At 42.2% G+C, this 144179-nt stretch overlaps 2 protein-coding genes across 2 annotated transcripts; one reads left to right on the forward strand and one right to left on the reverse strand.

Moving 5' to 3' along the window:
• Nucleotides 1–5126: 5126 nt before the first annotated feature.
• On the forward strand, nt 5127–6442 carry LOC128444385 (uncharacterized). The gene has a single exon (XM_053426859.1). It carries the CDS (start codon nt 5378–5380, stop codon nt 6278–6280), a length of 903 nt encoding a protein of 300 aa, XP_053282834.1. The 5' UTR covers nt 5127–5377; the 3' UTR covers nt 6281–6442.
• A 16706-nt stretch (nt 6443–23148) lies between these two features.
• On the reverse strand, nt 23149–111224 carry LOC128443942 (A disintegrin and metalloproteinase with thrombospondin motifs 20). The gene is made up of 39 exons (XM_053426177.1): nt 111134–111224; nt 110652–111013; nt 106212–106380; nt 96631–96884; nt 94882–94965; nt 93749–93873; nt 93598–93638; nt 93190–93295; nt 88611–88757; nt 85160–85301; nt 84436–84540; nt 72867–73012; nt 72365–72546; nt 70780–70916; nt 70132–70249; nt 65378–65473; nt 63207–63373; nt 62648–62777; nt 61600–61726; nt 61270–61480; nt 60315–60479; nt 59779–59949; nt 58624–58743; nt 56117–56224; nt 54511–54675; nt 53293–53562; nt 51314–51475; nt 50643–50819; nt 38157–38324; nt 34584–34757; nt 33426–33596; nt 32566–32775; nt 32225–32354; nt 30960–31054; nt 30765–30859; nt 29660–29793; nt 27258–27349; nt 26776–26880; nt 23149–26493 (listed from the first exon to the last, which is right to left on the reverse strand). The coding sequence occupies exons 1-39, from the start codon at nt 111222–111224 to the stop codon at nt 26407–26409; spliced, it is 5739 nt and encodes a 1912-aa protein (XP_053282152.1). The 3' UTR covers nt 23149–26406.
• Between the last annotated feature and the right edge of the window lie 32955 nt (nt 111225–144179).

Here is a 144179-nt window from a genome sequence, read left to right on the forward strand (position 1 = left end):
TAAATCAGCCATGACATACTCCTGCAGTTGCAATGAAACAACAGTTCCATGTGTATGCACTTTCGGAGACAAATAAGGCTCAACCAAGTTCTTACAACTTCCATGTAACCTCAACACACCTACTTGTGCAACACAGACAACATTTTCCCAATCAAAGTTTCCTTCTCAAACTAGGACACGAGTGCAATGGAAATCAGACACAACACTGAGCATGTTGACGGACACGGCAGCCAAATGAAAGAAATACTTCTCAAATGACTCAAACTGGGAGAAGCAGAACAGACCGAGCAGTCTGTGCTGACAGCAAATCTTTCATACGAGCAGAAAATCTTCTTTAAAAAGAGAACATTTTCCTGGATGGGACCCAAGTTGGAGGTAAACATTTCTGGTGGGATGGACAATTTCCCGTTGGATTTATCTGACAGTGCTCCAGGCCTGAAGGACAAGGGGCAAGCATGGATCCAACTTTAGAGGTTTCTAAAGTCCAAACAATAAATTTTATTTTTTTCAAACAGAAAACAATCTAAAATACTTTATTCCCCTAAGTCTCAAGGCACAGCCATAATAATCTCTATTAAAAGATTCTGTACATGTGAATATGCAGTAGATGTTTGTAGATGAGTGACGCGACTTTCTGGTGTTTGTTCTAGTTTGACAGATAACATGGGACCAGGCATTGTGCCACAGTTAAACCTCCTCGTGTCTGTGTGGGTTTTCTCTTGGTACTCTGGCTTCCTCCCACCCGCAGATTGGGGTTAGGTTGACTTTAAATTGACCGTAGGTGTGAATGTGAGTGTAAATGGTTTTTTGTGTCTGATTGTTGGCCCTGTGATCCGCACAATGTTAACTGGGATTGGCTCCAGCTTCACTCAAAGGATAAACTGTGTTGATAATTGATGGATGGATGGTTATCATCTTCTTACTGATCGTGGCAGTTCTATTGTATCAATGATTTGGGCGCATTTAATGTTTGTTTGGACTAGGCCCATACGAAGCCTCTTCCTGCCAGTTCAAGCTTACAGCACTTGACTCGATCACTGCCCCTCAGATTACATTGACTTTGGAGAGCAGGAGGGGCCAGTCCCCAGACCCCCCCTCATCCCCTCGAGGCCATCCTGAGCCACAGCCACGTCTGGTGGAAGTGTGACTTAGGGATCTCACAGTCAGGCTGTTACGCCTCCATCTGGGCCCCTGAATTAAACATCAGCTAGGCAGATGGGCGCCCTGGCTCTAGAGCTCCGAGGACCAGGAACTGAGGCCAATTAACCCGTGCCCGGTCTATTCAGACGTTACTTTGTAGCCAATTAACAGGGCATGTTACAGAAGGGGATTAGGAGGGATGATACAATGATTGGGCTTGATCGGACAATGGGAAAAATACTGACTGAAAGAAGCATTTTGACCTCAGCCATAAATGCAGTCATCATGAACTAAGTAAATACATAAGACATGTAATGGATAATAATAATAATAATAATGATAATTTAGTTTACTTCTGGTTAAAGTTTCCAAGGGCACCTACAACATTGACATGCACTAATGTGAGGATAACCAAGCCTATTTTATTGAGCAGTTGAATCCTGGACTTAGAAAATATTATCCTGACACAAGACACTGTCACATTTTATCTCTGTCATCAGACAGTAGTTTGTCTTCACTGCAGCTCAGTTCCCCTTCAGTAACTCGTCCTTCTGGTGTGAGGAAAGACTGCAGATGAGACGAGGACAGGAAACAGTGAATTGCAAGAGCAGAAGGGAACTGAGTTGTTTTCTTGAACTACTTCACCAGATGTGACCTGCTGTACTAATGTACTGTATATTTATATTGTTATTATATATTTCCTCTCAAGAAAAACAATGATGGTAATTATATCACTGATTATATCATGCTTACATTAGTTAATTTAGTTCCCTGAAAAATAAAGTCTTTAAGATTTATTGATGCCTTTTTCATTGTTTTAACTTTGCTCCAGTATGTTGAATTTGAAAGGAAACCCTTTCTCTGAGGTTAAAGTTCTGACTCTTTACTCTGAGGTTGTTTGTGAATGTTCACATTAATATTAAATGATCAGTCACAAACTATTTGTGGAAGGAAAGAGGAGCACACTTTATGAGAACTGATCCAATTCCTGTAAATGTAAGTACCCTCATTGTGAAATTTAAAGTCAGTGATTTCTTCTTAGGAAGTTTTCACACCTGAGAGTCACAACCAAAGTGCATGCCTTTGTTTCACATTTAATTTAGTGAATTTAAAGAATTTAGTTTGACCTACATCCTGTCATCTGTACTCGCGTCTGCTACCTATAGACCCTAACACTAACCCTTTTGAATAAAGTTATTATGGTATTAACAGCAGCAAAATGAACACCCTCGTAATTTTTTAAGTTAATTTGTTGTAGGCAAAGACTACAAGCAATCCTGACAGCCGCTTCCACTTCTTTTTCTTCTTCTATTGTTTAATGCCGTGTCAACCCCCATGAAGTCGCGTCAAAAGTCTATAATAAAATATCCAAAGAAGTGTTTTCATACAGCAAATAAACCAGAACATGGTTCTGTTTGGTCCGTACTGAGACCACCTCCTTTGGTAAAATACAAAGTGCTGAATCACAGAAGCAAAAAAAAGCTGTCCTAAAACATTTAAAATGTCCTGTAAAACACTGAGGTGTGTATTCAAGTTAGTAATCCAAAATGTCCATGTACATGTCTGTGCAAATTTTCTCATAATTTGCAGTGATTTATTATTGAAATGTGTTTGTTTTGTCAGAGTTTAAAAGGAACCAGATGGATCATTACTTAACATAGAAACCTACACTATGAAAGAAAGATAAATGTTTTCATTTTCTCGCTTCATTTATCTTCGGCCGGTTGTGCTGACACAAACTGCAGTGAATGCTGAAACTGTAAAAAGCTGGGTGATGAAACTTCCAGCTGACGACCCCCGTTGCATTTCGGTTTACGTTTTGTTTTTGCTGCCAGGTTCTGCAAAATGACACTGGTGTTGCACACCTTGATCAAAAAAGGTGTCGAGTGTAGACAAGGCTCGTGTCGGCTGTGATATAAAACTCGAGCTTGCTGTCTGATGGCAGATACAATCTTTACAAATTGTTTAACTAGGAGTTCATTGCATTCAGCTCTGGATACAGCCCTCCTCCGAATAGCTAACATTTTACATCAATCTATTCCCTCGGGGGAGGAAAAAGTGTAATAATGGTGAACCCGAGAGAAACAGGTGTTCTTCTTGCTGTGGGTATCTTTGAAGGTGTTGAGAGTCGCACAAAGAGTGTGAATCACTGCTAATTGCATGAGATTATAGTTGTGGGGTGTAATATGAACTCATTCCAGTGGAGCTTGAGCCAACGCAGTTACAGACACAGTGTTGAGTTGGTTGAGGATGGCATGAGTTATGGGATGATGTTGGTTTACTGGAAAACGCTGCAAGGGATTTACTGAAAGTTTACTTGCTTGCGATGTTTGGACTGCATTCAAATGTAAATTGTTTATTTTACAACATGTTCACTCAAGTTTCAGACACACTAAATGAAATACCTAAGGGAGCTGAAGTTAACTAAACTTCGAGAATTTTGGGATTAAAACCAGAGTCAAAAGAGGTCAGAATGTGACTAAATCTTTAAAATTAAATCAACTATGGCTTAGAAGGAGAAATATTGGAATAATGTGATATAAATTTTAAATGACAGAATCACCACTGTCTCCAATTACAAAGCACAATCACTCTTTAGTTAAGCTGCTCAGCAGAGGCCATCAAAAGAAAAGTGTTTACAGCAGTTATTAAAACGAGGGGGTGGCCTCTCATTGTTTCGTGACTAAATCTATTTAGATCCGACAAAAAAAAATCATCAGTATTCTTTGACAAACAAAAAACGATAAATAGGCTAAATCATGGAAAAGCCAACGTGGGAAATACCTGACTGACAGTCCATTGTAATACTACCTTAATCCTTTTCAATAAATCCATATTCAACATTGTGTATATTGTATATATGAAATGTTCTACGGTGATCTGCTGACTGAGTTTTGTTTTCAAAACTCATATTAAGCCATAAAATTTATTTATTTTTCATGTTGTCTCTTTTTAAGTGATATATAAACAGAATATGCTAATTGTGTTCAGTTTGATGCTAGATGTAGGGTTAAAGCTTAAAGTGATGCATAAAGGATGAATAAAAGCTGCATTTAATCAAATCTGAACGCTCAGAGAACAAGAGTTGCCTCCTAGCAGAAGATTATGAGCATCATGTCTGTGGCCGCCTGGCAGATGCCCAACACTGACCATTGTTTTTGTTCTTGTTGCTTCTCTGTTTGTGTTAGTTCTGTTTGAATCATCAGCTCCTGAGGGAAACATCTGCATTTCCGCCGCTTCACTTGCTTCCCCCCAGCCACCCCAGTCACTTTCAGACTGGGCAGGTACTTTACAGGCTGGTTCACATTTAGCTTGTTTGAGCTTGTTTGCTGTAATTCTCAGTGGAAATACTGGTGATGTTCTCATAGTTCTACCAGTAAGCTCTGACAGGAGTGAAAGAGTCTGACTGGCAGGCCGAGTTTTGAGTGGCATGTGCAAACCAGTTCCTCAACAAACACTTGACTTTATTCTAAAACAAACCTGATTTCAGAGGGACATATTTTACTCTATCTACTTCAGCTTCAAGTTACAGTACTTGATTATTTATGTAAAATAAATATATAAAATACAATAATCACATAAATTATGACATAGGCAAAAAAATGTCAATCACTCAAATGGTATATGCCTTTTTTATTCTATGTGCTAAATTATTTAGCTTTTTCTTATTTTGATGCTCATAAATCTAATTTTGAATACTTATAAACTTGTATTAGAGTATTTGTTACTATTGTAAATAGTAAGTAATAAACCACAAAGTGAATAATCTAAATGTTGTCTTGTTATTATTGTTGTGTATGAGTTATGGAGGACACATTAGTTCATGTGTTTTTAAAAATAGAGGTAAAAGTCATGTGGTGTTCAGCGATACTTTGGCCATCAGCTCAAGCCTGGAATAATTTCGTTAGTTACGTACATAAGCCGCAGATTTCTAAACACATGTTATTGAAACACAGGAGCGGAAAGTGGACGTTGACACATGACTACAGTCGTCTTCTGAGAACTGAAAGTAGACTCTTGGCTAATAGATGTTCCTTCCTGCTGAAGAGTCACTTCTCTTGATGTTTGTCACTTATATTTTGGATCGCCAGTGTGAGTTCTCATCTTCACAGGACGGCATCTCGATCACCGCTTGAGTAGATTAGATAAGGATAGTTTAACGCTCAAGTGATTGATCGTTCCTCACAAATATCCTGTCATCATTCAGAAGGGACATCTTGGGCTCCCCTGGGTTATCATGGCGTGTTTTGCTGTGATCATTCTGTCTGGATTCATCAGCATCTCAGCAGCAAAGGAAGCATGTGATATCTATGGTGGAGTTGGACAGGATCGGAGTCTGCCTCTTAACTTTAATGGACTGCTTAACAAACATTCTCTGAGATGGGATCACAATACTAAGACCCTGTTTTTCAGAGATAGACAAGGCAAAGTGTCTGTTGGAGAGTCAGGGGACGTTTCTGCAACCGGATCTCTTCAGCTGAAGAACCTGCAGTTCTCCAGTGCAGGTGTTTACGAAGCAAGTGTGTTGTCTCCAAACCGTATTTTGGTTAAACAATGGCGTCTCTGTGTGATGGACAATGTGTCAAAACCTCAACTAAATTATGTGTCTGACTTCAAGTCCAGCACTGTTAACAAAGACAGTGACGCTGTTCGTCCATCGGGCACAAGTCCATCACCGTCACCACCCAATTTGCTTTGTTTTCAATCCAAAACTGTTGTGGCAGCGGTCGCAGGAGGAGTGAGTCTGATTCTGCTTTTGATCGTCATCATCGTCGTATTATGTTTCTACAACAGATGCAACAAGACTCAAAGGGGACTCAGGGAGAAAGGGGCCGTCAGAATGCTTTCTCTAAACAAGCTAGAGCTGGACTCCATGAGCCCAGATTATGAGACCATGAACCCGACTGAGAACCCTCGTCCCCCGAGCCCCAAGCCTTCACCGAGAGTATTTAACCAGAACGTTCCTCTGCCCGAAGCTCAGCCTGGAAACGGCCCTGTGCAGCTGTCCACCGTCGCTCAGAGACAACAACCTTCGCCTGTGCCGAAGCCGAGGACCAAGACAACAAACGGAATGTGTCTCCCTCCAGAAACTTTCAGCGACAAAGAAAAAAACGTAAAGTTGCATTTTAATCCTGCCTAGTCTTTACCGCTGTATCAATATCTGTGTAGGAGTGATTGGTTAAATGTTTATAAATATGTGACGAAATCATATTTCAGAATAAAAAAGATTTGTGTAAAAAATTGATGGTGCAGTGCAAAATATTCTGTATTTTTATTAAAGACCACAAATAGAAAAAACAAAGTCTTGTTCTGTCTTCCTAACTTCCTGAATCGTGTCTGTGACACTCTGTCTGAAACTCACAACATTAAGTTGAATTTGTCAACATCATTTACTAAAACAACAACAAGAGAGTGTAGAGTTTAGTTTCTAAAACAAAAAGTAAATTGTGTATTTATTGGTAACTGTACTTTCAACACCTTTGTTTCTTCAGTGCCTGTTTCCGACTGCAGGTTTGACTGGCTAAAAATAAACTGCAGTGTTTTCATGAGGACACATGTCACAGTGACTCATGTGGCTCATTACCTCCACCAAAAACTAACGGATTACCACAAAATTTGGAAGGATGCAGTATGGCTCAGGGAATAACCCATTACATTTTGGTGTGGATCTGGATTATGTGGAATATTTTTCCAATATTCATTTTTGTTTTATTTCTGTAATATGAAGTAGGAGATTTTTCAACAGTTACGAGTTTTAACTAGTTTAAAATACCTTTAGATTCGGTTCAGCTAATTCTTGGTTTATTCCTTTTCAGGAAATTTAACAAGAATGATAAAGGAAACTCAAACACTTTGTAACTATGTGAATTTGGGTAATGTGGGACACCTTAGCTTCAGTCTGTTTATTTCCTATTCCAACAAAATCTAGTCAACAGGACTGTTACCAGAAGTGTAGCATGGACAAATCATGTGACTGAAATCACTGAAGTAACAGAAAGGGGGTCAATGTCAACCTGCTTAATGCTTATAAATCTGTCATAGATAAAAATAAAATAAAAAATAAAATAGTTATCAAAATATAATAGTTTGTTATATATTCAAGCAACTAAATATTTATTGAAATTTTTGAAAAAATGTTTTAGTTGGCCCACTTTATCAAACATCACTGATAATGTTGGACATCATGCATTGGGTAATCTGTGACAGTCATTTAAGTTCTCTAAATGGGGAAAATATGTATTTAAAGACTTCCTTAAGTTAAAAATAGACAAACTAAAGAGATGTAGCATATGATCTGCAGTTGTCAGACAGGAGTGACTGGTAAACTTAATCTGTCCCTTTCTGTTTAAACTGGTTATCTGGTTAACTAGCTAGCACATATATAATTCAGCTCTTTAGGAGAGCAATGATCCAAAAAGCACAGACAAATTTCTGTCCTGCCGTCTGCAGCCATTGGTTTCACCAAAACAGTTTGTAAAACAGATATCAGAATAAGTCACAGAAGTCAGATTGCAAAAAAAAATTCCCGTTTAACAGAATTCACCATATTGGAATTGAATGAGTAAGATGAAATTGACACAAATAGGAAAAGAAAACATAAACATGACTTTATCTCTTACCCAAGATAGTTTATCAAGTAATCTTTCAAGATTGATAAGCAGGTTTCCTGTAATATAACCACACTGAGTGTTTATATATATATATATATATATATGGCTTGTTATAAATAAAGTTATAAAGAATGATCTTTACATCTCTGTTTGTATGAAACCCACATTAAGCAGCTTTTCCGTGTCAAAGGCAGCCCCTTTGTTCCAGCCTCTTACACGTCAGCATTCTTGCACTTATTAAAATTTGCCTGCTTGCAAGAAGTTATTAAAGGGGGGAAAAAATCAATAGAGGGATGGATTAGCTAAGGCAAATATCTGTTATCTCCGATGGGTAAATGGTAATCCACACATGAAAGTGTTTGCTCTCTCGCCTAATACTGTGTGACAGCCACACAATGGAATCCCCCTGAGCGTCATCGCCTAAAACTTACAAGCCAATGTCATCTTTTGTCAGGGCCCCCGCTCCACTCCTGCTCCCTTTACATGGCTGAAATTTCAGTCCAGCCGGCAGGGATTTGGCAGTAAAGCTGGTATCTGCTCCTGGAACAATGTCATTTGTCTTCCTTGAGAAACACTGAGACTTGGCTGGCAGTGCGCCGAGTCCCTTCCCCTCGCCAGCTAAAAGTGTACACGACATACATAGACATACACATGCACCTACTTCGGCAAGTTGTGTTTTCACACACATTTTACACATGTAACACACAAGGGAGGGTGTTCCATGATTAAACTTAATGAAATACATCTCGTACGTCTTGGCTTGATCTGTCCCGGATAAGGAGGGAAATACTTGTGAAATGTGTTTAATCAGTGGCTCTTGGAGTCTAGAGGATTTACCCTTTGATCTTTGGAGTGTGTGTGTCCAGGAAAAGGGTCAATTATCCATGGAAGGTATTTATACTCATGTCAGATCATTCCTGCTACAGGTCTTTAGTTGTCATGTGCTGCCAAGTCTGGGCGAACATGAAAAAAACAAATCAGCGAATCAGAGGTCAGCCAGAACCGTGGCCTTTTTCATCAGATTTGTCTGAAAATACAGAGATGATTACGACCGTTTAGCATTCTTCAGTCAACATGACATCCTCTGACCTCGGGCCTTTTTCTGAAAATCAAACCAGACAAAGCGATGAGTTTGTTAAACGGTAAATGGACTTGTTTTTCTACAGTCACATTGACCCATTCACACAAGCATTCATACAGTGACTTTATATATAGAGCTACTGCCTCCATCATAAGCTGTTTTCAGACATTAACTCCAGAGCACCCAATTTGCTCTTTCACACATGAGGAACACAGCAGGAGATTGTCTGGGTCAAACCTGCTAACAACTGTAAAATGTACGAAACATTCAGGCGAGGGGTGACGCCTGGAAAGAGCAGGCCTTCCCGTGCAGAAATCACATGTTTATGTTTATGTTACAGCACATCAACACCGGCATCGACCCTCATCGTCAAAAGCTTTCAAATATCGTTGCCTTTCCATGTTGACATCTTTATCTGTGTCTTCTTTGCGTATGGGTCTTTTTTTTATTCCTGAGCTATTTGTATTTTTATATTTATTTTTTTCAGTTTTGCTTCTGTTGTGTGTCACCTAAAAACTCGATGTAAATTTCCTAGACATTTTCCCAAAGAAAGGTTCCGGAAAATTTACGAAAAGCAACAAACTTATACATTTGCCTTCTCACATGCAAACCCAATGAGAAACAGGTTTAAATCCATAGTGTCATTGCGGACAATTCCATTTTTATTGAAAAAAGAAAAATGTCAAATCACTGTTCGAATCAAACCTGTGTTGTTTAGAGTGGGTTGTCTCCTCCAACTTTCCAGATCTGAAGCCAAAATATCCTGAATACAAAAGCTGCCATCTTGTGCATTTGGAGCCCGAGTCTGTGCAGTAGTGATCGGGGGACGGTATTTTGGTCTTACCGATATGTGCACTTTTACAGCTTCAAATAATTTGTTAAAACCAAACCTACTAGAAAAGCACTGGAACAAACATCAGTGTGACAAGAAGTAAATATAATGAGAGAAACCATCCTTGAGTAGAATTGAATGGACGTGCACTTTGACTTTTTAGTTGGTCCATGTCCTGTGTTGGAGGCGTGATTAAGGACCGATACTGCAGTCAGCCATCAGGGGGCGCTCAAGGCGCTTTGGCTTCACTTTTCGGAAGCTGACATGTCGTTCATCTATATTTGCAGTCTAGCGTTTGAACCTATAGATCCAGTACGACTGTCTCTTGGGATAACTGGGATCAGTTAAATGAAATGTTCTGTATTCATGTGATTCAGTTATAATTAAGAATAAATACACAAACCACAGTACAAGTAGATACAAAAGTCATAACTTAAGTGGATATTTAACGTGAGTTTACAGTGGAAATTAAAAGCTCCAGGGAACCAAATAAAACTGAAGACAGCTGTAAATAAGAAGGGATTTTCCCAGCACTGTCTACATCAGCAGAGCAGACACATGAAATCATGGAAGATTAAAGCCAGGACCTTCCAACTGGAGGACTTTTGGTTTGAGACCTTAAAGAACCTGAAAACTACATGTTGCTCACACAAATGATGCACAGGCTGAGAATCGTCAAGGACAGGTCACCTGACATTTCAGCTGATATGATGTGTAAACCAAAAATGAATGACCTCACATCCTGCCTCCGGAAACGGAGTTACGGGTTTTACTTTGTCGTGGTTACACAAAGATAGCTTGTTTAATCTCTGTTTAGAAAAGGATTTGACAGGATTTCGAAATACTCCATGAATCCATGATCAACAGGCTTCAGGCACGTCTCAGATCCGCAGCCAAATCATTTTATAATTTTCTTCATGGATGACTCATGAAAATTGTACAAGCACATGTTTTCCAAAAGGATGTTGGAGTAAAAATGACAGAGTTCGATTGCCTCGAAGGGTCTTTGGATTCAGTTTAGTGTTCTGCTAATGTCTGCGCATTAAAAACAACAGCTCATCCAAATTGAGATTTGTAGGTCTTCTGAGGTCATGACGTACAAATAAAAACATTCATAGGGTTTCTGACCAAGCTTTGTGTGGGACTTCATCAGGGACACATTTACACTTCATCATCACAAAGAAAATGTCGAAAATGCTGGTTGAGTCTCTAATTTGCCTTCTGCAACGGTTAGAGATGCATATATGAATCACCCTGATACCGTATCATGTGTCCAGAGAGTGAGACATCATACAGGAAGAATCATCATGCCAGAGAGTAGAAGAAATATTCACTTCATTTAATCGTAATGCCTCGGCAGCTGCTCTGAGCCAAGATGCTGTGTGAAAAAGAAAAGGCAGTGAAAACAACCGATGTAGACAGAAGCACGACAACAAGCTCTATGGACATGATCATCACTACACACGGACCGGGGTGTAATGGAGGTCACAGTCAAGCTGGAGATTAAAACTTTCCAGAACTGATTTGTAGCTCTTTGGTCCTTGCCACATCCTGTAAATAAGTGTTAGAGATAATAAAAGGGGGCCTGTCATCTTTCTAATTAGTAAAGTTTCGGACAAATTTGAATAAATTCAGAAATGTGAAGGTGTACTTGGCCACTTCATACCGTGATACATCAGAGTGTTGTGAATGAATGTGGTGAAAAGTCAGATGAGGCTGAACTGATCAGTCAGCAGATCATGTGATACACCCAGCACAATACACACGCCTGCAAACTCTCTGTTGTGCTTAGAGAGTACATTTTGAAGCGAAGCAGGTCATGGGGTTAGTATTTCATATAATTCACTTTTCAAGTTTGAATTTGGAATAAACAGTGCGAGCTCCACATCATGATCCACTTGAAATCTGCCAGATAACTGCCAGATTTTCTTCCCTCTCTTGTTTGAAAGAAGAGCAAAAATAAACAGGTTACTGGCTCGAAACCTCATGCACACAGTTACACTGAACAAATCCACTTTATTAGTGCCATCAACCAGGCTTTGCACTTAAAATAGTCTTAAGCCTGAACAAACCCTGTTTATGTTACCTTCCCATTAACCCCTCTAATATACTGTAACTGACATCCTGTTAAATTCCCAAATCCTGTCATGTCTTCTAATTCTATTAATTCTGGGGTTTTGAGTGATCCACCAACTGGAAAGTGCTGCCATTATGTTTTGGGGGCTAATACAGTCACAAAAATAACTACTCGATTATAAAATATAAACAAGGTTACAAAGTGCTTTACAAAATAATAATAAGAAAGCAACAATATCCTTTAAAACCAGTTAAAATCTGGCACTAAACTGGTTCCATAGCTGGGGGCCAGATGCTGCTTAGCTTTAAAAGTTATTAAAACAATCTTAACATCAATCCTAAATTTACCTGCCAGCCAATGACGTGACACAAGAATTGAAGAGTTATGGGCCCTAAGCTTGGTGTTGGTTAAAATGTGAGCAGCAGAATCCTGTACCAGCTGAAGATTAACGGGATGACTTCAGTTTTTTAAAGTCAAAGTCTGGGTTTTATATCTCTATTACTTTACAAAGTGTGATAATGTCTAGAATGGTGTGAGAGATGTCTGCAGTTGTTAAAGGAGGCTTTACAGGAGGCTTAATCTTGTGAGTTTTGTTTTATCCCTCACCAGGTATATCTCACTGCTCGTCTTCATCTTGGAAGCTGGCAGGAGTTCCAGGTGAAGCTCGTGCGCGGGGATGAGTCTAAACAAACATTCCAGGAGAATCAGCTGCAGACACCAGCACGGGGGTAAACTCCAGTCCACAAACTATGTAAAGCAGGCCTATCATTTCCAGCACGACCAAAGCTCTGTAATAAAAATGCTTCCATCAGCCAAATTGCCCATCCACAGACTTACACCTGATATAAATCAGATGGAGGAAAAATTCCACCTCCAGCTCTAATAAGCATCTTTTGTGCACAGACTCAACACTCATTACTGAGATCAAACATTCCTGTAACATTCTTGGAGTGTGTGTGTATGTGTTTGTGTGTGGGTTGCACAAATTACAACCTGGCAGAACAACAAAAGGAGGAAAAGTCAACACCCTGCTGCTTATGATGTACATTTTGCACAATAAGACCTTTTTGTTTTGACATGTAGGGTAAAATCATTTAAGATGATTCCCTCAGATAGCTATAATTCCTTTTGAGGAGCACCAAGAAGAGATCATTTGGATTGTCTCGGTCTACAGGCCTATCTCACGACAGAGAAAACAATCCCTTAAGCCTTATTGTGCGTGTGGATTCATGCAGGGATAACAGCATGTCAGTGAAGGGCCGTGCAACAATAGGTCAAGATGAGAGAGGTGTAAAGGTGCGACAGAGGGCCAGCAACACAAGGCTTTGCTTTGGCTATGCCGTGACTATCAAGCGAAGCATCACCACAACACTCCTGTGGACTCTCTGTGTGGCCTTGGTTTCTTCAAACGTCTTTGAAAAGGTACACTGCGCCTTGCACTGGCCTCATAGTAGAAAAACTGCCTTGAAAAAAGTTTATGACTGAAATAGATAAGAGCTTTGGGGGGGGAAATGTGTGTTTTGTGGGTTTACTGCAGCCCTGGAGCAACCGGGTTAAGTGAATTGATAGATAAAAAAGTAAACACAAATTAAAGCCAAGTAAGGTCAAGAACCTGTAAAAGGAAAGTAAAATGTGAAACTACGTGCTATTACATGAGACATGTGTCATTGTTAATCTTTTTTATTCAGCCCTAAAAGCAGAAGTAGCAGGAATAACAGCAGTAAAGCAGAACCGATAGTAAAAAACATTATTTATGTTGCCCTTTTCAAAACAAAGTTAAAAAGTTCTTCACAGGTCAAAATGATAAAAAGCAATACAAGGCAGATTAGATGTCAAGCAATCGTTAATCAAAAGATGCAGGATGAGAGAAATATATGAAAAATATGAAATAGTTTTAGGGGTTATGATGCCATTGTATCAAATTGGTGTCATAAGGTGTCTTTAGAAAATAAACTTTTAGAGCACAAGTCTTGTTAAAGCCCATTTATACAAACATATGTTTAAGAGTGATTCAACCAGTCCGATCTCCTCGGGGAGTTTGCTCCATAACATGGGCGCCCTAACAAAAAATCCCTCCAGAGCCAATGAATTAAAGATTATTACCAGTGTCTTGAAGTCAATTCTGACCTGACTTGAGGTGATTTTAAAATTGGGTTAATGTGCTCACTCTGTTTGTTTTGGTGATGAGTGTTGCTACGGCATGTTGGGGAAGTTCATAAGTTCAAAGTATGAGCAATTTATAAAAAACATACTTCAAGTTTATTTTAGCAGCCTGCTCACACAGACAAAAGAAGAAGTAGAAAATAGAATAGAAAACAGTACATTAGAATAATAAAAGGTTATAACGCTTTATAGGCCAATTATATGCTGTGCCATATTAGTGATAGAAGCAAACAGTACAAATCATACTAACAAATCTGCACGCTGAAGCATGACTGTTTAATTAGAAAGCGTCTAATCATGTGTCTAACAAGTCGTCTGGGCCAATTAATCAGAGTCAAATCTTGGTCTTTATGGCAACTGACAGACAGTCTGGTCGAGGTGGCCACTGACGCTGCTCTCTGTGCCAGGAAATGTGTCACAAGCAGCTGGCTACTGTACGTCGTTGAGCTGCGCTACCATATGGAGTGTTAAAGCCGAATCAGAAAACCCTCCTGCCAGCGTGGCATGTGAAAAGCTCCCGACTACTCCGTCAAGGAGCAGAACATTTCGTCTGACACTGAACAACCCGTGTGCAATTCAGGAACAATGGGTCGGGGGCATAAGGCTTAGATTTGAGGTTCTTTGGAAAACAAGGCGGGAGGCTTCAGTAGAAAACGCAGCAACATGCCAGCAGAAAGATTGATAAGCTGTCTTCTGACATGAAAGTTATGAAACCATGCTAAAGTTTGGACATATAGAGCCCACAGTCTCTCTTTCCTTTAGAATATTATTCAACTCTCCCAGTTAACAGGGAATTTCCCCTTTTTATGGCATCAGTGGTAATTCTGTTAAAACGCAGGAACAGCCAGAAGCTCAAATGATCAGTGTATGTACAACAGTTCTATGTTCTGCGTTTCATTACTTTCAATAAAGTCAAACCTTTTACACGTCTGTAAAACACTTCTACTTAATAACACTTCAATTAATATTTGCATTTGATCTAGTCTAATGCCATGTCATATGTGGTATTGATAGATTGTTTGTGTCTCCTTATCTGATTTTGATTTGAACGTTTGGTTTTACTTGAATTATTCAAGTGTTTATTTATGAATTATGTCCAGAAAGCCGCCGTGAAATAAAATGTATTCTATATTATGTGGAGTCAGTAGCTTCCTTTATATTATAGTAGAAAATGTCCTTTGATGGTACCGCATTCCTTGATTTTACCTAATTTGAGTTTTTGTCATTGTTGGGAGATTATGCTAAAAAAAACATTTAGTGTTGTTATACTTTTGTTTATTTTTTAATTCTTTCTTCAAATATTTACTTTACTATAGAATCTTCATGTGTCCATTACAATTTTATTTTTTGAAGCACTTTGTTTTGAGATGTGCCGATTCAATAAAGTTATGATTATATTGTTGATAACACCTACACAGACACAAAACTTGTAAACTAAAGATCAAATGCTTACAACAGTACACCTGACTTCAAAAACCAATTTAATCTCATCTCTGTGCCATAGATCTCTACCCTCTCATGTGCACATTTGAATTTAAGTATATTATAGAATATGCGGATGGAGATCTCTGTTAGAGACGATAGTGTGATAAAAGCTTATCATGTGCTATTGTGATGGTCTACTGAAGTGTCTTTGTCTGGGTCTGAGTAGCACCATCAGTGTGTGTGCGTGTGTATGTGTGTGTGTGTGTGTGTGTGTGTGTGTGTGTATGTGTGTGTGTGTGTGTTTGTGTGTGCGTGTGTGCGTGTGTGCGTGTCTGTGTGTGTGTGTGTGTTGTGCGTGTGTGTGTGTGTGTGTGTGTGTGTGTGTGTGTGTGTGCGTGTGTTGTGCGTGTGTGTGTGTGTGTGTGAGTGTAGCCCAGACAGGAAGACATGCCCAACTCGACAGCGGCACTTAGACTGGCTCCTAATTAGAGCAGGTAGACGGAGGGGTGGAGATGTTTTGGGGGGAACGATGTTGTTGGGGTTTAAGGGCCGTTTGAAGGATGAATAGCGAGGCTTTGTTGTGGGTCTAATAAGATCACACCCTCATGCAAAGAAACACGGATTGATAATCTCAACCCAAGTTATGTTTTATTGAGTCCCCGCGGATCGAGTGTGCAACCAAGTGTCTGGGAATTTCCTATTTTTCTCTCGCCTGCAGTTTGAGTCTTCCCTCTACAGAGCAGGACTTGTCTACATGTCTCTTGGGTAGAAGAAACCAGATCCTATTATTTAGTCGAGCACAGAGAAAAAGTGGCTTATGAGAGCAGAGGACCTTCAGAGTAGTGATTGATGTTAGTTAACCCTGTCAAAAGCAGGGTTATGGATCAGTGCATATTAATCACTTCCAAATGCTCTGACCTACCGCTGGTAGATCCCACTGATACACTCTTTGCTCTTTCTGCCATCTCTGTGAATGTCTAGAGTATCACTGTATTCCACCATTACAGCTGTTGTATTAGTACAACTGCAGGAGTTGGTTACCTCTGCTGGGTTATGTTATTATCTGCATCTGTTATTGAGCCGAATTATGCAAAACAATGGGATGGATTTCAATGAGACTTGGTGGAAGGATGTGGTACGGGGTCACGAAAGAACATTTCGTGCAGATCTGGATCAGTGGGCAGATCCAGGAATCCCCCCCCCCCTCCCCCCACTTTCTTTAACATTGCCAGAGACTGCGTTTCTCAACATTTTTGTGGATTTCTTAAAGGAAAAAGTTGGCAATTTAAAGGGACATGTTTTTATGAGTGCCTGTAATTTGGTGCAGATCCAAATGAAAATCTGGATAGGTGAATTTGAATGTGGTCTCATGAGCGGAGCAGTGGATATATAATTTTAGCCAGAGGTTCTTTGTCTATTTATATCTGTGAATGTATTAAAATCCTCTAGTCACATATTCCATTCGACTATGTTAAATCCTGAAATGTAGCAAAATATTGAAATGTTAAACCTCCTCTTTGTCATAAACTGGACTTGAATATTTAATTTAGGGGGGAAATACAGAAATTGAAATAAAGCTTTAATATGACACTGATAAGAAAAAATATTCATGTTTTGTATCTTACATTGTTTTTATAACTTACATGAACTTAAGTCCATCAGAGACATAGAAAAGAGCAGAATGTTTTCCTTATAAATGTTCAAATGAATAAGCTACAAATGGAGAATGCAAATAGAAACATTTTAGATTTAGGAGTACCACTGTGTAAAAAGTATTGTTAAGACCAACCACTGACGTATAACACAACTAGAGTAGCACTCAAAAGAGCACATAGCTTCGCTGAAGCCCAATAGTCCTCTTAAATTCAATCAACCCACATCATATATCCATCCCACAAACATTTCTTGATCTAACCACTGATCCAGATCCGCACCAAAATTTCATTGGTTCTTTCTGGACTCATACCGCATCCTTCAACCATGTTTCCTGGAAATCCGTCCTGTATTTTTTGCGTTAAACCCCAAAATCCACCGTATTTAATCAAGGAGTAATGAAGTACCAAGAATTCTGTATAGTTTTAGTGCTCTTAAAGGAAACATGGGGTCTCAGGACCCCAAACAAAACATGTGCATTCATTCTCTATCGAAAAACACAGTCCTCCTCAGCAGGAAACAACAGACTATGGAAAAATGGACATAATCTATTCTGAGGTACCTTAACAAGAATTCCCTCATGACCGCTAACGTCCTTTTCATAAGCTTTGCAAATGTTTCCACTGAAGACACAACATGTCGCCTCACAGTTTGAAACCCCCGAAATGCTGAAGCCACAAGAAAAGAACATGTTAGGTTTTTGGAGGAGGAGAATTTGAGTTGCTTGTATGGCCTGTTGTCTGTCTCATCCTATGGCATGGTGTGTGTGTGTGTGTCTGTCTGTGTGTGTGTGTGTGTGTGTGGGGGGGGGGGGGGGGGGCGGACTGGGCTGTACAGCATGTAACTCACAGGCCTCGTGTTAGAGTGAACTTTCTGTTAAGAGGTTTATTAAACCCTGATGACGTGAAGCACAACAGTTTGTAAAAATCTGCAGAAGGCTCATTTGATTGGAGTGCTAAGCTGTTAAAAATAATAAGCTTTATACCACCCGCCCCCCCCACCTCCTGTTATCGAGAGTCCTGCCTGCTAAAGTTACACACACACACACACACGCACACACACACACACTCACACACACAATACTGACCACAGCTCACAGTTGTAGCCGCACTGGCCTTTGCCTCATTCATTCAGACTATTCTGACGTGGGGCAGCATTTTCCAGCGCTGCTAAATGGTCGCAAGTTTTACAATGGGAAAGTATTTTCTGCAATGAAAACACACCCACTGGTCATAATCTGTGCATTTCCTTAATGTCAGTCCGGAGGCTTTTATGACTATTATGCTTTGTTCACTGTGAGAACCAAAGTTGGAGCATTGGTTGAGTAAGTGCATTCACATGCTTCTCTGAAGGTGCCATTTAAGTTGTGTAGTCGTATTTCAACAGCACCTTGACACATATTTCCAATATTTGCATAATAATAAAGAGCGGTTTGTTGACGTTAGAAGCCACCCGCCAATAAACCGAACTAAGAAGAAGAAGAAGATGCATGTTAATAATAATTTCACCTGTTTGGACCCTGTTCGCACAGCGGCCATTTTCCTATGATGTCACACTCAGGGTGGGAAGCTCTGTTCCGAACAAAGTAATGTGTCAGTGCTGTGATCCAGGTTTATAAGTCACATAAACACAGCGACTGTGACAAATAGTTTTTCGTTTCATAGGCCACCAACCGATCAGCAACTGAAAGGACAATGGTTGGTTAAATTCTGCTGGGACCTGTGAAAATAGCTTGAAGGTTTAATGAGATAATGAGGCGGCTCTGTTAGTTGCAAAGGGGTCTTAAGTGCTTGTGAGGGATGGACATACAGTGCTTTGTTTGTCAAGTTGACATTAGAAGATACCATTTAGAGCTTATTGTAAATTATGTTTATTGGCTTATAAATAACTAGAACCTGCCTGTTTGGAATGGGCTGTTTGCTTGACCTGTTATGGGAATAATGGAATATGCTAATGGTAAGGAGCTTCATCAGAATTATTCCTTGTCATTTGTGTGTCCTCATCCAACCGTTCTACAATAGACTGTTCCTTTTCATTCTTTTTCTGCTGGACATTGGATGCAGAGCTGTTTATAAACTGTCTTTGGTGCAGAGAGAAGTTTATCCTACCTGGTTTATCGACAATAAAGATCTTATTGTGTGTTTTAAATTAAATTTAACTGAATTTACCCCCAAAAAAAATGTTGCTACCAAACAGTTGAGATGATGTTCACGTGACAGTCAAGACGCGATTGTTCCGATTATTCTGACACTGCTTGCATGCACAATAACAAATAGATCATTCTCAGCTCAACAATGTCAAACAATGCCTCGCTGTTTTGTGTTCAATCTTAACAAAGATGCTTGAGCAGATATGAAAATCCTCCGGTGAGAACGTTCCGGTCTCTGGTCGCCTTAATGTGCGATTCATGCCAGAGTCTCCTGTTCACGGATCCAACAATGCGAGTCCATTTTTCATCAGACAACATGTGTGTATGGGGCATTCGCACATAGTTGTGCACCCCAGGGGTCCGACACCAACCCCTTACCCCCTTCATACCTCCTCCAGTCCCTGACAGCATACCACCCCAGTCATGTGCAGTGAATAGGTGGTCAGCTTTGGACCAAGGCGCGCACACACACACACGCACACACACACACACACACACACACACACACACACACACATGGCACACGCAGCTGTTACAAAATGGACACTCTAGACATGTAACTCAATACCTAAAAATGACCTCATTCAGTCTCAGCCAGTTAAAGTCAAAGCTGACAGTATTTCCTTCAAAAGCGTTGGCAGCCAGGCGGCCAGTACAGTCCGTAACGCCTGTGAGGCAAAGTGCCAACAGCATCTAATCCCCCCCCCCCCCCCAAAAAACCCTCCTGATAGCCCTGTTGGCAGCGGAGATAACTGTGTAATCGTGTGTGGTTTTCATGGATTTTGAAGCAGACATGCTGCATCAAAAGATGAAACTGATACTGTTCAAGGCCAACTGTTCCAGAGGATGTGTGTGAGTGTGAGAGTGTGTGAGTGAGGGGTGGGAGTTATGTGAGTATGTGTGAGGAACAGTATACAAGGATTTGAGCTTGCTTAAACAACCTCCTCCTGCTGCAGCGGCTCTCGGTGTGAAAATAATTTCAAGGACTGCTGAACTGGGAAACTGGATGTTTGTGTCCACTGCTGTTTATACAGATGCACATAACCAACGCTGTCGGAAAATACACGAGTGGAGCTGGAGCATGGTCTGGATTGCAGACCTTGAGAGCGTGGAGGAAATCCACTATTTTATATGTTTTACTAACACGCCACCTCAGTCAGGTAATCACAATGCACACACACTTTCTATAGTTGTGACAACACTCATTGACATGGTGTATTCCTTAGCCCCGTTCCCTAACCTTACTATCGTAACTATGCCTAAACCTAACCCCTTACCCTAACCCTCAAATATCCTCACAGCATTGGTATTCAATCAAAATTGTCTCTCAAAACTATAGAGAGACAAGGACGCACACATGCTAACATGCACACACACACACACACACACACACACACACACACACACACACGCACACACACACACACACTCTCTCTCATGCTTCTACTCTGTGGTGACAAGTGACAGAACATCCAAAATACTGCAAAGGCAGGTCATGTATGACACAGTGTTAATGTAAAATACATTTGTAGGAATTACTGATGGAAATAAACTCACATGATAATTGATACACATCCGTGTGTTCACTTTGGCTCAGTGTTAATCTGCAGTAGTGTAAAAAAACTCTACCCATGAAGCAAGCAGTGGTTTTTCTAATGTTTTGTCGCCATCTACTGGTCAACAGTATTAGTGCTTTGTGTTTTATTTACAGTGAGCTTCATCAGTTAATTTCCATTGAAAGTATAAATACAGTGTTGAATCGTACATTTCCTGCTGGTTCTCTTCTACAATCTTTGTGTGTGCTGTGAAAGAAACCTGAAGACGTTGGTCTCAACACAGACACTCGGGAGGGAATGCTCTATTCTATGGTCCAGGGAGAAAAGAGGTGCTGATGTCATTATTGGTTCATTGTGTTCAGGAATCGGTAGCACTGTGTGAATAAGTTTGCTCGTTTTCTTAAGGACATTTCACATAGTCTGACAGGTTGTCACAGTCTCCGTTTTTAATGCTATGCCTTATGTTCTTCTTTGTTCTATGTAACAGTATTATTGGGTGAGTGTGCTTTCACCTTTTCCACCAACCTCTCCTCTCTCCCCCCTTTATCTCACCCCAAATGATCGGGACAGAGAGTTGCCAAGTGTTTGCTTTTTGTGTGGAAACTGTTGTGTTTCTCTGTAATATTTTAAGGTCTCGGCCTTACTATGCAAAGTGCCTTAAAATAAAAAAAATGTGATGTAATTTCTCGTAAAACAAATATAATCAGATTGAATTGCATTTCATATTGCTGATGTTTGTACGTACCTTTTCACTAAGGCTTATGTGTAGGCATAGCATCTGTCAACAGGGACAGTAGAGGTAAAGTCTTATTTGGTACACTAGGGGTCACTGTTTGCTCAGTTTGAAAAAATAGAATTTCATTGGGTCACTGTGGATGCTGTTTTGCTTTTTGGTCTAAATTTAAGTCAGTGTTGTTGAAATGTTATTAAAAGTGCTAAATATTGTATTGCAGATAGAGATATTGGTGCTTTGAAAACCGACTGAAATTGTGATTTGATTGGATCCAGTTAAAACACTTCATTAACTTAACCTTTTCTCGATATTTTACCTAGAAGTAAGATTAATAAAGGTTGCATATGTGTTGTCTCTGTCAGTATGAATCAGTTATAGCAGTCCCTGGATACTAACTCGTCAGAGCAGGTTGCAGCTGCAGATTACACTGAGACGTCTGTGCGGTTACCTCACAGCAGACTGCTCCATGGTGATCGTGATCATTAGTGTCTTTTTATGGGGATCCTCGTGCGTGTTTGTGTTTTTCTCTTCAGTCATTAAAGATGTCTGGTTTATGCTCACAGCGAGCAGAGCAGGGAAGCTTTTTCCTAACTTGTCCATAGCCCGGAGAGCCAGAAAGGACCTGATTTCACTGGAAAACTGCTTTGGAGGGGAGTTGTTGTCATGCTTCAGGTCTCTTCCAAATCCTAAGATTAGATTTTGGGAGCCGAGGCAGACTTCTGGCAAGAAATCAAAGCAACTCTTGAGGGACCACTGTATCTGTTTTCATTTAATGTTCAAAGCTATCTCAGTGCAATGAACCCTGGTGAAGTGGCTAATGTATGGACAGTTTGCCTTTTGCTGGAGTACCTGCCCCTTTATTACAGCGTCATTCTGTTGACACAATTCCTTGAAAATGGTACTTTCCAAGTTTTTGAAGCATACTTGGAAATTAGCTCAGCCCTTAATTCAACATAACAATTTGATGACATCGCCTCAGCTGTTTCCAGATGCTGAGAAAACGTTTACCTCAGTGAGAAATGGATTTAAAGTTATCACTCTGTTTATGTGTCTCTTAAGTAGAACTGACCTACAGAGAGTAATTTGAGTCCTTTCAATAATATTAAATTGCCCTCTGTCAGGAAGAGGAACTTTTCACTGCTGAAAATAAGATTCGGCTCAGCTTTTTATGTTGCGACTCTTTTTGTCTGTGTAATATATGAAATGTGTTCTTTCCAAATGTTTGATCTTCACTGTACACTAACATATATCGTTTATGCAGAGATTGACACAGACAAATTTTGAACTGATTTATTTTTTTACATCTACTCATTCAGGAATAAAGATTCAATCTTGTAGTTTTGGTAAGAGATTTTTTGACACAAAAACATGTTTTCTTGATTACCTCAATTTTTTGATCAGATCATCCTTTAATCCAAGTGACTGTTTGTTCAACATTTCAGAGAATTCCCTCAATTTCCCCGAAGACGTTGTTGAGACAAGGCAAAAATGTGTTATGTGACGTCAAAGCGACCTTTGACCACCAAAATCTTTATCAGTTCATCCTTGAGTTCAACTTAACTTACTGTTCCTTCAACTTATTTTGAAGATGTCGTGTTCACAAGAATGACGGACGGACAACTTGAAAACGGTACGCCTCTGGCCAATGTCTGTCGCCGTCATAAACATAAATAAATCAAACAGTAAATCAGCTGAAAGCATGTTTTATTAATACTTATGTCTGGACAGTGTTAGTACACGTAGTAGCATGGCATACAGTATTGGTTCGATTAGTAACCATAGCACCAGAATCAATCATTCATTTCTTTTATACAGGCTACATCCATACTGTAGGTACATATGATTCTTAAAAACATCTTTGGATAAAGCATGGCAAACAAGCACACTATCTCTCTATTCAGTACAATGACCATTCAATACTTAGCACACGGTTTACAATTCAAGTATGAATATTAAAAATACACATATATCATAAGTTACAAATCTTAATGGTTATTACAAAAACAAACAGGATTACATTTCTACAAAATTCATGGCACATAGTGCGTCAAGTATTCTTTAAATTTCTGATACAGACCTCATAGAACAATTGACCATCAAAGAAATGAATGATAGCCAAAGGTTTTCTAGCTGCTCACTGACGTATTTATCATTTATCAGCCATTCTTTAAATCAAAATAAGCTGCATTGTCTGAGATGAAGAAAAATAAATCTGCATCTATCTTCTAACTTTGGTTAAAGCTGAACATCGGAGTAGCAGTGTGTTAGGTTGTTTGTGGTGGTGGTGGTCACGGTGAAAGTCGTTTATGATGTGTCTGACATGCTAGTGTTTTCTCCAGCTCCATCAATAAGAGGAGCATGGTGTACATTTATAAGCTGTTGCTACATACAGAATGAACTGAAGCTCTGCCGCAGCACATCTGATTCCCCAAAGCCAGTGTTTTCCTTCTCAAGTTGTCTCAGAGGTAATTCCAGTAGTTCAAAAGCACCATTCAAAAGATCCTCATTTAAGGTTAGTGGTTATACACTACAAACTGCAGGCTAATAACTCTCTCTTAGCGAAGCAGACAATGGCTTCTCTGTTGGTAGTAGTCATTGTACATTAACACAGAACGCATCTACGATACAGTCAATACAGAATAAATATGGTCAGACATAAATATATTACAACACATATCTCCTAGACAATGGCTGTGTGTGAGAGGTAGGGGTTGCAGGGACCCACAGGCCCAGTGGAGAGTGTGATTGATACACTTGATACTGTGTCGCGGCGTAACAGATGAGAACTTGTATGAGTAATGCCATCGAAGAGTAACACTAATAAAACTTTTCAAATAAAAAATAAATCCTCATGGTTTTAAAAACGCACTGGTGTTGATCAGTCAGTGAACAATTTTCAGTGATTCTCTGAAATGACCAGTGTAAGGCAAGTAACTGAAAATGAGGAATTGGTTAAAGTTACTTCTCTCCAAAGTAACTGAGTTACCTATCCAATAACTGCATTAAAAAATAACGTTCACTTACTTTAATAATGTCTACTTCACTTCTCCACCACATACCTGTGTGCAGGAAAGGGTATTGCTCCAATGTGGAACAATACAAGGGTCAAATTGGATCTATCACTGTGGCCTTCAACTCTAAGTCAGTAATACTGTTGTACAAGTTTGAAATTAACTGTTTCTCAGATATTTATCAGGTGCTTCAGGTGATTGATGGACAAGGCCCACACCAGCACATAGAATATCTGCCCTAAAAGATCAGGACACTAGTGAGCAGGGTTCAGTTCACGTGATAACACCTGACATTGAAATGCGTCCTGAATGTGTTTCCTGTGACCGCTTGTGATCAGATCTCCGTTCCCTGCTCTAAATGCAAATAATCACGTGTACGTCATTTTTGTTCACGAAGAGGTCACAAACAAACCAACGTGTGGTCACAGAGAAGTGTCAACTAACACATTTGATTCATTGTGAAAATGTAGCAGGTCAGAGGAGACCAGCAGAGAAGATGGTGCCTCCTATGTTGCCCACGACACATTTGTGTTCACACAGTGAAAGACTGTGGCATAATGGGTCTCAGACCACCTCCCTATGTGGTTTGAGTGAACAGATCTCAGGACACATTTCGGTTTGTTTAAACCTGTACTTAGCGCCAACCACTTGTGATCTGATCACTCGGGACGGATTTGAATACCGTGTCAGAACAGGGTTCATAACTCACTAGTATAATTTTATCCTGTCCTCCTAAAAAATATACTTATTTGCGACACAGTAAAGTCAGGTGAGGTCTGTAACTGACTCAGTCTGCAGCCTTTCATCTCATGTTAGGAATTAGTTACACAACTTGTTTCTGTCCAAAGTAGTGGTGTTACAGAAACACTACTCCCAACTCTGCAAATGACAGGCTACAAATACACAAAAAGTCAATCCTAGTCTTAAATGTGTTTTTTTCCTAAAGGCTCTTGGTGATCTGCTACAGTTGGACCCCTGACACGAAGCAGATTATAAAGAATTTCACTAGTTACTTGCTATAGCACTGTTTGTAGAAGTCCTGCACTCTAATGGAAGAGTTTACAGTTTTGTAAATAAACTGAATACGGTGGTCAGTTGCTAAGTTGCAAAGTGTGCTTAGCTAAGCTAACTGGTAACTAACTTCATATTTACAGAAGAGACATGAGAGGGTTGTTGAACTTGTACTCTAAATAAATACCAAAGATATTGAACTATGCCTTTAAGGCCAAGACGTGAGGTGGCACAGCTTTTAGTATTTAGTATAGTCGGGAAAAAAAGATTTTGTATGATTGTAAGTTTTGTAAAGCAAAGCCATCCCTCCCATCCTATCCTCAATGTAGCACTTCTTCATCACTGCAGGACTTCAGTTGTTATGAAACACATACGATGTGATATTTTATGCTGTCTCCTCGATTGCATGTCAGTAAGATTGGTAAGCTACAATATAAAACAATTTGTTCAAGGTATTTCATAATTAAATCCTGGAGTTTTAAGCATAAATGTTCTTTTGTTGTTGTTTTCTTTTTACACAATACACTTCACTTCACAGAATACCAGAGACAGATGTTTTCTTTTTTGTTAAGATTTTGAATTTGTTCCTTGAAGAGAGCGGAGACGTCTGTAAATCCTTTCCCAATGTTTTGAAGCTCTATATCCCTTTGTATGATGCTAAAAAAATTCACAACAGTGTCAGAAAAAGAAAACACTTGAGGTTTCAAAGCACAGATGTGTTGGATCGCTGCTGGCTCCTCCTCAGATTTAGCAGTTTGGATGAAGGACCCGGCAGTGGCCCTCTGGAGCACGGCGCGGCACGTAGTGTGTTGTATGGTTTAGCTGCCATTTGGGAACTGGGGATGTTACTACAGGATGATTAGTGTTGCATGCACCTCCACCGGACTCGTTCATGTCTATTCCATGTTCCCGGGCCACTGTCTTTAGTGAAAGATTTAAGGGTTTGGTCTCTGCATGGCCCTCATTAGACTTCAAGGAGTAGGCCATTGTGAGCCTGGGGAATGCACTTCCCACAGAATCCACCACAGCGGCCGTAGATTCTTGTCCCGTCCTACGTACAGAGACAAATGAGAGGGGAAGGGTTGGGCAAAGGGCAGCCTGTTACGCAGAGAGTGAGGGCTTCATAAATGTCACTGGGGATTCCTCTTCAATGAATCAGCGAGAGATACGACATGACATTTCAGATGACATTTCACAACCACTCCAAGAATCGACATGAAGGATAATTATACTGACAACTCTACATTCAGGCCAAATCCATGACTCAAGAGTCACAGAGTGTACCGGCCATATGACAGACAACCAGTTTATGAGTCTACTGTTAGATTCTTACCTCAGATCTGTGGACTTTGACGGACACGTAGTTGCCCTGAGATGTCCACTTGGTGGCCTCAGATACTTTGAGGCCGGTGCCGATCAGATTGATGCTGAACTGACCCTGTGAACACACAGCACATCGAGCAATTTAAACGCTTACTTAACCAGGAAGGTCAAGTGTTTAACACACAATCAGTAACTACAGATACATTGTGCTAACGAGCACTCTTAAATAGTCCAAGAGAGTAATGGTTTATAGTTTGAAACAGTGGAGAAAATATTTGTATTAGTCTTAAAGCTAGGGTTGGTAATCCTGGAAAAGTTAGCAAGAGCACGCTACACTTTGAAAATATGTGTTGTTGGAAGTACTTCATTTCTTCAAGTGCATATTCCAAGTAGCTCCAGGGAAATATAGCAGCAAAAAAGGATTTTCTCTAACTTTCAGGCAACTTTAATACAAAGACACATTTATGACACCATGTAGTGTGTTTCACTCACCTGTGGACACTTGGCTGCACTGTAACAATCTCCTGCTGTAGCAAAGGGCACAGGTCGGCCGAGAAGAGTCTGGGAAAACTGGAGGTCCGTGACTGGTGAACAGAGCAGACGCAGAACTAGAGTCACATTGAGGTAAACACAGAGTGGAGACAGCTGCTCAGAAGTAAACAACCACTGCACAGATAGCCACAGAGCATCAGCAACTTTACTTTATGTAATTAAACTTCCCTGCAGGGTTGATGTCACTGCGCTGTCACTTTGCCAGATGTTTTAAAAAAAAGAAATTTTCCACTAAAAGATCCTCACATTGAAGTTCTAGCTTGAATCTGAAATAAGCAATAAGAAATAATGGAAATTAGATTAAATCCTTTGTCAGGTCTATTAGGCTCAGTGCTTCAATGATTTTAAATCTCCAAAGTTACAAAAAGTATATTTTTTCAGAATAAAACCTCAAATTAAAAGTTGCTATGTTGTGGCAGTTGTTAGTACCTTTGTTAACAACCTGATTATTTTGTGTAATAAAGTTTTGATGATAGATTTATTATCCATGGAAGACATTTGAATCTAAGCATTTTACAGACAGTTGTAAGAATTCAGCCATAACGATAACAGCCATACTGTATACACTCTGTTTGTGAGTAGGTCAATTAAATCAATTAAAGTTTATGTTTTATAATAACAGAAACTTAACATAACTCACCAAAGAACACGCTAACACAATAAACACAACATAAAAATCACATTAAACAATACCAGACCAGACTGAAACATTCACACAAGCACAACCATACCAACAGATGGAACAACCCTCATCAAGGAATAAATAAATAATATTTTGATTAAATAAAATTTTCATTCCAGGGCTCAGCCTCAATGACTTTCCCCATCTCTCCCAAGGATTTTAAGTCATTCCTCTTTGCCTCAAAATAAAGTAAAATTTCATTAAAACATGTTGTGAATAAATATTCAAAGAATCCACATCCTTGGCTTAAAAAATGTACCTTTTCAAAACAAATCTAAACTAATTATTTTTGATACAACTCCCAAAACCACAGAAATTAAATCAGGGTTTGAACGTGATATAATTGCATTGCACATTCCTTAACCCTCCGCTCATAAACAAAATGAAAGTTCCATTATCTTATCTTTTCTGGGGCTAAATCAAACCTTTGCCTTTCATTTTGAATTCAGTGAGTGGATCTGGATCCCGTCTGCACGAGTCTTTTGTTTTTATCATTTTCCGTTTACCCTGCGGTGTCGCACACGACGACGAGGACCTCATCCTGACCCCCTGTCACTGTGCCTGCATAAAATGATGATGAAGTTCACGAGATGCGCAAGGCCCACTGCAGCAGAGCCTCCTCATAATGATCCCTTCATCTTGAACCCATTACCCCCCCCAGCTCTCTTCAAGCCGCCTGAAGGCCAAATGAGTACCATGCAGAGGGAGGGAGGGTGGGAACATGTGCTGTCAGGGCCCAGACGAGAGGAAGAAGATGGAGGGATGAATCTGTAAGTTATAATCCAACTTCCCTTATAACCACACACGCACGCACACACACGCACACACACACACACACACTGTATGCTGTGTATACTAATCCACATACTCTAAGCAAAGGCATATGTGGACACAACAGGGAAGGTTGATCTGACTGTTATAATGAGCAGAGGAATCTGTGGAATATGGCCCGGAGACGCGTGTGTGTGTAAATGGTAAATGGTTTTGTATTTATATAGCAGCTTTTCTAGTCTTGATGACCACTCAGAGCGCTTTACAGTACAGTTTTACATTCACCCATTCGCACAAACATTCATACAGTGCATCTATTCGCAGCACTTTTATATTCTATGGGGGGGCCATTCAGGGTTCAGCATCTTGCCCAAGGACACTTCGGCATGCAGATGGGTCAGACTGGGGATCGAACTGCCGACCTTCAGGTTAGAGGACGACCGCTCTACCCCTCAGCCACAACCGCCCGTGTGTTATTGCTTGTTTGATTTGAATGCGACTACATGCACTGGTGTGTGCCTGCTTCTTGGATCTCGTTATGTGTCCTCGAGCAAAGACATGCGAGGCAGCATCACGTAGCGTTGGTGCTCGAGAGCAGCTATGTATGTCTCTATGTGCATGCATGCATTCCACTATTCCCATGCTCACGTGTTTGCACAGAGAGGCCCGGAGTCAAGTCCTCGCCCGGTGATGTGAACACGGAGCGCTGAAAGGTCATTATTTAGATTTTCAGCCGAGAGAGCGTGTGGAGAGCGCACTGCGTTTGGACGGTGCAGACGTTTTGAGGGAGGTCTTATTAGCAGTAGGAGGCGTATGAGGGTTAAAACAACAGTGATGTGTGGTCTCATTACAGCAGACAGTGTACGGCAATCACACAGTAATTACGCACTCATTATCCTCAGGGAGCTCAGGTCCAGACGAACTTTGTGGAAAAGTGTGTATCCCGCTGCTGAGTAGTCGTTCCTGCAGTCGCAGTCCTGTCTCCGGCTGCCGTTGTACGGGCATTCGAAAGGGTTCAGCAACCTGTGCATATAAGATAATGAGTTTAAGGGTTGATTCAACACAAACACAGCAATCTCAACTAGGGTTGCAAAGGGGCGGAAAATGTCCGGAAAATGTCCGGTAAATTTCCAGAAACTTTCCATGGGAATATACAGCTCGGGAATCAAAAAAAAATAATTATAGGCAAATTAAACGCCGAGCAATAAAAACATCATTCAAAACTCTATTTGCACGTTGAATTTCAACCCTCCACTGTGCATTTCTCCATCACATGCACAGATAATTGCCAGCATCCTGCACACTACAAGCAGGGCTATTGAGGTCTGCTGTAGTGTTTCAAAGCAGTTTCAATGATATTACTGGGGGAAATATATTAACATGCCGATTGAGGATTGTTCATCTGTTCATCTAGCCTCTTTCTATTCATTTATCCATCAATTGTAAAATATTTTTAAAGACGATTCCAATTGTTTGGCCAACTATTTATATCTCTGGTATTGCATTAGTGTTTTTTTACAAGCTTTTTTCTCATCTTATTCTACAGAACAATTCCACGTGCACTATCTCATGTGTGGAGACATTTCACCCCAGCCAATGTAGAAGGAAAGGCTGTGAACATTTGCAAATACAATGCAAAGACCTATGTTAAGAATGACACACAGATCCAGAAGCATATAGTCAAGTACCCAAAGTTTCCTCAGGGCTCAAATCAGCCTATGACAAAACAAATGTTTATATTTATGTCTGTATATGACAAGGTAAATACAATTAGTATAAATTACCCACACAATTTCCCGTTAATTCCCGTATATTCCCGTTAATTCCCATGGAAAGTTTCCAACTTTGAATATTCCCGGAATTTTGAAACCCTAATCTCAACACAAATGGTGTCTTTTCATGGTGTGGCAGCAAAACAATCCTGACTTACACGTTACATGATCCTTATACAAAGCCCCACTCAGTCCCATCAGTCATCACCACATTATAATCACCTGTGACCGTAAACCTCGGAGAAGTTGTCCGTCTGACCGCTCCGCAAGGTCACGTACTCTTTCGGGAACTCAGTCTGCATCTCAGCACAGTAAATCTATGGGCAGACATGTTAAGACATGATGTGAGAGCCTGCGGGAGAGCTGCCAGGTTGAGTCATGATGTGTGCAGGCGCAGTTGTGACAGAACAGACGCACCTGTAGGATCCGCGACCTGACTTTGAGATAGTACTCGCCATCGATCCTCAGACCCTGTCTCATCTGGACGTCCAGACAGGACGCCAACATCTGGCCTGGGAGGAGACAAATGAAGGGAACAAGGAGAGTGAGGAAACAGGAGACTTTGACTTTAAAGACTAGCACAACTTTTCAAAGTTATCTGAGAACTCATTGACGACAGAGTATTAGGGCCATGAGGAGGAATACAAAATTGGGAGATCTCAAGAATAATGTTGTAGTAGTACGAGGAAAAATACATAATATTATCAGAATAAAGAAAAACATTTTCTATCACTGGAATTCAGCTCCTTTTGGATCTAGAATCTTGAATCATTCTCGTAAGTTTTTTGAGAAACTGCAAAGATCCTTTCGATAAAACACCAATGTAACCAACGTCAACCTGACAGTCGACCACTACCAAACATTTTCTCCAACTGTTTGGCCCTTTCCTTAAAAAATGTTAACGTATTAATTGAAATTTTGAGACTTTTTCTCGTAAAATTACGAGATTACAACCCTGTCATACTCTTTAGCCACTTCTGCACATTAGTGCAGAAATCATTTGCCGAATGCCAGAGAGATAACAAAAAAATGTAATAAGCACCACTAACAGAACGATTTGTCTTCTTAAATACGAGCTCTTGTTAATGTCCCATTATTTGTGCGGCCTCTTCTGTTGTCGAACAGTGCTGTAGAGCTCCCATCACGCTGATTAGCTGATTAGCATTAATACTTGACTGCAGAACTGGCTGTCATCCGAGCATATCATTTTAATTTTGCTAGTGCCTGACTTGGCAGAAGCCAAGTAGGGAATGAACAGTCCAGTGCGCCAGTACTGAAACATCTGAAATGTGGGGGAGCGAACCTGCAAACTTTGGCCCGCTGCCGAGTTTGACAGCGCCTGCAAGTCCACAATGTAGGCAGCTCCCGACACACACTGCCCTGCGGCGCGCTGACAAACTCTCCATATCACATCTTTGTAGAAAATGAATGATTGTCTATTTATTGCTCCAGTAAGTAATCACTCCGAGAAGTTTTCAGTGAGGGCCGCCATTCTGCTCAATGTGATAAACAAAACAGAAGGTCGAGTTTCTATAAACACAATCAGATACAGGGTTGGTGGCAATACACAGCACAGTCCATTTGATAATATAACTGAGGAGAGGAGATGAGAGGAAGAGGATGTGGAAGAGGAAGAGGAAGAGGAAGAGAAAGAGGAAGAGAAGAAGAAGATGAAGACTCACACTCTCTGTCTTGACATGCAGCTTGGGACTCAGGTCTCTCTGATGGAAGGCAGTGTTTGGAAGGTTGGCCATTAGAGTTCACACACTCCACCCTGCGCTCCATCACTCCTGCACCACAAGTCTGCGAGCACTGGTACACACACACACACACACACACACACGCGCAAAATTATTTCCCACAAAGCGTAACAAAACAATTAACAAATAAGGTGCAACATCATCTACAGATGTGATTCATCAGCAGAACTGAAAAATGCAAAGGTCATCGAAAGGTTCTGTGGAAACAGCGATTGGCTGGAAGAGAAGGCCTCTCACTGCTGAACAAGGATTTTGTGTTTCACCTTGCTCCACGGGCCAACTTTCCAGTAGGTCGAGTGCGGGCAGTCTCTGAGGAGGCACGGCCGGCTTCCAGGAGGATGAGGCTCGGGGCAGTAGGTGCTGCTGGCAGCGGACGACTGGGCAGCAGTGTACGGGTGAGCAGCCTGGGAGGAGGGAACCACGGAGCAGGAGACAATACGCTGCTGGTAGCCAAGACCACAGCTGGCAGAGCACTGAGACACACACACAAACACTAACTGTTACTGGCATGAGTAGATGTTTGTACGGAGAAGTAATATCAAACACAGAAGTGCATGTCTTCATCTGGGCCTCTGTGGCACTAATGCACTAATAAAGTCAATCTATCATCTTCCTTCCTCCATTTTTTTACACCTATATTTATTGAAAAATAGTGATTATATATGTATATACAGTATAAATCTGCTCGTGAAAGTTTTCACAATGTTTCTGTCGGTCAGGTCTCTTTAAATGTATTGAGATTTATATTCTATTCTATTTCTCAATTAATAAATAAAAATTGAATTGAATACAAGGGGATTTATCAGGCAAAAATTACATAATCCTTATTGCCCTCTTAAAAACATGTGTCTCCAAGACGTTTACATATTTGTTTAGGTTTTTTCAGCTGATATCGTTTGTTTTTTCTTGAGATTATCTGAAAAGTAAAAAATCACTTATGTCAAAGGATACATTTAGACAAAAGGGGTCCACCTTGTTTGAGCATTTGCGGTTTTTATTTCATATAATTTTTGAATTTGAACTGTTGGATTATCAAAACTCTCATCAAGATTTAGAGAGACTATTCAACTTTTTCCCAGATGAAAGAACAAAGCTCACGGTTCATCTCCTCCTTTGTTCCTACCTGTGACCACTCCCCTGTCATCCACACGTAGTTGCAGGGAGCTCTCGTGCACTGTTGGTGCAACGCAGGCCGGGACGGCGGCTCACAGTAATCGTCCTGGACGGGTGTCATCCCTGGGCCCATGCACCCCACCTTCCTCCCCTGCATACCCTCACCGCAGGTTGCGTTACACTGCAAATAAACAAGGAGGGAAGAACTGAGTAGGAGTGGAGAGGAGCTGGCAGAGGGGGGGCAGTGTTGTACTTCCAGCAGCAGCAGCAGCAGCATCATTGACCTCTCAGACTCCAACTTGTCTGTGTGGTTCTCCAGATGGTCACAGATGAACAGCCCCTATCGTATAAAGCCTTTCACAAGTAGACACATTTAATGGTTGTGAGACAGTGGTACCATTAGCTCACAATCTCAAATGTGTTCTGGTTGGAAATGTCCCCATAAAAGATAAAAGTTCCGCTGGTTGGCCTTGGGCCTAGTGATAGTTTATAGGAGAATTTAAAAGCAAGGATATGGAGCACAATCTGAAAATGTACTCATGTAAAACTAAATAATCTGCTGTGTTTGGATTTTAATGACATTTTATTTGCACCTCTTGAGGAAGAGAAAAGATCTCAGGGCCGAGCTGTGAATGGAAGGAGTCTGCGAGTTCTCGAGGCAACGCAGACAAGAATCTGAAGAGAGCAAACATTCCTGCAGCAGGAGGACACAGCGCTGCGTCCCTACATGGTGCCCCTCTTTTCATGCCTTACTTTTGAGGACAAAGCACGGGACATTAAAGATAGATGAGCCGAGGAAAAACAAACAGACTGTTGGCGTGACACAGAGCGGCGACATTCAGCAGAACCGAAGGGATGATGCCCATCGCTACCTCGAGGTTTGATACAGGAAGATATAGTGACTGATGGTTATCACTTAAGCCCTCACGACTGACGCAAGGCAGCGAGGGTATATACAGGTCGTCTGTTTAATGGTGCAGAGAGAGAGAGAGAGAGAGAGAGAGAGAGAGAGAGAGAGAGAGAGAGCGAGAGCTGAGAAGAGACCTCAGCCAATAAAAACCTTAATGAGATGGTTAAACATCTCTACATCTGTCTCACCCTGGGAACGAGGACGAGGGGGAGTTACACGTAGAAAGAGGAGAGGAGAGGTAAAGAGTCTCTTACTTACTTCTTCCCATCCACCGGCGACCCAAGAGTAATGGGTGCATTCTGCGGTTTGGCACGGTTGGGTAACAGCAGGACGCTCGTGAGCGTGACAGAGATCCTCCCTGACCCGGCCGGTGCCCTTGAGCCGGCAGTAAATGTCTCGCCTCTGAACTCCGACTCCACAGGTGACAGAGCACTGGTAAAAAACACACATCGATATGAGAGGAGGGCCGCTTACATGGAAAATCTGTTTGTGACATGTTTGTTCTTGTGTTTCTCATTCAGGAACAGCTGCACGGAAATAATGTAATATAATTATAATTTCCAGGCATTCCAACCTCATTTCTCTCACAGACTGGATGTTACACGTGAAGTTCACTTTACTTGTCAGGAGTTGAATTACTCAGCTTTTTGAGTGCGGTGTGTTTTCTGTGCCTCTGGAGGACGCTTTGCAAAGTTCGATCAAATAACCCTGATTATAATGATCTCACTGGGGTAATCCTGGCGAAGGCTTGGGGTGTTTTTTTTGTAGAAAGTTCGCAGCACAACATAATGGGTGCCATTGAAAAAACAACTGGAAAACTTATCTCAGTGGCTAACCATGGCACTGCAACTTAAAATATAGTGAATTCCAACATTTATCGACATTTGACTTCTCTAATCTCCAAGAACGAAAAGTTTGATGGTGTGTTTGTTAGGTGAGCAACTTTAATTGCAATTCATGGGTGGAATCTTAAGGAGACATATTCTGCTCATATTCTTTATATTGCTTGATAGGTTGACGTGTTCTAACGCTCACAAAACACATCAATTTCCCCAAACTGTCTATTGCTGCAGCTCCTCTTTCAGCCTCTGTCTGAAACACTTTGTTTTAGCAGTTTTTTCCCGATAAAGCCCTGTCTGCTTTGATTGACTAGCTACCCCTCTCTGTTGTGATTGGTTAACTGCTTCCAGCATGTGTTGGAAATGTCTGCCTCTGCTCTCGCCTCACCTGGCTTTGTTGGGGGCCAGACTAATCGCAAATGTGCAAATGTGGGGCGTGTGACATCCCAATGATGTGGAGGTATCAGGAGATGTGTTTGCTGTGGGGGAGAGAAAGTCCCCTTACCAACGACTGGGCTTTTACATACAGAAAATAACTTGTAACTTGTAACACATGAGGAAAGATTATTTTTTTTAATATGCTTATAATATTCAGTTATCCTAATACATGTAGGGGGGGATTGCAGTTGTATCTGCAGGTAGTGTAGCAACATAAGTGATTTATCTGTTGCTAATAACCAACTTGTTGACATAGGCTCATGGTCTTACCAGACCAAGTAAGCAGCAAAAGTGGCCTGAGGGCATTGAATTGATTTGACCACTTATGTTGAGTCAAGTTGTTATTTGCGAGAGGAAGATTGAGATAATTCCTCTTTCAATGATTTAACATGTTTGGTCTGCTGCGTCAGAGTCGCTGCTTTGAAGCTCCAGCCCCATGTCCTCCATTAACCCAGTTTGTCGCTTCCTTGTGAGCGGTATCAGTTGGGTCACACAGAGGTCTATCTCACCCATCTCTTTGATGTGCTTTGAGAAACATACCTGCATACTGAGGAAGCACTCTGTAAGGCTTGAGCTGATTCACCCCCCCCCCCCCCCCCCCCCCCAGACCTCAAAGAACCGTGCCGAGCTTCAGCAAATTCACACAGTCAGAAAATCTGCACATTATAACACCGGGTATCAAATTCCCCCCGAAAACTTCCAGATGTATTTGTGTTGTGCGTTTCTCGCTGCTCTAATTGTGACCGTGTTATCATTGCAGAGCGTGAGGTTAGATGTTAAGGGTCAAGTCTGTGAGGTTGGAAAGGGAACAAACAGCACAACAGGAAATCTGACCTTCAAATCAAAAGCTGTGTTTTTAAAACTCTTACAAAGCCTGAAAATAGAACCTGCTCCTCTAGCAACTGTTAACTGCTGCAGAAACCCAAGTGCCTATTCCAGCGAAAAAGAGCCGCAGCTCTCTTATCGCAGATGGTGGGGACGCCATGAAACCGTGGAATCGCTGAGTGAGCAGCTCCAGAGGTAAAAGGGTAATTTCACCCAAAATACAAAACATATTTTCTCACTTATCTTATCTTGTGGGTATTGAGCCGTGCAGTTAATCTTAGTTCTTGCCCATGCTGAGATTTCTGCTGCCGCGTTTCTAAGAAGCGTGGGCATATAAAACCCAAACTCAAGCAATATAAACAACTTCGACGACTTTGGCCCAAAAGTAGAAAATAAAATGTTGTGTAATTCAGATGAAACAACCTTTTCACTGGAATTTAGCATGAGAAAAAGTGGAGAACGGTTCTCGAAAACCAGTAAAATCCTCGAAGCCTATACACTCCTAGGCTTCACTGACTTGCTGCTCATTACACCCCCAGTCAGAGGTGACTGAGAGGACTGGGTAGCTGTGGAATAACTCAAACAGTCGGGCTGAGGTTTCAAAGTTGTCACATGCATGGATATTAAGATATAAAACATGTCTTTATGCTCTAGTTGAGGATTTCATGGTTGCTGGTGGTATGCGGAGGTCGATGATTGCTTCCAGACAGCGGCGGGGGAGAGAGTGAGAGGGGAGGAGGACACCCTCAAAGACCTGTGGAGGGAGGTGGACGAGGGTCTGTGTGTGGATCTTTTGGTATTATACACTTAAATTCAAAAGAAGAAGAAAGAATTAGTTTTACCAATAATTTATAATACTGGCGAAATATCCTTCAGCAGTGGACTCAAAGTGTCAGAGAAGATGTTGACACTTCCCCCATCAATCAACAGATGGCATATTTCTTTAACACAGTGCTCCTCAAGGTACTGATATAAATGTGGTTTTGAACGTTGCCCCCCCTCTGTGAGCTCAGTGGGACTCCGAGCCCAAACCGTGTGGCGGCTGCACACGGAGCCTCTCGGTCGCAGATACCTTGACTTAGTGGTCGGCTCCAAGATGCCTGTGACCTCAAACCCCCCCCCCCCCTCCCCAGGGTGACTCCACTACGCATGGCTTTTACTTTTCCAGTGTCTGGTTGCACTAGTGTACGGGGGTACAGGACGTTCATCATGCTGGACCGCAACGCTTTCATCTGCAGGGGAGGCCGAGCTCCACCGCATCAGCTGCACCTCTGGATGTTCGTATTTACTGTGTTTCATTACGACGGCTTTTTGTGTATTTTAGATGCAAACACATCCTTAAAAAGATTGAGTGGATGAAATGTGATTTGCATGAACATGCTTTTGTGCTCTCGGTTTGCCTTTGGTCCGCTTCCAAGGGAAAAAAACGAGTTCAACATTCTGTTTGAACCTTTGAATGATATATAAATGTCCTGAGCACTACATAAACAGATTTGCACATCCAGCCTGCGGTGTTTAGTGCACACTTAGGGGAAAGGACACATCACGTTTGAACAAGAATAAACTGAGTGATGATTGAACAGGTGCTCTGTGTGTACATGTCCCACATCTGCAGCCTCTGGGAAGCAGTCCGTCGTGTTTGTGCTTGTGTCTCAGCTGCTTGCAGCAGTCGCTGTTATCACAAGTCCCAGAGAGGCTATTTTTCCGAGGCAGAAGAGAGCAGACATACCTCCCTCCACTTATTGGCTTTCCAACTGGGGCATCCCCGTGCCCGACAGGCCTTCTGTGTTCGAGGGCGAGGCAGATGGCCGCAGTGCTCCTCCTCTGTTTTGGTTTGGTTCTGGAGAACGCAGGCTATCTCTCGCGTCTTGGTCCCGCGACCGCAAGTCACTGAACACTGGGGAGGGAAGACGAGAGGGAGGGGGGGGTGTTGGAGGGGGAAAAAGGGGAAATATGGGCAGATTAGCAAAGTCCTGTGGAAGTTCACAACATTATATCTTTACCAATCGTGCTCATGATTACAAAAGTAAAACGCTTAAAAACAAAACTGTAGGGTCATGCTGCATTGAATATTGAGCTTATGTTTTATCCAATTCAAAACTTAAACATTCTAAGTTACAATGCTGTTTTTATAAAATGTATGTGGTTTGTTAGGTGTAGAATTAAATTTTTTTCGATAAAGTATATTGTGTTGAGACAGGACACTTTTTCCAAAAAGACACTTTAATAACCTCCATATAAATGTTTGTATTGTTTGTGTGCAGAGCCTTTTATTAACAGTCTATGGTGCAGAGTGAAGTTAGAAAAGTGTGGTTTACATAGAAGTTTGAATGATTTACTGAACTGTTTTTCAGGTCTGTTCAGCATCGACACGATCATCACACCCAAGTTCAAAGCTTTTTCAAGATAAAATTCTGTGATTTAGCTCGATATAAACCATTAAAGCAACAAATTGAATGTTGTGCTTTGACTTCGAAGGTAACTGCAACTTTAAAAAATGATGTTGCCACTACACCAATGAATGTCTGTGTCAGTTCGATATGTTGAAATAAAAACACCTGATTATCAAAAGGATCTGGCGGGACACATATTATTGGTTGCAGGCTGCCAGTTGCTTGTAGTGTATCAGAGGAGATAGAAGAAGACACACGTTCAATTCGGCCTGCAGGCTCGAGGCACACTGCCCCTCCCCCACTCACTGCCACAGAGCTCCGGTCACTTGTTTATTCAATTTTTATTTATATTGAACGTTTTATGGGTCAATCTCAGAAAAGTATATAAGCTAGGTACTTCAAGCATATCCAGACATCAAACACCGTCTAGTTCTTTTTGTTTTACATTTTGAAACACAACACCGACAAACAGCCATAATGGACATAAATAATTCCCTCAGCACTGCACACTCAGGATTTAAAAACAACTCAACACAAGAAATCCAGCAGCTTCCTTGTTTAATTTCATGGCCAACTGAACTCACTGCATACAAATCTCAGCTCAACAAACCCAAATAGATCTCACTGAAAACCTTTTGTGAAACACACGCACGCCGATGGAATAAAGCCAACTATTTAACCTGTAAACAGAGGAATTACTTTTAGAGCTGCAGCGAGCAGCAGAGGGCCGGGGCAGGAGAGAGAAGCTGCAGAGCCAAACGTGGATGCATGGCGAGACAATCATCTGGTACCAATAAGGAACCTAGAAATTCTGCCGGACAGCTAGAGAGAGACGACAACGAAGAAGAAGAAGAAGAAGAAGAAGAAGAAGAAGAAGAAGAAGAACCCGTAATGAATAAAAACCAGACACCCTGATGAAAGCCTTGAAAGAGAGGCCTTTGCCTGTGATGGCAGATGAAGAATATTCTAGAGTCCATGGTCCCCATGAGGCCAGACAGCAATTAGGGTGCCCGCTATTTCTGCTTGACGAGTGAGCGCCCCTGTACAAAGCCACTCCAAAAATGGGGTGCTGGAATCAAATACACAAGATGAGAAGAGTTACATTTTGTCTTAGCGTATTTTCCAGTCCAGATAATACACATAATATTGCATTGTCCTCTAATTATGATCTCAGAATGTTGCGTAACACCAAACACGCTTTTTTTTTTTTATTCCTGTGTGCTCATGGCACCGATCATACTACAGACGATGATGGGGAATCGGAAAAAATAATCTAGATTCACGAATGTGTCTCGCGAAATTGTGTCTTTTCTTTCCTCACTCTTCAGAAGCTCAAAGACTTTTATTCCCGTTGCCGTGAAAGGAAAAAAAGAAGTCTACCGATCAAGATTGGAGTACCCATTTGAACCCTTCAAACAAAGCCACCTCCTGGTCCTGTCCTGTGGTGCGGGCAGTGGTTTGACACTGCACACACATGCATCACACACATTGTAATTACACAGGCATTTTAAACACAGGGCTGGCTCAGCTGACACAGAACATCAAAGCCGAGGCCGGACCTGAGCGACTGGTCCCGAGCGTGGCAGATTCACAAACCCGCTTGCACACCCCCTCAAAAATGATAACAGAACTCCCTCTACCTCAGACAAAGGCAGAGACAGGCAAACATGTTGGAGGGGGTGGTGGTGGTGATGGAGAGGGGGGTTGGCCCCTCCTTACTGCTGTAAAAAGCATGAGGAGGAGAAAAAAAAAAAGAGAGAGAGAGAAAGAAAAAAAAGGAGAGGAAGAAAGGAGATCGCAGCCATACGGGCTACGCTCCCCCGGCTGAACTGTATCTGCGTTTTGAACGGCACGAGAGAGAGAGAGAGAGAGAGAGAGATAGACGCGGCTTTACGGCGACGCGCTCCTCCCTCCACCCTGCACCCTCATCTGTCAGCCATTAGTTAATCAGGGCTTCCAAAGACGAGAGCACGGAGAGCTGGCACGACGCGTGGGACCAGAGGACAGCTTCACCTCTGAGAGCAAGAGGAGGGCAAGGACTCAGGGACCTCTGTTTCACTGAGCCACAGCTGGGCTGCTTCACTCAGCAGCACCCACTCAGGTAAGACTCCTCCACTTATCACAAGTCTCAGCTGCTCCCAGCCTGACACGGTGCTATCTCACTGCCTCGCTCCCTGCTACTTAGAGAAACAGTTGCGCTTACTTTTTTGGAGAGTGTCAAAGTTGAATAAGGAGGTCGGCTTTTTCTGTTTAGAGTTGCTGCATTATTATAGCGTGAGGAGCTTTTACTGATAATATTGACATCAAATGTACTTGTTGCTTTTACGTGTGTTATGTTGGATTTAAACAGGTGTTATCCTCTTGTCTTTCTGTGATATAAGTGATCTGAATGTTAGTTTAAAAATCCTCTGGGGGCACAAAAAAGAAGCCTGAGAAAACCAGCACATAAAACCAAAAGCTCACATGATAAATGAAACACTCCTGGAAAGATTTGCCCTCCCACGTTGTCCCAGCCATTAATTTCACATGATTAGGTGGCTTAAATCTACTATAATCCGCTGAGGTTCATCTACACATGATTTCTACGAGTTGCAATGACCTGGTCTCTTAAAATTTTGCACAAAAGTTGAAAACACGCCAGATAAAACAGCTTTTGTGAAATCTTGAGATTTGAAATAATATGTTAGCAACAGGCAGATCTTAGTAGGGACAACATTCTTGAACCGATCGGGTTTCACAGCTCTGGAACAAATCACATAATTGAGTGTTAAACCAGACACATACTCATGGATTTTCTGGCAAAGTATAAAACCCCATAATAGCCTGAACAGACGTCTGATTTAGTGTACTATATGGCAGTATATTATAGTAGGCAATATTAAGTATGTAATAACCCAGCATGGTTTCTAACAGACATATTTATTCTATTAAACTGATATCAGAGACTCTTTTTTCAGCACCTCTGTCTTTGTCTGGCAGGCGGCAACCTCAACATGACCCCGCCCACTGCGAACAGGTAAGCCAATAGGACACATGGAAGCTGTTAGACGTCCCAGAGAGAGACTCCACCATGTGGCAGTCAAACAGTTAATGCTGAATACGGCACCAGTGTGAATGAGCTCCGTGATCAAAACTCATCGCTGAGAGCTTAAGCAACACAGGTGGGCGATAAAACCTGACGTCAGTGTTTGGGATAAAAAATGGATTATGTTGTGGATTGAAAATCACAAAGAACCTGATTACACATCATAATGTGAAAGATGAAAAATGCAGACTTATGTCAAAATCAGCACCAAAAAGAATGTAACTTACTTACTAACTATATAACTGACTTGTTTGTATGTTTTTTAGCCACTATAATGATGTACAACAATAATGACTGTTTACAGGACTACAGCCAAGTCATTTTGTGTCTAAATTACTTTTTCTTGATTGTCTCAAAATAAACAACGTATTATTAAATATGAAGGGAAAACAACCAAAAAGGCCATTTACTCCACATATATGAGTTTTTGTTCTATATGTCCTTCTTAACATGTGAGAGCCAAGGTCGAATTCCAATCACATTGCAGCACGCTCATGATGCAAGAGGATGGTAATACCAAGCATATGGTAACTGGAGTTACATAGACTCTTCAAAAGAGCTCGGCGCTGACCTGGAGCAAGAACAAACTTGCAGAGCGTCGACTGCGTGAAGGGAGTGTAGAATTATACCCTAGGCAACATGTTGTCAAGGTTGTGAGCTGCGGTATCGTCACACAAAGCGTCTCTGTATGGACAACCTTGTCCTGGGAACAACGATAAGTGTGGTAAAATGATAAGTATCAAGTGATAGAAGGGAAGTGAATGTGCTTGAAGAGAATGTCATGTCTCTTGTTGCAGCTTCGCCAGTCCCACTGTGTTCTCTGGTTGCACTGATTAAACTTGAATCAGCAGAGAGGTGGGGAGACGAGAGGGAGGAAGATAGAGTCATGGAACATTCAGACTACTTTTCCATTCAGGGTTTTTGTTTTGTAAGAAGTCAAAACAACACATGTTGTCAGCATGAGGACAGCTGGTCAGAGCGGCGTCATGGGGCAGAGGAATGTCAAAAGTCATAGATCTTTTTATCCATCAGGCCGGAGTAGCCACACAGACTTTTTGAAACCAAGCACACGGCCAGCGTGAAATCCTTTTATTAATATATGCCACTCATCTCGTGCAATTCTTGCCAATAACATCTCACCATTTTGAGAAATATCAAAGGATGAATTCATCAATAATGGGGATACGCCAGTGCAATATATTCAAATGGAAAACAGGCTTATTTTGTTGTTAGAGTAATGTTACAACATCGGGTGATGAATTTCAGATGGGAGACAGGATTTTGCCACATAATTCATCTCAAGATGTAGTTGATTAGATGAGAAATAATGGAAATAATTTCCTTCCTGTCTCTGCCAATGCAGCTCCTGACAGCACATCTTCCGATCGGCGGAAGCTATACAGCATGTTCTGCACTCCCTGCCAAGTATATATGACTTTGCCACGTCCGAAGAGTTAAATAAACACTCGCTTGAGTAAGCATATACAGTTTCTTCAACACAGTTTCCTTTTTAAAGTCAACACCACTCAGAAAAGATACACCGAGCAGCAATATGTCAAAACGGAATGACAAAACAGGCAAGTTTTTCCGTTTGTATAAACATTCCACTGAGAGCTTTTTCCATTACCACGTTATACTGAAACATCCGGCAGTGCTCATGTGAGTACTCCGCTGCAGATGGACACAAAAATGAGGATTGAGCGCCTTTAAGTTAGAAGAAGAAAAAAAAACATTCTAATTCCTGACGACAGAGGTTGAAAAATACAAACAGCAGAGCAGCCGTAAAGTTATAAAGCGGTGACCTTTGACACAACACATCCCTGTCTAACTCCCACTTCCTGCTATATGTTGCACAGCTGCTTTTCTAATCTGTCATAGCAACCAGTTTACCACAGCTTGCAAGCAGGGAAGTATGGAAAAGCTCAGAGAAGTGGAAGGTCCTGACCTTGCACTCATGTTTACCCCAAAAAGTTTTACCTAAGTTTACCTAAATTGGCTTTACTTTTTAAACCATACCACCCCAATCCCTTTATCTGCATCTGGGACTAGTTTATAGGTGGTGGCGCGTCTTGGCAAAGGAAATGTGCCACAATTGGAAAAACAAGGAAATGCATTGTATCAATGAGAAATCAAATAAAGAAGTGTTTTTTGTAATATTTATAAACAGGTTGTATTTTCAGCTCCTTAGATTCGACATATGGAGGATCTTGTTGCTGAGTCACCGTTTTACATAAATTCCAAACGCAAAAGAGAAAAACGTGGCAGGTAACCTGAGACAGATAGAGGCATTACAATTGTTCACTGCTAGGAGTTTGAAGAGCCAATGCAAAAGTCAGTTATGGGTAATACAGTTCCTCCCTTTCATTTGAACAAGTTTAACAGTTCTCTTTGACAACGTTTTTTGTGTAATAAAAAATAAGGCAGATTAATTGAAAGTGAAAAGAATTGTTAGGTTGTTTTTCTTATTATCTCCAGTGCACAAGAACGCTGAATGGATATTTCCTTTGATTGTTCCTTGTTTTTTGTGGAGAAGGCTGGTGACCAGTGACCCAGATAGCACAGGTGATGAAGGAGAAGAAACAGACCTGACAGGTAGCTTACTGAAGAGTTGCATGTGAAGTGTACAACTAAGACAAACAGTGCAATACGAGTACAGATAAATCGTTTACTCTGCAACATCCCAGAGATTGCTCCAAGACTTTTGGACTACTGTTCATTGTTTGGTGGAAGAGCCATTTCCTCCCTGTTACTTCATATGGGCCAAATCAGCCAATCGATCATCGTCTTTCTCATATTTCTGTAAATTACTCTTTGAAAGAGTTGTTGAATCTCCCATTTCCCATTTCACTCCATTAGCCTGATAAGCCTGAATAAGACCAGGCCCCAGTAAAGTATGATATGGTTCAGTAGAGTGTCTCCTGGAGGCCCAAGACCACTTCATAATAACCAACAAGTTGAGGATAAGCAGACGCTGTCTACCTGAGTCAAAGTGAGGCCGTGCACCCAATCGTCCGATGGGTTTGGGGTAGACCATCCTAAACGCTTCCAGACTTTCACGCCCTGTCTCCTCTCATTTCATTTCACTGCATCTCTCCCAACTCAGATCGCCCACAAAACCGCATCTACCCTCACAAGAAGGAATCCTCCCTTCAAGTTTCCATTATCCAGAACATTATGAGTACTTGTTTCTATAGTTTACTTCTACAGGGACAACATCCATATGATAATTTAACTGCTCTCAAAAGTACAACGAATACAATGTCTATGCAAGAGAATCTTTTTAACAGTGTGCAATGTGTTCTCCCTTCATGCTATAAATCTGTTTGGCTTGCAACACAGGGTCATCCCCGATGGGAAAGCCATGCTGTCATCCAAATATTTTGAATTTTCAAATAACATCTCACAGCATCTGTTTGTTTTTGCGTCCAAAAGTCTCTGGGCCATATTGCTTGGCTTCTAACCAACATCAATCATCCATTGTGTGTATATCTCTGGACTCAGATTTAAGTTTAAGCCAAGACATGATCCATACTAGGGAGGACCAGGGACGGTGGAGGGGCTGGCCCTCCCAACCACCACTTCAATTGCTCAAACTCAACTGGCATATGGGCAGGATGAGGAAAACGCAAGCTGAATGATGTCAGGACCAGGTGACCCCGGGGTGACAGGTTTGGAGAATGTTCTACCCTCAGGCCAAAGTCAAGTATGTCAATGCTGCGCATGTGGATTTCATCTGAAGCAGCATGATTAGTCCACAGACGCTCAACTGCGATCCCCCTCCATGGGAAAGCCTCTCCTGACAGGAAACCGAGTGTTTTTGTTCGCAACAAACAGGCATAAATTACTAAAATGGTGCCCTGGCTGCCAATTCATCACACAGAGCCGTATTGTTGCTCCTGCACACATTTGAGATCGACATGGCTTTTAGGGTAATTACCATTACTTAATGATATTTACATTCTGGAGGGTTTATGTTAAACTGTGTCTGCTATTCTAATTGTGTGCAATAAATGTGATAATTGTTTTGTGTCTTTCCTTTTTTACAAATGACAAAATGTGTTTCAATGACCTGTACACACAGCAAAATAACAAATTATGCAGGGATAAAGGAAGGGAGCTAATTTGAGAAATCCTAGGCTGTGGTCAATAAAGTGAAGCAACGATTGAAATGCTAAATTTGTAAAACTGTGTAAATGTAAGTGAAATACAAAATAAAATATGACTCAACGTGTTCACATGTATCATCAAGATGGATGCAAACCATCATTAATAAAGCCCTTTCATATTTAGGTTTAAGAAATGTTTCATTTCATGTAAGAGTTGGCGTGACTAGGAATGTATGTAGGTATGTGTTGTGTTGACATATATTTTCCAAGGATTTATGAGCTACTTCTGTAAACTGATGTGACTGACATTGGTGCAAAAATGATGAAAAGTAATTAGCAGAAAATAAAATATTTGGGATTCTACCAAGAGAAGAGGCCATTACACGAGGTAAGACACCCACTGAAACCGTAACAAGTACAAAAGAGCAACAGCTCCTACAAAAAACTGACATTTCCTTAGGAGTATGTGTTCAGTCATAATTTTATGAAATGATTGGAAATATAAAAATGATATTGGACTTTTTCTATAATATATGAACTATAGTGCATGGAGGTAAATTTAATATTGATGTTTGCCAGTAAATTAAGTTCAATACAATATAGAAGTAAATTGGATAAACTCTATTTCATTGCATTTGGTGTATGAGAGGTTTCCTATGGTCACATTTCATAACATTGTCTATTTTAGGTTTACCTATGTTCTAATTTAAGTATATTTGAGTATACTACTTTTCAACTGGTCTTTTTTTACCAAGAACATTTAGTATAACCTCTTCTAATATTATAATACAATAGAATATTATGGTAGAATATTAATGAATATCTATATTCAGGCAGGGCTTTTATATAAATACTGGCAGAGCTTTGCTTTATGATCTCCTCAACTTAACAACCATGCCAGCATAAATTAATACCAATGATTGCTGAAGTAAAAGTAATACTCTGGGTCTTCAGTCTTCAGCCAAATTCATTACAGAGCGCTCCATTATTACAATGGTAAACAGATGTGCCACCCAGTGCCAAAGTTTGATTTGGCCTGAGTATGTTTTCTCCAGGGAGATTGCAAACAATAAATGTTGAAACACATAAAAGGGAAAATACCTGCAGTGTTTTTACACTACATTATAGCAAAGTATGTTAAGTACTACAGATGCAACAGAAACAGGTTTAAGTGCAGCCCTCAGAGGTTGAGCTGTTGTGAAGATTACTGAACAAGACGTCCAAACGGAGTGGAGTCAATTGAGGGTCAAATACCAAAATACCACATAATGACCCATGAGTCAAGTCTCTGACAAGTTGTTTACAGTAAATCGCCTACACACCATACACGGCGTAAGTGTACTGTACACATATTGCATGCTCATATTGAACTAGTCTAGTGGTGTTCTAGTAAACTAAGATAACTGCTGTACCTCGACAAAAACTGCTTCTCTAACAAGCCAATAAACTTTATATTTCAACCATTATTGCATGTTTGTATATTCTGTCTTCTCATCACAATCTTGTTCTCTACTGAAACATTATGTTTTCATAACCTTGAACATAAAATGTGCTCTCTCTTAGCACTCACAGTTACTACAGTCCTGTATTTAGTTTTTCAGCAAAATATTGCATTGACAAACAACACAAATTTCAGTTACGTTTCTTTAATATTCTTTACAGTGGGGAAAAAAGCTAATTCAACATATTATGTATTTTTCATGAGAATGAAATAAATAGCAAAAAGAACAATAACAAACCAGAATATGCTAAATAAAGTAGCGTTGCCCTCTCGAGCTTGGCAACTTTGCACCACATGCTGAGCAAAAAAAAGAAGAGTGGGAGTGAAACTGTCATGGCTGAGGAGTCTTGGTTGTGGAATCCTGGTTGCGAACGGCACAGTGAGAGAAGCAAAGAGTGCAGACCTCCTCGCTGAAGAGGACGCCAACATAAACACAGACTCACGTGCAACACTTCACCTGAAATATTTGTCATGATAACTTTATGTTATGTCACGTTTAAACTGTTGGTAAATTGTTGGCAGGAGCCTGAATCTGCCGAGCTGCACAGGAAACTGCAGCACTTGGCCTGACTCAACGTCCAACACACTGCACTGTGGGTCCTGCACTGAACGAGAGCTGCTTAGCTCCAAGGCCCAGTTCACACCTGGTATTGAAATGGGTCCTGAATGTGTCTCCTGTGACCTGTTGTGATCGGATCTCACTTCCACGCACTTTATGCAAATCATCACGTACGTTGTTTGTGTTTGTGCAGGTCGAATTAGGTCGGAGTTTACAGATGTGTCCGATTTCCATGTGTTTGTGTCGGCACAAGCGCGAGCGGGCTGAACGAGTTTAAGAAAAGTATCAATCATTATGCCTTGATCGGAGTTTATAATGTGGTTTATAATTCTCACTGAGAAGCATAAAAAACAAGTTTGATTCATTGAGAGCGGGTCAGAGGACGTCCGCTGAGGAGGCGGTCCTTTAAATGTGGCGCAGGATGCATTTGCATTCACGCAGCGAAAGAATCGGTCCCAGACCACCTTCAACCTCCACATGTGGTTGGACCGATCGCATTTCATGACCCAATCAGGTCTCACTTGGTTCACAGCTGCACTTAGCGCTGACCACTTGTGATCCAATCCCTCAGGACAGATGTTAATACCAGGTCTGAACAGGGTGTGAACTGGGAGTAATCACAGCAGGGGCGTGAAGCCAGTAAAGGTCAGCAACAAAAAAAAAGAAGGATATGCAGCAGGTGTTTATTCCTCTTTCAGGCTGTAACAAGACAATAAGAGCAACTTATTTTCAACATGTAGAGTTATATTGAGCTAAAATCCGCTCTTCACATTTAGTACTGGCTGATTAACTATATAGAAGCGGATTTTGCAATGATTGTTTTTATCATAATGCATTATTTTCTAAGTGTGAATGGGGAACATGGCTGAACTAATTATGGAAATGTATGTGACTCGTTTAGAAATTTCTGTTAATTCCATATAACTAAGCAACAGCTGCTTCCCAGGTGCCAGGTCACATGACTGCAAGAGACCAAAGGATCCGACCAGAATAGTTCAGGTGCCATTTGTGTATCATGACATATAATTCAGGTAAAGTGGTTTCATCAGTCCAAACTGGAAGAACAACATTGGAGCTGAGCAACTAATAATCTCTTTTTAAACAAATAAATAAGTTTCATCTGAAAAAGAAAATCCTTCAGAAATACAAAAAAAAACAAAAAAAACTGGCCAGAGGAATAAAGAGACACAGCAACAAATGACTATAACTTTATAAAGAGGAGGTATCTGTGTGCTTGTGTTTGTGTTATGGACACTGATCCAAGGTGAGTAGGAACGGCTCAACGATTTTCACTGCACTGACGGTTCCATGTGCAATAAGCTGCACTGCTGCTGCTGCCTGATATTCATGAGTTCTTTCTCAGCCTGAAGATATGATGAACCTCCGTCTTCACAATACCAGTAACGCACCATTATTTAATGTAAACTATTACAGTGCCTTATCATAATGACAGTCTGGCTCCCATTCGCAGACAGGATGTTGGGATCCACTGCTTCAGTCGACACATTAAGATGCTTCTTTGTATGTAAAGTAAAAAAGCAGGTGAATTAAAAATATCCTTGAATGGAAACTACAGTGTAGATTATCAACAATTATGCCTGTTTTATTGTGACCATAAACCAGACGATATGCTTTATTCAGTTAATGTTTAATGAATTTTATTTCCTATAATGTTTAACTTTTAGATATTTCAAGACACTAGCTATTAATTTCATTTTGGATAAAGTTTAATCTGAATCTTTTATTTCATAGTTTACTTGGCTACTGTGACAGTGTAGATGTTTTAACATAATTTATACATATCAAATATGTGAAACTGTATTAGGTAAAAATAAAAACATTGTAAAAAATACGCATGAAACATGATCTGAAAATATTTTCCTCTGTACAAACTGTATTATCTCATAAAGACACGAGAGGTCTGACCAAGAGCACCAGCAAAGAAAAAATTAAATATAATATTCAGTACGGCTACTTGAAAAACAAAATCATACTGTACAAAGATACATATACAAAATACACTGACAGTCATCTGTTGCTGTTCAATAAAGGTCATTATATATACTCTTATACACAAATATACACTTGTGTACTTCAGATTCAGGGTGAAGACAGCAATAACAACAAAGAACATTTACTTCAAGCCTCATAAATGAAATAAATATTTTCCAGAGTTACGCCTCTACGAATATATGGCGATGTTAGACAGCACCGTCCACATTTATAGGATTTCATTTGGAGCCTTGGCTCGAAATGGGTTCCATGTGTTTTTCATGATCCCCTGAGTGGAGCAGCATTGTGTTTTTGTGTATTTTTTCCTTTTTTTTTATTTTTTTCCTTGATTCTAATCAGCACCACGCCCCTGCAGGGCCCCTCTGGGTGGGCTGGAGTGAGTGAGCCAATGGTAGCGCTCGATACCCATGTCTCACTCCAGAATCACCTACAGTTTTAGGCAAAGAAATCACACTCGCCACGCAGGCCGTTTTCAGCACACACAATGTCTACTCACAGTGACGCACACTTTGGTGGGGAGGACAAGTGGCAAAGGTGAACGAGTTAGCACTATCATACCGGCTTCCATGGTCGGCGGTGCCAGGAGGCGGAGCCTGGGCAGGGCTGCAGGTTGCATTGCTCCATGTCAGTCGGCTTGTCCAGGATGTCACAGTTGTAGTTGTTGAGTCGCTGACCATTGGGCCTTTGACACAGCACCTGACGAGTCCTCCTTCCTCCACCGCAGGTCTGGGTGCACTGAGGTTAGAAAATAAAATCATTCTTAATAATCTGAAGTCATTATATTATATAATAATAATTCTTATAAATTACCGTGGCTGGGCATTTCCTGACTATTAGCATTGACTTTATAAGACTAATGTCCCTTGACCTAACTAACCTGACAAACAGACTTCATTTTAGTTTTAAATGAATCAATGCTGCTACGTTTACGCTTGTCGTCCACAACGCTCCATAATTGTAGAGTGCCTAAATTGAAGTTTGGAAAAGCTGCTTTTCCCATTTAGTTTGGAAGCGTTGGGGTTGCGTTGTAGTCTGAACAAGCAGAAATTGAAACATTTGGAGCTGATGATGCAGTCACTTGCATTCACATCCTGATTGGTTCCTATCACCAATGACTCAACTACCGGTGGTGAGGGTTTCTAACCCTTGCTGTCTCTCATGTTTTTTTAATTTCAGCTTGCACAAGATAACGATAAAAAGCTGTGTCTGAGCTCTAAACGTGACCTCACCTCTCCCCAGACACTGTAGTTCCACAGAGGGCAGGGCCCGGAGTCACAGCTCTTGGACTCGGCAGGTTTTACTCTCTCGTCACAGTAGCTGTTGCTGCGTCCATCAGCGTCCTGACAGACAACCACTCGTCTCTGGAAGCCTCCTGCACACGTACTGGAACACTGCAGAGCACACACATGTGTGTCAATGAGGGCTACAACACATGAACACACAAAGAAGCCTGAAAAATTGAAAACCACTGGGAAACACCTGGGTACACCTAATGTAGTATATGACCGATGTTGCCACACGACCAAAGTTCCCTACAAGCTCCAGAAAGCATTACTATATGTTTGTTAGAACTAACATAGACATTATACAAGCTGACACGCTGAATTGACCTCACTAAGACGACCTCCAGCTGCACAGTTCAAAACTGTTTTCCTAAGGAGGAAAAACATCAGCCAATGAGGGATTGTCTGAATCTCTGAACGACACAGCCTTGAGCGGAGCAGTGGGCGCACACTGCATCCAATTAAAATGACTAATCTCCACTGTCAATAGGAGTGAGTACATTCAGAGCTCTGTATGTGTGAGGGAGGACAGCACGGAGTGAGCCCCGGACTGCAGCTTCCACTCCACTTCATTATGTGAGAATGTGAGAACGAACAGTGTGCCGAGATGAATGCCTCTTCTGGGGGGATTTTAGAAAACAGAAGAATTTTCTACTCATGGATTTCGGAGAAAAGGAAACACACACAAAACATCGATCATCCTCTGAAATCCTTAGTGTGATCGCTAGAAGTTCACAGAAATAAACACATCTGTTGATGGAGCAATGGCCGTCTCATTAAGTGATTTATTAGGTATCAAATTAAAAACAGGAAAATTAGGGGTAAAACATTGTGATTTTACCCAGAACTGAGAAGTTTTTCCAATTATTGATGAGTGGGGAGCAGATTCATCATTTGGGTTTTACTTTTATATAACTGGACAGCTACTAATTCTAAATCTCTGTCTGTATGTGGCTCTCGAGAAGTGTTCATCTTTTTAGCTTGGCATGTGTTTGTTCGGGGTCCAAGGAAGTACAGTGTGGAATTTGGTGCGATTAGGTCACGTGATTCGCTCAATATCACAATCACACAATCCAACTATTACTTCCTCTCATGGGATTTCTGTTAAATGCTGTTCAGGTCTCTTTTGCACCTCAACCCCTGAAGGCCGGACATAGCTCTTGTGTTAGTGTTAATGTTGGCCTGGGTACACTGGGGGAATTTCATGGCAAAATGGACTCCAAAATAAAACTTCATGCATTGGACACAACTTCATCTGCACCGATCTTGGCATAAACCAACTAAACTACCACACATGGGTAAACACAGCAAAGATGAACTTGAACCCGATGAAAATAGCATCCTGCCTGCATCTGAGCCAACACGACTCAAAGCCAAGAGCATGAAAAGCCTGAATGGCTCCGATCCGTTTGGGTTGGTTCATGCCCAATCGATTTCAGCCGAAGAATTAAGGTCGTACCTTCAACGGATGATTCTTTGGATACATAGCTACAGCATATTAAACTGATGTCTATACTTGCACTGACAAAATATGTATCCACATTATATACGCTCTTCAGTGTGTGTATTGCAGTTTGTCTCTTTGGTGCTGTTTGTAAAGTCCTTCACCATGTACTGTATGGCCCTCTGCCATGGGAACTGAAAACATCCGCTACCTCACCCTCCCAGTGGTCACAAGGTTGTGTTTACTCACAGACAAACAACAGGATTTCATAGACTTATGTCTGTTATATACACCAAACATCATATAATTCCGTTTATCATTGGCTTTTTCAGATATAAAAGTTAATCAGGCTCTAAGAGAAAAATCTGGTTTCCTGTGAATGCTGTAAAAAGTCTGATTGAAATCTCTTAAACGTTTTTCCCGCAACACAAAATATTACATCCTGCTTTTTATCCAAAGATCATATGCTGAACAAACATACTGCGCCCCAGGGTCCAGTCCTCCACTGGTTGTCTGTGGAGGGCACGTTCCAGCTGCTGTGCCCTGGATGGCGTCCCGGGTCCTGTGGATATCCGTAGGGCTGGTTGTTGATGCGCTGGCGGTGGAAGGTAGAGGAGCAGGGCGCTGCGGTACACTCCTGTTCTGTCGCGGGCTTCTCATCCGGGTCACAGAAGGACTGGTCCACTGGCTGGTGGTAGTTAGAGCAGACCACCTGTCTGGTGGTTTGTCCCACGCCACATGTAACTGAACACTATGGTGGGGGGAAGAGAGGTGTAACACACAGACGTGAGGGAGGGGGACAGGACATATCACCAGCATCAAAGAGTTTACACAATTAAATCTAATTTAATATTGAAACAGAATGAATGTTTTCCTGTGATTCTGAGAGTTCACTTTGAGAAATAAACTAAGTAGAAATCTGATTTAGGTTATAGTCTCGACTACACAGTCTGCAACCATGTAGTAAAGTAATGCTATGTGCTGCATCGGCATAGTGGTGAGTAGATAATGAGTGAATTTTCATTAATCTGTGAACTATCCCTTTAAGCGACAAAATGAGTTGATTCTATACTTTCTAAATGTCAGAATCCGGGTTCCTCATCTTTGAGATCACATTCCTGAATGACCCTGTCTGATCCTTTACACTGTGACTTCTTCTCCAAAGATTTCTCCAATCTATGTCTCAGATAAATTGTCTGTGGGCAAGTTTCCAGGTTCTAAATCAGCCTTAAGCCCGGGGAGTGTTGTTTTCATCTATTGTTTCATGATGTGAAGCCCCATGAGTCTGGAACTGTGAATACAACAGGAGTAGAAATCAACTTAATATGACATGAATTTAATGGACTTAAGACTTTGTCCCCTCAGAGAAATTTCATCTGGGCTTTTATATTTAAAATAATTTTCGTTTCACATGAAGATGTGATTAAAAAGATCAGAACAGAATCGCTGTAAATCCTCCCTGGCTCCTTCACTGCCAGTTAGACGACCCCACCTCTGGTCGTTTGGTGACAACTTGCAGAGTTTGGGCTCTCCCTGTGTGTTGACGCACACAAATCAAGACTAAACTGTCCAAGATCACAGCAGTACTAAAGTGCGTTATTGCCCAGGGCGATTTTAACGTTTCAGAATGAACTGATTGATCACTGCCAGTCACTGTAGTGGAAAACAGCTGTATTGATTAGACATAGTGTTAACTCACAGGAGACAACTCCCCGGCACGCCATTGGCCACAGGGGCTGAAGCAGGCGGAGGTCTCGGGGGGGCGTGGCAGGTGGGCGCAGTGTGATTCGCCGGCCACTCCTCCCTGGGCATCTCTGCAGCTGACATAACGCTCTCGCTTCCCCTTGCCACAAGACACGGAGCACTGCAGGACATGCAAATACAGGCAGAGATTACATGAATGTTTGTCCTGCGGAATTTCAGTTATTTTCCTTTTCAATTTTCATACACTGTGGTTTTTAAAGTGCCGTGTGAAGTGTGTGATACTCTTCCTGACTTACCAGGAGGTGCCATGCTGTTCAGATAAGGAACCACAGAGCTGAGTGGTTTGAAGTGATATGTAAGCTGTGTTATACAAGTTTTATAGCACTTTTAGGCAGCCCCAAATGTCAATGAGGGCGTAAAACATGTTTCTATAGGTCTACAGTATATGATATATATATATTAAAATATAAATCAGCTTTAATAAACTTAATTATGTAATTAGTTTCAAGGTTCATGCTTTTAAACCTTCTTGACTTTTGAAACTTTTCCGCCAGCGCTTACAATAAATAATAATAGTGTTTGTGCATTAGACCTTCGGCTTCAGGTTTGTTTGTCTGATAGGACTAAACATTTTTTCTTCTCTACTATCGCTGGTGTCCTGAGATGACTCTCTGATCCCCTTTCACCAGCTTGTAGTCAAACTACACCGTGTCATCTCAACACGACATCATAGCAAACATTTCTGAAGGGATGAATACCTAATGCAATCAAATGGCTCCAGCTCAAACAGGCCCGGTAATATCCATCTCATATCAATGACACTTTAAAGACGATGGCAGTTCCGCTCCCCGGGGGAATGTATGCATGTGTATAGCTCATGTGGTGTGTGTATTTTGTGTGTGTGAGTGTGTGTGTGTGTAAGACCACACTGCTGGCCTCTTTGACATGTGAGCTCACAACGACTTTCAGATTGACAGACGGGGTTCAATCTACGAAACCGTAGACATGTGTTTAGATGAAATCTGGTTTTCATTTGCAACGAGTAACAATGCAGAAGTATCAGGGAGACAGAGGGGCCTCTCAGCCCAGACAGTGGAGTCTGTGTGTGTGTGTGTGTGGGGGGGGTGCGTGTGGGTGGGTGTGTAACAGCAGGGGGTAAAAGAGACAATGCCAAAGAGGATCATGAATACAGTATTTACCATCTGAAGGAATTTAGGGATATACAATAAATTGTTGAATATGTCAACCATATATTTGTAAACATACATCCAGGAGACCCATCATTATAGGAGTGTGGTTTCTATTTCTATTAAACACACACAAACACGCACAAACACAAACACACAAACAGCTCGATCAAAATTCTCACATTTCATTCTTTGTCTAAGACAGAGGTCTTAGACAAAGAATGAAAACTTAATGAGAGGTAAGTTTCACTCTAGGTCTCAGCAGATCATATACCCTCGAGATACACACACAGAAAGATGAACGCAACAGTACAATATATTAAAAAATTGCGTTGTACATATATCATTCTCTGGACTGCAGAGGGTAAACCTATAGACTGTAATTCCTGTAGTAAATCCTGTGTGTTTCCTTACCGCAGTCCAGGAGCCATATCTCCACTGAGTCAGGAGCTGAGCTGTGTTGTCAGGTCGAGGTGTGCTTTGTGCCGAAGAGGTCCAAGGACATGCCGGCATCTCACAGTCCTACAAATGCAAACATGCAAACACAATATAATGAGCTTTAAGTCCTGTGTGAACTATTCAGCAATAGACTGAAGCAGTGGAAGATAACTGTGCCACAAAAACATGGCTGTTATTTTAATCCTATCTTTATTCAAGAGCGCGTTCAGCAGGACTTGTTGATTTCAAGTTCAGAATTTGTAATGCCCAACAATGTGCCTAACATCTATCAATATGGTAGGTGACCTCAATTCCAGCAGCCAAACGGATCACTTATCTGGAGTCTGAAAGGTCATCAGTTCAACACTGTCTGCCTTCAGTGCCCATCAGTGTCTCAAAACCCTTCAGCAACACACTTAAACCACTCAGGCAAAGTGCACTGCAGCCGTATGGTCTTTGTCCTCCCTGACACGAACTTGGACTTTGGGTCAAAGGGGAGCAGAGCAGGTAAACATATAAAGAGGCTGCTGATGATGCTAACCAGGTCACAACCTTTGCTTCATTGAAGTTTGTAGTGAAGGTCATAACTTTGATTTAAGGGTGTTGTCACAGAGAGAAACCATCAGCAGATGACTGATAAGAGCCATCCCACACTTAAACATCAACAACTGGAAAAATCTTAGGCTGTTTCTCCGGAAAACAAAGATTTGAGTGATCCTTGCTGAATCATGCTTGATTGTAGACGTGCGATGCCCGGTTCAAGTCATTGCTTACAATGAATGGGAGGTGAGAGACAATGAGATGGCTCTGCTTGACATCCTCATCATCTAAACCGCATCATTTCCTGCAGCTGTCTGGCTCACCAAACTCTCAGTAGAGGGCGTCAAGTTCAAATCTCTAACCCTCACAGAAACTAGAAGATATACTTTCACTAAGGCTAACGCCCTATTCCATGTGAAAGAAAAAGATAAATAAATTCCTGGATCCGCCAGTTAATCAAGATCCATGCCAAAGTGTAATTCTTTCTTTTTGAGTAATGCTGCTGACAAACAGACTAACAAACAGCACTGAAACATAACCTCCGTGGAAGGGGTAATAATTTAACAAGTGAGGTTCAAAGCTTTACCAGCCAATATATTTTTACATTAAAAAGGCATCAAACATATTATATGAAAGGGGATACTCATAGTGAGGAGAATTAGTGCGTGACTTTATAGTTCCCTTAAGATCTATGAAACATTTGAGCTTTTCATTATTTTAGTTTTCTGGCCGACAACTTTACTGTTCATTCTTGCAGCTCTAATTATTCCAATAGGTAGGTAGCTGCTGTCACCGCGTTGGTCTCTTCCATCAGTGTGAATAAAGCTAGGTGTGTAAAGTGTGAGGTTGCATGGAGGTGATTGGTTACCCAGCTGAAGACCTGCAGTAGTTGGCTCTTATCAAGATGATGCAGTCAGTTTAAAGAGAGAAGATGGCTCCACGCAGCACGGGAGGCAAAACCTCTGTTTCGCCCAGTCTTGCTGTGCTGATGGTAACTAAATCTTTAGAGTCATTAGGGGTGGGCTTCCTCTTGAGTTAAACATGTGTTCTCTTGTTTATTATATCAGGGAGGGTAAGTTAAGGTCCGTTGCGTTTGTTATTTTTGGCCTAATGGCACAGCCAGCTCCGTCTTTCTCTTTTTCTATATTATATCGTACATAAACACAACAATCATCAGCTCAGAATCTGACTTCCGAGCTTTCCTGGACCTTGAGCAGCATGAGGCTCCTTCATGTTGTGTCTCAGCCACCCCTAAATAGGACATGACACTCAAAGCAAAGGTTTTCATAAACACAGTTATCAACGAGCCAGTGATCATACTGGAGTATTCATCAGTGCTCTGGGATTCCCTCAGCAGTTGGTCGAGATCAAACACAGAACTTAAAGAAGGGGGGGATATTGGACTTAAAGGCAATATATTCACATGTATTTTGAATCACAACTACAAATAAATACCAACATTGCTTTGTTGCTGCTGAGTGTGAAACCAGAATCCCTCAGTTCCTTGACTGATCACTGATCTGTAGCTGGTATGTACAGTTGAAGGATTCACAATAATAATCAGCAGTTCTTTATGGCATATTTTTAAGTTGGTCCTGTTTATTGTAAACTGCAGTTCACTTTAAACCAATGTTCTCCATATCTCAGAAACATATCCATCTCGATATATAAGAATAATTGGCCATTTCTAAAAAAAAACATTGATGAGGCACTTTATCAATGTTAACTCTTGACCTTAGATTATCCCCTCTTTATCTAAGGAAGTTTTATTTTGCCATTTTAAAGGAACTGCTTATGCTTTCATGAATGATGTCATTATTCCATGATTTCTAGGATTTCTTGTATTTTCCTTCTTTCCTTTTTTATTCATAGATTTACAGTCTTCTGATAGTGTCTATTTTAAGTTAGTAACTTTTGCCTTTTGTCCTTACTGTCTCACTTACCTGACTGTCTCTGGGCCTCGCTGCAGCGTTGCACTCTCTGTCATCCACTGTGTTGCCGTAGTTCCCCGACACACACCTCACCGCCCTCATCTGGTAGCCATGGCCACAGGTCACCGCACACTGAAAGGCAAAATCACACACACACACACAGACACAAAGAGAGAGGCCCAGTCAAGCGCAAGATATCTCAAACTCTATCTAAGTATGTCAAGGTTGATATCTTAGACGGGGCCTCTGTCAAGGTCCAGCTCAGCAGAGCCTGAGTAAGACGCCGACATGCACACACACACATGCACGCACAAATACATTCACACACACACCCATACTCTCAACTCGACCCTTAACCTAGTTCCTAACTCACATATGAGTTGATCCGAGCACGTTTAGTTACAACACGAGAGCATAGGAAGCGCCACAGGATAGGTTTATTTGAGCAGCAAATTATAATTACACAGGCATTAACCAGCCGATTCATCCCAGCTCTGTAAATATTACTATCTGACTTCATACAAACACGTGTGGGAGGGCATTAGATCTACGTGTGTAAAGTATGAACAGCCCGGGACACCTTTACTTACAAGGTTCATTCAAGTTCGTGCTTTATCTTAACAGTGCTTCATCTATAAACAGCTGAAAACCTATGTGCTGTAGAATGAATGCGAGGGTGTGTTGCTGTGTGTGTGTGTGTGTGTGTGTTGCTGTGTGTGTGTGTGTGTGTGTGTGTGTGTGTGTGTGGGGTGTGTGTGTGTGTGTGTGTGTGTGTGTGTGTGTGTGCGCACACTGTGGATCAGGTTTAGTCTGACAGGATATGAGGGCAAAGTGAAAGCACCGTGGAGGAAATGGCAGCTGGAGTCAGGGCACACTCCTCTGTAACTCGCTGCTGTATCAGGTTCCACGCTCAGACACACACTTGAAATATACGCTGTCTCTCCTACACACCGCATTCTCTCTTGGTGACCACACACACTCACACACTCACACACACACCCACACACACTCAATGTAAAAGATCCGAGTCAAACAGTCCAAGACAGCCAGCCACACATGAAACCCATTTCCTTGGTCAAACACAGCACCAAGTCACCTTGCGTCTATGTCTTATCTGTGTGTTTGTGCAAGTGTGTGTGTGTGTGTGTGCGTGTCTGCAGGACTCACCGCTCCCCAGACGCCGACCTGCCAGGACGCACACTCGGGCAGCTCGCAGCTCCCCACAGCTTGCGGTTTGGTGGACGGGTCACAGAAGTGCTCGCTCAGCTTCTCGTCCCCGGCGCCTGTGGTGCAGGACACTTGCCTGTGTCTCATCCCTTTCCCACAGGTCACCAGGCACTGGGAGAGGGATGAGGGTGTGGGGGTAACGGTGGGAGAAGGAGAGAGAAAAATCAATTATAGCTGCGAAAGTAAAAAATGGCTTCCACGCTCATATTTAAAACCAGAAACCCCAATCTTACAACAAGAGCTAACGGGAGCTAACAAGAGCTATCCATGTAAACATATGTAGTATACACTTGTCACTATGTATGTAATACTGTAGTTGTGTTTCTGATGTGTTTTTTGTCTTGTCTCTCTTTTTCTCACTTCATGCATGCAACGTTGCTGAGCTGACCTGTCCTCTTGTCCAACATTTGGACCATTGACCTTGAGTTAACATTTTATTCTCTATTCTCATGATATGATATAGTGACCAGGCCCACCTCGCTCCACTCGCTGATGGTCCACTTCGGACAGGGCTGCTCGCTGCACGTCTCAGTTACCACCCTCTGGTATTCATTGCACTCGCGGTCTATCAGCCGTCTGCCCAGGTTGTTCATGCAGTAAGACTCTCTGCTCCGGCTCCCACGTCCACATGTCTTGGAGCACTGTACAAAAGAATTAATCAGCCATTCTTTGCCCATGCAGTCATGTGTTTTCATCTATTTCTTATAGAACCCTAGAAATTTATATTTATAGACATCAAAGCCATGTTTGACTACATTGAGTACTCCAAATGATGTTTCGTCAGCAAGGGATACAGTTACTTCTCATGTTTTGCTTAATTTGTTTTGCACAAGATAAAAAACAAATAGCTCAACAGGCCAACCTTTACCATTCCACATAAGGTATTAACACAAAGCATTTATTAAATACATAGATATATAGGTACTTCTTATGTGGTAGTGATTTGCCTTGTGGATGATGGGTTATCTTTGCTCTGCATCAAAAGTATCTCTCTAAAAATATGCTTAAGTGCGATATATTTCAATCCAACAAGGAAATTCTAGTCGTGTGAATTGTGGGACCGTTAAAAACAAGTTGTTTTCTAATAAATTTCAGTCAGCAGTGCTGGCTTTTTGTATATATACATGTTTCACCTGTGCACAAATGTATCAAAACATGGAAACAAATCATCAAACAAATGAATGAAAAACTGGAAATGACTTCTATCTTGTGAGATGGCAATAGGATAATTAATATAGTTTCTTCATATGACCACTGTGCTCTGTCTTTATCTCTTTAAACATGATATAATAATGTGAATGAATTTCTAATGCAAATCAGAAATAATGGTTGCATAAAGTTCCATAACTCAAGCCCAGAGTCTCATATTTGCATCTTTCTCGTGTTTCCTTTCAAATGGTCCTTTTGGTGTGAATCCTCCATTGACTGTACCTGTGACCAGGCGCTGTACTGCCAGTTCTTCAGCTGACAGTCCCCATGGCAGGTCTCTCGGGTCTGAGGTTTTGCAGCAGCTCCACACATGCTGGCCTCCATCCTCTCACTCTGTCTCTTCATCAGGCTGTACTTCATGCACTGGACATCCAGGCTGCGGTAGCCTGGACCACATTTAGCAGAACACTCGCTCTTTCCAGCAAGATGCCAACTGTGAGAGGGGAGATGCAGGACAAATGTTTAGCTGATTGCGCTGTGCAGGAATTGATACTGTGTGTGTGTGTGTGCGTGTGTGTGTGTGTGTGTGTGTATGTGTGGAGTAATGCGCACCTGACTTCACAGTCAGTGTTGCAGGGCTCAGCAGCAGCAACAGGACGAGGTAAATCCTCACAGCGTTGGTCTGATACCTCAAGGTGATCGCTCTTACGCACACACACTGACTTTCTCCTCCGTTCACCTACAGAAACACACACACACACACACACACACACACACACACACACACACACACACACACACACACACACACACACACACACACACACACACACACACACACACACACACACACACACACACACACACACACACAGAAGAAGAAGAAAAGTTTCACATCAGAAAACATCTGGCAGACAGTCCACTTGCCAAAATATCACATTTCTCCACCTCCAACTACACCGTGCAGCTCTCTGACATTTTGGTCTCGGACCCCACAGACTCATCTCTTTACTGGATCCCACTGTGCCCCACTGGGAGTCGGACTAGCTCACTTCTAAAAGAGACATTTAAAGGGCTTAGTCGGGTTAAGGGCCAGGCCAAGGGGAAGGAGTCGGTGAGGTCACACTGGGGTTGCCAGGAGAGGGATTTATGGAAAAGGAGGGGGACGGGTAAGTGATTAAGGTTTTAAATCCAGAGGTGTGTGTAAGCGATGCAAGAGAAATGCTGATTCTAATGTGCACTGACACTTAAATCTGTGCCCTTGAAATAAGATTCCCTTGTAATGAGAGCTGTGAGACGCATCACGGCTCCTATAAACTTCACACTTTTTACAGATTTTCAGTGGTGAATTTTTATGCTTTCTATTAAGAGTCATGTGGAAGTTGGCTCTCAGCTAGGCCACCTGATTCGACAGCAATGAACTTTTTCTTCTCAAAGTCCAATATTATAATATGTGAAAAAACAATGACCCCCCAAATAACTTTTTGCAAGTATCACACCCGCACAAGACAAACTCTTCTACCGCCAAGGGGAAAGGAGTCTATTGCCTTATTATAGCGGGTTTACCTGCTAGACCCCTACATTTTTGTTTGAAACAAGTAGAAGACAGATCATCATATTCTTCCGAAGTGGAGAATTTGAAGCCGCACTGAGACCTTACCCTGACAGATGCGGTTGCATTCAAGCCAGGAGCCCGAGGGGTCCCACACAAACTGCTCCCTGTGCTCCTCGATTGGTATGTTGAAGGAGTAACGGACATCTGGGTTATAAAGGTTTCCCACACACAAGACCTGTGGAGAAAAAAATGGTAAGCAAGGTAAAGTCAAAAGTCCACACGGAGATACCGGCCTATTAGACAGACATCTGGCTCAGTATGTCAGGAGTTCGGAAGGAAACATAAAGACGATTTGTCGCAGATTGCAGAATTTGACTGCACAACAGCTGTTAGCAAGGACAACAGGGTCAGCACTGCTTGTTCTTGAGGGCCATGTGATTGGAGCCTGACAAATGAGCAAAGGTTACGTCCTGACTGTCATTGTTTCCAAACATCTCAGTTTCTGCTCATTCAGACAAAAAACTCAAATCTGTTGATGCATTTTCGATTTGAAAATGTAGGATGGATAAAGCCTAATACACAGAACATGGAAAGGAGGAATAAAATTGATAAAATAAACTTAAAATGAAGAATTGAAAGACCATGAGAAGCGTCCTCTTCCTACCTGTAGAATAAGCTCCTCCTCGATGCGCTCGGTGCAGTTGATGCGCTCCACTTTTGTGTCCGAGCCACTGTACTCTATGACGATTCCCTTGAAGGCGATTTCCCTTTTGAACATGGCCACCACAAAGTTCCCGTTCAGGAGGGCGTTGGACTGGCTATCGGCTAATGCTGCAATAAGAAAATGGATTGGATGAGAACAACCACAAAAAAAACTCAACAGCACAAAACTCCAAATATGAAAGAATTAGCGCAAGTGAAGGAATGTTTGCTTCCTGGAATGGTTCCTGTCTCCTGTGGAATTGAGGTTTTTGGGAATGTTTAGGCAATGTGGCAGTCATCAGTTCAGGCTGTATGTTAAAGTAAACAGTCTTTGACTGGCCCGTCTTGTTGTTCTGGAAAAACCATTGTTGCAGGGGAGGTATGCTGAAACACTGCCGGCTCTAAATTGCAGTTATTTGGGGTTACACTGCGTGATTCTTTTTAATGACTGGCACTGCAATGCAAACAAAGGATCTCCACTCACTGCTAATACAAACAAGCATAAACATACAAACACAAACAACACACAGATTCAAATGAATAAACACTCACACATAAACACAAAAGAAAAACACCCACCGCCTGTTTTTTCACCTCAGATGATGTACTTCTAGGAAACAAGCACTTCGCTAAAATCTGAGAGAGCACTCTGACACTATGCATCTGATGAAGACTCTCGATGCAACTTTGTTTACAGTTAAGTGTGCACATAGTCCGATGCCAGACGTCATCTTTAGCAACAGGCCCTGTGGCGTTTGACAATCATCTACAGACTCTGGCTGTCATCAGTGATGCTTTCCAGCAACAAAAAGAAACAAAATAATCCCAAAGATAAATGTGCGGACACACAGCCACACACACATTTCAATATATCTATAAACATATTTAAGTATCTGCCCTAATCCTCAGAGATGCTTCTGCTGAAGCTGTTTTTTTCCCCCAGAAAAATGTACAGCTAAATGTTGGAACAGCAAAGACAATAACGTGGTAGAACAACACAACCTGAAGTTCGTTCACACGCTCTGAACACTGAATGACTGCTCACTCTATGAACCACTCTAGCTCCATTAGTAAATTGCCCAATCATTTTCTACATTGACATTTCAGAAAAATCCTTATAATAATAGTTTTAATTCCAGAACCAGGTCGACCAGCTACGAAATTAATTGTGACCATAACAAATTTGAATCAGAGTGTTTCCTTGTGTTTAAATATTTATATTATTAAGTACTGGTCATTGCCACTGAGATCTTTTCTGTCCTAAATTTTGGCTCAATGACTTCAGAGTAATTTCAACCCATTGGACCGTTTTTGACAAAATTGGCGGGACAGGGCAAATATCAACCGTGTTTAATATAGTCGGCACTCGCTCACAGCAGGGTCGCACTCGGTGACGGGGGGGTTGACCCTCTAACAGCAGTGTGTCGACGAACCTTTGCCAGATGTGTTTTCAGACTATTTGACTTAAAACATCTTGAACCTCACTTGAACCAACATTACAACACAGGCAAACTCCCTTTTCGTGTTTCTCTCAGTCTGTCTCTCACATGCAAGCACACACACACGCACACACACATGCACACACACACGCACACACACGCACAAACCCACACACGCACACACACACACACACACGCACACACACTAAGCCTGGTGGGTCCATCTAACCCTATACCCCTATATCTACTTTCATGCAGCCTGGGCTCCACATGCCTCTAATTAGCACCTATTGCTGCCTCATTTATCTTTCTCAGGGGTTGACACTCCATTTGCTTTCCCAACCAACCTTCTCCGCCATGACCAGATGGACCAACGCCCCTACACATTTCCTCCATAACACGCTCAGTACAAATGACAGTTTCTTTTCCTCTAAGAAAATGGTTTGACAACCGTTTGTCCCATGTCTCCTTGCCCTCCATTTATAAATCCTTAAAAGCCTGCCTCAGCAGCTCGGGGTCAGCCAGTCTGGGTGGTTTATAGTCGTGTTAAGGGAATAATGGCATTGACCTGCCAGATGAGAACTGAAGGGGTGTTATATATATAGGTCTTATTGGCCTGGACTGCTTCCATTTTGCATTGATTCTTTCGAGGAAACCTACAAGGTTAAACTCACAAACACACAGACACACTCACCGAGGTAGTTGTCGTCTTCTGGCTTTCCAGAGTAGCTGACCTGCTTGATGTCAATGTTGGTGGCTCCGGCCGGGATCCGCACCACTGTGTTGTAACCTGAAGACGGAGAAAAGACATTGGGACTTGGAGAGTTAACACAACTTTAAAGAAGTCTCCTATGGGAGCAAAGTCATCACAACAACAGCGGTGAAAAGTCCCACCTTGAATTTCATAATAGCTTCACTATGCTAAACCGAAACCCCCAGTCAGGGAAGTCCGGTTCCAGCCGCTGGGGATTTAAATGTCTTACTTGGAAAAATACCCCCAAAAAAAGGTGTAGTCCTCTCAAATAACCTGCAGGAGACCTTGTTTTAGTCTCAGAGGCCCGACCGTGAAATGATATGTAATTATTCCCTGGACCTTTACCTTTGGCCTGTAATTACCACACCGAGCCTGTTGTCCCATGATAAACTAACACAGAAAATTAGTGAACACGAGAGACTGAGCATGTGCGTCAAGAGGTGACAACAAACATGTAGATATGAAGACTGAAATAGGCTAGATGCAAATGGGACAGTTAGAGGAGAGGAGACAAATGGAAATAAGACTCTGTGTCTCAATTATGAGAATGACTGTGTATAGAAACATATTCATTTTGACGGATGTATATCAAAAGCAGAAAGTGTCAAAGACTAGATTCGTCCTCTTTTTTCCTTCATACGATCATCCAGTTATTTTTTATTGTGGATGCTTGTGTAAAAGCAGCTGTTTTTGTTTTGTTTCATTAAGTAAGAATAAGGGTTTACAAATTACCAATTTCAAACCTCACCACTTGTGTGAGCAGTTGCTTCAGTTTATAGTGAACCCAGTATGAAATAGAATGGCACTCAGTAGGGCACATACCTCCACCCAGGCCGAGCAGTCCCCTTAAATTCAATCAAGATGCTCACTAAAAAACGTTCCCTATTTATGATTTTCATTGATTTTCATCAAAAAATCCAGGAAATCAGGGAAAACTTGATATTTTTCATAACAAGATTTTAAACGAAAAGAGGAATACACCACTTATCCAGATTAACACCTAAATTTAGGCTGAAAGTTCTTTGTTTAATGATGAATCTTAGTTTTTCTGTAATCTTGCTCACTAACAAGCAAGCACCAACAAAAGAGGTAAATGTAGCCTTTAGCGTTTGAAACCCAGAGAGAGAAGAAGAGAGACAACAGCGTAGTGGGAACATGCAGCGAACAGCATTAACATTCAAAGCAGTTACTGGGTTTAATGTAACGGCTAAACGGTGGATTCTTGTTTATAGCAACACTTTGAGAATTATGAGGGGGAAGCGTTTATCCACACTGAACTCATGATGCGCAGCTGTTTGGTGCAATAACAATTTTATGTCTCTGGTCACTAGGTAGGTCTAGTAAAATCACTGCAGGTTCACAGTGATTGCCGTGGGTGTAATTATGACTAACAATAACTGTTTCTGTCCCATTCAGACAGACACAGTGATTCATTTCTTTCATCATCAGCTTGAGGATTTTTGAACCAACAAACATTTGGCGAGGCGTCCGACTCACCCCCCCACGACTTGTTCAAAATGAAAGAAAAACAGAAAGTAATGAAAGGAAGGAAGCGTTTGAGCTGGTGTGACATGATGATTAACCTGACACCTTGAGCCACTCGGGGGCAGCACTTGGTTTACATATCTTCCTGTCATCTGCCATGACGTTTTTTTTTCCCCCCACACTCACTCACACACACACACACACACACACACACACACACTGGGATGTCAGGCCAACCATGACTGAAAAATAGCACGGGAAGCTACTTTTCGTTCATAAACATCACTATGAAACAAAAGCACTTTACATATTCCCTCACAAGCGTTTGCAGAGTTTCCCTCGAAGCTCCCTTGATGTTGCTTTTTTGAGTGTCATGTCTAATTCCCTGCCAAGCCAATCGGGACAGGATAAGCTCTTAAAAATACAGGGGAGCACAAACTTTAGAAACCGCCAACACAGTCGCCCTCTGAGGACACACGGCATCCACAAGCCACCGGGGGCCTCCGAGATCCCCCCCGGCTTAGCTACTGACCATACACACAATCCTCCGCCACCACAGAGGGACCCAGAAATGAACAGTAAACACACAGCGGCGGGGGAAAGAAAACACAGACCGTCCTACACTGGGGAATGCTGGGGTTAACCTCAAACATGCCTCCCCCTGCCACTAGCAAGGAAGAAGATGATGTAGTATTAATAGCCTGAAGAAGAAAATTAGAGGGCGTCACAAGCTCGGCCTGCTGGAATCTGCGAGAGGGTACGGGCTGAGTGGACGGCCAACATTAGCTTGCTGTGGCCTTAGAGCGATGGTTAATCCCATTCTAAGACCGAATGCATTTAACCTTTAAATCTGGTGTTTGCCAGTTTATTTAGTAATTGTTTTAATTTTAAGTGAAGAAACAAGATAATGGGGGAAACATAAACCTGCATCAGGGCCACTCGTAAATCTCCAGTAAAGTGTTTAGGTATTCACTGGGTCTTGTGCAGCTGTCAGGAGACATGAACTGCCTGTGTTAATACAGAGTTGCAGACTTGGAAACAAGTGACAATTCAGACTTAAAGGGAGGGGTGGTAACTTGTTTTGAAATGTATTTATTTACATGATTGTGTGTGTGTGTGTGTGTGTGTGTGTGTGTGTGTGTGTGTGTCTGCCCGTCTCTGTCGCTCACAACAACTACATGTATTTAGTTAGTAATTGATGATGTCAGATCATAAATTCGGATCGTTCCGGTCACTTTAACCCTGATGTCCTGGCTTTGTGCCTCTCACGTTGTGTGTAGCAGATGAACTCAGTGCACACATGTTAAAATACGTGCCTCCTAAACGTCAGAACTGGTCAGGTCCTAATAACTTCTGATTAGTGTTGGTGTTTATTGTTAAAGTGTAAGAGAGCGAAGGGAAGACACGCAGACAGGGATCTGACACGGTGACAGACGCCCAGACCTTTAATGTGAGTCTGTTAGTCATTATGCAGCGGAGTGATTTCGCTTTAAAAAAGTCAAGTAGCGGAAAACATGAATCAATATGTTCCGTCTCTACATCGATGCAGAGTCGTCCTCGACTGCCATCAATAAATAAAGTTGCCTGTAAAAACAAAAAGACAAAAGAAAGAAAGCAGCTGTCTGTGGCCCCTGCCAGACTGTGATAAAAACGACAAATCAAATGATTCGCTGGAATACTCACTAACCGACCTGCCTGCCTTCATCTTTTATCAGTTGTGAATCAGTCAGTGCACGTTCATGTTTTTTGGGGGCGTGGCTTTGAAGAGAGGGACAATGTTTTCAAGTGTAGACTTCTCTTGCGAGTTTTCCCAGGATTATCAACCCTGGCTTTAAGTTAGAACATGAGACTTGCTTTATGCTGAAATGACATTACTGAACAACTTTTATCAGTTCAGTCACTTGGCTGACATGGTGACGGTCAGCAACTGCATTATGCTGTTTTTAATACAGGGTATATAAATTCCTCCGATAGAGCCCAGTGTTTTTGTTTACAGCACATTGACATACACCCTTATTGCCAAAAGTTAATGATTTTAAGACATCTTCATAAGGTATTTCAGATGCTGTGGTTGCTTCCCGCTATATGAGGAAAATATACAGTTGTGTACATTTTCTTTTTCAATGCACCAGATTAGAACTCACGTGACAATGTACCATCCAAAGACTTATATACAGATAGATATAAAGCAAAACTTTTTAGCTCTTGTGAATTCAAATGCCTTCTCATTTGAATGGTCAACATTTAGAGACTTGGAAGACATCTTGGCTTGTCTTTGTAGTCCCCAAAGGATAATAAGAACCCTATGGTTTTATCTCAGAGTTCAGTTTGTCTGGTCTGTTGAAGAACAGAAAGAAAGGTTGCGATAAATGCAAATATTAACACAAAGGAAAAAAAGGAAATGAGACAAGGAGAGAGACTAACAAATAGGGAAACAACAAACAGAAAAGGACAAAGAGGTGAAAGACAGAAAGACGCCCACGGAGCAGAGGGATATCCTGCCTGGGCTGCACTCCCACTCATGTTCTCTTTCTTCAGGTTAAGCCAGAAAGTTCAGTGTCTGGTTCAGTTCAATACACTCCTCAAACCCCATTCCCCCCCCCCCCCCCCCCAAACGGCCAACAGACGTGAGAAAGAAAGCAGATGGATATAGACGAGAAAGCTCAGCGCCAAACTAATGTGAAGTTAACATGAATGAAGCCTCACCCAGGGCTTTTATGCTAATGTTTCTGCTGTTTCTGCCCGCACTTATAAAAAAAAAGGGGGGGGGGGGCGGATGCAATCAGCAGTTGGCTGCAGTGCAAGAAGCTCGGTACTAGCAGGACAGTTCAAAGGGCTGATGTCAGGTTCGTGTTTGCTCGACCTGAAAGAGTGAGATCGCTGTATTAATCAGTTTCCAAGGCTTCAGAGAAGATCGGTGCTCGGAGTTTTTTTTAAAATTTGGCCGAGACACGTACCAATGCTGAAATACGTTTAAACATAACCAGACATGACATCAGTGCCTAATGTGAGTAAACGGCACGTCAGCGCTGCAGCCGCGTGGAACTGAAGTCTCGCCCGGCTCGTCTATGTTTACTGTGGATCACATAAATCATAGCTCATCTGCAGGAGCAGCTGACGTACAGTTTGTTAAATAGCAACACCTTTTTTTGTGAACCTTCAGCTATTAGGTGCACTGTACATGTAATGTGAGCATCGGGGGGGCTTACCATACTGTGCATCGTTGAAGGTCCCTGCCAGGGTTTTACACGATGAGTTGTCCCCGCCGCACACTCCACACTTGTCATTCCTGGCCTTGGAGTTGAGGACGTGGTCGCAGCCCGCTTGCTAAAGAGCCACACAAAATGACAATGTATGATTTGCAATTACTTAATTCAAAGTTTTCAAAGTGTAGATTTGCCTGGACATGATGGGCTTGGCAAAAGCAGGTGTTTTTAAAATGTGACCTCAGTGGCGGATCTAGGATTTTTCTAAATAGGGGCAATAAAGGGGCCTCAATTCACAATGAGTTAATCATATGTCCAATTTCCATGCACAATTCCTGATCAGACCCCATCTGACTTCAGTGAGGTCTGTGCCTGTGTGACATACACATATTTTGCTACAAATTCAAACAAAGTGTTAATGTTATAATGTTATGTTATAATAATACGAGAAGGGCTGAGACTAAGTTTGTATTTCTGTGTCGGTATCATCCTTAATTCCTCCTAAGCCAAGATATAACTTTAACCAAAACATATCTGACGCTACACACCATGATAACATTAGTGGAATCTATTGTGTGTGTGTGTGTGTGTGTGTGTGTGTGTGTGTGTGTGTGTGTGTGTAATTTCATTAGAAAAGAAGAAAGAATATACCCTGCAGAGGCCTTGAACACAGATGTCGTATGTGTCTGGGCCACACGGCGTGCCGTCGGTGACGCGGTCCTTCAGCTGATAATACGCCATCGTCCCAGCCACCCGGCAGAAGAGCTTACAGCGATCCTTCATCAGTACTGCATGGTGGGGGAAAGAGAATGGACCGCAGCTCTTTCGGTTAATGAGATGAATAAAACAAAAATCCTGAACAGTGAAAAGATGGAAGTCATCTCTAGACATGCCTGTACTGATTAAATTAAATCAAAACATAACTTCACATTTTTGATCTTGAGCCTATTTACAGTATTTTTTTCAAAGTTCTGCAGACTCTTTGTTAGAATTGCCAAAATTGTCCAAGCTTCATGGAAACTGTCTTGACAATGTACTGGCTCTGGGGTTTTGGCATGTTGGCTTGAACAGAATCAATTAAAGGAATGAGTCACTTGCAGTAACTTAGACATGGTGGTCTTTGCCAGATGGTAATCTCCCATAGCGGGGCCGGGCATCTCCACAAGGAATGAGATACGGCTGCGAGGGGGATCGCTGCCAGACGGCTTCATATGGACGGGCTGCGTACTGCGTCAATGTTGCTGATGTAGTTTAGTATCAACTACAGGTTTACCCTGGGGCAACTCATCATGGGGATGTAAATGATGACAAAGACAAACACACGCACACACACACATCAGCCAGGATTTTTTATCCCTCACCTCACAGACTTACTAATTCCACATTGGCATTGGTATCTTAAGTGGCCTCCGGAAGAGCTTTTTTGAATTTTGGTGCATTTTGGACATGCGATAGGTTCAATTAGGACAGGGTTAATAAAAGTATTATAATCCTAAGAATTCATTCTGTCGACCTAGTTGAACATGTCTTCTTCTAGGTCCTTGGATTATTTACAGCTGTGTCTGACAACTGGCAGCCTGTGGCCAATTATATCTGGCCCAACAGATCATTTGAAAATGTTATTGTCTTTATTTCAAAATATTGGAATGACGCATTCATTCGCAGGAGTCACGGTTGCTGATGTCCGTCATGCAGCATTCATAGAATCACTTGTCTAGTTATTTGTCTTCAAAGTAAAAGTACACCATGTGCTTTGTTGGTTGCAATACTTTATATTGAGTTTAATTACAGATCTATTATTTGGAAAAGATTTGAACTTGGGTCTGAAGATTGTTGTGTCGAGCATTCACACAGAGGTCAGCCCCATTCCAAATGGACAGGTTGAGAATGGACAGTGCACTAGTGTATTAAATTATCAATGGATTACACTGCAAATGCTGCAGACACACAGCCAACACAATGCTGTGTGTCTTGGCCTCAACAAACCTCCTACACACAATGGGGACGGAGCGGTTTACACAAGCCCAAGTGCTGGTAATCAAACATAAAATGAATAACTGGGGGATTTTCTAAATGGAAAAATGGAGCATTTAATGCATCAATCACACGGAAACACTGGCCTCAAACTACACTGTACAGTTGTATTTAAATACAAACTTACAAACTTTGATGTTGCGGCTCAAGCTACCACAAGACATTCAAATTACACGCCTCAGGATTACATTGGTGTACTCACTGCCACTGTACTTGGGGACCCAGCGGACGGTGGGAGGTAGACCGTTGATGTTGAAGTGCTTGCCGTCAAACGTGGAGCACTGCTCCTCGCGGAAGTCTTTCTGTCCTCGTGGACACGGCTCGGTGTTGCAGGAGCGGAACTTCATCCTGCGACCCACGCAGAACTTCCCGCCATTTCTGGGCCTGGCGGGAGAAACGATGAGATGACAGAGATGGATCACAGAAGGGCTGCACTTCCATTTCAATGTTTGCCCTCGTTTGACTAGAGCTTCACGACTTCAGAGCAACGTTGTTTACTTTGGAATTCACACTAAGGAAACAGGCTTGCTTCGACTGTTGTTTGAAATCAAGTTGATACTCAGTGGATCTGACACACGGGCTTGTTACTCACTTAAGCTTGTTTACAACTCTTGATCATGCCTGACTGCTACTGCTCTTACTAGTTCAGAGTAACAACCATATTAACAATCTGTGATGGCTTTAGCTGTGTGATTCTTCCTTACTCAGGCTTGTTGCAGTCTCTGATGTTGCTCCGGGTTCCTCCGCCACAGGACCTGGAGCAAACGCTGTAGGGCCCCCAGGCACCCCACTCCCCGTGAACAGGTCGCAGGTCCAACTCCTTGTTTACACACATTCCGTGTCTGCAATACTGCAACAGAACACACAAACACACACACACACACACAGATCCAGTTAAAAAACGATGAGTCCAACACCTGCAGTCCTGACGTCAAACGTGGACTCCGTGAGGCTCTAGTGTAGATTAAGTGCATGCACAGCTGGGAGCGGTGTTCCTCTTTGCCTTCTTAATCCTCTGTTTATATCTTTAGCTTTATTTGAAAAGAAATCCAGATTCAGCCATTGTTTACCCCCAGGGACCGCGTTCAACTACCACAGCTGTCAAAAGAGAAATGGGAGTGTGAGGGAGAGACATGTATACAGACAGAAACAAAGAAAGAGGAAGACAGAAAGGAAACCTGATGCCGCCACACAAAATATATTTTTTCAAATGCATTAGGGGTGTGGGGTAATAAACTATAGTGGTGATGAATGTTGTCAATGCTTCAATATGGAATTCAAAAGGGAATAGAAGAAAAAAAGAAAAGTTGTAGATCCATATTCAAAAATAATCTGAAATTAGATTAGCAACAAAGTGGAACAAATTGGAAGCAAATATGAAGAGTATCCTATATGTATATAAATGTATCTTAAATCATCTTGGTCTTTCTGACAGTAGACCAGATGTGAAGAATATGGTCCCTAGTATCAAACGGTGTGTACCCACTAACTAACCTTTGCCAAGAAGTGCTAACACTGCTTTCATAAGCAAAGCATGGCAGGCCCACTTCCCTTTGTGTGTAACCAAATCCCCTTCCCAGCGACTAAGATATCGGAGGGTCCTGTTCACTGAAAGAATGCAGGACAAGACGGCGTCTGTCTGGGTAGGTAACCTGCCGTCCGGGCACACCGGCACGAGGAGGCAGTGGCACCGCGATAAGGAAACTCTAGAGTTGCGATAACAAAAGAAACAAAGTTCATTGCTTGCCTGACATAGGATCACCACTTTAAAAGGTGCAACTTCCAGAGGAGGATCACTTTGTTTTGTAATGTTGATTTGCACATTGTTATTTCAACAGCCAGCTTCATCCAGATGAGAAATACATCTGGCTACACAACCATTGTGTTCAATCCCCTAAGACCGACTGGACTTTGCATGATCCAGTGGACCTTCCTAATTTCACCAATAAACCAGAGAGGGCATTAATCAAAGTCATCACTCGGACATTCTCTGGCCCATTTCCGCTTTAAAATAAATGTACAACTTGCAGCCATCATCTTTGGTGAACATCTGCAAAAAGTTCAAAGTCATACACACAAACACATGTAAACATGCACACGGTTTTGCACCGTGGCCTCTTCTGTACTGGCCTAGCTTGCGTGTGTGTTTTTTACACCCTTGCAGGTCTAATGATGGAGTGTAAAGTCTTTGCACAATGACAGACAGGTGTTAACAGCTGCAGGGTACGGACCAAGCAGGCCACAAACATTTCCATAATCCAGACATGGTTTGAATCATGGCCAGGGCCTTTCTACCTGTCTGACTCCACTGTAAATGCAAACATGAAGGTGCTGATAATTCTCTCAGAGGACTAACAATGGATTCAGAGAACAATTCAAATAAAAGGCACCAACAAGATGTGATAAAACATCCACAAGCAGAAAGGGCCTCCACACCACGAAAAGGCAAACAGGTGTAGATCCTCCTAACCCTGGATGAGAAACATCCTCAAGCCAAAAAAAAGAGTTTAAGAATCAGAGATCTTCAAACAAAGCTATACAAAAAGTAACGCAAACATTTCCCCTCCTCTAACAGCTCTCACATCCCCCTCCCCCACCTCTGTTTAGTGACTGACAACCCGGACGTGAGCATCCCCTCTATACGTCCCCCCCCCCCCCCCCTTATGCCCTTATGGGAAATTGCAAAGGGCCACGCAGGGACCACCGCAGTGCAACCAGAAGGCGGGACCTGAGGAGCTGTCAAACACAAGGCGGACTGTCTGTCAGAGAGGACCAAAGTCCGTGTAAGCCTCTGAGACATTCCACTCCCCCCGCTGGCACCCTGTGTTTACAACCGTTTTGTTTGGCTTGAAAAGGTGATGTGGGTGAAAAGAAGAAAGGAGGACAAGGGGGGAGTGGAAGGAAAAAAACATCTGTGCAAGATGATGTATGTGCGTGTGGGTGTGTTTATGTGTGTGTGTGTGCGAATGTGAGCATGCTTACGACTGTGTGTGTGTGTGTGCACGCCTGCGCGCACATGTGTGAGTGTGTGCGTTAAGTAGGAGAATGATTGCACAGAGTCTGGAGGCATCTGGAGGCCACGCTCATTTCCAATTAGCCTCTCTTTCATAAGTGCTCAAACACACTCTTTGAAAGACGCTGTGGTGACAGGCGGCCTCGGCAAAGCTCAAACAGGCATTAGGGTCATCGGCCGACACTTTCCAAGTAAGATCGTCAAAATTCGCCCTCAATTGGGAGCGTGGTGAGACATTTTACGCTCTTGTGAGAGAAACCTGTCCAGCTGGGACTAGCATGTGTTTCAAATTAGGAATCTCGCAAAGACACACGCTGACTCACCGACACATACAGAGACATATGCAGGTATCGCCTTCATGCATTTTGCACTCACTGTATGAAGATGCACATGTAATGCACCCAAACACACACAATCCCCTAAAAATCCCAAATCACTGAACAGCACGCTGAGTAAAGTCTCACTAACTCAGCTGTAGAAAGTGGCCAGCAGCGAGCAAACCCTGACAGTGGTTAGCTGAGGACAGCAGCATCTGCTCCGAGCTGATCTGCCGGCTGGGATGGAAGTGAGCGCCCTGTAATTGCCAGGAAACGGTTGCAGGGAGCACCTCATTTCTGAACCCAAGCCATACATCAGGGCAGGAATGAGAAGGCAGGAGGCCGATTTAAAAAGCCCTTCCACTCTTTCATTTTAACACGGCCGTTTCCAAATGGCATCATCTTTCAAGTTGTGGTCTTTCTCATGGTTCTTGGTTTGGAGTTCACTTTGGCCTCTTGCCTGGTCAGATTTGTCTTTGCCTCCGTTGCTTTGCAGCCAGTCCAGCAACAATAAAACAGACCGGAGTAAAAACAAATTGGTCAATGTTACGAAGTGGATCCTGGCTGCTGATTTTCAATAAGTCCTCTTTACGTGTCTGATGACTCGTGCCGCAGGCGAGGGCCGGTGGAAAGAAGCTATACAGTAGAAGATATGCAGATATCTGTGAACAGGGAAATGGATATAAGTCAAATGACAGCTGACGGATTGAATCTACACCGATTTTGGGTCTAGAGTAGACCTTTCACCTGTTGGTTTCATATTTCTTCTTTCCCCTGTGTTGTAAGTGTGTGAGGACAGACAGAGGAGACATGATGAGAGGGTTGGGATACGGTGAGAAAGAGAGACAACATGAAGCGACCGTGACCGCAATCAACCTCTCCGCTTTACTACATCACCCTTCCCTTGTTTCCTAACTTGTTTGTCCTCTCTCTGATCCCTCCTCTCCTCACGTTTCCAAGAACTGTGAGGGTTATCATTAAAGTGAATGAGTAGTTTCTTCCTGTCAGCTGTTCCGACACTTTTACTGTGGGTTTTCTCACTTATCATCATCTCTGTGCTACTGACACATATATGGTAAATGGTATGTATTTATATTGGGCTTTTCTAGCTTCTTCTTGATGACCACTCAAACATATATATATACACATATATACCTCTTGTGATATTTTAAAGCTGCACTGACTGATATTGTGTTCATTATAGTATTGTCGACTGTATTTTTGCTAAATTGTTTAGCATTAAGAGCTGCATTAATGCCAAAAAAATTATTCATATAACAAATAATGAAAAAAAAATTATAATCAGAATTTTTTGGCCACCTGGGGGCAGCCCATCACACTGTAAAAGCATTGACATTTGCTGATTATATACGATTATGCACTGCAAATTGTGGCTTAACTACACATTAAGAAAACACATAAACATTTGTTATTAATCTTGTTCACGTTCACCTGATGAATTATTATGCGATATTCAAGCATCCTTTTTATCAGACAATAACAAAACAGTAACTGAGACAAGAAACAGAAAGAGATAGAACATCGGGACAGAAATGCAGATTCAGGGGCCTCAGGCGGCTGCTTTTGATGGACAGTTGCATAAGAGCGGCACAAGGAGGCTCCTTCAAACTTGCCCAATAAATGCGTCCATCCTTGCCTGATCAACGAAGGCTCCAACGGGTGGATCCTCTTTAGACCAAATTCTATTTTAATAGAAAATGGCAAAACAAATTGAAAAAACAAGACCAACATTTTAAGAGCACTCTTTTAGATCAAATATCGGGCTTCAACTCAATTAAATCCTCTGGAGAATGGGTTGTCTAATTTCAGTTTGGCCATCACGCTCTTGGCATGGTCTTTGTGGGGCTATGGTCAAACATGCACTCCAAAGGAGGTGACCCTGAATTGGTCTAAAGACTTCTGTAGTTGTTTTATTTAAGGCTTGGAAATTCTGCTCTCACTATCCTCGATTTAAACAGCAGCAGGAAGTTGTCTCAAACAAAAAGGTTCTGGTTAACTCATGGGATCTAAAAGGCCGACAGACAAAGTTAGCAACATGCTGATAGCTTAGAAACAGAAGCAGGAAACACTCCTCCTGATTATTGCTAATGTTGCTCTAAGTCTGGTATTGTTTGCTCTCACCTTTGTAATAACAACAATACAAAGCACCGTATGTCCGGTGCGGTCTCATCAGCTTCCCGTTTCTGTAATACTGTCAATATATACATATATAATTTCACTTGCACATAATAATTTGACTTCAATAACGAGTATTAGGGCATTAATAGTCGCTACATTTTGGAACCACTCTATAATCATACAAATACAGCTTTCTCCTTCTACGCAGCCAGCAATGAAAGCTCCACTCACCGGCTACCGGACGCAGTAATTCCATCGGCAAACTATTTGAGTGCTAAAACAACAAACCTCTTGTTAGCCCAAATCCACAGATATGTCTGTGATGGTGGTAAATCAAAGTGGCAACATCCTGCAAATATCAAGAGATTAGCTGAGAGTGACACCGATACCAGTCTCACAATCCCAAGCTCCAGTGTCGGCAGATGCACACACAAATACACACGTACACGCGTATACACAAACACACACACCCCATCCCAGCATCATACGACAAGTCTGTCAGGCTGCCAGGGAGCTCCAGCCAACACTCACCGCCTCAGCCAGGAGACTCCATTCTGCCCCCGCTTCACTTTTCAAGACCTCACTATCTCACTCTAATTGGCTGAAACCATAGCGGGCCGTTATTCTTTTCGGAGGAATGTTCTGGAAATCGAAAAACAACTTCCCGTTTATTTACTTACACTAACCACTCAATTAAGTCCTTATTATCTGGGAAAGCTTTTGGGGGCTTTACACTTATTCAGGGAGAAGCTGAGCAAGCCGCCGCTGTATTGAAATCGTAATTTTGCAACAAATTCCCCAAGAAAAAAAAAAGGGCTTTCAGGGGAGCTTTCAGTCAAGACCACACTCAAGTTGACACTTTTTTCTCTCCGCCACCCACTGAGTGATGATGTGGTGAGAAGCCGCAAAGGGATCTACAAAGGGTGGGGTTGTGGACGCAGGGCCAAGTGCTCGGCTGTAGTTTGACAGGCACGTATTGATCAAGTTGGCTGGCCCCTAATCTAGACCCACACATCTGCATATGTGTGTGTGGTTAGAATTAAAGGTTAGGTAATCCCACAACCGTTTATGAATACAACGGACACCAGAGCATTCACATGTACGTACTTGCACACACAGTCAAAACATACACACACACACACACACAGACACACAGAGACGCACACAGGCAGGATCCCTTTGAAGAGTGAGAGGGACAGAGAGGGGGTGTAGGCGGGTAAGCGAGTGAGACCAGGGGGAAGAGAGGATAGAGGGGAGGGAGGATGGTGGCAGTATTTATAGACAGCAAGTGATGGGATGCCCTCATTAGTGCATGGCCCACTGAGCTAGATGACATACGCCGCCAGGAGGTCATGTGACCGCATTACTCAATCCGGCGGCCTGTGAGAGGGTCCGTCGAGTAACAGAGAGGGAGCGAGGGAGGGAAGGAGGGCGAGAAAGAGGCAGAAGTGGAGAAGCGGAGGGAGTCAGAGAAGAAAGGAACACAGGGGGAGAAATCTAACCGTGAACCCTGCCGTGCCCGTTGCCCTATTTTAACTACGCTGTATACAAACAAAAACCCTTAATTTAGGGGACGTGCCGCTCTCCCAACTTTCTGAGCACTGACCTCAATTACCCGACGAGCCTGCAGCTTTGTTTCATAACCCTGATAGAAGCACACACAAAAAAAGCCTCTGACAATGCCGGCTCAAGAGGTGACAGCCGTTCAGAAAATACGTCCTTTTTTTTTACGAGAGATCATGTTTCCAGTGTCAAAGTTTAGAATGACATGACAGGCTTTGGGCTAATGATAGGCCAGGAAAGTTGTCTTTAAAGGGGAGGTGGTGTGGTGGTTGCAAAGATAATGTGTGCCACTGCTTTTTCCCGTAAAGGCCATGAATGTAATCCTCTATACATCTGACCCCCCCCCACACACACACACACGCTCTCCCTGTCAGAGCTGTGCAGACACCTCAGAGCGAGGAGCTTGACCAGAGTTCCCGTAAAGCCTCAGATCTGGACCTCATGACTTCTGTTTGAGAAGAATGAGAAAGGGGTCAGGAGGAGTGCTGCGGAGGTGTGATAGAGACGTTGCCTTAAAGGTAGGATTGGTAATTTTTTCCTGAAACAGTTTTTTATCGTAATTGTTCTCTTACCAGCTATCAATAAATAAAGTCATCTGACAAAAAAGGCAAATTCAAAGAGCAGTTGTGTGGGACCTTGCAGGACTGTAATAATTACGACTAATCATTTCATTGCAACCAGATTAATGGATTGGATAGTGGATCCATCACTTACTGACCTGCCCCCCTGCACGCACCCTGTCCATGTTCTCAGTGCACGTGAATGGAGTCTTTAACCCACAGATGGCTTACATCATGGAAGCAGAGACGGTAGTAAGAAGTTGGAGAGCATGTCACGGAGAAATCGGCTTCTAGCAGTGCACGTTCATGTGTCTTGTAGCTTTGACAAGAGAACTGATGGGTGGGATGTATCGGTTGCATGTGTAGCATACTCTTGCTAGCTTTTCCAGGATCACCAACCCCAGCTTTAAAAGTGTGTGTAAGTTTTATTATTGCCAATATTGTTAAAGGATTACTCTAGCCTGGATGCCAGACGAACTTAGCCCCGCCCACAACATTTTAGGTCGGGCAGTTCGGTCTGGAGTCGCTCCGTTGAGGAAAAATTATGGCCCGACCGGGCCAATCAGATTGTCAGGGCGGGCTTTATACGATGATTGACAGATGATCAACGGTAACGTAATCAACCACGTCATCAAAGTGCCCTTGGGTTGAATTCGTTTTCAACAGACATGCCTGCCGCTGGCGAGCTGAGATGTGTAGATGCTGCCATTGAGTCTGTTTTAGAAGACATCGACAGCGCATTCATTTTGAAAGAGGAACACAGAACGTGGAGGCGACGCCAAAGCACCGCGCTAATCCCTATCGCCCCGGCGCTTGGCTGTTCACAACGGACACTGAAGCGACGCTGAACCGCCGGGCAGCGCTAATAATATCACCCGTTGATCCAGTAGATCGCTGCACGGCTTTGTGCCAGTCACACCGGAGGCTGAAGCACCGCGCTGCGTCAAGGCTGCCTCGCGGTGCTTCAGCCTCGCGGTGTGACCGGCACAAAGTTTTAACATGGGAGTGGATGGGAGCCAGCTGTTATTTAAGGCTTGGCGCTGCGCTGAAGCGTCCGGTGTGAACCCGGCGTTAGTAAATAACTCACAATGCGTTGCTTAGCATACGTCACATACTACGTTGCTCTGATTGGTTGTAGGTCTATCCAATTGAGCGAAGAAGAATTTTACTTCCTGGTCAGTTGAAACACGCCCCATAATCACAGCCCAATGGAGCGGTCTCAGACTCACATTCTGACTAGAATTGTGAGTCTGACAACGTCAGGCTAGGATTACTCACCAATCAAGCAGAAAAATGCAAGTTCAGTATCAAACCTGGCGCTGGGTGTGCTAGGGCAAGTCACATCAGTCACAGTTTCATTCTTTTAGAACACTACATAGTAAGCTCATCAGCAAATTAATTTTGCGTATTTTCTCTATGCCTGTAATTACATAATTGTTGCAGGACTATGACGTACAACAAGGATGTTGGCCAATGTAAATATCTGACAGTATATTCAAAATATTCATTCTACAATCAGTAACAAACACAGTGAATGATCACCAATAAAAGTAGAAAATAAACTTGTTTGCCACAAGTTTGTACTGCCTCCAGTGATGGAAAGTAACGCCACAGTCGTCTGTTGTTTACTTCCTTTTCCATCGCTTTCCTTTTCTCTGACATCTAGTTTCTCAGGGGACATATCATAACCCCTTGTCTTGTTAACAAAACATTGAAGCTCTTGATAAGACATCAAAACCACCAGCACCTCTCGCTTGAAACCCAGTTCAGCAGCAAAGACACAAGTAGACATTCAAAGAACAAAACAGCACTGGCACAAGAGAATCAAAAAGAGTCATCTTGGTTTACAGATAACCAGACATTTGAGGGTGGCATGATGAGGAACACGCACATACTTGCACGCACGTACGTATGCACTCACACACTCACACACACACACACAAAGAGGTACCACATAAAAGCGCTCTTGTATAGGCAGGTGAGTGTTGGTGCAGGGTCCCCCTGTCTTTCAACTCACGCTACTTCAAACAGACCCCTGCATGCTGATGAAACCTGGGCCTCATCACCACAAACAAAGCTGGTGCCACTACTCACACACACAAGAAGTGAAGGAAAACTGTTTGTGTATTTTTGTGTAGACAGAAATCAACCACCACTATAGGATCAGATTTGTATTTTTTTCGGCTATTGCTATAGCTTTGGGGATCGCAATGTCGAACAGAATTAATCCCAATGACTTTGGAGATCCTCAGACTTTTCATCTCACACCACCAGGAAGTTGATATTAGAATTTGTGAAACAGATTGAGGCATATTAAATATTAAGTATTTGTTGGAGAAGCTAAAACTTCGTTATGTGATTTGGCATCAAGAGACAGTTTAGCTGAATATGGTTTGGACGTAACACTGAGTTACTTTACTCAAATGATTTCACTGTGAAAAAGACCTTATTAGGATTGAATGGTTATACGTCTATCAAGGTTTTCAAACAAATGGAACCTGGTTTTAATCAAGATGTCTGACCGCATTGGATCTGGATTTTCTCAAAAGTGTTTACAGGATTCCAATGAAGATCTGTCAAGCATGGTGATATAGCTCAGTCACCTTAGGTTGGGTTAAGGTTTGTAGCTTATTCAACGAACCACTTGCTGTGATTAAACTCACACCATGTCTCCTCAACTGGTTCTCCCACATACAGGCTGAGAGCAGTGTGGGAGCAACAATCCCCGGACCATTACTGTTTAGTACGGTTGTTGTAGTTGGATTAAGACGTTAGCTATCCCCTGTTAACCTCTCCTCACTGGACAGCGCTGGTCCAGGGCCTAACATGGTGATCAGGGAGATGGAGCCACATGAAAGGATATCAAAGATATAAGACTTACATGGGCCCACATTGCAAAGGACTCCTGGAGGGCAGGGGGTTGAGGAGTAGAGAGACCCTCCTTCTCTCGTTCCCTCTCTTTCGCCCTCTCATGCATGTTCCGAATGTTAAACACCACCACATCCTCGTCCCCCTGTACCTCCTCCTCACTCGCCTCCTCCCGCCTCTCCTCCCGCCTCCTGCCCTTCAGAATCACTGATGTGAGGTCTTTTGTGAGAGCGCTGGCTGGCCTCAGCCTGGACTCTCTTACGGCCTGACCACTGACCCACTCACCCGCCTTTTAAAGAGGTTTTAGGGTCACGGGTTCATAACAAGGTGACTCAACTGTGAACGGCGGGCGGCATCCTCTTTCAAAGAGCCTCCGTCTTCACCTTTTCCCTCTCAAGAATCTCTCTCCCTATTTTTTGCTCCCTCTATCTGTCTTTTCTTTCTTCTTTCTCTCTTTCTCTTTCCGCCCCCTCCCGTGTAGCCCTTCTCTCCATGTATCCTCAGAGACTGACCCGCCGTCTCAGCCCTAATTAGCATAGCATCCCAGAGCGAGGAGAACATGAAGGCTAATGGGGGCTGGGGCCCCGTAACAACACCAAGGGTAAAGCTTCAAGTTTCTAACTAAGGCCATCACCTGACCACATTTACATGGGTTTCTGCAACCAGGATGCAGGCAGCAGAGTAATGCATGATAAGTTATTCCTTCCTATTTGTGGAGGAAGTGAACTAAAGGGGAAAGGCATCAGGATTCAGCAGAGCCACATGGAAGGTATTTTGAATTTTAACTAAACTGTAAAGAGGCGAGATTTCATAACTAAGCGGATTGTGGAACAGGAGGAAACTTATTCAGATGAGTGGGCTTTGCTGCATCAGGATAATTCATGTTGGTATCCAATTAAACACTACCTTAAAGAGGAGGATGAGGAGTTTCTTATGCATTTTTACACATGTATATAAGAAAATTGGACAGATCACTCAAATACAAAGCTCCCTCTGTTTGGTATAATCCCTTTTTTGACATCCATTACCTCTTTCAATGGCTTCAGTTCATTTTAATTTAATCATCTCAATACAGTCGCCTGCCAACAATCAGGTTACCAGTTTGAATCCCTGCTTGTTATGTTGTCCCCATGTCTGAGTGGGTGTTCACTAGGTACTCTGACTTCTTCCCACAGCCCAAAAACATGCTGATTGTTTGAGTGCTTGGAGACTAGTTTGGTGATAGGTGTGGATGGCGATACACATGTGACTTGTCCAGGTTGTAACCCGCCTCTCGCCCACTGATAGATGGGATTGGGTCCAGCTCCTCTCGTGACCCACAGAGGATAAGTGGTATATATAATGGATGCACTTTTTCTTTGATACATGTGTATGTAAAACTTTTGCGGGTTAGGGTTAGGCTGTGTTCTCAATTTTGCATTTAAAGGATATCATTGAAAATGAGATAAATGCACATACACATCTCGTTATGCAAGAGTTGAAAGAGTTTTGCACATTATTCCGTGATTGGCCTTTATACAGTATAGAGGTCAGACAGGTCAACAACTGTTAGTCTCTCAGTTTTCCCTTTGCTCACAAAGGCATTTATTATCATTCACCAAACTGTCTAATCCTAATTACAGGAGATCTAACAACTTGATTGTTGCTGCTTTGAGACTTTCAGCAAACAAACAGGTCTGGAGCATGCACAGTTAGTGTCATTCTAAGCAAAATATGTGCCTCAATAAAAAAGGGCACACTGTTATAGTGTAGGGAATCAACTTCCTATGATCTGTTCATTAAGCAGCACAGATCCACATGTGGATCAACTTACCATTCCATTTCCACAGTCGGTCCCATCAGCCAGTGGCATGTGCTGCGTGCGGCATCCTTTGTGGTCCCCCTCTGCGCTCGTACACCACAGCCTCTTGCACTGTTTCTGCAGAGGGGAAAAAAAGCATGCACCTGCAATTAATAATTTTTGTGGCTGAATAGGAAACAAGCTTGTCTATAATGTGAGAACATGGCACAGACAAAATGTTTTAATTTGATCTGTGACTTTTATTGGATCCACCGCAGAATCTAAGTGTAAACATATTGCTTTTTTTTCTTGTGGAAGGAAGTGTGCGTGATTGCAGCTCCAAAATGTGTTAATTGGTTTCATCAAATTCTTCATATGTTATTTTTAATAAATATTTTGGTCCGAGTAGCCAGGAACTGACACTTTGTTTTGTGCCTCACTGGTTCCCACACATGTGCGAGATGCATTTTAATGCCTCTGCACCGGGTTGTAATTAACGGCTGTGCAGTCAACAACAGGCTGAGTTAATCTGCCTGTTTGTATTTACATTAGGCATGGGAATTTACTGATGAAACCAATCCACACTATTTTACAATAAACTACACACAATTAACTGATTTTTTTGTGATATTTTCTGATCTTCTAGAAACTGCTTTGCACAACTCTTGGACAGTTCATGAAGGTTCTCTACTTCCACTTGAAGTCTTACATCCTCACTTTTTCAGTGCGGTTCTGCTTTGATAGCAAGCCAACTTACCATGTAGGGGCAAATTTGAGAACCGGGTCCAAACATCAGTTCACACTGTCTGTTGGCATTGTATATTTGACCAGGGAGGAGGGTGGGCAGCTCGTACGTTCTGCCTACTGGCTCATCGAGGAGGCACTCTCCGTAGCCGGTGCTAGAAAAATCAAATTTGTAGAACGTGTGTAGTGTAAATGAAAAGAGAATAGAAAAACCACACAAGTCTGTTTACAAACACACATCATCATGGTATGAAAATTCCCAGGATAATCCAGCATGTTCTGACCCTAAAAAAGTATCAACATGTGTCATCTCTTTCATAAGTAACAAAGTAAACATCTCAGGGTAATTGTGTGATCATCCTCAGATGTGTTTCCCCCTGTGGGTGGTCTGTAGGGTTACCTAACAGGGAGACTGCCACTTGCCCTCGATGAGCCTGTCAGGAAATGCTGTGCTTGCTTCATGCTGTGAAACTGGTGTCAGTTGCCTCAGACTGAATAAAACAGCATTTTGATAAAGTCTGAAAAGGATCTTCATGCTGACCACATTTTATTCGAGGTGGAATCATAAAGCCCCTTGATTAAGTTACACTTCATTGGATGAATATAGACAGATAGTGCGTTAAGTCAGCCACACCCTGACTCATGACACAATAACCGAGACAATAAGAGCACAGCTGGACTAAATGTAAGTGCAGACACTCCACATTCAAACTCATCGGCCTTCACGGACCTGAAAAGGCACTAGACAAACACGCTAGCAGAGCGTGCTGAGCCTCAAAGGATCTCCTCCTTGTTTACTTTTGAAAAAAAAGGAAACTGGAAGTTGAGGCATGAATAGATGTGTCATTACACAACGTGTCTGCGCTGCACTGACAAATTTCATCCTGGGCCGGGCTGCTAAGGCACCTGCTCCATACACCACCAGCTGATGTGGAAGGACACATAATTACACGGGATTATCCTGAGTTATCGTCACTTTGTTTCTTTCCCCTTTCATTTGCAGCCGTGATGTAAGAGACTGTGGCAAACAGCGCTGGGTTTCGAGGGGATGACTGCATGACAAGAATGAATCCGCAGCAGAAAATACTATGAATGAAGACTGTGGAGGAACCTTTCAGGGAATCACACAGAAACTCCCATATTACAGCGTCTGCCAACAGTTGGTCATCTGTCAAATCAGTGTCCTGGAACCTAATGGAATTATTATTAAGACCAAGACAGACAGAGGATGGAGAGGTGGTCTCTGTGGTCCTGTTTTAAAATGTAATGTCTAACATATATACGAAAAATACAACAACATGATAGAGACTTGACTTATAAGATGACTTATACTTGGCTGTAGTGTGCTTGTCATGAAATAAGATAAAATTATCGTTTCCATGTTTAATATACTGGGCTATGGTTTTTGAGTGATGCATTGCTGGCTGAACAGTGTTTTATCAAACAGCAGCAAAGAGACTGCAGTATGCTGTCATGCAAGAGTTTTTCTCTGATGCCCTGTAACAAGATAATGACGGAGGTTTATTTGAATTTGAAGTGACACACCTATGGAAAAAGACCCGTCTTGTTTTTTAAAAGAATAATAGATTAAAAAAATGTCAATAACGATTTCACATTAGGGTTTTCAAGAATGGTTAGGCCAATTTCTGAGGTCGGGAATGGAAGATGACAGGGCGTGTCTCCTTCTTATGATCATGCGGCTTCAGACAGAAGCGGCAAACACAACAATTAGTGGTTGGCAGCAGGGGAGAAATTTGCATTTTACTTTTAGATTTGGATTTTATGGCTTAAATCAAACGGCACGGAGCCAGGGAGAGAATGAATAGCTGCTCTATGTAGCCGGCTGACGCATAACAACACTGCACAACAGCGGGACGCTTTTCATCAGTCCTCAGGTGCGGGAGTTCAGTGTTTACATTATTACAGCAACAGTGAGATAATGGTGGGGTGTGTGTGTGTGGGGGGGGGGGGGTCCTCAGCCTTTCTTTTTTTCAAACTAGTAGGTGAGTGGTGGAGATTGAGTTTGCTCTTCAGGGGAAAATGGGCAGTCAAAACACTGACGTACTTGACCAGGTCAGCCCACTGAGCAGGAGTGCTACTGTAGAAGTGCGAGATTGAATCAATGCTTCTCATTGTCGACTGGAGACAGACTTCAAAAGCACTTAGACTTTGGTCTCGAGGGCCTTTCCCACCGCTGTGGCTCCCACACTGGAGCCAAGTGCTACTTCACTTTCACTATACCTGCATTGTTTTTTTTAAATATCATGCATGTTAAAGTTTATCACAGAGACATTTGATGTTCACGTCTCTTGGCTTTTGAGCGGTAAACACAGAAACCCAACACTGCGGATATGGACCAGTCCTGATAATAAATAGATTCATGAAGATTGTGCTCAAATTTAGTCAAAATGTTCCGACCGCTGAACCTTGAGCTCATCACTGGAAACTATGCAGAGCGCAGCCTTAAAACTCCATAGGAGGCGTCACCAAATGCTGAGCCTTCAAGATGCATCTGGACCACAAGGCTGTCCTTTGTGAAGGCCTCCACAATTAACAGAGGAAAGGAGGCAAAGATTAAAGGGTCATGTCCAGGGAAGATCTAATTATAACTGACATTTCCCATCTTGAAGGAAACCCTTCACCAGGATCAGTGTCCATGGTGCTGGGCAAGGAGTAGGCGAATGGGCCATGGCCCCAAGTTACGAGTTCTGGTGTGAAAAGCAAGCGACTGACTAAGTGACTAAAGTACTATTAGCGCAGCATCTTGGGAGCAGGGCTCAGCCTCTGCAAGGAGACAGCTGAGGGGCTGCTGGAGATGTATCGCTCAGGTCAGCCAAGGAAGACCCCAGGATTCAAACAGGAAGTACTCTTTCAACACCAGGCAATAACAACTCCGCATAGTTTACATAGCGCTGACCTGTCTACAGAGCACTGCGAGAGATGTAGAATAACGTTGTTTAGATGGCCATGTCACAACAAGTAAAGTTAGTTAATGACAATCTTAAAATATGAAAAGGGATTGTGTGAGAGCTAAAAAGAAATTGAGTGGCATCACTTTCATTTTCCTGAGAAGAGACATAGTCGGTCATTTGTTTTGCTTTTAGAGTGTTTTGGTTTACAATGGGGCGACACGGTTTGAATCCCGGTTCGGCCAGGGTCTTCCTTTGTGGCATTCTCCCTGAGTTGGCATGGGCTTTCTCCAGGTAGTTCAGCTTCCCACCACAGTCACCTCACACAAGGAGATTGGGGTGAGGTTAATTGGAGACAAAATTGACAGTGTGAATGTTGTTCGTCTCTTTGTGTTGACCCTGCTGTATGCTAGCAACCTGTCCAGAGAGTACCCTACCTCTGATCAGATATGAGCTGGGAGAGGCTCCAACTCCCCTCGAAACCCTCAAAGAATAAACTGCTTAGATAGTGGACTGATCACTTTAAAATTGGCAAGAAGAGGTGACAGTACTCACTCCAAAAACTCTGTAATGTACTTGCGACTGCACTTCGACCATGACCAGGGATTGGTGTCGTAGTTGAGGGTGGGAGCCATGACGTGGTACTGGTGCTTCATGCCTGCCTCTTTACATTTTGGGTTGTCATCGTGGGGCATGTTGAACCTGAGAGGGAGAAAAAGGAAAAGGGGGGTTAGAAGTGGAGAAAGGGATATAAGGAACACACACAAAGTGATTATCAGCTGCTTAATGGCTCAGCCATAGAAAGAGGGATAAATGTCACAAGATTTACGTTCAGCCATTTGGGGATCACCCTGCCTGATTTTGGCTGCCACACATCTTTTTACATACATGTTCTCCGGAACATGTATACAGTAAAATCCTCAAAAAGGTTTCAATTAACCTCATAATGGCAGGTAGGCTGTGTAACTTTTTTTCTTTTTCTCCATCAATCAGCATCTATCTTCTCCACCATCATGGCCAACAGGCTAGAATCACCTTTAGCTCACCACTTGGAGGTGAGAGGTCACTATCTCAAATTCTCAAAGGGCTTAATGCTGAGTATACAGCCCACACATCACATAAGAACACAGAGGTTTTGAGAATTGCAACTCATGATTATTTTGATTATCATCTGTCATGGTGACATATTCAAAGTCTTTGGATTCCCTGCAAGTCAAATATGAAACCTGCACTGCTTTAAAACAGAACTGGAACCAGCACATATATGGAATTTTTTCCACATGAATGACTTAATAATCTTAAATGATTACCAAAATTAATATTTGGTTGCTTCCACAAACAATTAATCAACTAATTGTTTTGACATCAGGCATTATAAACTCACAGGAAGAACATCTGTATAAAGTGGAGAACACAGCTCAGCATTTGCTAATTAATGAGTTACTCCAGGAAGTCTGCTGTCAGCACTTTTCTTGAGTATGTCCAGAAGAAGAGTGCGATGTGGATGTTCTGTTTTGTGCTGCGGTTTGGCGTACGTTCATGGATACATGCAGTGCCTGCGCCAATGCGAGCATGTGTATTTATACACGCAACAACCCATGCAGCTGCATGATGTCTGAGGTGTTTACAACAGGATGTGGGCCAGTGCTGAGCTCCGGGCCTGTGGCTTAAGGTCAATCCATACCACCACACAAACAAGACCTAGCATGGCTGGCATGAGGCCCACCCTACAGGGGCCGAGGGCCTGAAGGAAAACACCCCGGCCATAATAAAGCCTCGGGCACAGTAATGAGCTCTGAACACACAAACCCAGGCTGCTGCCTCATGCTGACAAAAGCTAATCTGGCTCAAATGGTCTTTGCAAACTATTTTCTATCGCTTATGATGGCGGACAGGTGCATCAAGGTGATGCAGAGAGTCCCAGGCAGATAAATAAAAACAAAAGGCTCAATACTCTGCTGCAAAATAAAATGGATTTGAGACAAGCTCCAAAAAAAGTGATCTTACCACATTACGCTGATTTAGGCTTCAGCCATACTACTACGATTTAGTTTGAAAAAACTGTTTTCAAGCAACTCCACACTGCTGTTTTGGGTTCATATCAGTTATTATCTACGTCCAAACATACAGTATATCAAACACACCTATGAACACATATCACGTGACCACACATGTATACTGGGCATGTGTGTGCTGGAGCAGCAATGGCTACACATGTAATCAGTTGTATCATTGTAAAATGCAGAATTTTACTGCACCACCGCTGTTAGCAAAGACACCAGGGTCAGCAGGACTTGTAATAGATTATCCAAGTTGCATTTTACACTGTTATCCAAGGCTAACCCTGGATTTTTCTTCCAGAATGTGATAGGAGCATGACGAAGTGAAGTGAAGGCTACGTCATGACCAAAAAGACCCAATCAGTAAAAAGTTGTGAGTGTCTACCTCATCATTTCCAAACATCTCTGTTTCGGGACATCCAGACTAAAATGAAGCTACAGAGTTTTCAAGCTAAGATGAGGTCAGCATTTTAAACATCCAAACATTTTAGTGGCTTTAAAACTCCAGAGAACTGCTGACACCAGATGTATCCATAGCAGAGCTGAGGCATCTTTAAAGCCTAGAATTATGGACCTAGCCTTAGTTTATAAGGTCTGAGGACAACTAATGGAGATACTGGCTTGAAATCCTGAGAGCCTTTTAGTGTAATTAGCTTATAAATCAGGCAGTTTTGTGGCTCTCCTCATGACAACCTCAGGGGACAGATCGCTAAAGGAGTCAATGACAATGGGGGTGTACCGCCTCTGGCAAAAACTTATTGGCATCCAGAATGTCATCCTTTTAAAGTTCACTCGCTTTTATTAAAAGCTCTTAACAAAATGAAGTGCTTTGCTCTTTCCACATCGCAACCTTAATACCATGCTGTAATCCCAATGAGGTGACTTTCAGAAGGACATAAAAAATATTTCTGCTGAAAGGCTCATAAATAACATAAAGCGATATACTTGTTGGACCGACGACAACCTGAGTTTCTGCAGATTGGCGATAAAAATTCAAATGATTACTGCATCGTCAGTGGATTTCACCAGTTTGCTGCTCCAGGTGGATTTACCAAATAAAGAAATCCTCTTTGACAGCCCCAGTCATTTAATCCGCCTCGCTTGCTGATAAAATATGCGTGGTCAGAACAATGCCAGTGATGTTCTGTGGTGTAGCCTGTCATATCCTGCAGTCTCTTGGTAGCTCTCCTCATTCTCTTATGACGGATCAAAATGTCAGAAAGATTTGGTTTTCATCTAAGTCACTTGAAGTCTTGGCGTCATCAGATGACAAACTTGATGAATCCTTGTATGTGTCACCTTTATATGGCTGTTAAGTTTCACCGCCTCGCCCGAAAATCCCCATGATGGCTATTTGTACTCACACGTCTTTGCGGCCATCCAAGAAAGGCCTCCTATCCTTTAGTCTAAATCTTTCTTTAATCTGCAACACTCTAGAGTGGCTCCCACTACCTGACACCGGCTTTCCCAGAGCGCTAAACACCCGGGAGAGCTCGTGCCTGTGAATGCAGCGATTAACCACGCCAGGAGGCAGCGCCAACTGGGCCTCCAGCTGCTTGAACTTTAGCATAAACAGATACACACGAGACGCAAGCGGAAGAGGGCCCAGGGACTCGTCCATCTGGCTGCTGCTCTGCACTGGAAGAATGTGTGAGCGTGGACAGAGGCAGAAGAATATCTTTCATTCTTACCCCGAATGGCTCAAAAGCTCAAACTGACACTGCTCCTTTTTATCATCCACAAAAACAGAGAGGCAGACCGGAAAGAAAATCTGTCACTCACTTTCACAGCTACGCTCTGCGAGGGACGTGGGAATTTGTCTGGTTTTAAGAAATTGCCCACAATTGAGCTGGCAGAGACGGTAGAAAAGGTGTTCAAAGAAAAAAAGACTTTAGATCTGATGCAAATCAAGGTTCTAAAATTACATCTTAATGAAATCCACTGAACTACAAGACAAGAAAGAGGCCGCAGTGACTGATTTATGACAGCTTTACCTCAGATAGATGTTTAGAATAAACAGAGCCTCATATGACAGATAAAGTCATGTGTCTATGATTACGTGTTTAAGATTACTCATGCAAGGCTTTTTTTCTTCACATCATACATGTGGCAGTATTAGCTTGTTGTGAAAACACTGTCTGGCAGAGTAGCATGTTGTGATAACACTGCTTTACTAACTAACAGGCAAAGAAGTAGAATATGACGAGGCTGTCACATCTTCAGCTTCTTTTATAAGTCGTTGGCTGCTGATATTTCCAAGCAGGAGAAGATCAAGTCTTTTCTGAAAAAGTGAATATCTCCCAAATACTTAAGAGTACATTTTGTCTTGTTCTCTCTGATAAAGATCTCTGCATATTTGTCTTTGTAGAAAAAAACAAAGACTGCGATAAAGGGAGCTCCTCACCCCTAGAGAAGATACTGCTCCTGAAGCTTGGAGTATGATACTTCCTCAACATTGTGACGTCATATGACGGATATTTGCATAATAAACGCCAAGCAGTTACTCCACTAGTCCCTAACTAGGCCAGGTAAAGCAAGAGCAGAGTGCGGTATACGGTATCCTACATGCTGTGAAAGTGGTTGACAAATGACGACAGAGTGGGCCAGTCCAAGCAGACATGCCTTTCTTGGGAAACCAAGTGTTTCAGACAGAGGCTGAGAAGAGGAGCTGCAGCAATTGACAGTATGAAGAAAGTGATGATTTTCTGAACATTGGCGCATATAAAAGAAATGTAAATAATAAACAAAATCTAAATTATCACAGCACAATATGTCTTCTTTTAAATTATCTGGATTTTTCCACCTCTCAAGAAACAGCTCTGACACACAAGGGGTTAACTTCTTTTGCTGTAAAGCAAAGTAATATAGGCTGGCATGTTATTAGAAATCCAAGTTCTTACGTTATTATGTTTTGCACCTGTGTCTGCTGCGCCCTACGGCCCATGATAAGAGGGCTTTTGTTGGTCAAGTTTGGCTGCGAGTGGTGAGATAGGGTTTGTGTGTACAGTGTGTGTACGTGTGTGTGAATGGTGGTGGGGGGGCAGAGTTGCTACAAGATGTGTGCAACAACTTACACATGGCCAAGCTCATGAGCGATGGTGAAGGAGGCACTAATTCCATTTTCTTCACTGATGGAGCAGCTCCGGTACTGGTCGCACATTGTCCCCAGCTCTGCAAGCCCTAAGAGGTCACGTACACACATCGAGTCAAACACACAGATGCACATAAACACATACAGCGCAGTGCTACTTGAAAAAGAAAAATGCTTCTCAAGTGTTAAAGGCGATTAAACCATCCAAATTTCTGTTTTGTAAGAGAGATTAGCCCCGACATCGACTCCCTCCCTTCTCCCCACTCTACCACTCTGTTCTGTCACTCTAATATTATTAGCTGACAGCTTGCCATAAACTCATTACTGCACAGTTTATTGTAAAGCTAAATTGAAAGAGAGCTGAGGTAAAGATATTTTTGCAAAAGTTTACCTAACGTGTCACATTTGTCTTTCGCACGGCAGATGTCTTCCCTAAAAAAAAACCACACAAAATATACAATGATGTTAACAGTTGCTGAAAAGGAACATATCCTTGAGAAATTTGGTTTTGCATTCAAAGGGAAGAAAACGAGAGGTTGAACCTGGTGATGAGAAGTGCTGTGTCATGGTGAGAGGGATGGCTGTCGTCCTGGACATTTTGGGTCTGCTGCCAAACGCAGAAGTTGTGGAGAGTCGTTGCAGCGTTGAAGCTCACTGTTGGCCCTTCCTGTTTGGGTTGAAACACCAATGGGGATGTAACCAAGAAACTGGGCATACACATAATAATAACTGCTTAAAGTGATTACATCCTAACAATCTCCTATTTAGAAGGATACTATACCCTGCATTTGTCCGCTATGACTTTGGCAGGAATTACATAAGTTAAGGGTTAAGATTTGTAAACAGCTTTCCAAACAATTTTGGATTAACAATGTCAGCCTCTTGTTTTTAAATTACAAGTAAGACTACAAGTAAATATTGTATTCCCGTATAAATCCAAGGGTATATCAGGGCATACCTCTTGCACAAAGAGCCCATAAGAACAGCTGGAGCTTTCAGATAACCCAGTGGTTATATCGACTCTGACATGTTTGCATATGCAATAGTCTACACGATGGTGTTTCTTGATGAACGCATCCATCTATCATCTCTAGCGGTTATCCTTTGAGGGTTGTGAGGTGGCTGGAGCCTAACCCAGTTGACACTGGGCAAGAGGCGTGATACACCTTGGACAGGTCGCCTGTTTATCACAGGGTCAACATATAGTAACAAACAACCATTCACGCTTACATTCAGAACTATGGTCAATTTATCATCTCAAATAAACTTAATCAACCAGAAAAAACAATGCCCAACCATACCACCCCCTTTGATAAATCAAGCTCTTTACCCCTATTATCTTCTTTAATACCAAAGTGTTGAGTAAATGTATATATGAATATATAAATGTGTTAAATATATCAGGTTGTAAAATACTATTTATTTAATATAACTTTTTAGGATTCAGTCCCACAACTACAGTGAGTCTCCTCAGGCGCATTTGCAGGTAGCACCCTGCCTCTCTATAGTACCGTTTGTTTTCCAAGGAGACCTCTCTTGAGACTTGAGACTGACAAGGTTGATAGTGTCCTTTCATACAGGCCCCACAGAGAGAAGGCCAGGGCAGGGACACCTGCACTGACGTTACACATCTTTGAGACCTGGATACAGGCAGCATTCAATGTCCTGCACTCACCTGTTCATTGTGAACAAGGACGAGCTTGACAATCATGATGTTGATTAGGTTTCCTACGCTGGGATCCCTGTACACTGCTGCTACCTGTAACAAAGACAAAACACAGACAAAAAATGCAAACCTGCACCAACCTCAACCAGAGCAGAGAAACAGCGAGGGCTTTTATGGTTAAGCTCCATGGGGTTTGATCAAAACAGCAACAGTGCATTGAAGTCGAAAGGAGAAAAAGTCTGCTTCAGGGGTAAGTTTAATCAACAGGGTATTAAAACCAATTACAATCCCTCCACAGACCTTAGCAAAGGAACTATAAACTAAAATCTGGACCCAGCAACAAATGTGAAACTTCAGCAATACTGAGGTTCAGGGGCCTCTGTGAGGACAGCAAAACATTCTCTCTGCAGTTGCTCTGCTCCTCCTGCTGCTTTTCTCGTGCACCCCTGTCACGGTCAGCCAGCGGTCTCCTGAGGCCGTGTGCGGCCCCCTGACAGGAACTCATTAGTCCATTATAAACATTTAGCTTGTCTTAGCCTGGGGGGAGGCAAACGTGGCCCAGGCCTGTCCAGAGTGGGCAAAGGGATCTGTCTTTGCTCGCTCTTAGTCCAACTGTGACGCAGGACCGTCCTTTGTACACTGACTCCCAGTGTGTGTTGTTGTATGATCAGAGCAAAAGACTGACGTGAAGAGGGACTGCAGCCTGCAATAGGCCATCACCTCAGTATCCCACACAGCCAGCTAGCCAAAAGCTCAAGGTTTTATTTAACTTCAGGGACTGGTTTAAATGGTGCAGCTGATCAGTCTCTAACTTCCCTTCATCTGCGTAAACAACTTACTTTAGATCAAACCCAATGGATCAAACTTGGTACATTTCTCTATTCTGCTTAAAATTCTCAAATTATGTTTGATATGGTAAAATTAAGTGATTGACAGTCAATGTTAACTGGATGGGAAAAATGTGGTCCACCGGCACCACTGGTCTGCAGACATGTGCATGACAGACCTAATGTTTTGAATTTGGCAACCTAGCAATAGAACTGACCTGCACATTGTTTTTTTTAACACCGACTGTTCACTATCAGCCTCCCCTTAAGGATAACAGTCCACTGACAATCATTACTCCTTTATAAGTTAATGAGTTTTGTACAGGGTTCAGGCAGAGAGTACACACAGTTAAGTAAATCTAATAACCTGTTCAGCTTTGGCACACTCATCCACCAACACAGCTAATCTAATACATACAGAGAAAGTCAACCATAGTCAATCACTGGATTGATTGACAGTCAGCACTCCCAGACAGAGCTGGGACTCATAAAGAGCTCAAACTGCTGAGTCAGGATTTTACAATTGACTGGGCCACTTAGGCTGATGAAATGGTACTCTAAGGTCATACCAGGGTTTCAAAACTAATTATCCAGCACTAAAATCCACTGCTATTAACACAGTGACCTGGACTACATGATTCTGTTTGTGGCTGTGTTAAATGACACTATTCCTACCTCACTTGTTTCTACAAATAAAGTTTTGGTTCATTTGGTCTAAGTTTTGAGGTATCATCTTTTAGATAATGTTAAAACCAATATAATAAAGCTTAATATAACTTTTTATGCATTGAGATCTGTATTTAAAATGATAGACTCAGGGATTATTATCTTCCATCAAGAGAAGGTCCAATTAAAGTTACCAGTCTGTTGACTATTCACAGCAGCTGGGACCATGGACCAAAGACAAAATAATAATTTTTATTTTACTTACTACTGACATGATTGTTAGGATGTAGTGCTCTAGGTTGCGCCCATGATGACGGACCATTTTGGCATCTGCTGTCACCATCAGCTCAACGTAGCGGGGATAGGAGAGGAAACGCTTGTGTCTTCGTGGGGATCTGGGGTGTGCGCCGCTGGAGTTGTTTTCATTCAAGTGCTGCTCTTCTATTGTCACTCTGAGAGAGTCCAGCTCCTCTCCCATATTCCCTCTGCTCTCAAACGAGACTGGCCCCTGTGTGTTCTCTGTTTCAGGAAAAGAAGAAAAAAAAATCAGTTTGGAGTTGGATTGAAATTTGCAACTGATTCACCAGCATTTACAATTTAGGACCATGCCTGAATTGGAGGATCCATCCATCAATTCAGTCACTAGGGGCTGGAGCCAGCTGACGAGAGGTTGCCAGCCCATCATAGATCTGACATATACGCACTTACCTTGTCGCTTGACCGTGGGAAAAGTAAGCAGAAAATAAAATCCACAACCAAATGAAGAATGTCAGCTGACACACACCAGGTTCACGTCTGGTCAACTTCTACAATATCCGCACTACACAAACATGATGGACCCGCAATGCAGTTTGAGAACACAATGATGCCTCCAATGCATGTACACATGTGAGTCCAGCGATAAAGAGACAACCAACTCTCACATTCACAGTCTATATCTAACCTAACTGTAACGTGCTTGTCTTTTGACGGAGGGAGGAAGCCTAGGTACCTGTGACGCTGTACAGCGACATTCCTAACCACTGCACCAGCATGCCTGAATTGACCAAAAAAAACATAACATTTCACCACACTGGATTCCACTTTATATAATAAATCATGAGAGGGGGCATTGCATCTGCAGTTAAGGGTCGAAGGTTTTAGCATTGCAGATTTCCAATTGGTACAACACAGGCAGGCTGGAAAGAGGGAGGTCATGATATCTGCACTCCCTGCTGCCTGAGTGCAATCCATACAAACAGAGAAACTCAATGAACCCACTTTGTGACCCGGGTCATAACGTTATCTGAAAATTGGCCGAAATGTAGAAAGCTACACCGAAATATAAATAGATCTAAAGTATTGAACAAACAGATTGAAATAACACATTTTACAGACTCAAAGTGAATGCCTTAAGCAACAGCCTTAGAGGGAAAAAAAGAAATCACAGCCATAAAATGTTCATACTCAACTGGAATTCCCTCAGCTGAACTGCACGTGTCGAGCTGGCTATTATTATACATTCTTTCACCATGAATGAGTGCAGTTGAAAGAGGGAGACAGAAGCAGAAGCAGAGACTAGACAACTGTGAAGAGCATGTTTTATTGGGGAGAAAAAAGGAATCTCCAAAGTGGAAGTCTGATGCAAGCTAAATTACACGAACATGATGTTAGGCAACGTGGATGTTTCATCTGACAGAGTTTGGAAAAAGAGACAGAACTTGAGCAGGAGAGGGTGAATAGAACCTAATGATTAAATGGCCATGGTGTTGGGGTACAGATGTCTGCAAGGTCTGTCTGCAATTGACAAGCAAGTATGGTCTTAATATGAAATTAATAATAATATAGCACTTGAATGATATCCACAGCTTTTTGTGGTTAAACTGGACATTTGAGGACTAAGTACAGCCAGATTTGCACTGTGCAACCATATTTAAGAAGGGGTTGCTTGGAGAAGTTAAGTAAGGTGATGGAGAATGGACAACTGATATTTATGAGTGTGTTGGGCTTGTTGGAGGCATAAGGTCTACTGAGCGCCATTCTAGTTCACATATACCTTTTGTCTACTCTGTTACCTTATAAAAGTCTTACAAGAATCTGCAATCAAGAGAAAATAGTAATATAAATTAAACATCAAATAACTTTCAGTAATTAAATGACCGAGAGCGTTTATAAGCTAAGCATTGTTTGGAGTTCGTCATCCTAAACAACCTCCTCAGCTTTGGATAACCCGATTATAGAGAAGAGTTCCTTTGTCTTCTAAACACTCAATCTTTCCAGACAGCCAGACAGAGAGAGATTGTGTGGAAGTGTTAGGTCAGAGCGAAGCAAAAAAAAGAAGGACAACCCGTTGAGCACTCCCGAGATTATTCAAGCGATGCCCCCAGTGGGGACACAAGGCGGAGCGTGACTCCCTGGCACAATGGCACACAACTCTTGACGCCATGAGGCCCAGCCCCATGCCAGCGCCAACATCCAAGCCAGCGCCAAGCCTGTCTGTGCCCGTGCACACTGCCCAGGCGGCTGGGCCAGAACGGAGCTTTGTATTTTCCAGGAAAAATCTCTGCAAAGCCAAACCCACTCTGCTAAACCCCTTTAAACAGACTCATCACTGCAGACAGTCCGACATCAAAGGGATTATCAAAGAACAGTAGAGTATGTACGTACATCCCCAGAAATTGCTGTTCAATTTTAGAGCAAGTGAGTGTGAGATGAAAAAATAAATGAAAATGAGGAGGAGGTTAAAATGTGGTCTCTGTTATAATAGCCTTTGAATCAGTGCAGATTAGCCACACACAACCTTTCCCAAATCGCCTTAGGTTCAAATCCCCCTCTCACTAGGTAGTGAGCTGCTACTTACACCATGAGAAGACAGGGGTGACTGCCCTGAACCGCCCGACACACAGAGACATGACATCATTCCTCTTGGCACCAAATCAGCATCACTGACACATCTAAATCTCTGGGACCAATATTACCCAAGCATCAAAATGTGACACGTGTATTTTTACACCGACAAAAAATGTCATCAACACAAGACCATAAAACTAAACTTCAACAGTTCTTCATTAAGGCAGCCCCGCACGGCATGAGTGTTAGAAGTTGGCTGCAGAATTCACATAGCTAAAACAGACCAACCCACCACACTCACTTTTCTGCTCCAGCGCCTATTTGATTTATGAACTCTCAAAAGCCTTTTTATCATTGTGCCAAAGAATTATCACACACAATGAATATTATAAACAGTGTTAATCTAGTCATTCAATAACATGTTTGATCGCACATCTCAGGCGGTGCATCAGGCAATCAAGACTGAAATTTAGTTTGAATGCGCATACATGTTTACACTTGAGCGTTATCCAAATTCATTCATAAACATTAAAGTATGTAAGCATTTTGATGTTTGCGCATGCACTTCATGTTTGAGGCCATTCATGTACACGAAGACTGTCCAGCCTTGATGAAAGAGCTGCTCTTTAACTCTCGTTCAGTTCTCTGTCAGAAGTATCAATGCCAAGAGCTCAACAGTGGGGAACACACATTTCATTGTTGAACTAATTAACATTCTTTTACAATGGCCTGCTGAGAGTTAAAGCATCCCATTTCCCCGGGTGCCAGTTAAATAGACAGTATACCTTAGGGTGAGTATAGGTAGGGTCTTGGTTCTACATGAGGTCAGACATGGCTTGCTGCAGTTTTACTGACAGTACAACTCGAGTGGGATGATGTTGACACTCCAGCAGACAGAGGCACAATTAAGTGCAATTCTGTGGCTAGACAGAGAGAAGCGCAGGCAGCTAATTGTTGCTGCTGAAGAAGGCTTTTAAAAGTGAAGTGACATGGCTTTTGACCTCATTGGAAGACGAAGGGCTTTGTACACTTACAGTGCTCACAGAGTTCAGTTGTTATTTTCAGTTCAGAGACATGCTAAAGACAGCATGGCCGTCAGCTGAAGAATGTGTTTGGAGTAGCAGACCCCCTTCGAGGAGACAAAACACGGCTAATGGATCTGGACTCATGACGATGGTCAGGGGCCTGGAGTGTTTTCTTTAGTCAGGATCAAACTAAGACGCCTCTCACTTTCTGCTTTGGAGAAAGTTGTCCCCTCACCAACCTTGATCAAGGCTGCACAAACCTTTAAGATTGCTGTTTGAAAAGCAGAAATTGTTTAAAAATCTGTGCATGATATTGGACAATCATCCTGAAGACCAACTGTAAATAGATGTTAGACACATTTAGATGGAGACCAATATTTTAATATTAAACCAAAAAGACAACAATCTGAATAGGAAATGTAAACAGCATTTCCTGATGATCTTAATCTGAATAGGGACATTCTCAAAATAAGGAATTAGTATTTGTCACATTATGTAGACAGGTATGCGCAGGTAAATTCTGTTCTCATTATAAAGTTCGATTGGAGTTCTCAAAGGATTTTGCAGTGTTGACATTTGCCATTTTTGCACGCTCATCTCAATATGTCTAGCACCTTATTCGGTGAAGTCTAAATAACACAGCAAGCTTGGTAGATTCAACAGAGTAATTAGTATTGCTCATCCATCTCCTGTATTTTCAATCAAACCAAAAACCAAGTTGAGACCCCGACACAGTGGTTTCAACAATACCTTTGCCTTGACGTAGCCAAAGCAGGTCTCCAGTTTTGAGTGACGTCTGGCCTCTTAGATGATTAACAGCCAGAGCCGCAGGCGATGACACCGATGCTTAACTGGCCACTGCCTCTCCCCAGTACATCTCGATGGGAAATTGTCGCTCACCTGTCACCCACTCTCACCTCTGACTGTCAGCCATGCCACCACGCAGTCAGTCAGCTGTCACTCAAGTTGCGCTAACCATTCCAATCAGCCGCCACCTGTTAAGAATGCCCAGACAGTAGACAGTGGCAGAAAATAGCCACAGCTGGAATTTGTGACGGGACCTCCTGAGACAACACATAGAGTTCAATGGGGCTGAAGCCTCGGGCTGGGCAGACACATGGCGGTTACTAAAGTTATAGACTGTCTATAGCTGCCCAGCCCTGTTCAGCCCTGTCCGGAATATCTGTTATCTTAAAATAAGATGACAACGAGTGCAATGGACCATGTTATTAGCCGCTTGCTCTATCTGTCATGCAGTGTTATGAAATATGAGGCGATGATGAGACAAAGAACCATGCTTGTAGGGAACACTTATAAACATCTTGGCTGAAGAGTCCGCAGTCAGTGCATAGTAAATCCCATTCCAACTCACTGACAGGTGTATTAATATCATCGTCCTGGTGTTCCAACAAAAATGCAGAGACCATTCAGGAGAGCAATCAAAAGACATAAGAAATGCTGGTCCTTTTTGTATCCAGGCCAATAGCAAGGCAGTGGGGGATAAACCTACTTTAGAGAAGCAGGTGTAAAAGCAGAAAGGCGGGCAGTGGGAGATCAAGAAAAGGCTGGGGCCACTGCCAAGCTCTGGAGAAAGATCGACAGGCACATGCAGCGCAGGCCAGGATTTTATTTAAACACACAAAGAAAGAAACCCCTTTCTCCATTCCTCTACATTGCTCAGTCAGCAATTCCCAATACTCTGTGGGACACTTGGTCAACTGACGTGGTGCCCTGATGGATCCAAACAAACCCTCACAATCACACGACCTCTGTGCATGCACACAAAAGCCCAAAACAAACTTTTTTGACAAGTGACAATAGGTGCTTCCTGTTGGAGGAGGGCTAAGTCCGTCCAGGGGGCATGAGCCTAAGCCTTTTGAAAGATCCACAACATGTAAAGCCAGAGCCTAAAGGTGAGAGAGGTTGTCTGACTGATCAGTTCATCTCACCCTGGCTGGCCACCTTTCCTGACCCCCAGTCAAGAGTCAGAGTTAAGACGGGAACAAAGAGCTTAATGTGCACAGACTCATAGTTCCAACTGAGTTCCAGCAAACAAGTCAGCAAACCCAGCAACCACGCACCTCTAGGAGGGGAAAAACTCAAGGTCACATCCACCCGTCCAGTGAGTGAATCCAAACAAAGAGGGAAGTGAGGTCACAATCAACAAGTGCTTCCATTCACATACATGAAAGCGCAAAGGGAGAGCGGGCAGTGATTCAAGTCGGCTAGTTCAAACCCCAGGCGGGGGAGGGCATTTTTCCATGTAAATGAACCCATTGACCAAAAACCTGATGCTAGCATTTGAACTACCATGTATACACAGTGGGCACCAAGGGGGGAATCCTATACAATGATTGTGTTGAGGGTCAGGGGGCACAGATGCCATGTGTGCCAAGTATTGCCACATCAAAGGAAGTCACTTCGCTGTCCGAGCTGCCCTCAGTTAGCCACCAAGGAATCGTGTGAAACGCTATGGAGCCAACAGAGGAACATTGATGTTTGGATTCTCAGCTGGTAATGTTTGCTGTCAAACTGTCTTTATTCAACAAACTGTTACTAATTCAGACAAAATATGACCGCCCCCAGCTTGAGACTTGCAGCCAACAACTGTGAGAAAAAGATACCCCCCCCCCCGTGTCTTTAGGAGGGGGATTTTTAGAAAGCAAAGGGAAAAGAATTAGAGAAGAATCTGCCCCTATCTGCAGCCACCCTCATCGTTGTGGTTATCTCTATTGAAGGACGGCACATAGATTCACATGCAAGCTTGGAGACAGATACCATGCAGAATGTGCCATTAAGGGTCGGCGCTGTGCTGTGAATTGAGCTTGCTGAGCGTCTTCCCCCAGAGGCTCTTAAAAGCCAAAACCAGGCAAAACAAGCCATTCTGCGACTTTAAAACATTAATCACCCACTCAACAGTTATCTACTCCAGAGGTATTCTAAACAGCAGGGAAGCCACCCAGGTTGGCTGACAGAGGAGATAGACTTGTACAGTTGCTCACAATGTCAGTCAGTGAGGCCTAATAAAGATATCCAGATTATTTGATGCAATGTTGTATCTCTGATTAGCAATCTTAGTCTGACACTTGTGCATTTAAACAAAAAAAGACAACTGTTATCTATTTAACTGCACATAGAGTGATAGTGCAGTGCTTTGTCGACAGCGCATGAACACACACAACATGAAAAAAAGCAGCTGAAGACAGGTACATGGCCTTTTCATAACTGCTGAAATAACAAAACATAATTTTCCATCAAGGTCACACTTTAAAAGCCCTCATCATTGCACTTCTGCCTCTGACACTTCATAGCCATGATGGCAAATGTGCAAAAAAGTCAAGTATTTGTACATGTCAGGAAAGACAAGTGCAACATTTGACACAAATTCTCTGCTAAATTGTTTCGTGTGGAAACATGGTCTTCCTCTCCTTTCAACACATCTTTCCATGGTCTGCAGACACTGTACAAACTTTGGAAACTCTTACTGCATTCGGATACAGAAGTCCCAGTTGTTTTGGCACCGACTGTAGTGAACTCGGGCATTACTACACAACATCATATCTGAGGGAAAGGCTTATCCCAAAAGAGGCACTGTATCTTTCTGCCGACGCACATTTTGTTTCCTTGAGATCTTGTTGATAACGGGTTGAAACACAGCTTGTTTCGTGTATCTACAGAGGGTTTCTTTTGGGGCAGAGCAAAGAAAATAGGGGATTTCTGAAAAATGACTGCAGCATGACTTAGTCCTTCAACAAAGTATTTACAGATGGGAGAGACTGACCAGCTAGCAGATTGGAAGCATTGGTGCCTATTCAGTATTTTCAGATGTGTGGACCCACAAGGCCTCTTAACCTGTGAACCTCTTCAAAGTCTCAAAACTGCCAAACCCCTCAGCACTCAAAGTCCAGCTCCCCATTTTGATTTAAGACGAGTCCTCTTCAGACCATAATGAAAATAAAGCGGTGAAAGAAAGAAAGAAAGCTAGAGGACCATAAGATAACTAACTCTGCCAAATAATGTTTTACAGATCTTCAAAAAGAGGACTTACTGGAAGGGACACTTCATAAGCTGCCATTGAGACATTTTAATCAGTTGCATTGCCACTTTGAGTTGGCACACAATATAAAATGCCCTTTCACCTTTACTGAAGTGTGCAGTCCAAATATGATGCCCATAAAAGATTCAGGTCTTAATTCCTAGATTAACAATGATTCTACTTGGTGGTCCTGAGATCCTCCACACTAAGGACGTCCTGTGGGGATACACAGAGCTACTAAGTTTCCCAAGGAATTTAACCCATAAGTCGTTAGAGGCAAGTGTTCAAATACATAACCAGGAGCAGCAACTGTTTTGCAAGTAGACATATACGCACCATGCCAGTGTTTATATCTAACCTGCTAGTAGCAGCGTGTACTGCACTTCTTCCCATAAAAAGACAAGACAGGGTTGTTAGTCTTGGCTCGGTGAGGCCTTCAAAGAGCCAATTTATCATTGCATCTGGAGAGGGGCCTATCTGATAGGGCTGAAGAGCCACAGCCTGGGACACCTCATAGTCCTAAAGCAAACCCCACTTGGTTCTTTTAATCCTTCTGCTCATTGTTTAGCTGCGGCCCTTCTTTGTTGAAGTCCTACAGGTGTCACGTCTACATATGTTGGGGGAATTACAATTTTTTTCTATGCATCGTGATGTGGACGTGAACGACTCTGCATCGATGCAGAGACAGAGCATAATCCATACTTCATTGTTGCTTAAGAAGCGACGCCGAGCCTATCCAGGAATATAAATATGAATTCAGCAGTTTTTCAAAAACTGCAACATTCTAAAATACTTTTGTAAAGAACAAAATCATGTATGCTAGCGAAGAAGCACATCTCTAGTGGTCATAAAAGTGATAAAAAATGTATCATGTACAGAAATAAAATTCTTTGATGCATTCAGACGCATCAATAATTGTTTTATAATCGAATCGTAGCCCTCTGAATCAGAATCGAATAGAAATCTACTGTTTGTAGATGTACACTGACTAATAATAAGTTCTGCATCGTTTATTGGTTCATGCTTAGGTTAAAAGTCTAGATCTATCTCAAGAAGTGATAAGTCGAAATTCAACAAAAACTGGCAAAAGCGTAAAGATAATTCCATGGCAGTGGATATCCCTGGCACCTCAGAAGTCAGGAGTCATTCAGCAAGCCTACACTCATCCGTTTCTTAGGGGAGAGTATATTTAAAAGTGCCTCAGAGTGGGGGGCTGAGAGACCCTCGAGATTTCTCAGCCTCTGTCTACCACACACAGACTGAGTGAGTGAAAGGACACAGCATATTAAGGGGGTATTGGCCTGTGCCATCAGGTCAGTCCAAGTTCTTTAAACCGCCGCCGCACACAATGGTTACCACCAGGCGACAATGGCCGGGTTCAGACAACAAGCAAATCAAGCAGCCTGTACATAAAAGATTTATTGCATCCAACAACAAAGGCCGCCCACGGAGCTCCCTGCAAGGACAACTCTAAGGCCCCTCCGTCGCTGTGAACTCCACTCGGTCACCCGGCTTTCTTTTGAGGGCCTCTCCACCGCCCAAAGGCCTCCACCATAAAAATTCAAATGATATTGGGGGAACTCTCGAGCAGCCTCCCAAGCAGAAAACCTCTCCACTTCTTTTCATCAGAGCCGCGACCTAAGAGGTGAATGTTTCTTCTCTATGAGTTCTCAGCCTTAGGATTGAATGTTCAAGCATAAGTGGAGTAATAACATCAGGCAGTGCTGGAGTTTAATTAAGCTGAGGAGTTTTGAGCAACACCCCTCTATCAAGGCTGAACTCTTTTGGGAATCCTTCAAGCCAAAGATCGTGACTGAGTGTAATTTACATTTTATGCAGTGTTTATTGCTCCGGCTGAGAAAGTGAACACAGGTCATCAGGAGTGAGGTGTTTGCGGGTGAAAGTCAGACAGACAGCGGTTATAGGCAGGATAGTTAGTCAGTCGTAGTCTGTTACCTGAGGCAGCACAGGGCTCTGTGTTGTTGCCAGTACTCGAGATGTTCCTCTTCCTCTCATGTCGATAGACCAGATGAGGTTTGTTGTTTTCCTCGACATATTCTTCCCCATCAGCATTTAAAAGAGGTTCCAGGAAATATTCACCGTGTTGTGTTGTAAAAGTTCCAATCTAGAGCAAAAACAGAGACATCATTGATTAGATATGTGAGAAAGGCATGCACTTGTGTGTGTGTGCAGACTGTACAGTATATGTGCAGGTTTAGTTTACAGATGGGGGCATAGTTTCATTTAAATAGCTTGTGGTGTAATTGCAGTCATTCTGTTTTGCCCTTGAGCACCACTGAGCACATTATTTCCATGCCTTTGAACGAGCTCTGTCTTTTGACGTCTGCACATGAAAAGAACATGCTGACTCAGACAAAGGTCAGAGAATACCTGTAACAGTTCACTGTCAGTCATTGTTGAAACTGAACCCCAGAAGACAATTGTGGAACATTTGAAGCCTTTTTACACCTTTATTGACAAACAGGTGAGCCATCAAATGTGCAGTAAGCCTTGTCATACTTTTATGAAGTAGTTCTTATTTCAGAGCGCTTTTTATAACTGTGAAAAATCACATTTCCCATTACAGCCTGACACTGGGAGGAGTGACATCATCATACATGGACAGAGCTGCTGACAGAGGAATGCTAATATTGATTTGGCAGCTCAGTCCCTCACAAAGCTACTTAGCTCACTTGGCCATGAGGAACAAGGGTGTTTGTATGGTAATTTCATGTGCACAGTTAAACAGGATATTGAACGCTGGAATGTTATCTTTACGGCAGCATTATTCCACAACCCTCCGCGCAAGTGATGGACATTTGGCAATGGAAAACATACAAATCGGATAAGGGAAACATGTACAAACTGCACCTTGAGTCTTCCCCCCTTTCAAAGAGTGAAGGATTAGTTGGCTTGCACATATATCTCATGCTTCCTCGAAAGTGCTACAGGCCTTGAGTGTTCCATGTGTTCATTGCTGCTTATTTTAGAGTAAGATGTGCCAATGTATTGGATATACACTTTAGTTAAAAGGAAAGAAATAGAATAAAAAACTAATAATTAAAACTGCTGAAAAAATAAAAGAGATAGTTTTAAAGATTGCCCCTTGAACACAAATCTATTTTCCTAATCTTATCTGAGGACATAATGTGTAAATTTAGGGAAGCAGTTCACATATATTACTATTAGCAACCTGCAGATTCCACACGTCCGTCTGTGTGTGCCGAGCATATCTCGAGAATTCATCAGCTTCACAGTTCGTAAATGTGTTATTAAGGGAATGTTGAACGTTGAATTTGGGTAAATTTTGATTAAACAGACAACCAGCAGTAGCAATGACGTTGATCGAAACAACTGTCCGTTCACGACAACGGCAACAATTATGTATTCTCAGTTCTCCAGGGTTCTGCGTACTAAGTCAAGCTTTACTGAACTTTGAATAAGCAAGTTCATATCTTTGGAATAAATGAGGAAAATGGTTCAGGAAAAGAATTAATTTTGTGGCTCAAATTTCACAGATATTTTCAACTTGTTTTAGGTCACACAACATTACGTTAGGAGTGATCCAGTGTTAAAGAGCATAACCTTAATTATGAATCACTTACAATAACACATTTTCTCTTGTCGTATGAACCATATTATATGTAGACACAGCGAGATACTGTGTTGAGCTTCAAAGTTAATCACTGATCTTCGAAACACCAGTCGATGAATGGGATTGCCCAACTCTCATGGAATTTAAGAAGTTCAAATTCCCTTTTTGGGGCCATTTAAGGACTTTTAAACCATATTGGGTCTGAAAACATTCTTTTTTGCTTTAATGGGTTGTGTAATTGTAAACATTTGTCAAATAATTTCTGCATGAAACCACTTTTTTCACCCAACATGAGAATGTTGCAGCCTTGTTGTTGAACTAATCTAAACATGATGGATGATTAATACAGACTAACAACTGGTAGATGTTTACCTGTATCTTGTAAATCACTATCTATGGTCAGTTAGCTTTAATTGGATAATTATGGCTGAATCTTTCTGAGGTTTTCATGTGGTGTTGACTGAAGGCCGAACAGACAGCTGCTCTGTTTGGAGGAGGGCAGAGTTTCAGGGTTTCCCAGCATTAGCTCAGCAGCAAATCTGGCAAACATCTGAACAGACACAATTGCTGCTGTTCAGTCGTGGGTTCTGAACTGGACTTCACAAGTGAAGAACTTCTATTAGAGGCAAGGACACACTTAATGATATGGATGAAATGACCGCTGGCCCACATCTGTTTTATAAAATCCCACACACTCAAATCCGGCAGTTGCTGCTGAGTCATGCGGACGTATAACATACAGCTGCAGTCAATCTCTACAGTTAAATAGGACATAAAGGCGTCATGAGCCTGATCTTTGCACAGAGGTACTGTACATCACTTGGTGCTGTAATGAAGGCAGCCTCATTTCTCAAGACAGAGTGACTCAACACACATCCTCTATTATGTCAGTGGATTGAGAGAATGAGCTTGTTCAGGAACTAACATTTCCCACACTGTGAGCAATCCTTAAGTCCCCCAGTAGCTTCATTGGCAGCTGTTCTCTTAACACGGCATTTCTCCCCTTTTCTGCCCATCATAGCTCACTTTGAAAAGGCCAAAAGCCCCTAAACACTACCCCCTCCAGATTCCCCCCCGGGGATGGCTTTGAGCGACTCTGGACGAAGGGGGAACCTGCTTTTTTCCAGAATGATCCCTTTGTTTTAGGGCTTAATTATTCCTAAATGACCTCATCCCAACAAAATGTGCCTGGCCATTAAGGCCCAATGATCAGATACCGACACATTTATGACCCAATAGCCTCTGGGCTGTCTCTTTTGTCCTGTCATTCTCAATGAGTGATGGGCAAAGATTGCTTGAGAAAGGCTGCAAACTAGTTTGGATAAGCGAGTCATACATCAAAGATGAGCAGTGTGCTAATTAAAAGCTTATTACCCTGATAATTCCAGCATACCTCGTGTCTTTGATTGCTACACAAACGCGACTAAACACTTGTGGAGGTATCTTTTCTCAAATGCCAGACTAAATAGGAGTTTATCCCCACTAAGAGATAAATCCGAATCATTTTTAATCATTACATCATGTTTCAAAAGAAGTGCAATCACCACATGCAGTGTGAATGTTCTAGTTCTAAAAGCTTCAAAGTGCAGCTGACGCCTATTTTGTCACATGCTATCCTGGTACTGTACGCAGTGCACCTATCTAAAATAAGGATTATGTCACCGATAGATGTTATGATAGGGAGGGAGACTCCAGGACCTCCTGTCTGTGTTGCAGTGGCCAGCCCCCCCCCCAATCATTACCACCACCACACAGATACCACCACAATCCAGCTGGCGCAACTGTGGTCAAACCCCTGCCCCTGGGCCAGTGACCTTCTGTGACCCAGGAAGTCATTGCCTTCACCACTTATTAGATTGTCTCGCACCGGAGGCAGCCAATTAAATAACAGGACTGTAAACTCATTATTACCCAATAACTCCATTAAAGCCCCATACGATCTTAAAGATGTGCTAAAGAGCAATCCAAAGGCAAACAGCTGCTTTAGACTGATGACCACGTCTGGAGGCTGCAAATGATGATTACTTGTTGTGTTGACAGCTGATGTGATGATTTTAAGTCAAAAACTAACAGCTCCCATCACAAGTGGTCAGAGCCTGACAGAGGTAACATCTTCAAACAGAAACCCAAACCCCAAAGTAGGATAAGTACAATTTTACATAAAAAGCAGCAAGGTGTCTGATTGGAGGAGCAAATGTTTGGAATTTGCCAATACAACAATATAAAAAAACATGAATATGTATAATATTCATCAATAGCAATATAATAACGGTTCAATATGTATTGATATAATGCGCATTGTGCAAATAAATAAATTAACACTAATTGATCTACCTCATACTGGTAAAACGTTTTGCTGCTATTTATAAAACCACAACCTTCAATTTGAAGCCCAAAGTTTTAATAACGTAACATTTACCGCAAAAAATTTTTTTCTTCATATAATTTTTTGCCAAATTGCATAGCCCTATTAACTGATTACTCCACAATCAAAACTCTCCCCAGTGATCCAGCACAGAACCACAACCCCGGTGGCAGCTGATCAGTGTCGCTTGCTCAAGAGCACTTGAGCAGAATGGATGTCCCACTCACTTAAGACTGCAGCATACTGATGCCCAGGCTGCACCGAGCAACAGCAGCATCAGCCCAACAGGTAGCAGGACGCAGAGTCCACTCTCCTCCTCGCGAGTGAGACATGAGAGCACCAGCACCGGGGGGGGGGGGGGGGGGGGGGGGGGGGGTCGCATGCACAGATGCACACCGTGTAGAACCACACGTTTGAGACGAGGTTTGATACTCACAAGGCCAGTGCACAGGCTGAACACCGCGGGGTACTCGCTCTTGGCGTTGACGTGTCCGCTGAAAAAGCAGTGGCGCATATCGCTCGGGTCGCGGGCGTCCGTGTCGTTGCCCTGTCGCGCGCCCAAGTGGGTGACCGCGTACGAGGGCGCGATGAAGCCGGAGTCCGCGGTCAGGTTGAGATGGAAGCGCTCCCCGAACGCGTCCACCCGGTAGAGAACCCGCGGAGCCGACAGGTCGTCGCCGGGAGCCAAACTCCTGCGTCTCCTCCGGTAGTGCAGCGCGTGGGGGAACGACTCCCCGAAGTCGTTCAGCCGCAGCGGGGTGATGATTTCATACGATGACAGCCGCTTGATGAAACTTTCTGCAGAACACAAGAGCGGTCATTTAACACCAGGCTGCAGGCTGACAGCCCCGCCGCGCACATCTCCCCCCGGGAACCGGTGTCGGGCGCCTCCGACACGAACCGGGGCAGAACTCTTACCTTGTTTCGGATGCAGTCGGTACTGCAGAGTGTCGCGGACCAGTGCTGACAGATGACACGTTAGTCCAAGCAGCCACATTGCAAACTGCATGATTTCCCCCCGCGACGAAACCCCTCCAAGGCAAAGTACCCTCCGTCCCTGCCGAGCGAGCTCCCCGTGCTCCCTCTCCCTTTCCCCCGGCTTGTCAGCGGCAACAGGTCGCGGGCTCCGCGGAGGAGGCTCTGTGCAGCGCAAGTCTCGCAAAGTGCACTGGCCTCATCGCATTGCTAAACCTGCATCCACTACCCCCTCTCTAGACTACGGCTATTTCTTATGACACGTTCATCCCCCTGACCACAACACACACAAAAAAAATGTGCTGCCTAATGTAAACTGCAGTCGATACTGAAGGGAGGGATCTGTGCCAAGTACGCTTTCCCTCAGCCATCCCTGGAACACCCCGTGCGCCCGAAGCACTCACGGAGTCCGAAGCAACGCCCCCGTGTGCGCTCCCGAGCCAATGGAGAGTGCGCCTCCACCACCACACATGGGCCAGGCTCCAGTGCTGCAGAGCTGGGAAGACTGGGATTACACTGTAGCAGCAATATGACCATCAGGACCTCAGGGTTTAAGGTTTGTCCTCTGCAGAGGTGAGGCTATAGTGTAAAATGTGACTGACACACCTGAGGAAACTACTCTACCACACAGTTCTATTGTTAGTTCTCCTGTGATAAACACAACAAAAGTGCTTTACATGAGGGCTTGTGATGCATCTGAGGTGGCAAACACTGAGTTCATATTTGGTTAAGATCATATAATGTAGAACTATGGATATATTGGACTACATCAGCTGCATGGATCAATATGTCAGCTGATATTAACCTCTGTATCTCAGGTGATCGAGCACATCACCCACTGACCAGAAGGTCGGGGTTTGATCCCAGTCCTCCAGCATATTTTCCAGTCCACATGCTAAGGTGTCCATGGGCAAGACAGTGAACTCTAACTGGCCCCTGATGGCTGCACGTGCCGTCATTGCGAGAGAGAGCTGCGTTGTGCAAATGGCGGAACGTGACCGGTACAGTATAGAGCCTTGAATGCTCAATAAGATGAGGACAGCTGTATTTAAGTATCTGTTTAGCATTTACATGTATGAGACACTTTAATACGTCCATTTATATAAATAAATCGTATTCAAAATCCCACTGACATTTGAAACAACGCTAATAACTAATAATCCGATCTTATTATCTTTCTCTACAGCATGCCATGTGACTTCATTGACACATGTTTACAGTATATGTGGCAGTTCATTTTAAATACAGTCTAATATTGCTTATTCAGCCTGATGTTCAGCGGCTAAACAGAGGTCATGAGGCAATAAGCTCAGATATTAGCAGCAGGACAGAGAGGATTGGATGCTGTAGACGTTTTTAGACAGCAGAGATTACAAGTTGTACTCTGAATCTTCAGAGTACAACATTAGGTAAGTGTTGTTTACTTCCTTCCCTAAAGTCAGGGAGGTCTCAACATCCTATAGAGACGTTTGTAGTGGATCCAGATTTGTGTTGGACAATAGAAAATAAAACGTACGCACACGCTTCATTTAGTTCATAGAAAGAAATGATGTAACTCACAAACTCGTGGAACACATGCTCACCCAGATGTGTCACTACTTCAGCCCTCCACATGTGATTAGTGTTTGTGAAGGGATCTGAATTTCAGATTCAGTCATTGCGTCGCATTTGCAATTTCCAGCAACAGTCTGTTTGGAGGTTTGTTTTTCTTTTTGTTTAATGAGATAATCAGAAATCAGATGGTTTCGCTCAGAGGTGATGACAGTGTGTGAACCCTGTGACTGTTAATTCACTAATGATTCATTTTCTGCTTCTACATCTCCAGAGTATGTGATGTGTGTGTAGGTGTGGAGAATGTGAAGTTGTGTTTAAGGCAGTCCTGACTGTCCTGTGTAACCAAAGCAGAGACTAATGTAAAAAATTGCTGTATAGAAATACATATAATAATAAAGAATTTGTTAAATTGTTTTAGTAACTTCCACAACACGGTTGCTAACAGGTTTGTTTTTCCTACAATAAATGACATATGTTTATGTAATAAAAATAATATCAGCAGGGATATCAGATTTATTTAGCTCTCGGTATTGAGCTGAATAAATCTATTATCACTAGTGGTAAATAGTTGCTTTTTACATCACCACTTGAATGTATCAAGGTTTTATTTCAGGTCAGTGTGTCATTATGTCAATCTTGAGATAAACTAAAATAAATAAAGACATGTACAACGATGAGTTTCATAAAGGAAATGTTAATTGTACCTAATAAACAGGGAACTCAGTGATGAGTTCGTAGAAGCCTCTCAGTGCTGGTGACCTGAAGGACTTTGATATGACATCAGTTCTTGTCAGTCTGAATTTAATATTACATGTTTAACTGATTCAACCGGGAAACTAATTGTGTCACATTTATCGTTATCTTTAGGCCTGTACTACGCATTTCAACCTATAATTTCAAACAAGAGGATCCACTGTAGAATGTGATTATAATTCGTGGGAAAGTAATAGGCACTCACAGCACAAAATAATCAGCAGTGAGGGCATTATGAGCCATCCCTCACTGTCATCTGGAGGAGGAAGTAGACTTCCTTGGCCAGGATGTGGTCAGCTTCTCGTTAATCATTCGGGCACGTTAGGTCTTACACAAAGTTGATGGACGTGTGAAAGGAGCCTTGTTCTTCATGTCCTTTGAAGACTAATGTCACAGCGTAGTGGGTAATTCCACTCGGTGGGCTCACCGGAAACACTTTTGGATCCAGTGAGCTCTTTCTTTGACGGAGAGCATCTCGCCTCCAAGTCAGGGCTTTTACTTTTTAAGAGTCTCTTCTTGCTCCCTTTCTCTTCCTCTCTCTCCTCCTCCCTCTTGATGTTTTCTTTCTGAACGTAGTGGTTTATGCTAAAAGGAAGGAAGGCAGGAAGGAAGGATGGAGGGATGGATAGATGGATAGATGGAGAGATGGAGAGATGGAGAGATGGAAAGATGGAAAGATGGAAAGATTGATAGATGGAGAGATGGAGAGATGGAAAGATTGATAGATGGATAGATGGATGAATGGATAGATGGCTAGATGGAGAGATGGAGAGATGGAAATATTGATAGATGGATAGATGGATAGATGGAGAGATGGATAGATGGATAGATGGAGAGATGGATGAATGGATAGATGGATGAATAGATGGCTAGATGGCTAGATGATAGATGATAGATGATAGATGATAGATGATAGATGGCTAGATAGATAGGTTCCTTGATCTACAGTAAATATGTGAACATCTGTTATGACATCCCTTGTGATGTGAACAAAGAAATAGGAAAAAATGTAAAGCACATCTGGAAACAGTGAAAACCAATAAAACAACAAGATTCACATATTCCATTTGCTTATAGTTGACAACATCTACAAAAGAAAGGACGAACTGATTCAAATGCCCTGTGGGCTCAGCGCTAGAGTCAGGCTGCCGGAGCTGCGTCTGCATTTCATAGCTCCTGTGATGAAGTTATTGTTATTTTTGAGGAAAAAGTCTCTGCACTGTAAGTTGTCTGATGCCTCCCTGATGTGTTATTCATTCAGTCTCCGAGCCTCCTGTGAGGCTATTCATTCCACTAAACCCCTGTCGCCGTCCTTTCATCATTAAGATCCGATAGGGGGCATGTTGAAAAAGAACTGAATTTGACATGCAATAACAAATCTGTTATGAAATGGTCTTTTTTAACAGATTTTCTTGAAGAAAACAGTTTCAGCAAAACCGCATGTAAATAAAGAAACAAACACCTTTCTAACATTGTTTGGAGAATGAGAGACAAATTAAGAGTTTAATGTTTGATCTGACCAATAAATATCAATTTAAATATCAATTATAGAAGGTAAAGATAGATTTTTTATTCGAATAAAAGTCGGGGTTATGGCAAAAGGACTGCGAGACACCTAAGGTGAAAATAACGATGAGCCCCAGATGTGCAGCTCTCTCAGACTAACAACCACTGCAGGGAGAATTCTGGATCACGTGCTGCTTTGGCACACAGGTTTCCATGCAGGCCTCTAGCTATCACTGTAACTTCACCTCAGCCACTCAGCCACTAACTAGCTTTTATCACCTACAGCACATTTCAGAGTTAGCAAAATGATCGCACTGGATAGCTCATTTAGGGGTGAGCGGCGCTACCCACATGCTCATTAATGCTCCGCAGATGCCACAGTTAATGGATGAAACATCCTCAATTTCTGCCAGATGTACAGAGGGAGGTCTCCACACATGAGTCAGCGTCTGCCTCGGGCCTCTATACATCGTGGAGTCGTCAAACTCGTAGCGTGCTCCCACTGCAAAAGTCCCGATCTGTCCTGTTGAACAGTTACAAAGAGCGCCATTATTCATTAATTTCCCATAACGTCAGTCACGCTTTCATCTCTTATGGGTCTCAAACTAAATACAGCAGAAAGATGTGCCCTCTGCTGCCCCTGGTTGGGCACATTCTGAGGTCATTGCTTCACAGATCAAATGACAGTGTTTCAGTGTTTTTTGGTTTCAAAATGTTAACTGTTTCATTGTCTTAAACAAGCGATGATATCCGCTGGGCTTGGCCCGCGTCCTTGCATGGCCTTTGCCCACAGTTGACCCTGCATGTTCAGTGTAAAGGGGAGGTTGAGGATTTTTACAGAAAGGACGACTAATGACTGAGAACCGGGCTCTCTCCCAGAGTAAGCAAAACATCAAATTCTAATTAACATGTATCATAATATGATTTAAAGATGCATTTACATCTCTTCTCTCAATAGTCTAGTTAATAGTATGACCTTTGTATAAGTATAAATGCATGTGGGATTTTCCTTTTCACATATGTTTTTAGATTAACAACTGGCTTGGAAAGAGTCGTGCTTCGAGACCTCTCCAGCTACAATGTATGTGCATGTGGAAAATAAGGGAGAGGGTTTTTTCGTCCCTTATGGGAACAATCAATTGTGGTGAACCAGACATCAGTGGAAAACATGCATCGAGCATGGGGGCAATTGATTTTATGTTTTTTGACAGTTCTCGGTGCTCACCATAAAATATAAAATTACATATCTATCCTCATCCTCCGTATTGATATTTTTTACTATACACAATGTGTCTTATATTTCTCAATTCTTTCTGTGCAAGCAATATACCATAAAACATCTGCTTTATTCTTTATCTCCCTTCAAGGTTTAATGGTTTGATCTCTCTGTACTCTGTCAATCACTGATGCCCTACTTGGTTTATTCCATATGCGGTGCTGTTACTCCATTTTGCTTTAAATGATCTTTGCCACTGAATTCAGGGAAATAAATGGAAAAGAAGAACACAATGTGACTTGGCTGAAGAATTAAAGATGGCTGACTTATTGAATACAGCTGAAACTCAAATATGATGTCATAACACGTACATATTATATTACACTGTATTAATAACATTTGGAGAAATCTGATTAGTTGTGAACAAGTTCAGTTGTGTCTACTGTACACTCTAACTAAAGGCAGCAGTAGAAGCTCTTCCTCCGACATGTCAGGTGATTTATCATCCAGGGTATGACCCCCTCGACCCCTTTCTGTTTTCCCCTAAACTTGAGCAAAGCCCAGGCCTGAGAGTCAAACGGCTCCAGAGCCACTCTTCCTTTCATGGTTGAATGGGTTTGAACTCCCCAGTCATAACAGTGATCTATACCTCCTGATATACATCAGGGTCTTGTCTACCAGACCCTCCCTGCAGTGTTGCAACCTCGCATTTCTGTTGACGTATTTTTGCATGTGTAAGAGGGTCTCCTGAGCACAGATTGTAACATGACCACATGAGGGGTTCCTCTCAGGACGGGTTCCCGAAAACTGCAATGCTTCACCTCATATTATTTTAGTTGTATTTGACAACAAGTCCATCTTGACAATCCACAGAGCTGAGGCAAATACTTTGAAGCATTGCATAGCAAGCATTTTTTTGCTACTATGGTAAGATAAATACTTTGTATATGACTCTGAATAGCTGCTTCTGGTCCGTCCAATTTCCCTAATATTTCCTTGAGGGGCTGTTTGTGACACCTCAAGTGTTCGAGGCAGTTGCTCCAGAACTTTTTCTGCCAGCCACCCTGGGAAAATATCCATAAAATGTTGGATTCAGCCCATGTGAGAAATCAGCAGGATTTCCAGAATATTCCCAGAAAGCAAGTGGGTGTGTGAACGGTGCATTCAGAAAAATGCAGAGAAAAGTTTATCGGAGAAACCAGAACTGTTGTGTATGAGTCCACAAGATCATCCAGGGGCAAAGACAGCTCTGGGGAGTCCATAGTCACCTCCAGCAGCTGTGTCCGGAGCGCTGCCATTTCTAGCAGTCAGACCAGTGGCTGGTTTGATGAACTGCTAACCCCATTTGCATTATTTGTGTTGCCTAGTGCGGGTGACGTCAAATTTGCATGGACTTTGGTTGTAATGTTATCAGACAACAAATTTTCTCGGCGTTCAGTTTGACCACAGCATAACACACATTGGCGTTGGACTAGTGGCAGACAATTGGACTATAGGCAGAAAGTTACGGACATCAGACCGGAAGGTCTCTGGTTCGACTCCTCGCAGTGACAATAAAAACATACCTGGATGGACAAACCCTGGATCTGTTCAAAAAGTCCAAAGAGGACTCTCCCTACCCCCACTGTCTAAGTTCCCCTGAGCAAGGCACCTTACTCCCCCAACATCTGCTCCCCAAGCACCGTGCATGGCTGCCCACTGCTCTGTGTGTCCTGCTATGTTCAACAGATGGGTCAAAAGCAGAGGACAAATTTCCCTCATCTGCATGTAGTGTGACTGTGCATGTGTTTGGGATTAATAAAATGTATTCATTGGACATGGCAACTGGAAGAATAAATACCTCGTGCTGAAAAAAAGGTGCCATCACATAGAAGATGCTGACCAAGGCGGCAACTTGAACAGAGTAAACATTACGGCTAAGTAAGCAGCTTCTCCTCCCACCATCTTTGTTGAGCTGTAAGCAAAAACACTGTGCTCTACCCAGGCGCCTAATCTCGCCTCCATGCTCTGGAATTGTTCCTATTGTTGTGAGTGTTCCTGATCTCTTCTTATGTGAACGCAAACTCTGGAAAATGTTAGCACCCAATCAGGCATTTTATGAAGTTCATGTCTGAAAGCAATTAATGCTGGACCACTACAATCTACATGGGGCTTTGAATCATCTGAGGATAAATGAAAAAGTCAGTGGTGTGTAGACAGCAGGTTACTGTGTCACTGAATGAGTTACCATAACATAGTGGTCACACCTCCCCTCTCCTGTCCTCCCACCTCTGCTCCCAGCCTCCCCCCTCTCTGACCGTTCAGGTGGTTCTCATGGTGCAGTGATCAAGGAGCTCGGCCACCTGAGACTTGTGTTGGCTTGCACTGCAGATTAAGCCCCCCCACCTTCCTCAAGAGAGGCTTCCCCCCATTGCCCCAACGGAGCTTCATAAGCCGCTGAATTCCAAGTGCCCTTTAAACACAGTGGTCTGTCAACCTCTTTCCTGCTCCCATTGAGTGAGGCATTGTCTGTCTTAGCGCCGCAGACAGCAGTGAAACAATGTGGAAGCGGCGCTCTCTCACCACCCTCCTGAGTACCGTCTCATTGACAAATCATCATATTATGGTAGAATAACATCAGAGTAGGACTGGAAACAAACAGATTCCTGTTTGCTGAAATGAAACAATGAGGTTTTCAATTTTTTACTCTGTGAAGTGTGTTGTATAAATAAATGGTGAGATCTTGCTGCTTTCACAAATCCAGATCCTGTATTTTGACAACCTCCTGTCATGGAAAGGCCAACGCTTGTTTTCGTTAGGATGCAGGAAAAAGCAAGGAAGCTTAGTACGTGTCAATTATCTGTTACTCTTTCCAATACAGAACACGGGATAAATGATTCAAGCAACTCTAGATTCCCAAATAACAATGAGCTCCACTGCTGTACAACTGATAATGTTGTTTTAAAGCATAGTCGTTGAAACAGTATGTTAATGAATCATAATGTTGTAGGTAGATACTAGAAATCTATTAATCTACACACTAAACACTTTCTTAAGCTGTATGCAGACACAAACTACGGAAAATATCCGGAAAATAGATTTTTTTTCCAGATTTTGCATTTCACATATGAAGAATGCAGCAGGAGATATTCTGAGTCACACACATTCAAAAAAGGCCATTATAACTAACACATCCTGAATCTTGTTGTCCTAAAGTCTTCATATGCATTTTATTTTTTGCCTCACACTTCTTTTCCATCCTGAGATATTTCTATTGTTCCAGTCTTGTGTCCATCGCAAGTTAGAAATCTCAATAACACGCCCACTCAGTTGTTATTAACTTTCTGGACATGTTCCTGCTGCTATGCATGGGCTCACTCACAGACACTTTTGGAAGATTTCAGGAAATGTCTGGACCTCAGTTCAGAGAGCAGCTTCAGAATTCCCTTTGAGTTATTCTTTCATATTTTCACTCTTGTTTGTCTCAGAACACCCGACTATTTTAACCTTTAACAAAAGACACAATCCTGTCAGTTTTCAAGCAAAGTCACTTCACCATCAATGCTTCCACTTATGCTTTGCTTGCCGTCCTCATTCTAATTTTGCAGTAATAACCTGGTATCACAGCTGCAACACAGAGGCAACACGATGAGAGACGCAATCCGTCATGCACCTTATCATGCTTAATAGAGACTCAGCAGTGTTTTATGAGAACTTTATGCAGACTGTTGACATGTGTGTGGGGGGGGGGGTGGATGGCAGGCGATCAGAACAGAATTTTGAGTTTCTACAGTAGCCAGAGCTGCTGCATGGCTGAAACTCATTTAACAACACTGAAGGTTGTTTGACGCAAAAACAGTGATACCTTTACATGGAATCTACTAGTCTGCTATTTTCTATAGTGAAATTGTTTTGTTATGATTAGTATGTTTACTCATCTATACCAAAATCTTGTAGAGAGAGTTAACACACTTTATAAAATAGATGTGTGAAACTGGTTTTAGATGAAGTGCTCGATTTCCTGTGCATCTGCAAAAATGTGAGCAATTGAAATGCTTGACATAAATGACTTTTGTGTTAGAGTTCAGGACAGTCTCAGTAAAACATGCACCGTATGTAGATTTATATATCTTGGACCATATTATAAACTATTTTAATAACATGTTACATCAAATTAACCTATCTTTAACTAGTCCCTAGCTCCCCAAATGTACAAGTTCTTGTTGGTAGTGATTTAGTATTTTGTGTTCTGTGTTACCGACTCATTTTGTTCATCCCAGCTGTTCAGAGTGTTTTCTACCATTTGAAAACAATGACTCACAACCACAGAGGGTTAGGGTCAGGGTGTTCAATGGCATCCTTTTTGTTTTTGTAGCCGATTTTCTCACCATATGTGCAGTCAGTCTGTCAAAAGTCATGAGGAAGAGCGGTTTGTCCACTAACCAGAGGTTCTGCAGTTCAATCCCCGAACTCCCCCATTGTGTGTGCTGAAGCGTCTTATCGCACCTCAAATTACCCCCAACTGTATGCCTGTGTTAAAGAGAAAGTGCTGTACATTGATGTACTGTATGAATGTGTGTGGAAATTTGGTGAATGGAAAAACTACATGTAATCAAGACTAGAGAAGCTCTATTTGATAACAAATCATCCACCATTTTACCATTTACAGTCACTACATAGGTTCACCCTTGGGAGAAACAGCCAGATTCCAAATATTCAGAACATTGCAAACTCCCTCATCTGCCCATACTCTCCAGACTAGCAACTGTCAACATCTCCACTTCTAATAATAACAGCTTTCAGGACTGGTGCAGCGTGTCCAAGGAAAGGGACTGGTGTCATAAAGACCAAATTGAAGGCGTCACATGATGGTGTGAGTTACTCTAAAATGGGGAGACAAATCAGACAGTGGAGCAAAGTGAGCTTGTGTTTAATTGACTCAAAAAAAAGATCCGGCTCCAAGAGGAGAAGGGGTCATAGACTGTAATAAGACATCCCACTCATAAACCCTACACAGACTGAATGATCTAAACAGAAGCTTCTCACCCAGGACGTATCCACCGTGACTCTGCCAACAACGTGATGCCGGCTGCACAAGTCATGTGACTGTCTCTGAGCGAGTGGGTTTCACTGAGAAGTGTATTACCTCCCTTCAGTTGTCTGCAGGCGATCGTGCATCCTTCCTTCCTAAGAATTAGTGGAAGCTGATTCCTACTGAAATTTTTTCTCACATTGCTCAGCGGAAAGTGTAAATTTTTCCTGAGAAATGCTTTAAACTTCTCCAGCAAGTGAAAATATGTTTTTTTCTCTTCTGAGCACAGGATTCCACTTCATCAGTCGCTGGCACTTACTGCATGATAGACATCACCCTGCAACCAGATAGGTCTCACACAATGACTGAACGCCCAACACAACTCACCAGATGCACATCGCCTCGCCGACCGCTTCACTCTGCAAAGCTGTGCGTTTTCTGGTGTCACATTGTGGACTAATCCAGTAGTGATAAGTGGCGCAGGCCGAGCCAGAGACAGCTGCCCAGTATTTGTGATATTAACAGCTGTGAACTTTAAGCGGCCAGTGACTCAGAAGATTTGATGACAGTCCAGCAGGGAGCCTTTGGATCTTTCTTCTTATAGTGTACACATAATATCCTGCAGAGAGAGACATGTGTGTGTGAGGTCATGGGTAAGGATGGCTCTGGTTCTAGCTCTTTTTTTTCCTGCTCACTTATTAAGGATTATTACTGAACACTGCTGGACATGGGCACAGTACTTAAAAGTGCATTGCTGGTGATGCAAGGTTACAATTTGAAACTGATTCCAGTGATGTATGTCAATATTTTGTAGATTGACTTGTTCATTTGGGAGTTTGATGGAGGGACGGTATCAGTTTCGACTGTGTTCAGCAGAAAGACAGATTGAGACGTGTTAGCTTGGGGCAGTGGCTGAAGCTGTAAGCGGCCAATTAGCTTCAGAACAAATTTCTCTGGTTTGTTTTTGATGTCTTCTTCATTGGCTTCCTAAAATTAGCCACAGGTGAGTGTGTCTAGATTCATGAGTCTCTGGCTGGAGAGTTTGTGAACCCAGCTCCACTGGGTGAGAACTGGACTACAGGAGTGCTGCTCCAATCGGCCCAGCACTGGTGATGGCCCGTAAATCTCTCTGAATTGTAGGCCACCTTCTTATTTGTACGTGTGTTAAATATGTCAAGGGGATGTTTTTTTTTTTTTTATAGAAATCTTTGGCATAACATCTCTTAATCCGAAATGTGCATGATTAATTCAGTGCATTTTCACCTAACTTACCAAACAATGTTGCTGACATCTAATTCAGCTGCTAAAACTTGCATGTGAAATTGCCAATTTGCAACTTAATGTAAAGTATATGATAATCTTATCAAATGTTTTGTCGGCATAAATCTATGGTTATGAAATAAACTAGAGGGTTTTTGTTGTGTGTGCTTGTTTTATTGTGAAAAAGTGCAAAATAAACATATCATGGTGCTGTTCTACAAATTTTAATATATTTCCATTACTGTACATATAGCTACAATGTTTTAAGGCTCCTAGAAATTTTAAATATTTACTACATAGTGGTTTGATTTTAACCTTAAACAATACTGACTTTTATTATCTGGGACAAACAAACATCTCTCATCGATTTAAACACAAAGCTGAGATCTAACTGCAAATGTTGCAGTAAAATCGATATCAGTTATGATAATAAAATAACTGGGGTATTGTAGTTCGGTGCTCCATGCCGGTTGGTGAAGAGGGTATAGGTACGAGACTTTCATCTGACTGTATACATCCATGTTAGGGATGATAGTTACATTGAGTCATCCTTCTAGGAGAATATCTGCTCATTGCTATTTAACATACACCCAGGCACAGGCTTTTAGGAATGGTTCAACATTTTAGGTAAACAAGCCTTTTCCCTGTCTGTCCAAGCTATAGCTACTCTCCTCCAGTTCTGTACTCACTGCACAGAAAGTGATAGGGCATTGATCTTATTCTAGTAAAACAGCAAATACTGCACCTGTGTTTCCCAACACATATCACTAACACTTTGTCTTTCCCCTTTTTGTCTCAAACGCTAAATACAGATATTCAAATTACATACATCATAACTACACATTTAATTTTCTACATTTCAGCGTGAACAGGTGATGTTTGGATATAATAGAACACAGGGGAATATAACTTTACTCCAGTTGCTTGCTTGCACACACACACACACACACACACACACACACACACACACACACACACACACACACACACACACACACACACACACACACACACACACACACACACACACACACACACACACACACACACACACACACACACACACACACACACACACAGCTGTCCTATTCGCACTCATGAGGTTTGCTATCAACTGTGGTGAGGGTTTCACAGCAGCACTGAATTTTCCATAAACCGTAATCGCCTCATTTTATATATGATGATATGATGGACATTGTCTATACATGTTCAGATGTTTAATGCAAATGACTAATGAACCGCTGATTTCCATGCTTCTGAAAAGAGGAGGAGAAATTGGATTATAAAATATGAAATCCCCAAGGACCAGAGGCAGAACAACTGCTGTACTATTTGTGACCCAACCACCAAAATAACACTGAGGTCACACGGGTGTGAAATGCTGTAGATAACTCGACCCAATGAAAGTTCTGCTTGAGTCTGTTTCTGCCTCCATCACAGAGGCCCAGAGGTTTTACTAGAGAAAAACTGTGACTAGTTTCTATGCAGTCACATTAATGCATCTTTCCTAAACATTGAACAATGTAGTTCATATGAAAAGCTGCATTACACTGTATTTTATATGGGGATTCTATATTTAAAAGTCCCTTCACTCTGGTAACCCTTTCTCTGCATGATGTACACTACAACAATTCCGTAGGATTCTGCCTCAGTGTAGAATGACCACATCATTTCATTTGTGATATGTTTCAGTGTTGTACTGTTTATTTCAGTATGGTGGTAATAGAGTACAACTCTTACATTGACCCATGTTATTTTGTGTAGACAAGCAGGTTACTGGGTTGAGTTACGTAATGGTCAGAAAAAAGTGCTGCTGTAAGCCAAAATAAAACCACTACAGCCTTTAAATTCCCTGAAGAGACATAATTCTACCTCCAACCCTTCTTTTAATTATGACTATTTGCACTGTTTCTACAACTTATCCTCCAAATGGAACAAACAACACTGGTGACTCTGACATGAGAGGAAAAACAACTGAGACAGTGGGATGAGTTCCTAAACAAAGATTTTATCAAAGTGACTGAACAAATTGTAGTGGGATCCTTTAAACCTGTTTGGATTTAACTTTCCAAAAAAAAGTTCACAGTGCAAGTTTAAAGTTACAGTTGTCAACAATATTCAATCTGAGACAAAAGACTCTTTCATTGTACATGCCTTATGTGGAGAGAGCTCTGCATGTTGTATATCCCATCAACCCCCACTGGCGCCAAACTAGGGATGGTCCCTGTACTAAGCACAGCCACACCACCTCTCAACCATGTTGACATCACAAGGGGTCTAAGTGCCAAAGAGACTTGTTTAAGCCTTTTTATTTTCATTTGTATCGCATTTGTATCTAGCGGCCTGCAGAGTAATCCTGGCCCGCCAGCAGTCGTGTCTGGCCCTCCATTTGATTTCAACAATTTTTATTTCACCATATTAGAGTGACAGACATTTGTGTTGCAGGTGTGGATCTTTATCACAGAAGAAACATTCTTTGAATCCCTTCCTCTTAGGCAATTTATCCACAGAGTAAAAGCACATTCTCTTTTTGTTGCTGCAATGGTTTATACGGAGGTGACTCACAGAGATTTAATTTTGAATAGTTGTGAATTTGTCTGTGAAGATTGTGATTGATTGATTGCGATCGGCCAATTGCTTAACACACTTTTGAAATAACCAACATGGAATGACAAAACAATCCGCGTTGTGTGGACAAGCTCATGTCTGTCCTTGACTTGGATCTCACAACTTCAGGCATGAAGTCGCTAAAACCTTTAAAGGTGCTATAGCACCTGTAGCACATTTGGTTTGCTGTGCTAATAGATTATGGTCCACTACCTTTCTTCAGTTCTAAATGTGAATGATGCATTACTGAAGGTAAAGCTGCCGGTGATCAGAACCATCACTCTGCCTGCTGCTGTCGAACATAACACCTCTGCCAAACTCATCAGCAGCAGTGAACTGAGTCAGGCTCCAAAACTACACAGAAAACATAAAGGCTGAACTTTGAGTAAACTGTGACATCTGCTCTGTGCCTGCTGCAATTTGATCTCCTAACAAATCAGAGATTTTGATTCTGAATAGTTTGAAAAAAACAATTTCAAATGGTAATAAATATAGATTGGTTGGATTGGAGGCAGATGCTTGATGCAGCCACATCTGTGTCTCTGCAGACTGAACCTCCTCCTCACCAGCCTGATCATCAGCCTTTAATGGTATTAATGGCAATGGATCATGAATGTGAACCCTAAATGCCAAACAAATTGTCAGAAGTTAGTAACCTGGGGAAGCCTCAATATAAATCTGTTGAGTTACCTGTAATTACACCTCTTAAAACCCATCGGAGGTCTCTGATGCATGATGTGTCGCAGATGCTCTTATAATGCAAACCATAATGAAGAGAGATTTGTGCTTCAGTTATTTCCTGCATGTTCTCTGTGTAATACGCTTGTCATATAAGGTTTATTTAGGAACATTGATCTGAAACTTTTGAAACATTGAAAGTGAAAGGTGAGAGCCTGCGCGCGCTGGCTGAGGTGGGATTCCAGCCCCCCAGGGCTCCGTGCACACCACTGCATACCCCCTGAACCACTTCGCGTACCCCGTAACCCAGTTTGGGAACCGATGGTCTACGGCAGGGGTCACCAACCTTTTGGAAACTGAGAGCTACTTCAAAGATACTGAGTAGCACCAAGGGCTACTTGTTTGATACAAACTTCCTGAATAATGACCGGCTGCTTCACGTGAACGAGCACTGATCTCATGTGTGTGTATCTGAGCGAGTGAGTGGGGGCGGAGCCCCGGGGCCTGTGTGTGCTGTCTGGAGACACACTCACACACAATTTTTTTTTTCATATTTTTTTATTTAGAGCATGGCTTCTATCTGGCGGGCCGAGATGGACCCCCTGCTGGGCCGTATCCGGCCCGCGGGCCGAATGTTTGACACCCCTGGTATAGATGCTTAATTGCACTGGCCCAAACTGGCCTTTGCCTCTCCAATGTAAACTGATGGCTAAATCTCAAGAGTTGTGATCCACTTTGTCTTTAAAGATAGCCTGTAGTATAATGTTGTAAAAAAAATAAAAAAAAACGTCAGAAATTAAGCTAAATAAACTTGAAAAACATTTGTTGCCTTGAAATCTTGAATTTCTTTCATCCATCCGTCCTTCGCTTTTGATGAAAGTCACCTGGTGTGAACAACATAAAGGTACGCCTCTACTTGATTTTGACATTGACCAGACAGTGTAGTCATGTCAGCAGTGTACGTAGGGCTGACTTTGAACTTTAGTGATAAATAAAGCGCGACAAAATGATCTGATTGAATCACATATGTTACTCTGAATGAAAGACCAGCTGACTTTTCTTTGTTTTTACTTGTTTACTTGCTTACTTGCATGAGAAATCAACCTTTTAGAAATCAATCTTTTTTTTAGAAGCTCTACAAAAGAATCAGGATTAATGGAGCTCAGCAGTTGTACATGAGGCGCTGCAGATCATTTGTAGGCTTTAACAGTGTCAGTCTGTCTAAAGCAGGGCTCATCCTTTTACACACCCACTGAGCTCACCGCTATTCTACAATCTCACAAAGAAGCCCTGTGCTTTTCGCCTCATTTCATTTCCTTACAGTGGGATTAAGGCTTTGTAGCACAAAGGTGTGGTACACACACACACATGCACACACACTGTAAGGGAAGATGAAACATGTATTATTAAAAAGTAATTTATTCTACAGTCAAATAGTGTCTGTAAACTGAAGCCTAAAAGGATTTTTGGGGTTAGGGTTAGGTAAGTAATTAAAATAAAATAAGTCTGCATACACAAACACACACTGTGTTCACTCTCAGCTCGAGCTGACTGTTAAAGGAGGGTTTCAGTGTGTCGAGGTGTTCGTTGATGAAGACCTGGTTCCCTCACAGTAAAGGATGAAAGCTCTCAGAGGACCGAGAGAACTTCGAGCACAGATAACCTGGCTTCGGAGATACTAGGATGTCTAAAATTAGTGTTGCCAGAATGTTCCATGATAAGAAAGCTTGAGATTTCACACTGCACACTGGTAGTCACTTTGCTCCAAGTCCCACTCCTGCTCCATAGAGTTCAAAGTTTGCGTGTCCGAGTGTGCAACACAAGAAGAGAGGACAGAAATACGAAGCATGAGGGTGATTATAATACAGAAACCAGGGCATAGTAACTGTGCACATGGGTCACATGCAGGGTCCTAGTTTAGGGAATAGATGCCAATCCATCCATTATTTAAGCATATATTAAAAGAAACAATTAAAGAACCATATCATTTCAAACAAGTAATGTCAATACCATATGAGAATTGAAAAATAAGTGTGTGTGTGTGTTGTTAAGCTTAGGTCTGCCTACTAGGAACTGTATGCCTGTTACATGAAGATGTACAGTAAAAGAGGTTTGTATACAGCTTATGCTGGATCATGCCTGCTTGCCAATAATGGTACAAATATTACGGGTGTTTTAACAGGCTTAAAACAGTGGCTGGATTTCTCCTGGTGCAGCCGCAGTGAGAGATATGGTCACTGTGTTTCAGAGAGAGAGAGAGAAAACAGCACCACACACAGCTCTACAAGCAACAGTGAAAAATTCTTAGCTAGAGGTCATTTATGTTGTTTGAAAAATGTTATCATTAAATATCAATTGGATTAAATCATACAATTTTGGTAAAGTGACCATGGTCTATTTAACTTTCACGGATAGAGAGCAGTAATTGTGAAAAGCAGAAATGTTACAGTAGAAAATATTTTTGCAGCAATTTTTAGTTTGACGTAACTAAAATGAGAGATTGGTTTGTTTATTAGATTAGCACAATTGTGGCTGTTCTTCAATAAGGAATATAATAATATACATATATTGCAAGTACCAGTGCCACAATAAAAGGTTTTCTACAACCTTTTGAATCAGAGGCTCAAAGATTGGATCTGGATCTTTTCTGCTTTTTGTGTCTTTAAAACTTGGATTACTTGGAGCCAGACAGAAATTGACCCAACATTTGGTAATCGGCGGTCCACTTTTACCGTATCTCAAGACACATGTAGACAAGCAGTCTCCTTAGCGTATTTAATCATGTTATCTCTGTGTCAATGTGTGCTTGTTTGTATTTCCATCTGTGTCGGTGTGTGTGCTGTCCCTGTGTGGTACAGATGTATGTGATTTATGCTTAGTGCAACAAAGTCTTGCTGAGACGACTATCTAACACACAACTTCAAACGATCCTGTATCCACTAATCTAATCTTGATTCAATACCACCACGATGAAGGCCTCAATTCTCTACGCATTCTGTAGAGGTACAATTTATCAAGTGGTTAATTGATTTGATAACAGATATGATTTGCCAAAAAATAAAGATATGAACATAAACACCTGTTCTAATATACTAGAGGAAGTAGATGCACAGTTTGGTAATAAAAACAATTTGGCCCTGTTATCAAAGATACCTTTCAGACTGTAAATACTTAATCCAAAACAGACACTTGGAATCGCAAGATTGAAAATGAAAACATTTTATGATGACACATATGTCACGCATAGCAACCAGTAAGAGGACACACTGTCCTGTAGTGTGACCTTTGGCTGTTCATGACATCAGACCCTCCCAAGAAAAAGGTTCAGTACCACCCTGTTCTCCCCCACCTACATCCAAAAGAAGATGAAGAAGAAAAAAAAAATGCACGGGCCTGTTTCAAATCCAAAACTGTGTAAATCCTGTGGCGTAAGTCCATGAAGCAGTCCTGGGAGGAGGATAGTGTTTGGAGGATTAGCCCCATTCCAGGTGGTCTTCATTTAGCCCCCTGCCCCCACCAAGGGACTGTGAGCTGCTGCAAGAGCACTGCACGTGGTCATCACAGCTCCCACCCGGTTCTGATCGCCCATCCATCCATCTTGGCAGTTTTTTTTAATACGCACACATTTCAGCGGTATCCATAAAGTTCTCATAAAACACTGCTGAATCTCTATTAAGCATGATAAGGTCCATGACGGATTGCGTCTCTCATCATGTTGCCTCTGTGCTGCAGCTGTGATACCAGGTTATTACTGCAAAATTAGAATGAGGACGGCAAGCAAAGCATATGTGGAAGCATTGATGGTGCAGTGACTTTGCTTGAAAACAGAGAGGCTTGTGTCTTTTTGATGGAGTCTAATGCAATCAGGTGTTCTAAGACTAACAAGAGTTAGATTCAAAGCTGCTTTCAGACATGCAATGAACTCTGGATATTTTACTGAAATCTTCAAATGTTCGAGTCGGTTGCTTCAGACTGTTTCCTGAATTTTCACTTCCAGCCGCATAGTAAAATGTCAGTTATTCCACATGGGAATACAGCGGGGAAATATCCGGAAAATTCACAGCAAGCAAGTGGACGTGTGGATGAAGTTTCTAACACGTGAGGGAAGGATGTGACCACATTGATGATGACAGTTATCGCACTCTTCTCACTGAAGGCCGAATTATACTCGTGTTGCACGGACGCACGCATGCACGCAAGACACGCAACACGCCCCTTTCGAACCCTCTGCGGGCTTGCGTGCGTCCGCCAATTTTTCTAACTACACGAAAAAACGTCGCGAGCCTCACGCAGCCCGCAAGGCTTGTGATTGGTCTGCTTACTACATCCCGTCCGGAGTCTAGTTTCCGGTTTCATGCCCCACAATACGCGGAAATCACGGAAGATTTAGAAGAACGAATATGGACCAAATAGAAGAGCACTTGGCAGAAGAGATCCGAAAGTATGACCACTTATAACCCGTCACTGACTGGCCGATTTGTCCGCCAGAAATAGGCTATTAGGAGCCGGAGTGGCTATGTAAATAAAGATTCGACGAAGAAGAAGACGTCTCTTCTTTGTGTGTTTTGTTTTCGAAACAAAACGTTACTCCGCCTAGGGTTCTGACGGTGAATTGCGTTGCAACACGCGCAGCACGTTAGAGAAGTATAAACCAAAACGAGTCCGTCGATGCAGCTGCGTGGCCTTCCGCGGTTGCAGTCGCAGGACTATAATTCGGCCTTTAGAAGTGAAGAAAAGGATAAACTTAGGTCAAACTTACTCAAATAAAAAACTCCACTATTACATGTCCCACTGGTCCTCAAATGGGTGTTTCAGGTATTGTCCCTGTGCTAGTTAGAGTTTGAAGTTGTGTAAACAGCATTAAATGGGAGGGAAGCGGCTGAAGATCTGAGAAAAACTGTGATCAAAGGCACCTTTACATGAAGCCGGTGTCAGTGGTGTGTGTCCGTGTGTGTGTGTGTGTGTGTGTGTGTGTGTGTGTGTGTGTGTGTGTGTGTGTGTGCACCACAATGAGATGACAGACATAGATCTGTCTGGTGTGGTTCCTTCAGAAAGGCTCTATTGCATTTCGACAGACTCTGTTTGCACAACACAAGCTATGGAAAGCGTGCTCACCTGCACTCAGCCTCAAACAACACCTCATGTGGACCCCTTCTGTTTGTCTCAAATTAGTTTTAAAAAGCTGATCCTATGCAGATGTTTTAAAGAATAACTGGAAACAAATCAATAGGGATTGTTGAATGTACAAATTACTCCGCCTCAGCTAAATGGACAAGTTTTCATGTGAGTGACAAGAGCTCAGGTAAAATCTTTGGGAGTTAAAGACACCTTTATCCTTGACACCTCTTGAGCAAACAATGAAAGGCGAGAGAGAAGAAAGAGGAAGGGTAACAGAGAGAAAAGCTGAGGGGGTTGAGTCCAAGACAGCTTCCCTGCTCAGCATGGGCTGCCTTTGAAAATCCCTTGAACAAAAAGAAACGGGGCAAAGTAAATGTCTTTCCAGGAAGTCCAAACTCTGGAGCATTTTTGCAGATTATTGTTCGAGGTGACATTGCATGAGAGCTCCTTTGGCTGGGCTGCTTCCATGCAGTCCAATCCTGAGGTAAAGAGACCACCCATTAGCCTTGTCTGAAGAAATGCCCATTCAGTCTCGGCGCCTATTCACAGACCTGCCTGTCTCCCTGGGTTTGCTCCTGGCCAGGAATTGTAGCTGGGGAGTGGGGGGAGTGTCAGGGTTCCTAAAAGCAGAGATGCGGGGAATAAAGTCTGGTTGCCTTGGGTTGACGAAGGGGCAGAAGCAAGCCAGAGTCGAGGGGGTCTCCTGCTGAGGGAGAGCAGGGCTTTGATTCACCACTCAACTCCACAGTCATGTCCCGGAACAATCGACATCTAAAACCCCAGGGGCCAGGCTTGGTGAGAGGAAGGTTAGCAGTAGGGTGGGCCTATGTTGTGCATGGTGGTGACAGTGACATTGACAATGATGGGGGGACAATATGGCAGCAAGCAGCTGTGTGGGAGGTGACAGTGAGGTGAGAAAAGAGGTTGATTTTTCGAGGGGCTCTGCTAAGAGACTTCTTAGACTGGAGTGTTGGAGTGAAAGGAGCTGTTTTAATCTGTCTGCCAGCCTAGGTTTGTTCGGTTTATACAATTCTAGGAAACTCGTGGTTTAAGCTTGTCTTATTCTTGTATACTGGCATACTGTGTGTGACGGCCAGATGGTGTTTGGAGGCAAAAATGTATAACTCTATGTCTACAACTTGGGTATCGGTCAATTAGAAAGGAACATCCATGTCTGAGTTTGTCATAGTCTGCTGTATAAGTACTGTGGGGTTGAAGGGCAGCCTTGACGCAGCCTTCATGGTTTCAACAGATGGGATTGGGCCCACCTGAGTTCAGCCTCATGTGTCTGCTTCATATTACTGTTCCCAGCATCTGACAATGTGGCTCACATTATGGGAAGCCGCACAGCACTGCGGTGAGATCGGAAATTGATTCAGATAGTGTGCATTGAAGGGAATGACCTAATTACTCTGCAATTCATCAGATGCAGCAACCTCCCCAAGAGCTGCTCACAAATAGACCCCCTCAACTGTTTTAGTGCGTTTTATCGGGTGTCCGCAAAAATTGAATTTCCTTTGACAGATTAGAGAGCTTTGTGTGGTTTCTTTCCCTTCGTTACCTTGCATGAAGCCAAATCTCCCTGTGGGTTTGTGTTACAGCCCATGCAGCTGAGAGCGCAGAGGGCCAGACCCTCCGTCAATCTGAACTCACTTTGCTGATCAAAACACCGGGAACAAGTCCTGAGGTAGGAAAACAAATTTCAAAAGACATGGAGCAGCAGATTGTGGTTTTATACTAACTTACACCTGCAGCAATTGTTCGGCTTCAAGGACCTTGTAAGCAGACAGTGCTCATAGCTTTGAACCACTTCAATATGGACCATTATTATGCCTGTCAGAGATAATTAAACAATTTTCTTTTCCTTTTCGGTGTATTTTCACTCTGCAGGAGAGAACCTTGCATATCCTGCCATATGTTGCACTTTAAAGACCTAGATAAAGTCAGAGTAAGTTTTCTCCAAGACTAAACGTCTTGGGTGGAGTGGGTGGTGGAGGTGCTTCCCAGAACAGCTACTATTGTTGCATTTACAATACAAGAAGTTATAATATTCAGTCTAAGCAACGCTACACTACATAAAAGTTAACATTGATGTTTCTTTTCATAGCTGGAGACAGCTCTCGTGAGTAAAGGAATTAAGATGAAGCTGTGTTAGATTGGTAAGTAAACAGCTGTTAATGCTAACCTTTGCTATGTAGCAATAGCAAAAACGTCTTGATTGAAGCTCATATTGATAAGATGGTTAATTAGCTTGAGATTTACAATAGATAGACAGCCTACACAACACATGCAAAGTATACATCCATAAAGTTCAGTTCAACAATGTGTGGAAGTTGTAGGAGCAAAGTGTGCAACAAGTCAGAGATTTAAGAATGACTTCATTGAGCCGGCGGGTCAGCAAGTGCATGTGAAATCAGATTCAGTGTTGTGTCTTTAATGCTGCATGCCAACACAGCAGAAATACAGAGTCTCATCCCAAAAGAGACTCCCGACTCAGAACACCTCCCTCCTCCTTGAGTTAGATGGGGCCCGGAGAAGGAGTCCCCAGAATGCTGATAACTCACCCCACCATTCACCAGCACTCTGGTTCATATTTTTGTGGAGGTCCATTGACTTTCTCCTTTTCAGTCTCCCTTTAATCCCTGGGTCTGTGTCCTCAGTGGCTCTCTACAGAGGGGCTATTATTCAGAGCCTTATTACTGCGCCCCTCGCGGCTTATCTCCTTCCTGGTGACAGTCTTTTCAAGCCTCTCCCTAATGACCTGGGGAAACTCACATGCTCAACTTCCCAGGGCTGCGGGGCCCCGCTGATGTCAGAGGGGGTGGCCCCCATGTAGGGGCTCCTGGTCCTGCCAAAGAAAAAGAGAGAGGCACGGAAAGGTCCCGCCACAGCCACCAACGCATCACACATTCAAACATTGCGCACGTCACCTACCTCCTTCTTCTACTCATGCAGGTGACAAACCCAAGCCAAGCACGCAGAAGGACTCCTGAGAAGAACTTGGTCACTCTGATTAAAATGAGCTCATAAGCTCTACTCCTCAAATATGCTGTCAGCATCTATTTTGGACCCTGACATTGCCACACTGGAGTGACAACAGCAAAAGTCAAGTAAAAGAAAAGCAAATCAAGTGACGCAATTTAATAATTGTAAGATCCAAACCTCCGGTCTACATTCAAAAGAGGTGGCTGTGTTTTATTTTATATTCTTAAGCATTGATTAAAGTCTGCTTTGCCCAAATAATCATCTTTGTCAACACAAGCCGGAGTTCGAATTGCATTTGTATGAGTGAAAGCTTTTCACTCAACTAACATGGATGTTTTTTTTCCCAGTAAATCAAGAGAATGGGTCCCAGGATGGGACCTGTGTTTCCATTCAATTCCTCTAGATTGTCCAAAACCCTGCATTACAATGTACAGCAATATGATGCATAGAGGCCGCTGAAGCATAGCAGCCTCCAGCTGTTTGCAACCCAGCTTGCTCATTCACATGCAATTTCAAATCACATGAATGCTGCTGGAATCAGTGAGGAGGAATGAACTCTCTTTTCGGTAATTGTGAGTGAACACGATGTCCTACTGCTGCAACTTCTAATTATCATCTCCATCTCCCTGCTAAACCCTGTGGTGTCTTTGGAAAGGTTCGAAAAGGACATGGCTGTCCATTATTCTTTTATCATCTGGGGTTGGACCCCTAGGAAACAGTAAGCAGACTACAATTTGGTCATCAGAGCAGACAACAGCGTGTCTGCTCTTAATGGAGATCACAGGAAATGTGACACAGGTGTCTTCCTGCCGCCTCACATGGTATACAGGCCTGTCAGCCCCCAGGCCTGGAGGAAACAACAGTCCTTGGTGTTTGTGTTTATGTCTCTGAATCATAAACTACTTAAGAGTTTGGGAAAACATGCACAACTGGTCCAATTAAGAAAGTAATGACTTTAGTGAAGCTATTTACAGCTCAAAGGGGCAGGAGACATGCAGGGTAAGCCCTGGAGGGGATTATGTAAACTTCTGCTTGGTTTTGCCTGCGTCCCTCTTCTGTTTCTCTCCCTTCCTACATCCACATCTGGTCCATCTCTGCAGCTGTGAAAAATTGCATAGCAGTGCTGGACTGTTCAGTGAGTAATGAATAAAAAAAAAGGTCCCTTTTTGTTGGCCATCATTCAAGTCCAACAGGGTAAAATATAAGCAGTCAGACAATTGTTTTACACAAATTCTAGGTTTTATTTGGAGGAGAAGATGAACCAAAAGGTCCTTTATAAACATCAGTTACAGTTGCAATACTCAGAATACCGGCAGATTATTTGCAACATTTTGGGTACACCAAATAAAGTGCTTCAGGTAATCAGACTAACTAAACTAACTTTACTCTTAGCTAGTTAACCACCCTGTCATCAGACTGCTCCTGTTTCTTTTCCACTGGACCTCAATTTTAGTGAATGAGCCACATAGTCAAATATCTGCAATCACTTTGGAGATAACAGCATTATCATAAATATACAAATGACACTCAAATCGATGAAATGACGCTGCCAGTTGTAGTTCATCATAAATCTTGCCACTAAAGCCTTGCCTCGCTGGGGCAGCAGCTCTACCAGGTGAGCTATACACCGCCCCCACCGATGGCCTTTTAACCCTGTGCTTTAAGTATTCCTTGGTGCTCTTAGCCTAAAGTAAACACACTTTTAATTACCCTAACACACTGATCCTCCCCGTCTCCATTAACAATGTTACTGAGGGGACAAGAGAATGAGTGGGCGTGGGGGTGAAGTGTAACACAAACAACTGCACCGTGCAGTGGAAATCAGCAATTCACAGGTTGAAACCTCATCAGCAAAGTATCTCTGCACTGATCAAAGAGAAAGGTAATACTCACATTGCCAAAAGGGCCATTCGATTTAGTAGAAATCAATTTAGCATCATTGTAGTAGCTGATAGAACTTAGCCACATGCATCAGAGATTGGATTTAGAAGACACACAGGAAATGTTCAATAGTGAGAGAAGATTCTACAAATAATGGAGAAGCAACATCATGCTTTGTTTAAGCAGGGATATAGAACTTGCTTTTACTTGTATATTATTGTATGTTCATAGATACTGTGACACTTCAATTTATATAAACTTTTACAATAAATTCTTCATCATCCTGATCTCACTTTATTTATAACATGACAATCCTGCCCTGTTTTCTGTAGGCAGCGCAACATATGGAGACTGGATATGAATGAGAGTTAGATACAGTATTGTGTCGTCTTAATCCTGACAAGTCAGCAGCGTATCCTGAGATCAGGCACACAGACTTAACTATTGTTGTTACGGATCCTGACAACAAAGATGAGCTAAAAAAAAGTCCCAGGAACTGTGTTTCTTCGCAGTAACAACTGGCATCAAAGGGAAAAGGGGGGAAGAGGGCTATGATGATAATGGAAAGTGTTTTGACATACAGGGTTTAAGTAATTATTGGATTTAGATAAGAGGGGAATTCCATTCGACGAGAGGTAAAACAAACAAAACAGGAGATCGTAGACTATTCCACCAACAGCAGAAGTCCTACTGTAGCCTCGGGGCGCTTGCAGCACACTCACATTACATCATGGATGTAACAACACATGGAACAATGGAAAATGCATGTTGGTGCAATGTGTTCGAGCCTTGTAGCCTCCCTGAAGGGTCAGCATCAGGGCACAAAAGCCTTACTGCACAAAATAAACATATATTTATGTTAATATATATTTATGTTAAGTGAAGCATTGTCTTCCAAAGTTAAAATGATAGCACGTAAACTGATTTATTACAATTAAATGAATATGTAGCCCTAACCTTCTCTGTTCCAAACTGTGCAACAAACTGTGACTCAACTTGTTCCACATCCTCTGTGTCTGTGTGTTCTCTAATTAGAAATGTTCCAGCAAAATGGAACATGTAATCATGGCTTGGAAGGCACTGGTCTTTTTTCCAGATACAGGTGGAGGCAAATACAAATTCTTTTGGAAAAAACTCTGGGTTTAAACTTTGCAGATGCACAGACTGAATACATGTATCTTGGCAAAATAAATACAGCAAATTGTGTGAATTAGTGTCCTACGGCTCCAAACTGTTTTTGGCTTTGCCTTTAACCTTATCGAATTACCAGTCTTCAGTTTCTGAATGAGCAGTTTACTTAAATGTATAACTTTACCTTTTGGTGTAGAATCTATGTCCACTACCAATGTAAGTAAGAAAAAAGAGCATTGGTTAAGGTCATAGACTGTTTAAGACCGAGACGATTTTCCTATTCTTTCATATTCCCCCTGAATTTATAGCATCAAATGACTGATTTAAACCAAACTTTAGGGAAAAAATTAACACTTGGATTAACTTTGGGTAATAAGAACTAATTCAAATGAAAACACATTTTTGAGAATTTTTTTGATGTGTACAAAAGTATATTGTCCCGTTCAGGGAAATTGATTTGCAGCCAGGCTCGTACATACAGACAAACCACAAACTATAAAAACACACACACACAAAACAAATACACACTGGTCGACAACCGACGAAACATCAGGACATGAGGTTTACAGCGCGCTTCAAAGTTTCCATAACATACAGTCATAGCACCAATAGAATGAATATCTCAACAATCTGTGCTAATGTGCAATTTGTGCAATCAATGATCCACAGCCTTACTTTCTGACATTTACCATATGAATGGCAACCAAGACCAAGCAAACATCTCTTGGTTCTCGTAACAGGCAGCTTGAGACGGCGACCTGAGGGTAACAGTTCAAACTGTGACCTAAGGGGCTGATCTTGGCTCTGCATGACTGAAGTAGCCTTCCTAAACACATAAATGTTGTATAGCTCTGTGAGCTGAGCTTGACTCCTCCTGAAATCTTACTTGCTACTTAGTTTGGTCAACGTCCCATTCACTAACTTGGAGAAGGTGGGATTTAGGGTGACCTTTAATGCATTCAGCCACCAGGGGGTGATTGAGATGCTTAGACTTCACTTTTAGGAGTGGTCATGTCGTCCATCTTTAAATACAGTCTATTGTTGAGGTAATTGATGGGTGTGCAGCGGTTTGGTCTTTAATGTTGAAGTCCAGAGATTCCATCATGTTTCAGACTAAAGTTTTTTAAACATACCTATCACCGTGTAAAGTCGAGATGGGAATCATCATAGCAGTTGCTGATTTATGAATAAAAGACAACTGTTTAGTTGAGAACCATTGAACCATTGCTTTTGTCCAAACTACTGGAATATGTGTCATACCTTATCATTTCCTTTTCAAACTATGTCAATGCTGCGGGGAAACTTGCAATTTTAAATTAATCAATAAAGTAAAGGACTGATATGCAGAAATAATAATCAATGTACATCCCTTGTTTTAAACTAAAACATTGATTTGAAAGATTCTTAAAAAATTGCAGCATAGCTGCAGGGAAATAATGATTTTTATTAAAGCTTTTTATTAAATGTAATGCTAGGTTTTGTTTGGTCTAGTCATGGGGCTACCCAGAGACAAACACGTAGGTCACATGATCTCCTTTGGTTGAGGTCAGGATGTCCTGAGTACAGACCAATATGTGTTGTATATGTGAAGCTGATAGAGGAATCTAAAACATTTCAAGGCGAGTCATTCCTTCGACTTTATCTTTTTCTCTATGACATCATTTTCGGACCTTTTCTGTTTATTTTGTCCAGACTGTTCCTGTCTTTTCCCAGTCACAAATCTATCTTTCTTCTCCTCCAGCAATAGATCAGCATGTACCTTGAGCCTTACGCAGAGGGAGACAAAGTGCACGCCCTGCCCTTTGACCCACTGCTACTATTTGAAAGGACACTAGAGGTAATAACACCCTTTAAGACATCACAAGAAATCACTGCTCTGTTACTCACAGACATTATTCCTTAACAGCCCACAAACTCATTCCTTTCCGTCTCACTTAAGCCGTTTCAGACATGACCTCCAGGTAAAATCTGGAGAATTGGCAACTGACTTTACCCGTAGTTTGCCATTCACACATGCACAACACAGTGGGTGGTTCTTTGAACAGACGCGTTCAAAACAGCCTCAAATCCTCCGCGCTATTGAGGCGAGAGGTGGAGCAGCCGGGTGCAGCAGACAGAGACAGGAAGTGACGTTTTAACTCTGCTGCGTAGATCACATGATCATGTTTACAGCACCCTGACACCATTGTTGGCTCTTATCAACACAAATCTGCATCGATGTCATGGCTTTTTCTCCGGGAGATATTTATTATTATTTATTTATTTCATTTCATTTTTGTGTTTGATGCGTGTTAGAAGCGTCATCAACCCCAGAAACTTCTCTCTCAGACATCTGAGTTGACAAATGCACCTCCTACGGGAAAAATGCGGACTAACTGCAGAGTTCAGTGTGAAATCAGCTTTACTGAAACTTGGTGTAAGCAAATGTCCTAACCCTCTCCTTCATTCGAACTTAAAGTATATGACCCATTAAAGGCCCTGTGAGTATAAAGTTGTACTTGGCAGGTGGGGGAACTGTGGAATTGTCTGGGTTGTTCCAGCCCCCTGTACCTCCACCAGTAATGCAAATGCATTGGTGCTTCCAAAGCCAAGGAGAAAACCATTGGCTAACAAGACTTTATGTCTTTGGTTGCAGGTTTTGCTCGAAAAGTCCATGCTCAGGTTTGGAACAGATACTTTATAGGAGCCGGTCCTGAATGCTATTGGTTGTAGCTACTGTGGCTAATGGGGACAAAACTTAGCAAATGGTTAATTTTCCTGGTCGTCAACGGGGTGAACCTGAAAACAGACTTATCTGTGGTAAGATCTGACAGACAACCCTCCCCTCTTGTTCCTCTTCTAGCTGTAAGAGTCACAGAGAGAACTGGGAGACCTGAGCACAACGGAGAGCAAACAGTCTCCTTCAGACGTGGCGGCATCCGTCCCTGATAGCATCTGTACTCCATCACTGACAGACAGACAGGGGGGTGGTACGCTGGATTCAAGAGTTTGGGATGTATGCACGTCTGTTTTTATGGTCATGAGGCAGGTGATGGTGAGATATACGGGGCTGCTGGACAAACGCTCAAGGTGATTTGTAAGGAATGGTATGGAAATTACTGGCCATAACCTTTTTGTATTGGGACCATTGACTATTCTCACAAGTCTAAGAGTAACTGTTGAAGAAACATCTGCATCAACTGCAAAACCCTGTCCTGTAACACTGCTTTAAAGAAATGTCAAAGTATTACAAGTATTTAGAATACGTTTATAGGCATTTTCATTTGCAGGAAGGCCTTAAGTACAGCAATGTGAGGGGGAATTTTTGTATATATGTATATATAGCATATAGCAAATGCACACAAATCCACACATGGAAATGGTAAGTGTGCGCAGGACTTAAATGCAGAAAACTCTTTCTTATTTCGACATCTTGATGTAATTCCGACATTATAAGAAAGATTATAAAAGGTTTTCTAAACAACTTTCAGCGGCAATGTCAATGTTAACGCTATATTATTATCAATACATTCCACAAAACCAAGACTGTCCCATGCATTATTGTCCAATCTGTGTATATTGTTACAGCAATAATCTCAGGCCTGTAATCTATGGGACGCAGTTTCCAAACAGAGTTCCACAGTCTGTACACGCAGGTATCTCCTCGGACTCAGCTCCACTCATCTCCAGTGAGCACTTCTGCCTTGGCTTTTGATCTACTCTTCAATTACACCATGTAGCAATCATCTCCACATCCCAAAGATGGTGATTGAACTTAAAAGGTTGACACTGATCATTTTCCTTCACACTTGGCAGCCGTATTTCAGAAAGTTTGAGTTTCAGGGTTGACAGCTTTCTTATTTTTTATCCTTCAATCGATAATAGTAGATATTTACAGTATTTTATTTACATTTCCGATGCCCTACAGTGGGAACTGTACAGGGCCACATACAAGCAGCACTGTGTTTTACCTTATGATGACACCCTCAGGTTTACATGACAGCTAAGTACTCGGAAATGGGGCCCCTCTTCTGAACATCCACAAGCCTTCATTTAGGTGACAGGTTTATCCGAAGGTGTAAAGGTGAAGCATGAATGACTTGAAGCCTATTGAAAACCAAACTCTGTTGAGCATACACTAGAGGAACACACCAGGATTACCACCTTTTGTGGTTCTTGCCTAAGGAATATAAAATATGTGGTTTTAGCAATGGTTTCCATGTCAACTTAAAAGGAAGATTTCGCTTTTTGTGAAATTATTTGACCTTTTCAACCTCGTCAATCATGTTAGTTTATGCAATCAGTTCATTTAGAGTACAGCATTACTTCTTACAGTCAAACGAAATTGGCTGAGCCACTTTTCTGAAAGTAGGTTAAACATAGGTTTGCATGCTGTAAAGTCCATATTTCAAGAATACATCATGAAAATCTGCCTGCGGCCTTTCAAAAGTCTTGTCACACAATACTGTCTTTAGGTCAACTTGCCTGTCTATTCATTTTCAATTTCCAAGGGTTGTGGTTATCGACAGTCACAGAGCAGACCTACAACCTGTCAGAGCAATAACGTGGGTTAAAGAAAAATGTAACCACAGTGCAGAGGTTTTTTCAGTTTGTTTAATTCTGTTACGATATCGGATTCGAAAGACCTGGCTACAACAGCGGCAGCCATCTTGGTTGTAGATGAAAATGCCTCGGGGCACTGAAGTTGCTTCCACCTGGGCCAGTTCTGCTAGGTGTCGCGGTGTCTGCTGTTCACACAGGTAGCACACATCTGCTGTGGGTCTGCACTGAATAAAAGTCAGATTGTGCTCTCTTCTAAACTTCCTCAACTGAGTCACACCTAAAAAAAAAAAATTCCTGTTTTAACTTACAGCAACCGAACATAACTTTGTCGTGCATTTCCTGGACTTTACTGTACTGGAAACTTATGTTGTATTCCCTTCAATTAAATGTCATGACTGATGACAAAGCTGTAAATTAAACTGAACAAAATATTGCATGGGACTTGTTCTTGACCTTGGGAAAGAACACCTGTGATAAACTGTTCTAAATTTAAAGGTCATTTATGATATGTTTCTGATCCTTTTTTAAGTAAATGTAATGAGGGAACACTCATATATACAACCACCTGTTAATAAATTACTTGATTCATTATTTAGGTCACACCATTAAAAAAAGAAAATTACTTGATCTGCAGTTATGTCATGATGGCCATTTATTCTTCTACCTCTCATAATCATCTTGTCCACCCCTGTTGTGCCATTTAATCCACAGACTAAGTCTGTGGTGGATGTGCTCAATCCTCCATATCATCCGTGGCCACCATTATTCTGAGCTGTTCTTATTTATAGTCCACTAAACATTACCACCAACAGTTTCCACTTTGGATAAAGGAAAAACCCATGAGATTAGGATGACTAAGCATTTTAGAGCCTTCTACAAACTTACTAGGTATTACCCTCCCGGTGATACATGTTTGAGACAACTGGAATGGTACTCAGGAACAGAGGTGTAAAGTAACGAATTACATTTACTCACGTTACAGTAATTGGGTAGTTTTTTGTGTACTTTGTAATTTTTTGAGTAGTTTTTTAAATGGGTAATTTTACTTTTATTTAAGTAGATTTTGACTGAAGTATTGTACTTCGCTACATTGGAAATTACATCCGTTACTGAATGAAAAAAAAACATAGTTCAGGGCGCAAGGCAATTCTCACTGCAGTGGTAGATGCTGCATAGAGTGGATGCGATTCCCTAACATGCATGTTCAACATATGAAAACTGATCACAGGGGCTGAAGAGCCGTGGTTTGCCGACCCCTGGCTACGGCGTAAGAGCGGTTTGTTTACTGCCCCTCCGTTAAAGAGATGCAGACGTCAACACATTAGCTCGGCTATAATATTAGTTCCGCCTCGCATTTTCCCCTCCGGTCGCGCGCCCCACCTGTTATGCCTCCGCGCCAAATCGGTGAGGCGCTGCACACAGTTTGAGAATCACTGTGCTACACAGGTCCGGCCCTAGCACATTTGGCGCTCTATGCAAGCTTCACTCCTGGCTGCTGCTCAAACTCAAAAAGAGTTTGTAGACTAGTGCTCGAAAGGTGGACCAAAGTTTAACCAAAGGTTTAAATATACATTGGGACAGCAGCATTTTAACTTTTTTTATTTTAGCTGTCATGTGGTTCATGTCTTGACATGTCCTCCCAAAACTTCTTAAATGTTGTGTTGACATGTCAATTGTTTAATGTTTGACATTTTTAATGTCATCGCACTTATATATGTAAAGATTCTCCTTTAATTAAAAATAACTGTTTTTGGATTGGATTTATGACCCCTTGTCCTTTTTTGCACTGTATAGGAGCGGCCCCCATCAAGTTGTTGGAAGTAACTAAGTAACTTTTACTTAAAGTACATTTTAAATGAACTACTTTTTACTTTTACTTGAGTAGATTTTTGGATAGGTACTTTTACTTGTACTTAAGTAAAATGTCATCAAAGTAAAGGTACTTTTACTTGAGTACAATATTTCAGTACTTTTTACACCTCTGCTCAGGAGAGCACACGCATCCACCAAGGCCCAACAGTCCCCTTAAATTCAAACAAACTGCACCAAATTGTTGATATAATATATCATATATCAGTCTTCCAAGTCTTTTTGTTCATCAAGACAAGACAAATTTACTAAAGATTTTGTAATATTTGAGAAATTAAAAATAACCCAACCGCACCGAGCCCTTCCAGCACGTTTTTATCAAATTGGTTGAATAGCCATTTGGAGTCCCGCTATAGACAAACAGATGGACAAGAGGCAACACTCCTAAAAGGATTGTAGTTATGGGAAATGCAGATTAGTTGCATTCTAAAAAAAGTTCACTAAGGTGAATAGAAACTCAATACTTAAGCTACTGGGGAGTAATTACAATATTTCATGTTCTGTTCTTTCCATAAGTATATGCTGATGGAAAGGAGACTGGACACCTGATAATTTCCATATAAATCATTAGGTATATTCCACACTGTATTTTTCATATATAATTTTAGCCACTAAAGATGCATATAGGCAAATCGTACAAAAAAGAAGTTACAGTGTATGTCAGTGTTTCATCCCCTTTGTCTATTCGCCCTTAACCTCATCCTTCAACGTGTCCTAACAGGTTTCTTAGGAAAAGTGAGGAGCAGAATAATATGGAGAATTTTTTAATAGTTTGAAGAATAAACCACCTGTGGCGGTCTTTTGTCATTTGTGTGTTAGGCATATTCTCAAGGCCACAAAGCTGAGGTCTAGACCTGCTTTGAAGTCTCAGAGAAGCT

The sequence above is a fragment of the Pleuronectes platessa genome, chromosome 7, assembly GCF_947347685.1.
Source record: "Pleuronectes platessa chromosome 7, fPlePla1.1, whole genome shotgun sequence".
Taxonomy (NCBI): domain Eukaryota; kingdom Metazoa; phylum Chordata; class Actinopteri; order Pleuronectiformes; family Pleuronectidae; genus Pleuronectes; species Pleuronectes platessa.

What these genes read in the sequence shown, in the direction of transcription:
- LOC128444385 (XM_053426859.1), top strand. Translation starts at nt 5,378, where the DNA reads ATGGCGTGTTTTGCTGTGATCATTCTGTCTGGATTCATCAGCATCTCA.
- LOC128443942 (XM_053426177.1), bottom strand. Translation starts at nt 111,224, where the DNA reads ATGCAGTTTGCAATGTGGCTGCTTGGACTAACGTGTCATCTGTCAGCA. An exon ending in TCCTAACAATCATGTCAGTA is followed by an intron (nt 94,966 to 96,630) that starts GTAAGTAAAATA and finishes TCTTTGTTACAG; the next exon opens with GTAGCAGCAGTGTACAGGGA. An exon ending in AGTACAGCGCCTGGTCACAG is followed by an intron (nt 60,480 to 61,269) that starts GTACAGTCAATG and finishes TCTTTTGTACAG; the next exon opens with TGCTCCAAGACATGTGGACG.